Raw genomic sequence first — 121,896 nt, forward strand, 5'->3', positions numbered from 1 at the left:
AACACTCAGTGATTTATGGCAGATACCTACTTTCTATAGAAATTTAGGGTTGCCAGAAGTGATCCATTTACTGGAAAGACAGAGATCTGCAGGTGGGACTTTGCACGCTACTAGTTAATCATCCCCATGGAAATTTGGCCCTGGACTAGCAGATCCACTGAGGGACAAACCTACACAGGGGATACAGCTGGGTAAGCTGACCTGGCATTCAGAGCATTGCAGGAGGTATGGGTTGGGGATGCTTTGTGACCACAGATTTACCTGTTCCTGATACTCTAATCATCTGTAGACCATGTTAAAATGTATTGGATCTGGACAAAGTAGTACAGTGTTCTTTCAGCAAGACTCCAGAATAGAGATAGAGAGCTAACTATAGTAAGAAGACAGCTATACAGGGGAAGAATAAAATTCTTCATGAAAAAGAGAGCAGGCACCATTGGTTCCAAATTCTACTCTTAGATTTAGAATTTGTTTGCCTGTTTTAGCACTTTGTACAAATGTGAAGGTTACAAAAGTAGAATAATAATAATAATACAAATTTTAAATATGTTTGGGAACAAATAATAGGCTAAAGACTCAGATTGCTTTTGAGTGTTTTTTATTTTTCAAATGGAGTGCTTGCTTAGGGAATGATTACATTTTTAAAAGTTTGGCCAAAAGATCCATAGATAGACATATTTTGAATTTTCTATCCTACAGTTTAAATGGAAAATCTTGCCATATATTTTTGTGGCTCTCCAAAGCAGTCATTAGTTTTATACTTACTATGTTCAGTCTTGAATTTAAGCGCATACAGAGTATATTGCCAGGACAGTTTTTTACTTTATGCTGGATGTTTGTTTTTTTTTTTGAAAATGGAATATATTTATGACTTAATAGTCAAGAACCAAAATTACTGTAAAACCACATTGCCACCAACATTTAAAAAATGTCTCCAGAAATAACAAAAACTTTAACAGAAAAAAGAAAACACATTGAAAATTTTAAATTACTAAGTTATCTTTTACAATTTAAAATGAGTTTCCATTTCATATTTTTTTACCAGTCGAGCTAAGATTTAAAAAGAATGTGTTACTTGGAAAAAAAAAAGTAACTACATTTTTCTTTTTGTCATTGAATATAAAAGCATTGGAAGATTTCTGTCAAAATGTCTTAAAAGGTTCATGTATGAGTAATAAGACACATATACTGAGAAAATAAAAAAGACTTAGCCAGATTGAAAACAAGATAAATGCCCTCATGAATAATCCTCTTGAAACGGAAGATGCTTGAATGTGGTGAGCAGGGCTCAAGCCATGAGCCTTCTGAGCCAGTTCTGGGTTGGAACTGAAGCATTAGTCTCTGCAAGGGTCGTGGGGACAAGGAAGCATTGAAAGGTAGGACCAGGACTCAGAATCCTTTGAAAGCCCAAGTGGACTTTCATAGGTGTGGAGGAAGGTTGAACCCTCTGCCAGAAGCTATGATTTAAGGAAGCTGTTGAACTGGGGAAAACCCACCAATGTAGTTCTATGAACCAAGATGCCCTTTGGGTGAATGAATCTGTAGTCTCTCCAAAAACCATCACTGCGGAAACTCCCTGGCCTGTTAGGTTATTTGCAAGGACGGTGGCTTCTGATGGAGTCAACTACAAAACTACTAAATAGGGGTGGGAACATGGAAGCGGAAGGGAGAGAGCAAAAAAAAAAATCCCACAGAAACAAAATCCTCAGACTTTCCACTCAAAAATATGCCTGCACACCAGAATTCCAAAATACATGCTAAGAAAGACGGCCAATAAAATCAACAATTGAAACATGCATTTTCTAAAAAGGAAATTAATTTTGTAAAACCTGAGGACCTAAATATACATTTAGATGTTCACACAGAAGTGAAGACACACATGCAAATAGAACAGAAAGAAATGTGTTAAGAATAGATGGTTTAAAAATCAGTCACAAATCTTGGAAATATAAAATTTATTTTACCCCAAAGGGTAAAAATTAAAATAAATAAATCCATACTGAGGTACATCAGAGTGAAACTGCAGGATATTAGGAATAAAGACCAAAAAAAGCTGAAGCTTCCAGAGTGAAAAGAGAGATTACTTTAAAAAGAACAGCAATTAGTCTGGAACAGTCATTGGTCTGGCAGGAATTTCCTACTGGCAACAATAGATGCTGCTAGAAACTGGAATAATATGTTCAGTATTTTAGGAAAAATGACTATCAACAAGACTTTTTATATCCAGATATACTGTCACTCAAGGATAAGGCCAAAAGAGGGCCACCTGGGTGGCTCAGTTGGTCAAGTGTCCAACTTCCACCCAGGTCGTGATCTCACAGTTCATAAGTTCAAGCCCAGCATCGGTCAGCAGAGAACCCCCTCCAGATCTCTGTCCCTCTCTCTCTGCCCTTCCTCCCCTCGTTCTCTCTCTCTCTCTCTCTCTCTCTCAAAAATAAATAAACATTAAAAAAATTTTAAGGATAAGGGCAAAATAGCAGCGTTTTCTGACATACAAGACTGAAGGACTTTACCACCCATAGGTCTTTACTGGAAGAATTACTATTGTATCTACTTCAACAAAAGGAAAAGAATATGCATGGAATTAAAGACACAACTGTGAACACAGAAATAAATGTTTTTAAGTTGGTAAATTTGATTAAAAATTGACTTGCAGGGGAGCCTGGGTGGCTCAGTCGGTTGAGTGCCTGACCCTTGATTTCAGCTCAGGTCATGATCTTACCTTTCATGAAATTGAGTCCCATTGTGTCCATCGAGTCCCATCTGCACTGTCAGCACAGAGCCTGCTTGGGATTCTCTCTCTCCCTTTCTCTCTGCCCTTCCCCTGCTCATGCTCTCTTTTTCAAAATAAATAAATAAATTTTAAAAATTAAAAAAATTGAGGGGCACGTGGATGGCTCAGTCGGGTAAGCTTCCGACTTCAGCTCAGCTCAGGATCTCACAGTTTGTGAGTTAGAGTCCCAAGTCGGGCTCTTCGCTGTCAGCACAGAGCCCTCTTCTGACCCTCTGTCCCCCTCTCTCTGCCCCCTCTACTCTCTCTCTCAAAAAATAAATAAACATAAAAACAATTTAAGTCATTCAGATGGCAAATTTCAAAACAAAACAAGGAGAGCCTCAGGGGCTCAGTCGGTTAAGCATCTGACTTCAGCCCAGGTCACGATCTCACGGTTCTCAAGTTTGAGCCCCGCGTCCGGCTCTGTGCTCAGAGCCTGGAGCCTGTTCGGATTCTGTGTCTTTCTCTGCCCCTCTCCTGCTTGCACTCTCTCTCTTTCTCTCTCTCAAAATTAAATAAACATTAAAACATTAAAAATTAAAGAACTGACATGCAAATGATCATTGTGTGTGTGTGTGCACGTGTTTAAAATAGGTAAAACTAAATTTTGACATTATTACAATAGCAGATAATGTTATAAGAGTAGTTAAAGCATATTCAGATCTATCATTTGTTCAGAAGGATAGAATAAGTTCAGACAAGCAAGAAAAATTCAAGTCATTTAAAAAACAAACATACTTAAGAATAATCACAAAAACTAAAAATATAGCAAATAACTTCAAAACTCACTGAGGAAAAAAAGGGAAAGAATAAAGAAACTTTACAATATTCTTTTATTGCATCTGCATTCTGTTGAATATACAAGTTGAAGACATTTTAAGAGATAACGGAAGAAATAAATTCAAATACATAGAGTGGCTTCCCTCTCCCACCATTGAGAAAATAAAAGTTATTAGATTGGGTAACAAAAAGCTAAAATCTATTTGCTTTCAAAGGCCATACTCTATACAAAGAGTAAAAACTGATACAAAAAGATGAAAAATAAAGGGGTGGAAAAAATATGTCTTAGGTAAATCTGGAAAGTAATGCTTGCATATACATATACTTTAGGATTATTTTAAAACTTTAAAGTGAAAATGGAAAGCACTTCTGCAATCCCACCCCCATACCACCAATGATGGTTTTATGTATAAAAGAACGCATTCTCAAGTTCATCAAAAGGCCCTGCATACCATTCCATACATCATACCATGCAAGAATAAAGATGTAATTTATTCATATTGTCTTTGAATTATTCAGCTTTCCATAGACTGTTGCCGAATGACAGAGATTTTGGGGGTTACACTGGCAGAGCGCTGGGTTCTGAGAACTTGTCAGTGTGCCACCAGCATCCATTTGTTGAGGAGAACAGCATGCGTGTGGCATCTTAATATTAGGAAGACAAGGGGCGCCTGGGTGGCTCAGTTGGGTAAGTATCCCACTTGGGCTCAGGTCATGATCTCGCGGTCCGTGAGTTTGAGCCCTACATTGGGCTCTGTGCTGACAGCTCAGAGTCTGGAGCCTGCTTCGGATTCCGTGTCTCCCTCTCTCTCTCTCTGCCTCTTCCCCGCTCACGTTCTGTCTCTTTCTCTCTCTCAAAAATAAATAAACATTAATAAATAAACATTAAAAAAAATAATATTAGGAAGACAAAATTTTTATCCTGAAAACAAATAGGTATCGGGCAGTGTTTTGTCTTATAATAGATGTCTTGCCCCCAAAGCAGAGCCTGTGATAAAGTCTTGCAAGTATTTTTAAGTACTCACAGGGAGGGAGAGCCAAGCCAAGAGAAGAAAACAGGAAAGCAGGAAAAGGCCTTATTAGAATGTGTCATCCAGTTGATCAGTTTGGGGCAACTGGTCCTCCATCCTGGGGCCTCGTTAGAAACCTTATGAAATACATCTTAGAGCAGTACTCCTGTAAGGCGACCGGGTGAAGCATTTATTCCTTAGCTCCTATCTCCCATTAGTGAAGGGAGACCCCTAGGGGTAAACTCCCCTACCTTCCTGGGTTGTGCTTGTCCCCATTTACATCCACCTTCAAGGTGATGGAGAAGCCTGAAAGCACAGAGAGTTGCATCTCATGAAACTTATAAAAACCCCAGCAGTAAAGTAAACTTTGTGTTCTCAGACAAGATATCTTCAAACTGTCTATGCAGCAGATGCAAGCTAACCGAGTAAAAACAGAGGACCACTTGGATGGATTAGATCATTAGATTATCTACCCAACTTATACACCTAGACTTGGTTGCCCTCTATTCGAATAATGAGAGCCCACAGTAATGCACACCCTATCAGTAAACAGAAAAACACAACTTAGGAGGAGGGAGGAAGCTTCAGGTCAGGGGTAGGAAAGGAAAGCAATCAGTGTGGATAGATTTTGCCAAAATTACACCTGTTGGGATGAGCACTGAGTGTTGTATGGAAACCAATTTACCAATAAATTTTACACACACACGCACACACACACACACACACATATATATATATATATATATATATATATATATATAAAGATTTTTCCAAAATTAAAGTTACTTCGGAACATTCACTTTCTCTTGGCTGATTCTAGATTTGATTGGGATAATGTGCCACCATTCAACACTCAGGGCCCTCATTATGCAGATTTAGTGCACATCACCCCCAGGAGACTAGCTTTCTCCTGTCTGGTGTATCCATCCTCGCCTTTCATTTAGCTCAGTCACTAAGCTCTGGTCAAATCGGCTGCAGCAACATTACAGTAGATGTCTTGATTTCACTCAGTGACAGTGGTAAAAATTATGGTTACTTGGGCAGAAAAAATCCCATTTAGAGTCTCCTCCCCTAGAAGAGATGGGGTAACCGATAGGCACATAAAAGCATTATGACCTTTCCAGTATACTTTGGCTTTTCTCTCCGGTTCTTGACATGGCCAAAGCACACTGATCGTCTGCCCTGGCAGACTGCCCCCTAACAGCCCTGAGGGAAGTGTGACTAGAATGAAAGAGTGATAAGTAGTAAATAGGACTGACAGCGTAGAAAATATTACTATTGTAATATTTGACGCCAGAATTTCCCCTTGAATTTTCCAATATTCAATTGGTGCAAAAAGGGGGGAATCCCTCGAGTCTGGAAGTGCTGCGGTAGCTTTAGCGAAGAGTGAATTCCTCTGCAGAAAGAAAGAAAGGAATTTATTTGTTTCTCTAGGTGGGGAAAGAGAGGGTGGCATTTGATTTCAGCTTAGTGATACTGGGCTGCTTCTCCAATGGCCACTGAAGCCTGCTACTTTCCATTTTGGAAATGGAGATGCTAGTAAGTTGATCTAAGCAATTAAAATAATATTCCTTTTTTTTTTCAACTGGGTAGCACTGGAGAGACCAAAGAACAGAAGAGAGATGAACCAACAAGATGGAGAGAGGCTGAGACCAGATAAGATGAAGGTGCATGAAGTTCAAACTCCTGGTGGGTTAGCTGGGGACCTTCGAGGGACGGTGATGTCTCTAATTTAATTTGCAATCATGCGTGCTGCTTTGTTGTAAATGTGTTCTCCGTCACCTCCCAACAAACCCAAAATCTTCAGGCATGTCTACCACTCTGTCAAATTGTTTTCTCCTTCCTCTGTGCCTCCTTAGAAATTTGCTTGTTGCCCTCTTCTGTACATGTCACATTTTGCCTTGTATTATAGTTATTTACAGTTTGCCTTGTATATAGTTATAGCGTGCTTGTTTCATTATCCCTCCTAAAGTGTGAGCAGCTCAGGAGTGGAGACCATTTTGTTCAGCACTGCTTCCCTCGCAGTGCTGTCTGGATCTTGCACGTTCAGTAAATGTGTGTTAAATGGAATACACCATGCGCATTCAAGAGGGAAGAGGAGATCAGCTTATATTGACACATATCTTCCATGGGCCAAGCTCTGGGTTGGCATGTGACATGGGGTAATGTGTGCAATCTCTACACTGTCCCTTAACTTGGCTGTGTAATGACATTTAACATCACCCTGTCCATGTAAATCCCCAGACAGTGGGGAGGACCAGCAGGGGTGTGCTGGAAGCCTGGCCAGAGATTTGTTGCAAAAAACTGCCTTGGCTGGTATCATCCTGGGAAGAATTCGATTTCATGAACTTAAAAATCAATCATTCTCTCGTCAACAAGGAAATCCTTCTCCTTAAAATCAAATCAGAGATGACTAGATACAAAAGGGATAGAACAAAAGTTATTTTTCTTTCTGCTTGGAAAAGAATCTTATAGTGAAGTTTAAGTAGAAAAATAGAACCAACTGCGTATAAATTATAAATGCTCTATTTGGATAGATGCTTCCCCTCCATTCTTTCTCATCACACTGTGATTTTGTTTATTCTGTTATGCTTATGTTTATATTACTTCTTAGTGCATAGTTTTGAAAACAATACCCCGATTAAGTGACTTAAATAAGATTGTATAAATTAGATTACATTAGTTTCTTTTTTTTTTTAATTTGTTACACACTTTTTAAATGTTTACTTATTTTTGAGAGAGCGCAAGTTGGGGGAGGGATAGAGGGAGGGGGACAGAGGATCTGAAGCGGGCTCTGCACTGACAGCAGGGAGTCCAACGTGGGGCTCAAACTCACAAACCGTGAGATCATGACCTGAGCCAAAGTTGGAAGCTCAACCAACTGAGCCACCCAGGCTAATGAGCCACATTAGTTTCTAACGAGGAACTTCAGTGTACAATGTCCAGTGGCCCTGGCTGGCCAAGACTTGCGGGGTCTTGGACAAGCATTTTAATGTTGAGCATTGATTTTCCCATCTCTAAAATGAGGTGGAAAATGATGGAAAATACTGCATCCTAGAGTTGACAAGTGCAGTTTTTCTGGGCTTATCAATGATTTGGTTTTCCTTCCACGTGACTCCCAGGTGCTGTGGCCTTCAGAACCGCATGTAGGGCCAATAACGCAGAATAACTAGTGATGACAGCCCCTTGCATTAGCGGTATGTGCCACTGCTCACGTGCTGTCATCACATCTATCATCCCCTGGAGCCTTCACGGCCACCTTGTGGCGCAGCTCTCATTTTGTACGAGTGAGAAGTCCGGGCTCAGAAAGGAGAAGTCACTTGCCCAAAGTCATAAAGCTCCAGGTAAGTGGCAGATCCAGGACTCAAAATCCGAAGTAGAGGCTTTCCCCTAGTTTTTCTCTTGAGCGTATTTAAGAGATCAACAGGCTGGAGGTGAGTCTGGGGGAGGGGAGGTGGGTAATAAAATCTGAGAGACCCTAGAAGGAAAGGGGCCTACGTGAAGGGCAAATAGATCATAAAGGTAATATTTCAACAACTGATTTCTAGACTTACGGGCTTTGATGTCCACCTAAATGTGCACTTACACCTGATGCTTAAAGGAGGGGAAAAGAAAAATGAATAAGCATCAGGCAAATGGTCTGTTGGCCCCAGTAAGTACTATTGCCCCAGGACACAATATTCCTTCACAATCCTCCCCTCTTTTATATATATTCCTTATTCATTGAGGTTTACCAGATCTATATACCCTATTAACTTGCTTCCGAAATGAACCCGAACTGAAGAGGACAGAGAAATGTAGAGAGATGCTGGGCTTAAAAGGCCACTTAGACTGCGGGAAGTATTCAGGTGGAGAGTCTTCAAACCTAAGTTTGAAGTTTAGCTGCAATTTCCGTTGGTAAATGTTCATCTCAAAAGGTATTCACTTTCTAGTTGTGGGATTTTAATGCAAGTTGAGTCCCATCTTAGAATATTGCTGTCCAATGATAGAAACGTCCAGTAATGTCTGCTTTCCAATTAGATAGCCGCTAGCTGCATGTGGCTATTGAGTAGCTAAAATGAGGCTAGTGTGACAAAGAAACTGGAATTTTACTGTTATTTAATTTTAATTGCTTAAATTTAAATAGTCACATGTGGCCAGTGGCCATGGCATTGGACAGTACAGTTCCAGAATGTATTTGCTGGTATCAGTCTTCAGTGCATGTTTTATAAGCATATTGATATAATGAAAAGAAGATTTATAAAAACAGCTGTTTTCCTGAATGTTTTTGATGACAAGGATTCTTATTTCTCAAATACAGTAGACACTGAAAATCATGATAAATATGTATTAAAGAGAGGATAAGAAAATCTGTGTGCATGTCGTATCTTTCCAAGTTTTATAAAGTCTCAATTCAGTAGTGGAGGAATACGAATTTTCTACTTTAATTGGCACAAAGCCTTTGGCTCAGGAGAGTTCTAATCTGTATTGATTAGACTAACTACATGGTGATTTGGCAAGTAAAAAATCAAACTTTGGACTCCTGTAGTTTGGAGCTCAGAAAAATCAATTATTTCTCATTGATAGGTCTTTTCAATTGTTTTCTATTTTTGTATGGGCTCTTTCTAGACTGTGGAAATTCTCGTATGTGCTATAATACACATTCACTGACATAGCTATCAGAAGCATGTAGGAAACAGAGAGAACAAATGAATGATAACCAATTGTCTGTCCATACAATTCCACAGCGTTTGCGCCTTGCCAGAGTGCTCAGTCCCTGATGAAAACACGTTTGTGAGGTTCCCAGATGATATCCCACGACTGTGATAATTGTCACGTGCTTATTTATTTTTCCCTTGAGAAACTGAATGAGTAAAAAAAAAATCACAACTAAACAAAAGCATATCAATAACAGGAAACTGTTGGTGAGAAATACCCTGATGTTCCTGTAAATTCACGTCACCAGATTCCCCAGGGACAAAGGTGCATGAACTGCATGGGTAAATAATTATGATTTAATACAGGGACCTTGCAATGCTGTTTACATAAAACAACAAAAAAGAATTGTTTCTGGAGGGGCAAATAAGCAAATAATAGAAACACATATCAATATAATCAGGAAGCGGTGATGTTATGTCTAGGTCAGCTACTGAAAACAATTTGTAATCTATCAAAGTATCTCCTTTCAATTGCAAGCAGTGAGAGGTGGTCCCTGAAGAGGAAGAATCATCCCCAGGGTGATTAGAAATGGTGGACTAAAATGGGATGCCCATCCCGGAAAAGTTCTGGAAAGGTGACACCTGTCTGTCTGCAAGGTTTTCTTCCCGTAGATGATAAGAGAGAGAATGACCGCAGATTCTCCCTCCTTCTTTAAAAGGATTTCCAGCTGGAGAGCAATGTGAGCTTGTGAGAGTGTGCCAATGGGTGTGCGTGTGTCCCAGCTAAGAAAAGAAGTGAGTGGCTGTGCTTCGACGGCTCAACCGTGTTCACATATTTAGGGTCTTTCCTCTCTTTTTGTTATTAATGATGTCTTTCTTGACAAAAATGGGAAACCCATAATTTTCCACTTTTTCTCAAAATCTACTCACTATAAAAAGCACTGAGGCATTTGTCTAGTAGCCTGAAGAGAAACCTAAAGTTGTACTGGAGAGTTTGGTCAGAAGCATGAAGGGAAGGAGCCAGCAGTAGTGAGAGTCAGACCAGAAGCCATACCTGAAATCTCTCTGCTCAGGTGATGGGATAAAACTCATTCTCAGGGTCTAAGCAATTTTTAAATTTCTTTTCAATTTTTTTAAATGTATTTTGAGATAAAGAGGGAGAATTCAGGGAGAGCAGGGGAGGGCAGAGAGAGAGAGAGAGAGAGAGAGAGAGAAGAGAGAATCCCAAGCAGGCTCCATGCTGTTGACACAGAGCCTGGCAGAGTGATCAGACCCACAAACCATAAGTCATGACCTAAGCCCAAATGGAAAGTCATACACTTAACTGACCTAGCCACCCAGGCAGCCCTAAGCAATTTTTAAAATTTACCCAGCTATGCAGCCAAAGGCAATTGCACTTTGATGGACCCCTGCTACCATTTCTCCATTCTGAAAAGATTCTGTGGTCGGCAGAATAATTGACCTCCCAAGATATCCACATGCTCACCTTGGGAATTTTATAGTTTTAATGTTAGACCATTAGGCTGCACATTGGAATTATTTTGGACGCTGAAAAAACACAGAAGCCACAGGGTTCCATCCCCAGTAATTTAGATTTAGTAAATCTGGAATGGAAGTGATACACTGGTATTTTACAGAGCTGGCAGATGATTCTTATGGTCAGCCAAGGACGGGAACACCATTGTTAAAGGATTACCTCCTTTGTATGATCTCTTGGCTGTGTAAGCTCAGGGAATTTGCCTTTCGTCAGTACAAATGAAAGGATCACTTAGTAAAGTGACCAGGGCAACAAAAAGTGTTGTCTAACTTTTTGGTCTTTAATGTTGCATTTGATTTTTGTCACCAGCTGAACATAGTCACCTCCCAGGAGTAGACGCCTGGGAGGCAAACTCCATTTCTTCCATTTCCTCTGGGGCTCAGTTTCTATTGAGAAGAAGTCGAGGATGACTTCCCCAGCCAGGACCCCTCACAGCGGTAGTCTGACAGTTATGTATAAAAGGTGTTGAGTGGCATGGAGTATATGGCAAAGATCGTGTCATGGGATCAAGGAAATGATACTCAGAAAAGAGCCCACTCTCCCCTGAGAGCTTGTGTATTCCATGAGAGAAAGATGGAACTATGGGTTGGATATCCTTACTGGCCCTGTGTCCAATAAACATCATAGTGGAAAAAGACTTGAAAGGGACTTAAATGCGTGCCAGACAACTGTACTCTGATCCTTCCTCTGCCACTTAGGTTGATGATACCAGCTCCTCCTCATTGGCTATGCGCAATGTGCTGAGTGTTTTGCACAATGACGATCTCATTTAATCATCATACATTTGTATCTTCATTTGGTTGGTTCAGTCTTCAAAGAATGGTGAGACTAGTGGTCTTTGAGGATTCCTGGATGTGTCAGTTACAGAAAGGAGCCACAATTTCAGATAATTGAAAACGTACAGGGGCGCCTGGGTGGCTCAGTTGGTTAAGCGTCCGACTTCAGCTCAGGTCATGATCTCACAGTCTGTGAGTTCGAGCCCCATGTTGGGCTCTGTGCTGACAGCTCAGAGCCTGGAGCCTGCTTCAGATTCTGTGTCTCCCTCTCTCTCTGCCCCTCCCCTGCTCATGCTCTGTCTCTGTCTCAAAAATAAATAAAAACATTAAAAAATTTAAAAAAAAGAAAATGTACATGGTGTGCTCTCCCAGACAGTACATTTTTTTCTATGCTTTACCATCCTCTGAATTCTATACCAGTCACCATCTGACACCTTATAACAACTGATTTCTATTGGGTCTTGTAGTTGTTTGGGTGTATGTCCTACCTCCCTGGAGGAAGGAGTTGAAGCAGCTGGCCCATGATCCATTTTCTCTCCCCATTACTCGGTGGGGTGGGGTGCTCCTAGGGCAAGAAAAGAAGGCAGGTGACCTGGTTGAATGTCCTTGTCAACATGATAAATGGACTTCCAGGAAATAGACTCATGGTATTTCTTTTTTTTTTTTTAATTTTTTTAATGTTTATTTATTTTTGACAGAGAGAGAGAGAGAGAGACAGAGCATGAGTGGGGAAGGGGAAGAGAGAGAGGGAGACACAGAATCCAAAGCAGGCTCCAGGTTCTGAGCTGTCAGCACAGGGCCCGACGCGAGGCTTAAACTCACAGAGTGTGAGATCATGACCTGAGCCAAAGTCAGACGCTCAACCAACTGAGTCACCCAGGCTCCCCAGACTCATGGCATTTCTAAGGAGGAGAGTCTTCTTCTGTGAATTGCTTTTAACAGGATGTCTTTGGTTTGCTTAGGGAGCATATCTGGTATTTATGGATTATGAAGCATTGGTCCCTGGAGAGTGTCTTATAAGCGATACAATTTTCTTGGTTTTGAAATGGAGATACGTCATAACGTCCATACTCCCTGCTATTTAAGGTGATCCATGGCTGTCACTTAGAGACTTTATCTACACTGGCCAGAAAGCACATGTCTAATGTGGGAGAAAGGACCTGGGGGGGGGCCACATGGGATATTCCAGACCTCCTTGTCTTTTGTCTGGGCTTCCTGAATGCTTGTATCCTTGCATTGTTAATAAAGCTTGACATTGGGTAAGATGTCTGATTCACGTGAGTTTGATTTGAAAATCCTTTGTGTTAGCTCACTCTCCTGTTGGACTGGAAGCTCATGGAAGGCCAGATCTCGGTGGGCATGACAGTGTGTCTTTACAAAGTAGCTGTTCAATAAATACACACAAATCAACATATTGAAGGATTGATGGGTTATAAGAAATCCAAAAGGGGAAGAGCCAATGGAAAATGTAGGAATATAAATTTATACAAAGAAGTGATGCGTTTGCCAGTACTGGGACTATTACTGTACCGTTCTCTCTACTCTGGGCATAATGTCTCTTAAATGTAAATGTAGCTTATTTCCACATTAAACTCAACATTTTTTGTATGAGTGCAGTGAAAACCGTAAAACGGTGTGGGCTTTTAGAGGTTTTTCCACTTAAATTGAATTATAGGGCTTGCAGACATATTTTGAATGCTGCTTGACCATTTTGGTTCATAGCAGTTCATCAATCAATGGTTGTATGCAGTAGTGCCAAGTTTGACTTCCCTCGGCTTTTACCACAGTCATCATTTGCAGTTCAAATTGATCCCCATAGAGAAAAAGTAGTTTATGTCTTTCCCTAATGAACAAAGCAGCTTGTTCAGGAATGGGACCTCTGTTTGTTACATTGTGGTTTTAAATGTAAATATGGAGGGCATGTTCTCATGTTCACATGGGGCAAAAGCCTCTACATATGGGTTTACATGGGTGTTTAGGGACATGTATAGGAACCATGTGCCTTTAAGTGTCTCTGCTGTGGACTATAACAGTGCCCCCCAGTCACCAACTCGACTGTCACCTCCTTATATCAAGGGAATCTTTTTTATTTCTCCAGAGAGGGCGTCTGTAATCACTCAAGTGTAATTTAAAAATGGCAGCTTAATAATACAATGACTTGCTGACAGATAGAATAAGTAGCATCTCTTTAGGGTTTCCCACAAAAGGCAGACCTTTACATAAAGACTCCTGTGCAGGCAATTTTCCCGGAAAGTGATTCCAGGTAGGTGGGAGGAAGGAGTGGAAGAAGTCAGACAGTGAAGAGAAAAAAAATCATTAAAAGTTGTACTAAAGAGAGAATGACTGCTGTTGGCAATGAGGCCTCACTCCTGCTGAAGATCCTTTAAATGTAAAGAAGATGTACTAAATGCATATTAGAACTATTCCCTTGAGATCAGGTACTAGTCCCCTGACATCCATCCCTCTATGGATGAGGGTTTCCCTTGGGGTGTTTAATTCCTGGACCACCCAGGATGCCTATGCATGGGTGAGGCAAGTTCCCAAGGCACGGGAGAAAGCCCCAAGCAGAGGACAGCAGGATGGGAGTACCTGATGTGGGCATAATGCACAAGAGTGCCCACAGCAACTGCAGGTAGACTCGGGTGGGGTAAGACAGTCTGGGGTGGGCATCAGTAGTGTCTATCTCAGGTGGGTTATCCTGAGATCTAGAACAAAAGTGTGAAAGAACAAAGCAGAGATCAGGTCTGAGTTGTTTTGGGGAGAGGAGATAGAATGAGGAAGAGAAAAGTGAACAAAGTTGGGATAGCAGTCCCTGAAGACAGTTGAAGTGACAGCTTCAGCTTAAGAACGCTGGGAGATGGAAGGAAACTAGAAGATACGCTTCGTAGCTGGTGTAGAAACTGCTCTGACCTTTTTGGTCCTTCTGTACTTTGGGCATTCCATCAACATAATGACAGAGTAGGGCTGTGCTCCCTTGCCTCATCTCTCATCATTAGCATGCTTGGTTCCTTAGTGCTCTCTTCCTCGGGCTATTGGGTACATCCCTGTGGGTCTGGGGCCAAGTGCATGAGACCCACCTTTCCTCACTGTGGCTGGGCACAGGACACAGCTGCAAAACTAGTTAGCATTCACAACCCACTTGTTCTTTCTAATCCAGCTCTTAAACTTTTAGAGTGATCTGGCCCCATGGATTCTTCTAGCACGACTGTAGAGTTTTATTTGTACTGATTCATCTGCATTTCATTATTCCTTGCAACTTCTTTCTGTTGAATGCCTGTTTTAGACATCTACCCAAATCCTACCCAGGTCTTCACAATCTCCTGCCTAAAATATAGCAGTAGCCTCATAAATTATCTATGTGCCTTCCACTTTCCCTCCCCCAACTTTCTTCCCTACTTTCTACTCCATCAACAGATTAACTTTTTTCTAGCAGAACTCACATCACTCCACTTTACTGCCCGAAAATATTCACTGTCTTTTTTTAGAGCAAACAAATTTAAGCACAATTTCCAAACCTAGACATCAAGTTTTTTTTTATAATATGACCCCAGCCCAACCATATTAAATGTTTCCCATTATGTCCCACTGTTAACATCACATTAGAGGTTGCATAGAGCCTGCAGCCTGCTTATTCACAATCTGTAGACTTTGTTCAGTTTGTCTTAAATTACTAATTTCAATTGCTGATTAAGGTTGTTAACTATTACTAATTCAAATTACCTGTTAAATCACTGCTTATCTTAAATTACTAATTCGTTGTTCACATTTAGACATTGAGGCATTTCATACACACACACACACACACACACACACACACATACACGCAAATATAGATTTCTGGCTTCTCCTGAAACAGTGAAAGATTTGTCAAATTCCCTGGGATTCCCTACAGCTATCTCACAGTTGATCTTAGATGATGGCTAACAATTGGGGCAAACAAACAAAAGCTTAAAAGGAAGTGCTGGAGAATAATGTATCTGTAGGTGCATTGAAACACCCCAACATATTCCTGAAAACCTAGATGACCATGTGCATACATAGGGCTGTGTGCATGCTCATTAATGACACTTGGAGGCCCCAGTCTTTCACCTCTGGTTGACTTTGAGGCTCTGTGATTATAGGAAGTGAAGGTTAAGGCAGAGTTGTAAACTGAATGTCAAAGGCATGGCCCAATGCCACAGAGCCCCACAGCAAAGACTGGAAGATTTATTAGGTTCAAGCATTTAAGAATTCTGATTACGAAGCTGAGTAGAGACTTCAGTGATAACACGTGACAAAAAATATATATTTTATGGTATTAGTTCAGAAGAGTCTCTGAATAAAGAACTATAATGGCAGCAACAAATGGGGGAAGGGAGATCTGATTTCCAGAGTTGCCAAATTACATTATTTTAAATGTCCAGATTTCAACCAAATTTGTGAGATATGTAGGGAAACAAGAAAGTCTGACCCATACACAGGAAAAAAAAAAAAGGCCATCAATTGAAACTCTGCTTTTGAAAGAGGGAGAAACGGCCATTTCTCCCCTTGTCATTTTCAACCTTTTGAATGTAAACCATTGATTTCAGGAAGAGAAAGGGGAAAGTCCCTTCCCAGGAATGCAAGCAAGTGTTTGGCTTTTGGGGAGATAGGTTTTACTCCTCTGTGAGTGGAAGCCTACCACTTCAGATCTAAAAGCAGTTCATTTCTAAGGTTTGTCCTCTCGCTCAGGTTTTAGTTTCCTCTGCCTGAAAAGCCCTCACTGTGCAGGAAAAGGGGAAATATTTTCTCTGTCATTTCACAGTCAGGCCATGATGAGGACCACCAAAAGAATGCCTTAGGAGACATAGTAATTGCATGCTCTCACTTCTCAGCTTGCCTCAACAGTCCCAGTTTATGCCTGCTGTAGTTCAATCAATGCTTGTTAATGATTTGTTAGTACCCAATTTCACTGGCAAAATTGTCCCAGTGTGATGATCAGTTATACCATCACCTGACCTAAAACACCACTGGAGCCCTTTACACGGAGAAAGGTGGAAGAAAGCCAGAGGGAAGAGGATGGGGCCTGCGGGTCCTTACTAATTCGTCAGCAGAATGAGTCACACGTTCACAGTTCACAGAGCCTGATGTTTCATTTTATACAGCCAGTATTTCAAACTTGACCCCATACTTAATTAATAAAATGAGCTGCTTATGAGATAACTGTGCCATTTTGAATTGAATAAGTCACAGGGTAGGGGAAGTCTAAACTTCAGGAAGTTTTAGAAGGTAGATAAGCTTCAGCCACAGACAATAACAAAGGAAATAGCACAAAATAGCATAGAAATGAACAAGCCCTGAATCACAGGTAAAAAAAAAAAAAAAGCTCCTGGTCCATTCCAAAGATATGAGACAAAGAAAAAGGAAGAAAGAAAGAAAGAAAGAAAGAAAGAAAGAAAGAAAAGGGAGGGAAGGAAGGAGGGAGGGAGGGAGGGAGGGAGGGAGGAAGGGATGGTCCCAGGTCCCAGAAGAGTTTGACTTTCAGGGAAGCCCAAGAGTTGGTGAGTATTGACTCCGATCTGTATTTTCCCTCAGGAAACACTTTGATATGAATGATGCAGCTGCGGGATATTAGGTTCTTTACATTACCTGAGCTAAGCTCTGATGTTGTTGAATCCCAGGGGGCAATCCTTCTGCTCTTCAGAGTGGAATGGTAAGATGTTGAGGAGATTATCCCAAAGCTTTCTTGTCCATGGATCCTTCATAGATCCATAAAGTCTTACCAGAAGCAACATTTCTGTGAGGCTCTCATTGATCTCCTTTGCCTCCTGGTTTCTCAAGCATTTTACCCTGACATCGACTGTAGATTGATCACATTTCGTTGTTTATATATGGCATCTGTCTTATACACTTACAGGGGCTAGGTCTTATTCACCATAGTAATGAGTACCTCAGCATTTGGCTACAAAGTATATGCAACATGGTTTATTAAAATGAAACAAAAGTAGTAAAATTCATTTTGTGCCTCTGTTTCCAGACATTTGTGTGCCTTTGTGCCAGAATCGTGCATCTAAGCCTTTAACGTAGCAATGCCTGTCCCATGCCTGTTTCCATCAGCAACCCACTGTTTGGGGATGTTGGCTTGAATTTGTGAGCCAGGAGAGCCTGGAGAAGAGATGTAAAAAAAGGGAAGGCTGTTAACTTCTCTCTCTCTGACCTTAGACATTTCTTTAGACATCTATTTTGGAATAATAAGATAGTGGAGAACTAAGTCCAGCTTTTGGATTCTCTACCCACACATACTCTTCTGTCCTTTATTCAACCACACACGTGAACTAAGTCCAGAAGTACCAGACGGCATGCTCCAACAGAAAGCCACCCAGTTTCTTCAATACCAAAAAGATGGAAAATGGGTCACAAAGTTGCTACTTGGAGGTGAGCCGCTCCATCAAGATGACTGGTGTTGGACTGTTGGAAGAAACCAAAATAACTCACTCGGATTGTTTGTTACAATGAAGAGCCTTCCTGACCGATAGACCCTGTATGAGATCTCCATTCTGTAGATAACTTTTTCTGTGTGTCAGTGAAAATAGTTGTCACTACCTCCAGGCTGACCTGGTTCCAATGGAAAGAGAGCTCCCTTCTCTCTCTCTCCCCACATCAATGCCAAAACAGCTTTGATTATCACTGACCAATGGCTCTATTCTTGGACCAGTTATGGTTTCTGAGGTAATGAAATGGTGTGACTTAGTATTTGTGAGTATGAGTTCTCAAGCCTCACTGTCTGGGTTCAAATCTAGGCTCTAACATTTTCTACCTGGAATATATTGGACAGGCTACTTGACCTCCCCATGCCTCTGTTTATCCATATGTAAAATGGGAATAATACACAGTACACGCTGCCTTACTGTGAGGAGCAAATGAGTTAACATGTAAAGTTAGAAGAGTGACGAGGAAAACAAGTACTTACATAGCATTAGTCCAGCTGGGTCATCTGTCTATTACAGCGACTGAGAATATGTGCATGCTAGGAGATGTAATTGAAAGAAATACCAGAAGTAGGAATGTTTTCGCAATTCGCAAAGTACTTTTTATATCTCTTTTCTCATTTGATTCTTGTCTCAGTCCTGCAAGCAGGTCACAGAATACGCAGAGGCTCGGCTAGCCCTAGACCACATGATTAGTAAACAATAGGGATGAATCTTGAACCCAGAACTTAGAAACTTTCCAAGATACCCTGAGGGCTATGGAGATCACCAGAGAGGGTGGCGATTATAGGCACAGACTGGCCTGAGCTGGATAATACAAGTCTTTGCAATCTATGATTTGAAGCCATCCTCAGGAAACGATCTACTGGAGGCTGCAATGCAAGTAGCATCTTCTGTACCTCCGGGAGCTGACATCTAGAGGCACAAGCATTATGTCTTGCTTCCATCTGTTTCCGGGTCTCATTGGTTTGATGTTTGGGGTGACCATGGCGTTTGATCTTTGCGGATATTATTCAGTGTTCTTAAGTCTATATAAAGAGTCTTATTAACTCAGTGGCACAAGCAGGTTGCAAATCCAAAATGATCCGGGCACAGAACACAATCCCTAATTCAAATGAGGCTTTGCCACCATTCTCTTTTTTACAAATCTGAATGCAGCGTATCAACGTCGTTTCATTTACGCATAGCATCAGTAGTCTTTAGGCAAGCCGGCATTCACTGCAGGTTAGAGTCAAGAACTTGGGCACCTGACCCAGATTTTGTTTTTTGTTTTTGTTTTGAGTATCAGATTAATTTTCCTTTGGGATACATGAAGGCAAATAGACATAAAACACAAAGGAAGGTTAATATGCTCATCTGGGGCCTTAAATTTGGGGATGCGGAAAAGGGAAAGTTGCGACTTCCTCCCTTCCCTGTTACATGTGCTGCTTCATCCACCAAGAGATGGGGTCCATTTCCTTTCCATTTGAATATGAGCCAGACTTGTTATTTACTTTGGCCAACAGAATGGGTTAAATAACACTTAGCCAGTTCTAGGCCTACCTTTTAAAAAACTAGGCAGTGTTTACTTTCCCCCAGGAAGCCAGATGCCATGCTATAAGATGACCATAGGAGGAGCGATGAAGGGGCACAGAGGTCTTATGACATCGTCCGTGGTCATATGACTTGTACATGTGGGTGAAGCCTTCTTGGGCCTGGTAGCCCAGCCCGGCTGCCACCTGGAGGCAGCTGAGTTAGTGACACTAGCCAATGCCTTGCGGAGCGAAGCGACCCAACCAAGTTCTAACTCAATATCTGATTCACAGGATTGTGAGAAAAGATAAATAATTGCTGTTTTAGCCAGTGAGTGTTGAGGTGGCTTGTTACAAGGCAATAGATCTTCCTGAAGCATGGAGTATCCCTCAGTAGTCCCCGAAGGGAACTCAACCTGGTTTATATTCTTGACATGAATTCCAGAATGATGATGACAGTGGGAAGTTAACCAACACAAGAAAAAGTTGCAACGCAAGAAGGACGGTAGTACTTTCAAAGATGAAGCCCTAAGGCTTATAGCCTCTGTCCATGTTCCTCTTCTGAGATAGCAACTTCTGATCATTGAATAATGGCATTTTGCTGAGTTCATCGAAGTGAATCCAAATTCTTCATTCAATTCCACGTAAAAAGTACGTACTGAGCCCCTTCCTTGTACCAGATGCTCCCCTAGGAGCTGGAGGCAGAGAACTGGACAAGAGAGACAGGGCCTCCGCTCTAATGGAGCACACATTCCAGTAGCGGAGCCTGAGAAGAAATGACAAATATGCTGTCATAGAAGGCCCAGGGAACAAAAAGTGGGAAGGGTTCGGTGAGGAAACCCTTTAGGTTGATACAGGATGGGGACTAGGACCTGACCACGTGCAAGGGCAAAGGGAGGTGAAAGGGACAGAGGAGGGCCAGACAGGGGCAGTAAGAGCAACAGAGACTGTCACTCAGGTGAGAAAGAGTAGGGCCCAGCTCTCCAGAGTTGAGGAGTCTATTGTCACACAGACTAGCACAGGTTTGCTGCACTGTGCAAGCATTTCCAGGCACTCCTTGTTTTCAGTCTCCTTCTAGAATCAAAGCCCATTCACAAGCTCGAAATGATTGTGTGGCTGTTTCCTTTCTTTCTAGTCCAAGCCTCTTCCCTTCCAGATGTCGATTCCATTCTGCTTCTCTCGGCCCCTCAGGTCACTTCGTTTGCTCATTCAGGCAGGGTCCCATGGGCTCTGTTCCCAGCCATCCTATGAGCGGCTTTTTCTTTGGTCCTGGTGCTTAAACTTCCATTGTTTCCCTGGGTTCAGTTTCTTTCTTGAATCAGCACAAGTGGATTCATTGTTATTCTCCCTCTGTCTTTCTTCCTGCCTCTTTTATTCCCTTTACACACACACACACACACACACACACACACACAAACACTGGTGTCAGCAATATCCTTTTCTTCGTAAACCACTAGGGTTCTCCTTTGCAAAGGTTATATAGCTCTCTGGAGTTTTTCTCCCAGAGTCATCAAACATGGATTCTACCACTTATCCAAGATGATGAAACACTAAGTCACCTGTCTTATCTGAGATTCAGTTTCATCATTTATAAACTGGTAAAAATAATATCTGCCCCTCAGAGTTACTGAGCGGAATAGATTTCGACTCATGAAAATACTATTCAGACAGTTATCTCTTTACTCTTCCTGGGCAGGGAATCCAAAGTAGCCTGTATCTGACGCCAGCATGAATCATGATATCAGAAAGGTTAAAACAACAACTACAAGAAAACACATCAGTCAAGTAGAAGCTGGTCGCTGTGAAAGGTAGCTTCAGCCTTAGGCAACTCTTCTAGATTATTTCGTGAACATCTAAGTGCTGGGGCCACTTGCTGGGTGGTCAGAATAGCACGATGGAGACAGTGGGAACTTAACGAGTGCGTTCCGCTTCCGCGGATGTGGATGACGTCGGCGCGGATGTGGATGACGTCGGTGCTGATGGATCTCACGTCTGGGGTCCTTGCGCGTATGAACATTGGGGCGCTCAAGTGCCGCTGACAATTGCAAAGATTTAGCCATTTTTGTAATGGTGCTCTCTGAGGACTTCTCATACCTAGATTCACTGATGAGTGGGCGATTCTTTCCCACTGATCTGGTTTTACTCTTTGGCTTTCCAATTTACTGCCTGGCTGCGGAGCTAATCAGCAGCTATTTGCAGTGGAGTCTTGCTGCTTGGCTGAACACTGAGCCTGACAGCTGTGTCTGGAGGGCCACAGGCGATTAACCACACGGCTTTCTTTCAATGAACCAATCTTCCAGGGGCTCGTGATGGGCTGATGTCTTCTGAAATCATCTTGTGGGTTTGGATAGAGGACAATGGGCCACATTTCATGATTCAAGACACACGACCACCTTGACTGAACAGTCAAATTTCCAGACAAATAAGCAGCAGAGTTTTAGGGGGAAAGCCAGGCGAAACAAGATAGTCCCTGCATCATCAAGTAATACAAACCCGTGGTCTTTGAGGCGTCTCCCGTGGCAGTTCAGGCTCCTGAGGAAAGTATACTGAGCCTTCCACGCTGCCGGGGTACAATTTAGTAAGCTACTGCCATGTTTCAATAAATTAACTAATGTTCTGGTGATAATTCATACCTGGAGATTAGTTTGATTCCCGCCTTACTTTAAAGTAACCCTCGTTTCTCCAGGCGGTACAACCGGGCTCCAGTGGTAATGAAATAATAACCCCTGGTTCTGCTTCCAGAACCAGCAAAATCACTAGATCCTTAGTGGCGTCCATTGCCACAGACTGAAAAATAATTCTCTATGTTCTTATGGACACCTGGGATCTGAAACATGATTACTAATGGTTACGTACCGCTCCCTCCTACCTCTTTGCCCTTGTTGGGCTTTCCAGTTTCTGGAAGATAAAGCTGCTTGGTGTCTTGATCAATGGGTGGTCTCAGAGTCAGAGCATAGGTTTGTGTCCCAGCTTAGCGATGGGGCCCTGGGTGACCACCCACCCAGCCCCTCTGTGCCCAGGCTTGGTTCAAAGCTCCCCTTCTCTTACACTGTATGGGAACTAACTGGAATTTAAATAAAAACTTGAAAAAGGATAAAACAACAACAACAACAAAGTCCCCTTCTCCTCTCTTTACGTTCTTGCCCTTGGCAATCTCACAGCTAAAGCTATTAGTCTGCATCAATAATTCAACATGCATTCAACTAATATTTAGTGACTGCTCACCATGTGCCAGGCACCGTTCTTAACGCTTGCTGAAACACACACACAGGCACACACCCGCGCACACACACGCGGCTTCTAGTGTCAGAAGATGGACAATAAACAGTCACTTGGGGTGGGGTTACTGTCACTTGAAAGTGAGGGGTTGCAGGAGGCCTCGCTGAGAAAATGGCGGTCAAGCAAAGTCCTACATTGGGGAAGGGAGTGAAGCATAGGGCTGAGTGGAAGGAGAGGCTGTAAGCAGAGGAAGAGCCCAGGGCGGAGGCCGGGGTGCGGGTGGGCCTGGCCGACACGCACTTCAGGCAGGAGGCTGGTGTTGCCGGAGCTGGGTCAGCAGGGAAGAGGCAGCGGAGCATGACGGCTGAGGATGATGACGGGGCCACTGTCCTTCAGGTGGGGCCAAGCAGGCAGGCCTCTGTGACGACTTGGGTATTTACTCCGAGTGTGGAGGAAGGCCATGGCAGGGTCTGAGCTGAGGAGGGAATTGAATGACACTCTAGAAGGATAACATGGCCCGCCCTATTGAGAACAGGTGGCAGGTGGGGGGAGGGGGGTGGGGGAGGTACGGTGCCAACGCAGAAAAAGCCAAGCCGGTTAAGAGGCATCCACAATAATTGGGACAAAAAGCGATGGTGGCTCCGACCAGGTAGTGTGGTATCAGAAGGAATGAAAAACAGTGAAACCTTGGATGATTTTTAAGTCATGGCCAACAGGATGGGTTTCTCTCCCAGCCGCCAGCCCTACGGTTTGAAGCTGTGTCTGGGCAAGTCCATCTGCATGTCTTTTTAATGCTACAAGTGTATCGTGCCCCTAACCCCTCTCACTCTAAACACCTCCCTTCTGAGTTTTTTTTTTTTTTTTTCCTGGACATAGACTCTTAGAAGCATATGAAAGTCTTCCTCACTCTCACATGTGCTAACTAGTTGGTAATTCTAGATTTTTCTTTTCGGCCCCACGTTTCCTTTCCGGCCCTACTACCGTAACCGTAGTTAGACTTGCCTATCTCCCTCTGGAAGATTCAATGCCACAGATAGTGAGTGCCAGTGATGGGGAAGGCCCTGCTGGAAATGCAAGAGGGCGTTGGAGGCAATCCCAGCTCTCCAGGTGGCCACCTAATAATGAGAGGAGACCACAGTGAGATGGGACGGCTCCAACTGGTCACGTGGCAACGCCCGCAGGGCTCAGAGCCCAGTCCCCTTAGAACCAGGGAGGGGCTGGTGCTCCCAGCACCCACAAAGGCTGAGCTGGCAGCGGAGGGCTGCTCCGCTATCCTACCCCAGCTCTGGCCGAGTGCTTGCTCGGCCTGCGGCTTAAAACCCCACAGCCATTATCCCAGAAAGGCCTCCGTGTAGTGAAAGGGTCCTAATCTTTGCATCACATGCTCAGAGTTTGAGTCTCAGCTCTACCAGCCAGTCACCCCAGGCCTTTGATGCGTTGCTTAGTTCTCTCCAAGCAAGATTCCTGGAGCTTAAAGAGAATAACTAGAAAGTGGCTTGCACAGAGTCAGCCTCTGATAAACAATAATGAATTTGGACACTGGTTTTTCCCCCTTCTGATAAACCTTTGCAATCCTACTAGATTCTTTTTCCCCAAAACACAGCTCTTGGATTGTTTTTTAATTGACCTTAAAAAAAAAAAAGCCTCAGTGGCAGGTAGAGAACGTGCATGCGTTTGTGTTGTAATATTTATTATTGAAGTCTAGTTGACATGCAATGTTATATTAGTCTCAGGTGTACCACATAGAGATTTTCTAGTTCCATACAGTACCCAGTGCTCCCGCATTTGTCACAGTATAACATTTCTGCAATATTATGGACTATATTTCCTGTGCTATATTTTTAATCTTCGTGACTTGTTTATACACACACACACACACACACACACACACACACAGTGGAATTTTACTCAGCCATAAAAAAAGGATGCAATTTTGCCATTTGCAACAATATAGAAGGATCTAGAGGGTATAATGCTAAATGAAATAACTCAGACAGAGAAAGACAAATACCATAGGATTTCACTTATATGTGGAATCTAAGAAACAAAACAAAAAACAAAAACAGACTCATAAACACAGAGTCTGGGGGACTGGGCAAACTAGGAGAAAGATATTAAGAACGACAAACATCTAGTATGTATGTGTTTTTAAACTTGGATCCGTATTTCTTTTCAAGTCCTTGACATCCTCAAGCTTTTTCACTAATAGAAATCACCTTCTTTTCCTTTAGAGACAAGCAAATGGAAGGAAACTCTTTGCATCTTCTTATTTCTCTTTGGATAGATAACTCAGTAAATTTGGAAACATTAATTATGTGCCCGACATGTTCTTGGGCTGGGCAATAGGAATGACAAAGATACAATATTTGTTCCTTATTTTCAGGGATCTTATAGTCTAGTGGGGAAGCCTAGATTCACATGTGAAACAATTATATATATATATATATATATATATATATACACACACATACATACATATATGTACATATATGCATAAATTAAATATAATGCATACATTAAAAAATTAAGAAATGAAATGATCATTTGGAAAAATAAAATAAAGGTCTATGGAAATCATGGACCTTGCACTCAGTACCAAATATTGAATAGATTGGGTTAGGTGGAAGGCGGGGAGAAGAAATACCAATTTGGATCAATACCACTCTGTTCTGTTCTCCGTAACTCTGTTACAATCTACTTTCCTTTTGGATACCTCATTCTGAAAATTCTTCATAAACACTGATATGTTTCACTGAATTTGAAAATTCACTCTCAAGCTTCACCCACTCTCCCACAGGAGCCCTCTATAGCACCTAGTTTGGGAATCTAACCCCACCACCCCTCCCCCACCATCATTTTCTACTATTCCCCAATGAAATAGGACCTGTGTCGGGAAGACAAAGACTGATAAGGAAGCTGAGGTCACATATCAGCTTTTCTTTTCTGTGGGAGTTTTCAAATCCCCAAGTAAAGCAAAGTTTTCCCCGTGGAACCCAGACAGTTTCAGTTTCCAGTTTAAAGTCAAGAAGGCTCCTATTATGCAATTTGTTCCCACTATTTTTCTCACTTCACATTGGAATGTTGATCTTAAGCAACTGTCTCTTCTACAAAAATACACAGAGCATCTTTTAACACAATATCCCTTTTTATTTCATTTGGCTGGGTAAAGGCTGCTTTGTAAAAGGGAATTTAGAACTTGTCAACTGAATCTTGGTTCATCCCACTTGAGCTTAAAGAGACTAGATTACTGTTTCCCTTTCATTTCCTAGAAGTGAGACCCAAATTAAGTCTTATTTCATAGAACTTGTTGGATATATATATTGCTCCCAAAGAGAGCACTTGAAAGTAACATAAAGTTCTTTTCTTAAAACCTGATGGCGCCCTCAAGTGGCACATCCCATTTCAGGATCCTAAATCTCACCATCATCCTTTCAGAAGCTTTCTTTCTTAGAAATTGGAGCTTTCTAAGGTTGATCTAATGATCAAAGCTATCAGGTAGGTTTATTATCTTTTAAGATGACTATCCAAATTCTCCCTTCTTAGCCATTGATCCCTGGCGCATGGGAGATATTTCTTGCTACCTGCTGCCATGAGAACAAAACTTAGATGCATACACTGATGTTACAGCGCATGGTTGATGGTTTCTCCGAACATTCTCATGAGAAGGGTGAGTTTGCTCTTATAACCAGAGATTCATGCTGACTTGGTGTTTGAGTAACATCTTTTACCTTGAAAAGAATAAGTAAGTACTTTCAAACTAAGCGTAGTGTGGACCTCTCCCTCCTACATATACAGTCTCAAGAACCACAGTGATTTTATACTTTACAAGGTAGTAAATACTGCTTCGTTCTCTGGTTTCCTCTGAAGTGTCAGTGGTCAAGTTACTGGTCGGATGAAAGAACCACTTAGGGCATTATTCTTCAAGACTGACTTTGAACATAAAATCTTTGAAACATTCTCAGTAGATGGATTCAGAGTTTCCCGCAGGTTGGCCAACCATTCACCAGACCTCTTCACACCCCTGGCAGAGTAGAAATGAGGCGGCTGATATGAGAGACAGGAAGCTAAGGGCTGTGGCTGGACAATTCAATCTCTGTTGTGTGGGTGTCCTATTAGTCACGTGAACCAAAGAATCAGCCCTCTAGAGGCTGAAAAGCACTGCACCTCCCCTCATTCTACCAGGCTGAATAATTTGATCAAAAGTCAACAGAAACCTAGCTTGGCACATGTGGACATGGTCTGGGGCCGGAGACAGCGGATAGCTTCACCCAACATGAGTCAGAAAAGACGGTAGAGGGGTGCCTGGGTGGCTAAGTCGGTTGAGCGTCTGACTTTGGCTCAGGTCATGATCTCACGGTCTGTGGGTTCGAGCCTCGCGTCGGGGTCTGTGCTGATGGCTCGGAGCCTGGAGCGTGCTTGTGATTCTGTGTCTCCCTCTCTCTCTGCCCCTTCCCTGCTCCTGCTCTGTCTTTCTTTGTCTCAAAAATAAATACAAAACATTAAGAAAAAAATTATAAAATAAAAAAAAAGAAAGAAAAGAACGTAGAATGAGTCTCAGGCTTACACTTTACCAATAATTTGGGTATTTTATATAGACTTCACATAAGCATCAAAGCGATTGTCTAAGAGCTTAAACACTACAGAAGTAAGAAAGAAAAGCTCCAATAATGTGTTTTCATTGTTGTGCAAATGAAAGATCAATTTAATAGGGTGTCAGAGATCTAGGCACAAGTAAGGAGGCTTGTTGGTTTCACAGACATCAGAAGGAAGTGGTTGTAGTTGCTAAGCTCATTAATATGCCCAGGAGAGCAATGAAGACACTACTGTGCTGGTTGTGGGAGTACAAGTCCCCACACTGCCTTGGTGTGTTTCGTTGGCACAAAAGAGAACGAGTTCCCTGGTTTGCATGCTTCCTATTCAGAAAAGGGCACTCTGTACCTTTCTCTTGCCACTCAAAGCTGTATTCATAAAGTTAACAGACTGGCGAATTGGAGGAGTTTCATCATGAAGAGAGAAGCCTCATGCTCCATGCTTTCACATAAATTCATGTGCGTGGGGGAGGAGACAGTGCCTGCCAAGGATAGGACACCCTTTCCAGTTCTTCCACCGGAAGTTGAGCCGACAGTGGGGGAAAGGATTGAGACCTGCAGCCACTCACGGATTTCGGCTCCTGAGATTCGCAATGGCCACTGGAGGGCACCCCTGGGACTTAGGCTCAGATTAATCCCTACCCACAAGCCCAGACAGGACTCCGAGCCGTACAGGTACAGCTCTAGATGTATTAACGCAGTTTCTCAACATCAGCACCACTTCTGTTTTAGGCCAGATAATGTGTGGCAGCATATCTGGCCTCTAACCACTAAGTGCCAGTAGACCTTGACCAGCACTCACCCCTACCCAGCAAATGTGTCTGGGGGCAAAATCACCCTTACCTGCTGACCAGCTGTGGATTGAATGTTGGGTCTGGGCATCATTCGTCCATTGTTCTTAGGCTCAAATTCACTTTCTCCAAATTCTTGCTTGGTCTGGGGTCAAGGGACAACCCTGTATTAAAAAGACACAAGAGTTGTCATGGCCAACATCTGCCGTCATTGTGCAGTGAAACCCCAGAGACAGGGCTCCCAGACTGATATGATGTCGGTGTCTCCCCACTTTCTGTCTCTGCACCTGCCTATGCCCTCTCTTCGGAGCCTCCTCCTCCAGCTCTGCCAAAAAGTGCAGACCTCTAGGAGGTGAGGCATCTTGTAAATTAATTCACACTAAGCTTTGTTTTTCCTCTGGAATACTTCATCACGTTGTCATACTGAGGAATATGTGCATTTAAATGGGGAGAATTGCCTGAAAGAGGATGTGGTTTAAATGAATCTCTAACAGCAGGCACCGTGGAATCTATAAAACAGAGATATTAACAGCATTTATCTTATAAAGTTATAATACGGACTAAATGAGTAAAGCACTCATAACATGTCTGGCAAAAAGTAAACACTCTCAAAATACTAATTTTTGTTGTTATTATTACTAATTTTTTTCATCGATCCAAGAGGTATGTGGGAAGAGGTAGGCTAGCTTACAGCCTGAACCAACTTCTCATTAAACCCTTCTTGTCTCCAAAATCTGACCTGCACGTCTTTTCTAGATACCTGGAATAGACCCACCCAGGGAGCAGAGCTCAATGCTAAAAATGAAATCATCTTGAAATTGCCCCCTTGGAGTCTTTTTTGAATAGTCCACCCTGAGTCCAAAAATCATTGAATAAGTCAATACACTACAGAGAAAATGGAAACACATATTTGTGAAGCACCTATCCTGTGCAAGGTGCCATGAGGCTATTGAAAATATTAGATTGAATCTAACTGTGTGGCTTATAAGAAAGATGTGAGTACGCAAATCACCAGGGCACAACAAGCCACTGTCAGTGGAGGAGACTAGAAGGTGTAGGGTGTGGCATGAGGAGGAGGAAGAGGTGACCCCCACACAGCGGTTTGGTGGGGAGGGCATGTGACTGGGTGGGGGAGGAGACTTTCTGTGGGAGTCCTGGGGTGTGACCGTGTTACCAGGAAGCCACTGCCCCTCAGTCGCAGAGTCCCATATTTGGTGCAGCGGGAGTTCTGCAGTTTTCACAGCAGTATTTGTAAGATCTGAAACCCCAGACTCACACAAAGACCAAATAAGCCTTTTCGGAACCTTCCAGTCATGCTCCCAGAATGCATGTTCCCTATGGTTTCTGAGAAATGCTCCATGGAGAGTAAATGAACTAAATCATCAGTTTTGCTGAGCTAGAGAAATAGGAGCCTTGTGAAAGTGCACGCTGCTGCCTAATTTTCTCTGTTCCTTCCCATTCAAGCAGAGAAGTGTGTTGAGTGTGTGTGTGTGTGTGTGTGTGTGTGTGTAAGAGAAAGACAGAGACAGAGAGGGGAGAGGGTGGAAAGGAGTAAATGAGTGAGAGAGAAATAGAGACAGAGAAATTGATTACTAGTTGCTTTAGGTGGGAAGGAAGATGAGGGCTACCCGTGAGTAGGCGGTATTAGCGTTTATTCCTGGCAAGTAGCAGCAGAGTCAATGTTACATTGTCTTTAGATTAATTGACTTTAAAATAATTTGTATCAACTGTAATTTTTGTGTACACAAGTTCACTCCAATCTGCACCCTAGAGGTGATTAATAATTTTTGAAACTCACAGTGTTATTAGTTATGCAGAACACTAAACAGAAATCCAAACCCCAGGAGTAGATTTCGGGGCACTTAAAGTATTCTTATTGCAATAAAACGTAAAACAGTGTGTTAATTAGCATAAAGGATGTCAGATAATTGTAAGTGGTAAGTTTCATGGTGTGAGATAGAGTTTAATTTGGATACTGTAGGAGACTCACTGTCCTTGAATGAATGGTGTTTAAAATTCTACAAAGTGCGGAACTTTAATAATTGATTCTCAGACCTAAAATCCCTTTGGACCTGCTTCTGCTGGCTATCAGGAGAACTTTGTCACTGGACTTAACTACAAAAATGCACCCACTCACTTTGGAACAGGCCTTTCATGTAAGGGCGATTGTGTGGTCAGGGCAGATAAGAGGCCTCTTCTCCCATGCATAGGCTGTGTGGGACCGCATTGTGACTTTGGGTGCAATTTGTCCCTCTATTGTCCCCCCACCTGGTAGTGGGTTGTGGAGGGGGCAATGTCTACCCACCCAGCCCCCCACTTAGAACCAAAAAGGATCAGTCTCTGATATTTACCGAGAACGGTCAAATCAACTTAGACCAGTTTGCACCAGTGTAAGCAGCCCTTTGATGGCGGTTCTGGGGACAGGGACCTGCTCAAGACTTCTCGTTCAAGCCTCTTTTAGGAGAACAAACTTCATGAGGACAGGGGACACAGGGCTCCCCCACATTCTGCGAAGTGAGTCATGGAATGAGTCACGAGCAGGGGGAATCTCTCCAATCCTAAAAGCCTCAATGAAAAGGCACAGAGCAGCTGTCCCCCCGGACACACTCTGTGGGTAGGTCACAGCAGCTTTTTGGAAACTGTTTCATCAGGTGACATTTTCCAAGCATCTGCCGATGCCTGCGAATGCTCTAGCGAAGTGCCTGGCACTCTGCTGTGGCTATGGGAGGCAGTATGGCATAGCGCCTTAAGGGCCTTGGTTCTAGAGAGACTTGGCTTTTGGTCCCAACTCTCCTATTAGTAGATGAGGAAGAGAAACAGGGAGGAGATCCACCACTCATCCAAGAGGCTCCTGAGTCACATTTCCCTCTAGATGCCTGTCTTTCTCTCTCATGATGCAAAGACAGAAGCTGTCACCCGATTCCTGAATAGGCAGGAGAGACAGTGGGATTCCGGGTAGAGGGAATGCAAGGGTATATTGTGATGGTGTCGTGTGGAATGCCACCTCTCAGTTTCAGCAACTGTTCCTGCAACCGTGGGGTCTACGAAGGACTTCTATGGGGCTTGCGCTGACAGACTCGCTGCAAATATGAATGTGGCTAAAGGAAGTGCCTCACACTGCCTTGAGTCTCCAGAGCCGACTCTTGGAGGAAAGAGAAGAAAACCCTCCCGGCCCCTATCTGCTTTAACTTTCTTCCACCATTTCAGGGTCTTGCTCCCAAATGCTGTGGGAGAACCATCCTGGAAGCGGCCATCACTGATTTATATTTCCGTACAGGAACCCTCAGCTCCTATCTTCAGCGTAGGTTTTCATTATGACAAGTCACGAAGACAGCAGAAGCACGGAAAGGTCCCTTGGGAGCAAGGGCAGGGCTGGCGTTTTGGGGCAAAAGGAGGTACGCTTCACTGATGTCTAAATTTTTCCTGGGGTCTCTGAGTTCTGCTGCAGAAGGAATTCTTGGCCCTCACGTATTCTCCCACGACATCAATAAACTGACAACTCCACGTTGAAAAAAATCATTGCAATTCATTCCTTCATCAAATATTTGTTGTGTACGTGCTACGTGCCAGCCACTGTTCCAGACCCCGGGGTATCTCACAGAGATGACGGTGATGTGCGTTAGGGTAGCCTTCGAGATGGAGCGAAGCAGGCTGAGGCGGGCCATGTAGAGCAGGAGAGATGCAGAACTTGGGATGTGAGGAAAAGAGACTGACAGAGGTTGATTCCTAAGAATGGACTTGAGCCACTGGATACATGTGGTTTCATTTACAGAGATGAGGGAGGACCAGGCTTGGGGGCAGCAGTGAGGGGCTCTATTTTCATCACATTAACTTTGAGATGTCTATTTGACCTCTGAGAGAGGAGGCAAGTAAGCTTTCCTTATGCCGCCCAGGCTGCTCTCACAAGATACCATAGACTGGGCGGCTTCAATGATATGCATGTATTTTTCATGGTTCTGGAAGGTGGGAAGTCCAAGATCAAGGCACCAGCAGATCTGGAGCTCGCTTTCTGGTGTGCAGACCGCCCTCTTCTCCGTCCTCGCATGGCAGAGAGCGGAGACGGAAGGACAAGCGCTCATGTCTCTTTCATAAGGGCATGAATCCCACCAGGAGTGCTCCACCCTCGTGACCTGGTCACCTCCCAAAGGCCCCCCTCCTCATACCATCACACTGGGGAGTAGAATTTTGATACATAATTGCAGGGGAAGGGGCCACGAACATTCAGTCCATAACAAGGCTTTTGGCAACACAAGTAAGGCTGAAACCCAGGGGGGACGTGGGAACTAGAGATATGAATTTGGGAATCATTTCCATGTAATACTTAAAAGCAGGGAGTGGGAAAGAGTTTGCTGATGGGGAAGAAAAGAGGAGGCAGGGCTGAGCGCCGAGGCTTTGCATCAGGCAGAGATGCTTGGAGCTAAGCCAAGGAGGCCGTGCAGGTGCAGTCGTTGAAGCGGCAGCCCAACCAAGAGCCTGTGCTTTATGGAAGCCAAAACCGGTAAATGTTTCAAGGAGGGAATAATTAACTTGAATGCTAACCGAAGGTAGGATATTCTGAGAACAGAGACGCGCCATTGGTTGTGGTGACTGGGGACCGTGATGCGGACAGATGCCGGAGAGCAGGGATGAGGAAGCCAAGTGAGAGCTGGCCAAGAAGAGTTTCTGGTGGAGGAAGGGAGAGGAAGGGAGGCGTGCTGTGCTACGGAAACAGCATGAAATACGGAGTCAGAAGACGAATCCTAGGATAAAGACCCATCCGCTGGATGGTTTTGAGCAAACACTGTTCCACGTCTCCGTGTCAATCCGCAACGTGGGTTTGACAATAATGCCTGCTCCACGGGGCTTTTGTTTCTAGTTTTAAATATTAATAATGTTTTATACCCTTGATCTCGGAAACTGAACATTGCTTTCCTGCCCAGGAGGGGGAAAGAAGCAACTGGCCTACTCACATTTTAAGAATCCAGACTCCGTTCCTGTCTTAGAATCTATCTCCCCAATTTGATCATGACGACTTCTCAAAATTCCATGAAAACAGACACTGCGTTAATACGCCGAGCAGCCTACTTATTCATTTCTTTATTTATTCATTCATTCAACACATACTAATTAAAAATCCATTATGGCCCAAGCATGGTTACAGACACTGGGGTTACTGCAATGATCAAACCAAACCCCTGCCCACATGGAGTTCACATTACAGCACGGGAAGGCAGACGATAAATAAGGACGTATATATTTACGCGATCATAAATGATATGGAGGAAAACTAAAGCAGCTTAAGTGGGATGGAGGAGTTATTTTCCAAAGGTGACCAATGAAAGGACATTTCAGCAGAGACCTGTAGGCAGGGAGGGACGAGCCATGAGGCTACAGGAGCGTTGCGGGCAGAGGGAATCAGGTGTGTCAGGACCCTGAGGAGGGAATATACTTAGGGTGGCTGTCTACTGTGGGGTCGACTTTTCCCTGTCACTCCAGACATATCTGGCATCTCGTTGTTCCTCAGAGCTCCAGGTTTCACAAACTGCTACTCAGAGAAAGGAAATAAAGTTTAGTAAAATGATAGGTTGTTGCTGTTCGACTAGGAAGCGTTGTAATCTCTTTGAAAAGCACACAATTGCTGCTCCTTCCATCCGGCCCTTTGATGTTTGCTGATTTAGGGGTACAGTATTTCCCATTTTCCAGCGATCCCTAGAGGTCCCCTCCCCTGCCTATCACAAGTTCCCTCCAACTTTGTGTTTCACAGACGTCCCACACCCCTCCTTTTGCACAAAGACACTCCCAGGTGGTGGTGGTTGGGGTCTGTTTTAGGTTGTAAAACCAAGCCTATAACTTTGATGTATTAAGGATCTGGGCTGTGGTGTTTGCCGAACTTCTTGGCATTTCCTTTCCTCCTTCCCACCGTGCAGTCCTCATGTAAATTCTGAGGCCAGCTACATTTCCACAGAGGAGTAAACAAAAGAAAGGTGGTGGAGGCTTGGAGGTGAGCACAGGTCATATGGGCCTTGTAGGCCTTTGTAAGGATGTTGGCTTTTTCCCTGAGAGATCCCTAAAATCGTGAGCTTTTCTGGTCTCCCTACCTCTAGGTCACAGAAGCAGCACTGATAGATGTCATTGTCCCCATGCTACCCAATCGTCAGAACTTTTAAATCTCATGAATATCTAGCCTTCTACTTCCCTTACCTAGAAAAATGCCGACACTGGGTCAATAGTATACTTGACCTTCTCTGTATCTGATGCAGAAGCTGGTACTACAGGAGAAAAGAACACAGTTGTGCAGGCTGATGAAAGACCAATCTCTCTCTCTCTCTCTCTCTCTCTCTCTCTCTCTCTCTCTTTCTCTCTCTCTAATATATAGTCACCATATAATTTATTGATCCAACTGGGACATGGTAGGGATTGAATGGTTACCATACATAATTATACCATGAAAATAGACATAAACCAGGACTGGCTTGGACACACCAGGAGTAATGTCAATGTCCTTATAAACAAGTTTACATAACCAAAGTGAGATAGGGAAGCTAACAGGATTTCATTTTAGAAAGGTTCCACTTCTCCTGTTTTCCTGCTAGGCCCTATTTACTCATGTTCTGTATCTTACTTTGCATCTGGGTAAAAACCACTCTGTTCCTAGTCAAAGGATGAAGCAAGAAAGTGACTCATTCTCTTGAGTTTCTCCTGGGCCCCCAAACACCTGATACGTCTAAGAAGAGCACGATCCCAAACATATTCCAGGGCATTAGCTTTAAACAAACCCTGGCTGGTACTGGCGTCAATGCCTCTACCTTCGATGATTTATAAAATAACACCTATTGTTCACCTGTCATTCACCTTTGATCAGATCTCACCTTGGATTCCTGGAGAAACATGGACCCTGGATCCCTTTCCAATACAAACCTCTAGCCCCAAGCCATGAAGAGACTCATTCCCCTTTCCTTTCTGAGTCTTCCAGACGCCCCATCTGTTATTCTCTGTCACTCAAGCCATTCAGTATACTCTGTTTTCACTTTTTCTGGCTCAAGTTTGATCTCTCTCCTGCACAAATCCAGGGAGCCCCTTGGCTGGTCCTGCTAGAGTCCCCTCTGGGTCCTCAGACCCTGCCTGCCTGCATCGAAAGGAAAGGGAAGAAGGATCATGCCAATAATGAGCCTTCCACGCACATATTGAACCCACCGATACTTCGCAGATACCTTTCATCCCATTTCATTGAGAAGAGTGAGGCTACCCAGCTCAATTCTCTGTACTCTGACCCATAAACTTGCCATATGCCTTAAGTTCATCCTCCCCTCCTCTTCTCTTGCTCAGGACTGATCTGCACTTGTGTCTGGACCCCATTTCCTCCTGCCTCTTCCAGGAACCACCTCTAGTATCCCTTCTCCTGAATATTCCAACTCTCCTTCTCTATTTTCACCCCCTAAAATCCAGCTCTAATTCTAAAAATCCCTTTCCTGATATTGTGTTCCCCCTCATTCCTAGTTGAACTCCATTCCTACTCTCACTCCATTCCTACTCTTCGACCCAAACACTTGAAGCAAGAGCCACACAGGATGCCTCTTTTCTGTGTCCCACCCACGCAGGGCAGTATCATTCCTATCTCTCGCTGAGTTATTACCGCTACACTCATCAAAATCAGCTTTCTCCAAGGGGCCCAAACCATTGGATAGTTTTCATCTTTATCTTCCTTGACTTTTTTTAGGTTTTGATGCCTTTAGCACTGTTGAACATTTGTGATAAACATTCTTGACTTCCTCGACCCCCATGCAGCCGGAAACCCCTGGTCTCTTGGCACCTCTCTCAGGCTGCTCTCATGTCGTGTCCTCCAGAGTCATTGTCACCAGGACATTACGATGAACTAATACCAGAAGGTACGAAACGCTTGGAAGTTGCAACTTCCTGCAGGTGGCACCAGAGCCACAGGATCACTGGCAGGTAGGCTGAGCAGGGGCTGTGGAAAAGTTGGTGCTGCTCTTTATTTTTCATGAAAATACTCAGCGCTCTGGATCTGGGGGAGCCACGTGGCCCAGGGGTCTCCTCAGCGCATGTTAATCCTTCAAGGCTCACCCAGTCGTGGGTGGAGGCAGGACTGAGTCACATGAATAACTTGCACGCGGGGGGAAGCCAAATAGTTCTTTGGAAAGCAGAGTTCAACAACTTAAAAATCAATTTTTTGTTCTAAGATAGCCAAAAATGGTTGCTCGTGGTTTCTTCTGTTTCTTTAACTAGGGTTACCAGAACACAGCTTTGTGTTAGAAATGCAAGGTCAGCAGTCTTGCCTAATGAGGTCTGGAGCCTGCTGGTATTGTGTCTGAGCCCCTGGGACTGTTCAGTGGGGGGTGGTGGCACTTTTTGATTTTCCAGTTGCTGAGAAGTCCACAGCCCCCTGTGGACATATTAAATGGCCACAAACTACCCTGGAGCTTTGGGCTTCCACATGGGGCCTGACTCTACACAAGCCTTGCGGTGGGCTTGTGGGGAGCACTTACCTCTTAGAGCTGGCCACGTAGACCCCTGTCACTCGGTGGGTGACTTTCCATCAAAGCCTGTGACCTGACAGAGCCTTGATTCCGAATGAAGCCAAGCAGGAAACGGTGTAGTTGGAAACAGTGGATTCGCCACTTGTGGGAAGGTTACAACGATTCCCACTGTGGCTACAGACAAGAGCCAGCTTTGTGTGTCCTGTGTTGCTGAAAGGTCCCCGTAAAAGTTCACTTGTTGAAGGCAACACGGAATGTCAGAGCTGACAGGGACCACAGAGACCAGCCAACCCAACCTTCTTGTTCTTTTTTATTTTTTTTTTAATTTTTTTAAATGTTTTTATTTGTTTTTGAAGGAGAGAGAGATCCAGAGCATGAGTGGGGGAGGAACAGAGAGAGAGGGAGACACAGAATCCGAAGCAGGCTCCAGGCTCCGAGCTGTCAGCACAGAGCCCGATGCGGGGCTCGAATCCACAAATGGTGAGATCATGACCTGAGCCGAAGCCGGACGCTCAACCGACCGAGCCACCCAGGCGACCCATCCTTCGAGTCCTTCGTAACATAGATTTCAAAATGCGGATTGTGGTTTGAGCCTCATCGTTGCCTCCGGCCACATGATTTCAAAATTTTTTACATCCCTTCAATGTTAAGCTATTTGTTACTGACCGCAGTGCAAGAAACGACATCCAGGTAAAACATGGAGATTTTTGAAGCTAAATCCTTCATACCAACTGCTTCCAGAACATCCCTCATCTCTTTATTAACCCGTGGCCAACTGACTTCTGTTCTCACTCTGTACAGAAACAGCTCTCAAGGCCTTTGTGTTCCCCATCCTCTTGTGTTCGTATGCTGTCTCCATAGACTCATTCTTCAAAGTGTGGTTTGAACACCGTAAAGGTCTCCCGTTCCACTCACGTTCATCATCAATGGCCTTTTGTTCTAGTTAAAACCCCTTTCGTGGGGTTTTGTTCCTTGCAAGCAAACTAGTGTGGGGGAGTAATATTTTTTTAAATGAAACAAATCCCTGCATCCCTCCCACACCCATCGCTTCCTTTTTTCCCTTGGTCTTTGCATGCCTTTGAACAGAATCTTTCAAGGAAAGGATAACTTACTTTGCTTAAGGCAACAGGAATAGTTAGCAGTCCAAGCTGCTGCCTCCCATCCTGTGCCAAGCACATCATGTAGATGATCTCATTTAACCTGGAAACATCCACATGGAGGTAGGTCCTACACCATGTCCATTTTTCAGATGATAAAATAGAAGTACAAGGTCGAATAACTTGCCTTACTGAGCAGTGGAGCTGGGATTTGAACCTCTCACCGTTTACCCAGTTAGAGATTATAGAGCCTCCATGAAAAGCCACCTCCACAAATGCTGGCGCTGTTACCAAACTGCAGCTCAGTTGTGTCATTTCCCCCTCCCTTCCTTTCAGTTACTGTTTAAACTTGGGCCTGGGGTTCTTTGACCTCCCGGGGAAAAAAGGAGCTGAACCTAGGTTCCTGCAGAGTCAGACTGACCCAATTCCAGTCTTCTGGTTTCCAAGCCACCCCCTGCCAGCCACCAGCAGAGATGCCTCGGCCTCTACATTATTAGCTGTGGGTTCTCTTTTCACGTAGACTCTCCCATAAAGTGTTTATCTTCCTATATTCAAGGAAGGGCAAAAAAATATTTGCACTTTCCCACATGGAGGAATTTCCCCTTTTCTACTCAGCACAGCTATCTTGAAATAGCCCATGCCTTGGGCTAAGCAGAACTCTCCTGTGGCCTGGGTAGAAGACTGTGTTGTGCTCCAGGCCACTGTGTTATATCAGTGTGGCACCAACTGTGTGGGTTTTGCAAGGTAAGAAGGGACCTCTTGTTTGCTCGAGGTAGTTGGTTTGGAATCACTCTGCTCCTTCCAGGCAGTGGTTCTGTTCTTGAGAAATTCAGAATCCTTGACAGAAGCCCTCGCTTTCCTCAGGCAGCTTTCTAGGACTCAGAGAAGTTAATCTCTGCAGCAAACTCTGACAAAATCGCATTTGCCCTTTCTTTCTTCCTTCTGTTGACTTCCCAGGAGATTTAAAGCATCCTGAGATGTTCTTTTAAAGACTGGTGTTTCAGAGCACCTGGGTGGCTCAATGAGTTGAGCGTTTGACTCTTGATTTTGGCTCAGGTCATGATCCTATTTTTAGTATATGTGCTGCCGAAGCGAGCACTCAGGTCATGATCCTAGAGTCACGGGACTGAGCCCTGCATCTGGGCGCTGAGCGTGGAAGCTGCTTAAGATTCTCTCTTTTTCCCTCTGCCCCTCTCTCCCACTCTCTCTCTAAAATAAGAAAAATAAAAAACAAACAAAGACTGGTGTTTCTGAAGTTAGCAGTGACTTCTCAGAGTCTGCCTCATTTCAACCCCACTGAGGTCACAGCCATTGCCACAAAAAAAATTGGCTCAATTGTCTTTAAACTAGACCGAGAGTAGGCTCTATGGGAGTTCTTAGTGCTCTTGGGTAGGCTCTTTAATATGGCAAATACAAATCCCAGTCTACATCTCAGATTTGCAAGCATGATGACTTTATTTTTTAATAGTCAAATTTCATGATTCCATATCCTTTTCTGCTGAGTGGCTAAACTCCATCTTGTTCTATGCAATGTTCCTTCTCAACACCCAGAAGGCTGAGAGGAATAAGATTTCCTGCTCTGGGATACAGGATAATCAGGGGGAAGCGGTCAGAATGGTGACATGGGCAGGTCCTAAAGAAAGGCAGGGCCCCAAGGAAGCAGTATAATCCCTACATGTAGATTTATGGGCTTCAGGAAGACAGGAAGACACCAGGAGAGAAAAATGGCTGTGATGTGTCTTGGCAGCCAAGGCCTTATCCAGCCTCACAAAGAATATCTACACCAGGTTGGCTGAGAACGTTCAGAGTGGCTTGGGAGAAACAGACAAGTTTCTGACAGAGCCATTCATGTGGCAATGAGGTGTCTCTATGGAGTCTATAGGAACTGATATCCAAAGACCCCAGGGGGTGAGGAGTGTCTCAGGAGCCACCCCCACAAGGGCATCGAGGAGCAGATAACTGCCAGCCCTCTTCTCTCAGTCATCCCTGATGCCTTGGAGCTACATAAATCTCATGGAACTCAACAGCTTGGGGGAGCGAGATGCAGGAGTGAAAACTTCAAGGGACTGAGATACAATTTTGCATCCACAGCAAATTGGGAGGTCAAAACTGAAAGCAAGTTGAGTTTGGGAAAAATATAGAAAATTATCATTCATGCACACCTGAATCTGTGAAGCTAGACTTGTATACCAGTCCTAGTAAAGTATGGATTCATCAAAAGAACTCAGAAGAATCTCATGGAAAGAAAATCTGGAGGTACACCTGAGCTTTGCAGGGATGAGAAAACCAGGAGCAGTTGCTGCCTGTGTCTTTGACTGTCCCTTCTAATCCGCTTTTTCTCTGGACCATGGGGCCAATCTCCTGTCTGTAAAGACGAGACAGAGGCACACGGCTTTCTCTTCTGACTCATAGTCCCTGTTCCTCCATAACTTTGGTGAACATGGGTCTTTGGTTGGTGCTCACTAAGGAGCCATGTCCTTGTGAACCACTGGCCCTGTGGCTGCCACAAAATCATTGCATTCACAGTGCCTCTTGGTCGAAACGTTCTTGTTTGCCAGGGTAATGCCCTTTTGATCAGGAACCCACCTGGTTCAATTCTGCAGGGTCAGAAGGTGAGGAGTCAGGTAAATCAGACATGACTGCTCAAAGCAGTCACATCGTCCAAGGTATATAGGTTGGAAAGTTTCAGAGAAGAGGGTCTTGGTCCCAGAGGCTTTGCCCAGTCTCGAACTCACCCGTGTTAAAATTACTGCTGTACATGTTTTGTACACCTCTTTACCTTGTAACATTCTTGAAAGTAGAAGCTCTAATTCATTCGTTTGCGCCATGATATCTTTGTGTGCCTTCTGCATCTGGGAGGGTTCAGCGAGCACCTGCTGAATGAGTGCACATCTCTCTAGTCTTACACCTTCGTATTTCTGCATTCATTTTCTGTTCTCTATACCTTTATTTCTGAGTGAACAGCATTCTGGTTAAAAACCAAATAGAATAATTCTGGTTGCTGAGGTGTCACAGGTGAGGGCCAGCCAAAATGATTAGACTTGAGTATGACCCTGCTGCATGTGCATTTCCTGATGAAACACTCTTAGGAAACATCCTGAGAGTCACCATGGTTACAGTTGGGCTTTCCCTAACAACCGAGCATCTTAGTTCCTCATCATTTTAGAGCTGTCTTAACCGCTATGGAAATTAGCTAGAGACCACATTCAATCTTTGAAGCATTTAAGTGATAGATTACAACTAATTTAAAGAAGAGGAGCGAGTGGCACTCTACAGGGAGATAATTCCTAGTCCCTTTTTGACACTTGGAACGATCTTTCTAAATTAAAAGCTTCAAGTTTATTAGTAATCATCCCCTCGGTTTGAGTCAAGAAATGAAACTATTTCAAGTTTCTCTGTGTGCTAATTAAAAGAGCTCTGTTTCAATGGCAGAGCTGTCCCGATGCCAATGATGATAAAAGAGAATCATAAAGTTTTGAGCCTAGAGGGAGTTTACAGATCATTTAATCCAATCCTTTCATTTTATAGGGGAGGAAACTGAAGCCGCTATAAGGTATGTGACTTGTCACACAGGTAGAGCCCAAGCTATAACTCCCAACCACCTGGTCCAGGGTTCTTCATCCTCAAGAAGATCAGAACTACTATGGGCAGTGGGGTGAAGCCAGAAATTACTATCATGGGGTGATTTGTGATTTATAATAAGCAATATATATTTTGTCTTAATTTTTTGTTTGTCTTAAAACCCTTGGAAGTTCCTGGGTGATGAGAAGGATAAAAAGTGTCTCTTTTGTTATGTTACTGAAGCTTTTTGGAAAGCCCCAGGTAACCTTAAAGATGGAGTCTCCTTGCCCAGGGAACCAATCCTGTGATTAGAAGGTAGGAACTTTCAGTCCCATTCCCAGACCCCCAAGGAGGGGAGAGGGGCTAGAGATTGAGCTCAATAACTAATGGCCAATGATTTAATCAGTCGTGCTTATGTAATGATGCCTCCATGGAAACCCAAAAGGAAGGGGTTTGGAGAGATTCCAGGTTGGTGAACTGGAATGTTTCCATGTGCCACTGGGCCAGGCCCCAAACTGCATGAGAACAGAAGTTCCTTTGTTTTTGACCTTGCCCTATATATCTCTTCACCTGGCTGTTGGTTCTGATAACAAGTTTCAAGTTCAAGTTGACTCCTACAAGTTGATTCTTTCAAGTTTTTTCTGCGTAGCTGGGGTGCAGGGGCCCAAGAGCAGCCGGCTCCAGGGGTCCCAAACAGACGGGGTTCAACCACTCACCACTGATAAAATCCGAAGGCAGAGAGGCCAGCAGCAGTGGCGAAACAAGAAAGGAATTTATTTCCGTCAGGCTAACACTGGGAAGGAGGACTAGTGACCCAAAGACTATCTCCAAAGTGCTGAAAAAACTTCCAGGTTTATGTAAGGAAAATGTGGGACAAAGGTCAGTGGGTCCGTGCAGGTGGGCTGTATGTCTCTCAGGGATGCTCAGAAACTGGCTAGAGAAATCCATGGGCCTGACTGAGCTCCCTGGTAAAATGAGAGTGCCCAGTGATTTCTTACCATGGACCAGGCACCGTGCTCAACAAGAAATCCTCATGAGCTAGCTAAACCACACAACCCACGATAGGATCAGCATTTTCTTCATTTTACAGACCAGGGGACCCAAGCTAAGACAAATGAAAGATTTGCCCAAGGTCACATACCAAAGTCACTAACTAGTACCCAAGCTGGCATTTGCACTCAGATCTCTTAAGGTACCCTACCTGTGTTCTTAACCAGAGGTGATATTTGAGTAGAGCCTTTTGGGGCACACCGATGAATAGTCTGGGGCCTCTCAGGGGAATCTTGTTCTGCACTGCCCATGTGTTAAACTTATGTGAGTACCTGAGGCTGTCAGGAGAAATTCTGCATGTCTATATCAGCCTGAGCTGAACCGGCCCTTCAGCCCTGGGCTGATTTATATGGGAAGCTGCCCCTCCAACTTGGGTAGAACGGATCCTGCCAGGGGTGGGGGCCACGGAGAGGCAGGAAGTAGAGAGCAGTTCCCTTAGAGAAGTAGGGTGAGGCTGCCAGGAGAATGGAGGGCTGCTGAGCAGGAGAAACATGTCTGTTCAAGAGCAAAACAAATTACAGATTGTCTGCTGACGAAAAGGTCAAAATTGGATTCCACCCTGTAAAAAGGAAAAAAAAAAAAAACCCTTCATTACAGAACTAAAAAAGGAAAGGAAGGGGATATGAAGTCATCCTTAATTTGATTAGGAACAAAATATCACCAGCATCGATGGCCTCTGTGGCACATTCGTTAGCATTTTGTCAGACTTCTTAGTTGCAGAGAACACAGCCAGGGAAGTGCAGCACCCAGAGAAGTTGATTTAGAAGGCCCCTGCTTTTATTGGTCAAGCCCTGTTCTTGGCAGATTCTGCTCAAGTCCGTTTTACCAGAAACCTCACACCTGGGCGGAGGCTTTTCCTCTCTATGAGCATGTGCCCCAAATCAGAAGGGGAGAGTTTCTGCCCAGGACTCTTGGGCCTTGATTAATCCCTCTGATAGTGGCTCCAAAATTTTCAATGAAATAACTTGACGGGCCGTCCTTTAACATTCATACAAATGAGGCTCACATTTGATAAGCAATGATTATGTCCTCTTATCGCCTCCCACTCTCAGTCGTTCGGCCCACACGTTTGCTTGAGCCAGCGCAGCAGGTATACATTGAAGACACAGCAGTAAGCGGAACGCGCCCCTTGTCCTTCTGGAACTCAGGCGGGTCAGGGGAAACGTCTGCCTCACGGCTGGTGTGACAGTCCCACCTCCTTAACTACCAATTCCCCTAGCCTCCCTTTGTCACCACCTCCTGCTTGCACATTTCACCCCGCCGTAGAGGTCGCCCGGCTGGGGGGTGGGGGTGGGGGTGGGGGGAGCACGCGCCCTCTGCCCGCGACGACTGCATGGGCGCAGGGCCCCCGCACCAGCCCCGTTCGGTTTCGCCAGCGGCCTGGGAGAAGGTCGGGCCGGGCCTGTCGCTGATGGGGCGCAACAGCTGCAGGTCGCAAATGGCGCTCCCAGCCCCGGCCCAGCCCCCGCGCTGGCTGGGGGCGGCGCCCCCCGGCCGGGCTGCGGGCCCCGGCCGCGGGCGGAGAGGGGGCGGCGCAGGTAGCTGGGCGGCCGCCCCGGAGTAAGCGCGGGCGCGGGGCCGCCGCGGCGGGATGGGGCGGCTCGGGGCCCGCCGCCTCTTCCTGCTCGCCGCCTGCCTGGGGCTCTGCGGGGCGCGCGGGGCGCTCGGAGGTACGCGCCTAACTCCCCCTCCCGGTTCCTTCCCCGGCCGGCCGCGCCGAGCCCGTGAGCAGAGGGTGGGCGAACAGAGGCCAGGGCGCGCGGGGGGCTCTCCCCGGACTCCGGGGGCCCCGGAAACCCCCGCGGCGACCCTGACTCTGCCTCTTGGGTTGGGCTTTCCCGAGCCGGGCGGCGGGGAGGAGACGGCTCGGCCCTGCGCGGTGGTGGCCGTGCGGCCGCGGGAAACTTCCAGCTCCCGCCCCGCGCGGCCCGGCCCCGCTGGTTCCGGGGAGCCCCGGGGTGGGGGCTGTTCCCGAGCTCCGCGCGGCCCTCGCCGCCGCTGGGGGGTTTCAGAGTTGGACTCCTGGCGGCACTCGGACGAGCGGGACGAACGAATCCTGTCGTCCTCCCTTCTGCTCCTTTGCGGCTCTTCGCCTTCCCCAGGCCGGGTGAGGGGTCCTGGGCTGCACAGGACAGGCCCGGGTTTGGGGCCTTAAACTCGTGAAATTCTTTGGTCGCTGGCCTGGCCTGTTGTTCTGTAAGTCCCTCCACCAGTCCGCCTACATTTTCTGGACCTCATTCACTGGAAATGCTTTGCACTTCCATTGCGCTTTCCAGAAGTCAAGGATTACTAATAAAAGCATGATTATTTAGACTTTTTACATAACCGAGCCCTGCACTTGGGCCTTCCCGCCCACCATGGCTCCCTGAAATTTAATTTAGTTCCATGAAAGACTTCCTTTGTGACTTTTTAAAGATAACACATTCTAAATCTACGGCCTTGGACCTCTTTGTAGGATTCGGATTAAAATCTGAACGCTTATTTACTGCACGTTAGGCATAGAATAGGAAAACAGTGCCATTGCCGCCTACACCGCCTGGTGATTTCACTGGGCGCTTCAGAGTAATGTTGCGGCCGTAATGGCATCTGGAGTATGGACACTTCACTCTCCTCTTACCCTTGTGGCTCTGTTCCAAGCTCCTCCTCTCCACCGTCCTCCCTCCTTCCTGAATCCTGCCAGGACTGAAGGGTGGATTGGCCTGGGCTTGGAGGTCTAGGGCTGCGTAACTGAGGCTTTGATGTGGCTTTGAGAGGGAGGGTTCCAGTTGTACAGCGGGGAGATCTGGGAGGGCAGTGCATGGTTCTGATTGGGTGGTGATCAGGGATAAGCCAGTAATCCAGTGGTTGGGGTAGGGGGATGGTAAGTCCAACCTTTGGAGTCAGATGGGCTTCAACTTGGGTGCTATCATATGTTCCCAGAATGTCTTTGCGAAAGTAACTTTCCTTTCTCTAGGTCTTAATTTTGCATCTGTAGAATTGAGATAATCGCTTCTTCAGGGAGGCTTGAAGAAAATACTCTATAAGACTTATTCACAGCCGAAGAACTACTCAGTAATTCTCATTTCCCTCATTTTCTATGGATTAGCATCTTTCTTTGTCATCCATGCAATTGATTTGGGAATGAGGCTAAGAACCTATGGATTAGATACCTGTTTAGGGGTACGGAATGTGGATAGGGAATGTTTCTTGAAGAATTCCATGGGGTGCCTGGGTAGCTCAGTCCATTGAGTATCTGACTCTTGCTTTGGCTCAGGTCATGGTCTCACTGTTCTGTTCCTGGGATCAAGCCCCGCTTGGGGTGTGGTGCTGACAGCACAGGAGCCTGCTTAGGATGCTCTCCCTCTGTCTGCCACTCCCCCACTCATGCACTCTTTCTCTCAAAATAAATAAACTTTACGTTTATTATTATTTCTTTTTCATTTAAATCCAAGTTAGTTAATATACAGTGTACTAATGATTTCATGAGTAAAATTTAGTGATTCCTCACTTACATATAACCCCCAGTGCTCATCCCAACAAATGTCCTCCTTAATTCCCCTTCCCCACTTAGCCTTTCCCCCCACCCAACATCCCACCATCAACCCTCAGTTTGTTTTCTGTATTTAAGAGTCTCTTATGGTTTGTCTCCCTCCCTGTTTTAATATTATTTTTGCTTCCCTTCCTTTATGTTCATCCGTTTGTATCTTAAATTACACATGTGAGTGAAATCATATGGTGTTTGTCTTTCTCTGTGTGACTTGTTTTGCTTAGCATAATATACTCTTGTTCCGTCCACGTTGTTGCAAATGGCGAAATTTCATTCTTTTTGATCGCTGAGTAATATTCCATTATATATATATAGACATATATGTCTATCTATCTATCTATCTATCTATCTATCTATCTATCTATCTACCACATCTTCTTTATCCATTTGTCAGTTGGTGAACATTTGGGCTCATTCCATACTTTGGCTATTGTCACTAGCACTGCTATAAACATTGGGGTGCATGTGTCCCTTCGAATCAGCACTCCTGTATCCTCTGGATATATACCTAGTAGTGCAAATGCTGGGTTGGAGGGTAGTTCCATTTTTAAGTTTTTGAGGAACCTCCATCTGTTCTCCAAAGTGGCTGCACCACTTTGCATTCCCACCAGCAATGCAAAAGAGATCCTCTTTCTCCGCATCCTCACCAACATCTGTTGTTGCCTGAGTTGTTAATTTTAGCCATTCTGACAGGTGTGAGGTGGTATCTCATTGTGGTTTTGGTTTGTATTTCCCTGATGATGAGTGATGTTGAGCATTTTTTCATGTGTCTGTTAGCCATCTGGATGTCTTCTTTGGAAAATTGTCTATTCATGTCTTTTGCCCATTTCTTCACTAGATTCTTTGTTTTCTGGGGGTTGAGTTTGATAAGCTCTTTGTAGGGATACTAACCCTTTCTCTGATATGTCATTTGCAAACATCTTCTCCCATTCCATCAGTTGCATTTTAGTTTTCTGATTGTTTCCTTCCCCACACAGAAGCTTTTTGTCTTGATGAGGTTCCAATAGCTCACTTTTGTTTTTGCTCCCCTTGCCTCCAGAGACATGTCGAGTAAGAAGTTGCTGTGGCCGAGGTCAAAGAGGTTGTTGCCTGTTTTCTCCTCTAGGATTTTGATGGCTCCCTGTCTTATATTTAGGTCTATCATCCATTTTGAGTTTATTTTTGTGTGTGGTGGAAGAAAGTGGCCCAGGTTCGTTCTGTGTGCCACTGTCCAGTTTTCCAACACCATTTGCTGAAGAGACTATTTTTCATTGGCTATTCCTTCCTGCTTTGTCAAAGATTAGTTGACCATATGTTTGTGGGTCCATTTTTGGGTTCTCTATTCTGCTCCATTGATCTATGTGTCTATTTTTGTGCCACTACCATACTGTCTTGATGATTAAAGCTTTGTCACACAGCTTGAAGTCCAGAATTATGATGTCTCCAGCTTTGCTTTTCATTTTCAGGATTGCTTTGGCTATTCAGGGTCTTTTCTGGTTCCATACAAATTTAAGATTGTTTGTTCAAGCTCTATGAAGAATGCTGGTGTTATTTTCATAGTGATTGCATTGAATATGTAGATTGCTTTGGGTAGTATCGACATTTTAACAATATTTGTTCTTCCAGTCTATGAGCATGAAATGTTTTTCCTTTGTGTGTGTGTGTGTGTGTGTGTGTGTGTGTGTGTGTGTGTGTGTCTTCTTCAATTTCTTTCATAAACTTTCTATAGTTTTCAGTGTATAGATTTTTCACCTCTTTAGTTAGGTTTATTCCTAGGTATTTTATGGGTTTTGTGCAATTGTAAATGGGATCAATTCCTTGATTTCTCTTTCTGATGCTTCATTATTGGTGTTTGGAAATACAACTGATTTTTGTACATTGATTTTATATTCTGTGACTTTGCTGAATTCATGTATCAGTTCTAGCATTTTTTTTTTTTGGTGTAATCCTTTGGGTTTCCACATAGAGTATCATGTCATCTGCATCTGCGAAGAGTGAAAGTTTGGCTTCCTCCTTGCTAATTTGGATGCATTTTATTTCTTTGTGTTGTCTAATTGCTGAGGCTAGGATTTGCAACACTATGTTGAATAACAGTGGTGAGAGTGGACATCCCTGTCATGTTCTTGAACTTAGGGGAAAGCTCTCAGTTCTTTCCCATTAAGGATAATATAAGTGGGGGGTCTTTTCTATATGGCCTTTGTGACTTTGAAGTATGATCCTTCTATCCCTACTTTCTTGGGGGTTTTTATCAAGAAAGGGTGCTGTATTTTGTCAAATGTTTTTTTTTTCTGCATCTGTTGAGGGGATCATGTGGTTCTTACCCTTTCTTTTATTATTGTGATGTACCACATTGATTTGTGGATATTGAACCAGCCCTGAATCCCAGTAATAAATCCCACTTGACCGTGGTGAATAATTCTTATAATTATCTTTGGATTCGGTTGGCTAGTATCTTGTTGAGATGCTTGTTTGCATCCATGTTTCTCAGGGAAATTGGTCTGGAGTTCTCCTTTTTAGTGGGGTCTTTGTCTGGTTTTGGAATCAAGGTAATGCTGGCCTCATAAATGATTTTGGGAGTTTTCCTTACATTTCTATTTTTGGAAACAGTTCCAAAAGGATAGGTGTTAACTCTTCCTTAAATGTGTGGTAGAATTCCCCTGGAAAGCCATCCGGCCCTGGACTCCTGTTTGTTGGGAGATTTTCGATTACTGATTCGATTTCTTTACTGGTTATGGGTCTGTTCAAATTTTCTGTTTCTTCCTGTTTCACTTAAGGTAGTTTATATGTTTCTAGGAATCTGTCCATTTCTTCCAGATTGCCCAATTTGTTGGCATATAATTTCTCCTGATATTCTCTTAATATTGTTTGCATTTCAGCAGTATTGGTTGTGATCTCTCCTCTTTCATTCATGATTTTATTTATTTGGGTCCTTCCTTTTTTCTTTTTGATCAATCTGGCTAGAGGTTTATCAATTTTGTTAATTCTTTTGAAGAACCAGCTCCTGGTTTCATTGATGTGTTCTACTGTTTTTGTGATTTTGATATCATTGATTTCTGCTCTAATCTTTATTATTCCCCTTTTGCTGATGGTTTTGGGCTTTATTTGCTGTTCTTTTTCCAGCTCTTTTATGTGTAAAATTAGATTGTCTATTTGAGACCTTTCTTCCTTCTTTAGGAAGGTCTGGATTGCTATATATTTCCCTGTTATGAGCACCTTTGCTGTATCCCAGAGATTTGGGGCTGTTATGTTTTTATTTTCATTGGCTTCCATGTACTTTTTAAATTTCTCTCTCTCCGGGGGCGCCTGGGTGGCGCAGTCGGTTAATAGTCCGACTTCAGCCAGGTCACGATCTCGCGGTCCGTGAGTTCGAGCCCCGCGTCAGGCTCTGGGCTGATGGCTCGGAGCCTGGAGCCTGTTTCCGATTCTGTGTCTCCCTCTCTCTCTGCCCCTACCCTGTTCATGCTTTGTCTCTCTCTCTGTCCCAAAAATAAATAAAAACGTTGAAAAAAAAGAAAAAAAAAATTTTTTTTAAAAATTTCTCTTTAATTTCTTGGTTAACTCATTCATTCTTTAGTAGGATGTTCTTTAATCTCCAAGTATTCATGGTCGTACCATGGTTTTTCTTGTGGTTGATTTCTAGCTTCATAGCGTTTTGGTCTGAAAATTCGCAAGGTATGATCTCCAACTTTTTGTACTTGTTGAGGGCTGATTTGTGACCCAGTATGTGGTCGCTTCTGGAGAATGTCCCATATGCACTTGAGAAGAATGTATATTCTGCTGCTTTAGGATGAAGTGTTCTGAATACATCTGTTAAGTCTCTGTGGTCCAGTGTGTCATTTGAAGCCATTGTTTCCTGGTTGATTTTCTGCTCAGATGATCTGTCCGTTGCTGTAAGTGGGGTGTTGAAGTCCCCTGCTATTATGGTATTATCATGAATGAATTTCATTGTTTCTGATTAATTGATTTATGTATTTGGGTTCCTCCACATTGGGGGCATAAATATTTATAATTTTTAGTTCTTTTTGGAGCACAGACCCTTTAATTATGATATAATGCCCTTCATCTCTTGTTACAGTCTTCATTTTAAAATCTAATTTGTCTGATATAATTATGTCCACCTGACAAGTGGCACCTCCCTCCAGAATTTTATCTCAGATGGGGCTGTGTTTCAAAAACCCCACACTTCAGGGGCACCTGGGTGGCTCAGTCAGTTAAGCATCTGAATTTGGCTCAGGTCATGATCTCACAGTTCATGAGTTCAAGCCTCACGTTGGGCTCTGTGCTGACAGCTCGAAGCCTGGAGCCTGCTTCAGATTCTGTGTCTCCTTCTTTCTCTGCCCCTCCCCTGCTTGTGCTCTCTCTCTCTCTCTCAAAACTAAACATTAAAGAAAAAAAGTTTTAAAAAGAAAAAAAACCCCACACTTCAGAGACCCCCACTGTTTGGACCCTGGCTAACTCTCTGAAGAAGGTCTCACTGAGCAATGGCTGGGTGCCGGCTTGCCCCAGAAAATGTTCGTGCAATTGTGAAGTGGCAGAGATTCAGAGATTATGGCAAATCACAACACACAGCCATTGCCAGGTTTCACCGCACTCTGTCATCTTTGTCCCAATACCAGCAAACGTGGCTGCTCTCCGAGGTCCGCTCAGATCTTTGCCTGTGTGGAGGCCGTATAGCCTCTACCAAATGCACTCCAATCGGGGGAACCACTTCTCCCCGGGTGGCACATGGACCCCTCAGACCCCGCTGCGTGCACTGAGCTTCAGAACTTCAGACTCTGCACTCCACTGTTTATAGAATCCTGGCGGTATTGAAACCCTCTCCTTTCTTCCCGTCAGTGGATTGGGAGAACAGATTTCTTGTTCAGCCCCCTGTGAGTGTTTTCACTCTTTCTCTTTCTCTCCAGCTACTTTCTAAAGAGTGCTTCTCTTGCACAATCCCGATGCACCGCACTCTCCTTCCTTTCTCTTTGTCTCTGTCCCCTGTCCGCAAAAGCAGCTGCTTACCATCCATGGCTTTTCTCTCCCCCGCTCCTGTTCACCTCTCCACACCGCGTACTTGTAGAGTTCTGTGGCTCAAGTTATGCAAATTGTTGTGTTAATCCTCAGATCAATTTCCTAGGTGTTCAAAAATGGTTTGGTGCTGATCTAGCTGCATTTCAGGGACGTGACAAGCTCAGGGTCTCCATGCCGCTCTGCATCTTAACTCCTCCTCCTCGTAAATACACTTTTAAAAAAAGAGAATTCCATAGCGTAGACAGTAGCTCCCCTTATCCGTGGGAGACACATTCTAAGACCCTCAGTGAATGCCTGAAATCACAGATAGTACCAAACCCTATATGTACTATGTCTTTTCCTATAATACATACCTATGGTAAAGTCTAATTTATAAATTAGGCAGAGTAGGAGATCACCAAAAACAAGAAAATAGAACAGTTGTGAAAATATACCATATTAAACGTTGTATGAATGTGATCTCACTCTCTTAAGATATCTTACTGTACTGCTCTCACCCTTCTTGTGACGCTGTGATATAATGAAATGCCTATGTGAGGAGATGAAGCCGGGTGAATGATGTCAGCCTTGTGACATAGCTTTAGGCTTCTATTGCTCTTCCAAGGATATGTCAGAAGGAGGATCGTCAGCTTCTGGACCATGGTTGACCACGGATAACTGAAATCGTAGATGGGGGGGGGGGGAACAACTGTACTGTCAGCATATATACTGTTCTTCATCCATAGCTCTGATTGCAAGACAAATATTGGAGACTGGGGTCTCATCCAAAGCTACTTTGGGGCACTTGGAAGAATATTTTTTGAGTAGCTAGATATGTGATCTGATTTCAGGTTTCTTCCTTACCTCCTTGGATAAATCAGGCTGTTGCTTTGAAGACTCTACCTGTCAAAGGCTTAGGTGAACTTTTCTTAGTCCCTGGGGGACACTGGGATATGTCCTCAGCTTGGAGAGTGTCCCCACCGCAGGGAGCCACTTTGTCTTATAAACATACTGTCGTGGTAAGGATATCTTTTAGCATACAGGATATCTCTATTTGCAAATCAAATATCAGTCCTACTGTCACGACCTACTTTCTCAAGGTACAATATACACTTAACACTAGACCCAAGTAGGAAATAGTTCAATAATTTCTCATTTTTTTTAATGTTTAGTTCATTTTTGGGAGAAAGAGAGAGACAGAATGTGAGTGGGGGAAGAGCAGAGAGAGAGGGAGACACAGGATCCAAAGCAGGCCCCATACTGTCAGCACGGAGCCTGACACGGGGCTTGAACTCACAGACAGCGAGATCATGACCTGAGCCAAAATCGGCACTTCAACCGACTGAGCCACCCAGGTGCCCCAATAATTTCTCATTTTTGACTACCTTCTTATCAGATCTCGTTAGAATATTATTGCTTTGACCTCATACCAGCGCTGATGAAGAGCTTGAACAGGAAGAGGAGAAAGCGCCAGCACTTCCAGTTCCTTTGCGTTACTGCCCCTTGCGTTATTTCCACATATTTTTCATCTACGGCTTATTTGCAGGAATTGTCAAAAGCGACTGATCCTTTTAGTGAGGGTTTGAGGATCTGCGTGTGGTGTGTCACTGAATGGGAAAGAGGATGAGGCCGTTCGGTGTCAACGCATTGTAGGATTCCCGCTGCCCGCCCAGGGAGACTCGAGTACCCAGCAAGTGAGGCATGTGGCTGGTCTCACACAGATGACTGAGACAAGATGCCCATCAATCTGTAAACTAGACACGCATAAAGTCTCAATTCTTACTTTTATAGAACAAGACAACCTGCGAAGTCTTCTGGCTCCACAGTGGATATCTTGGCACCACGCTTTACCATTTCTTTTTTTCTTTCTTTGTCCACGTTGCCATTTCTACCTGAAGCTGGGGTGCCCGAACCCAAATGCTGCCCCCGGCCAGTGTGTCCTGGTGAGCCAAGCAACAGCTGGTGCGGCAGGAGGTGACCCGGAGAGGTGAACGGTGGGGCTAGAACACCCAACCGCGCTCATGGTTGCTGTGCTGAATAGGTCCCGGGGTTGCCTGATCAGCTGATTTGCAGGGAGACCAAAGAGTTCAGGTGTTTGATTACAGTCTCTTTCATTTAAAATATCTTAATTAATATTTAAAAAAATGGGTGCGCCTGGGTGGCTCAGTTGGTTAAGCGACTGACTTCAGCTCAGGTCATGATCTCACGGTTTGTGAATTGGAGCCCCACACTGGGCTCACTGCTGCCGTCACAGAGCCCACTTCCAATCCTCTGTCCCCCTCTTCCTCTCGCCCCTCCCCTGCTCGTGCTTTCTCTCTCAAAAATAAATAAACATTATATATGATATATATTATATACTATATAATATATGATATATATGATATACTATATAATATATGATATATAAATTATATACTATATAATATATTATATTATAGTATATAATATAGTATATAGTATAATACATTATAATATAGTATATTATATATTATATTATATCAATTGTATTATATGTATTATATTATATATATTATATTATAATATATATTATATAATATATGTGGGCGCCTGAGTGGCTCAGTTGGTTAAGCATCCAACTCTTGATTTCAGCTGAAGTCACGATCTCATGATTTATGAGTTTGAGCCCCGCATTGGGCTCTGAGCTGGCATTGCAGAGCCTGCTTGGGATTCTTTCTTTCCCTCTCTCTCTCTCTGTGCCTCCTGCATGCACATGGTCTCTCTTTCTCAAAAATAAATAAACTTATATATATATATATATATGTATATAGTATATATATATAACTTTTATATATATATAGTATATGCTATATACATATAACTTTTATGTATATATAGTATATATATAACTTTTATATATATAGTATATATATATAGCATATATATATGTATACATGTATGTATATATATACGTATATATACACATATATGTATGTATATATACATACATATATATGCATATATGTATGTATATATACGTATATATATGTATATACGTATATATATATATAATATTTTAAAAATAGAGCTGCATAGGCCATACAAAGCACAAACGTCATAACCTCTGCTTCTGGGGCCCTTCCCAATGCTACTGCTTTATTCACCTCTGCATTCCCAGCACTTAGTCTAGTACCTACAAATGACAGGTGCTCAATAAATACGAGCAACTGAATGACAGAATGTACCCAGGGACTGTGGAAGGCAGAATAATGGCTCTCCAAAGAAGTTCACATCTTAATTCCCAGAACGTAGAATATGTTGCTTTACATGGCAAAAGGGACTTTGCAGATGTGATCATATCATAAGAGGGAGAAGCTGATATGTTGGAAGCAGCGGTGATTGATGGCTGGCTGGGGCCACAAGCCAAGAAACGTGGCAGTGTCTGGAAGCTAAAAAAGGCAAGGAAACAGATTCTCTTCCAGAGCCTCCAGAAGAAATGCAGCCCTGCAGACACCTTGATTTTAGCTCAGTGAGACCTTTCTTGGACTACTAGCCTCCAGAATTGTCAGACAATAAATCTGTGTCATATTAAGCTACTACATTTGTGGTAGGTAGTCTGCTGCAGCAGCAATAGGAAATGGAGATGAAAGAGCAAACACAGACATGCATAAGGGCCACGTGTGGTGCATCCAGGATAGGACATGGGAGCTATGTCACTAAGGAGGGGGTTGTCAGCTCAATCAGCGCCCAGCTAGGGACCAGGGACTGCCTCACTACTTCATTTCAGGGGTGCTGTGGAAGCGACGGAGTCTATAGGAATAGCTCCCCCTGGCGTCGTGCAGGACACAGTCTGCGCGACCCTACGCAGCAGGCGTGGAGAATGCCGCCCTGAGAGTAGCGGAGGGCAGGCTACGTGCCGGTTTTCTCTTTGCAACCTGAGCAGTTGGCATAGTGACTAATGTTTGGGGAATGAATGAAAAGTGAGAACCTGGTGGATCCTGTTCTACAACAGCAAGAATTCCACGACTGTGGATTGCTCTGACCCCACCCGGAAACCCAAGATTGGCATCTACACAGTGGCCCTGGGCCTACTCTCCACTCTTTCCCCGCCTCTTACAGTGCCAGCAACACATTTAGCATAGAGATGTGGTGCCAGGGGCCCCCTCTCACCCCCCAGCCCACTAAACAACCGCCCATCCTGCAGCCATGGAGAAAAGATCTCTTCGTGGTATACCTTGACTTCCTGTCCCAGCTTATGTGTTAGCGGACCTGAGCTTTGTGGAAGAGAGGTAGAACCCCCCCCCCCCCCCCCCCGCCCCTTGCTGGGGTTTGCATTCAATGAACAAAGGAGGTTGCGCCTCTCAGGCATGTTAGATGTTGGAGCTAAGTTATTTCATACTTGGAAGTTGTCTTCTTTCTTAGCGTGCTCCGGATGGTTAGGACGGTTAGTTGTCTCTTGAATAAGTATTCAACTTAAGTTTCATAAAGCGTGCAACGTCAATGCCACAGTAAGGCAGTGCAGAGATTCCCCAGAGCAGATCTGGGGGTTAAAGTGTGGCTTTCCTGTTCAAGTGCAGTGACCCCCTTCACATGGTCAGTGTGAGGAAGAGCTGCTTTGTAATGTCAGCCTCCTACCACCTCATCTTAGGACTCTGTGAAACGCAAATGCTCTAGCAGAGAAGTTTGTTTTTGTGGTTTTGTATTTTAATTTTTCAGACAAGCTTCTACACCTATTATCATCTATGGAATACATTTGGAAGAAAGGCAATGCATGAAAAGGTATAATATAAAATTGCCAACAATGTTACACTATGAAAAGGCAGCCCTAATTCCCAGTGAAAGGAAACAGTTCTGAAATCTCTCTCTCTCTCCCTTTTAAATACTTTTGTAATTAGTTTTTATCCCACTTTTGTTTTGCCCTCACAGTCACCAGGCCGATCTTTCTAAAATACGGAACTGATATGTCTCCTCCCAACCAAGAACCACGTCTTGGGGGCCTGGGTGGCTCAGTGGTTAGGCATCCGACTTCAGCTCAGTTCATGATCTCACAGTTGGTGGGTTCCAGCCCCGCGTCGGGCTCTGTGCTGACAGCTCAGATCCTGGAGCCTGCTTTGGATTCTGTGTCTCCCTCTCTCTCTGCCCCTCCTCCACTCATGCTCTGTCTCTCTCTCTCTTGCTCTCTCGAAAATAAACATTAAAAAAAATATTAAAATAAATAAATAAATATATACCACATCTTCCCCTGCAGTCTTCTTAATATGGTTTCTAAGGCTCCCCTCCCCCCATCAGTGGGTCCCTGCCCATGGGATCCAGTTAGTTGTTCAGTCAGCCATTTGCCCCCCAAATGTTCTGGAGAACTTCTTGTCACATACGTACCAACAAACGAAGTGAAATGAAACAGAAACTTCTCTCTCAGGGTCCCCCTCTCAGTAAGGGGATATCCAGGCAGAAATCTCAAAATTAATCTGGATTAACCGCCTGTCCTCTCCCTTTCCCTGGACAATCTAGCTTTTTAAATATTTCTTGAACCCACCCACTTCTCCCCTGTCTGCTCCCCACTATCCCTTTGAGCCCATTTTCTGTGCTTCAGCCAAAATCATCTAAATTGCAATCATTTCCCTGTTTGGTCCCTTTAGGGTTTTTTTTGGATAGAGTCTGAACTCTTGCCTTGGCTTACAAAGCCATCATTTATTGAGTGGTTACTATGTGCTGGGCACTCTTGTAGGTACAGAGGATTGAGCACTGACCAAAACTAGCAAGGGTCCTGCCCTCAAAACTTCACATTCTGTTTGGGGTGGTGTGGTTGGAGCTGGATAATAACCTAGGAAACAAATAAAGAAGGTAACTAGACATGATGTAGGGGCCTCAGAAGGATTAGCCACTTTATTTTTGTTGTTGTCGTTAAGTTTATTTATTTATTTGAAGAGAGAGAGCATGAGCAGGGGAAGGGCAGAGACAGCGGATAAGAGAGAATCCCAAGAAGGGTCTGCTCAGCACAGAGCCCAAAGCAGGGCTCGATATCACGAACCATGAGAGAACCATGAGCCTAAATCAAGAGTCTGACTCTTAACCAACTGAGCCAGTCAGGCGCCTCAAGGAGTAGCCATTTCAAATTGAAAGTTCAGGGATAGCCTTTCAGTTGGACACAGCAGCAGGTGCCCTCTGACCTTTACCCCCTCATATGTCTGTAGTTTTTGCCTGGCTGCTCCCCTCTCACTCCGTGCTCAGCCAGGTTGGACCTTTGGTTCCTTGCAGTCACTGGTCTCTTTGTCTTCTATTCCTCCCCCTTGTCTCTCTCCTCTTTCTCTCGCCTGTCCCTCATTAGGTCTTTCTGGAAGCCATCTTCCTGCCTGCTGGAAACACCTTTCGTCCATCCCCCTTGACTAGGCTGAGTGTCTCTGTTGCGGTCTACATTTCCCAAGTAATAATCAAGCTGATGTAATTGCTTGACTGGCAGTTACGTCATTCACCTTCAAACACCCAGGACCAATCGAGCATTTGGTATATTTGTGGGCAGCGTAAGTTCATGCAGGGTGGGCACTTAAATCTGCCAGGGAGAGACACTTTATGGGCAGATTGCTCCTTTCTTCATAAAAACAAGTTGCTGATGTACCAACTTTCTACTCTCACCTGGGTTCGATATATTCTTCTTTTTGAGCAGCTTTCTCTTCTGATAGTCTGCAAGCCCTTTGGTCTTAGTAATTTCCTACCTCCGACTCCTGATAGTACTGGCACATAGGAGGGACCCAATAAATAATAAGTCAGAAATCCCTAAGCAACACCAAAGCCAAACAAGAAAAACAGAAAGCTGTAGTTTGGAAAAAGATATGGGAACCATTTCTAGGGTAGAGAAAAATGAATCAAATAATCATCTTCTTGGGAGAAGTTATAGAGAAATATCAATGTTTATTTTTCCTGAAAAGTCTTTTACCCACCTGACTGCCAATCTTTGGCTTCCATTCAACCATTTTACCTTTTATATAAGCACATAAAACCAGGAAGTTGCTTGGATTTTTGTTCACTTTGATTTGCTCTACACATGTAATGCTGAAGTCACACCTTTTCCTTCACTGCAGGTGGAGATCACCTTTTTCTTTCTAGAATTTCTTGTGCTTTGATTTGCTTTTTACTGTTATTTTGAGGCACTTACTAAGAGCCACAAAAGTGGGGGCCCATTTGGAGATATGTGAGGACACAACTGGTTCCAGGCTGTCAAACCAGAAGTCTTAAACCCGATTCCTCGTTTTTTCCCTTGAGGTCATGGAAATTTCTAGCCACCAGCTGAGCCTGGAATTGATTTAGTGCCAGGGAGGTGAGCCGTGGGAAAATAGAACATTACTTAGTCATTCTCAGCAGTAGATTTTATGATTTAGAAAACATTTCCTGGCTTTGAAAACTTAACAATACAGCCTCTAAGTCAGTCAAAAATCAGAGTAAGGGGATTCATAATGAGAAATTCCAGGACTATACACACCAAGTGGGATAGCTAGTGGGTTTGTAATAAATCGTTTCATCTCTACAACCTTATTGCTACAATCTGGTTTTACGGAATTATTATTTCATTATTAATGGCTGTTTTTAACTAGAGAGAAGAGTGCTTATACGTATCTGAAAAAGTGTGTGGAGATCAGATTCATCTCTGTAAGAGCTTTGCATCTTAGTGAAAACACTGGATTGGTGGTGGGGAATGCTTGGTTTTTGTCTTCGCTCTGTTTTGAAGTAACTGTTGACTCTATGTAAGTCCCTAAGCTTCTCTAGGCCTGAGTTTACTCAACTATAAAATGAGGGTCTCCTGGGTTAGTGTCTTTTGGGTCAATAAATGCTTGTTTGCTACTTACTTTAGATTGGGTTCCCTAAAAAGAGCAGCATGGGCAGAGATTCTTGTGCAAGTAAATTACTGCGTGAGGTGACCAGGAAAGAACTGTAAGAGAGGAGGGAAGCAGGATAGGGCAGGAGAAGAAACTAAGCAAAGATCTGGTTTTAATTGATCTAATATCGGCCTGATCCCAGAGAGGGCTCTGGGATATGAATAGCAACCCAGAGCTCTATGTATTTGATACGTCTGTTTCAATCAGTCAACGACCATAGGTTGCCCTCTAGGGCAGGGGGTATAATTTCACTGAAACTCCAGTTAAGCAGCTGGAAGATGGGTATATGAACCTTTTAAAGGGGATCTCAATGAACTTCCAACAAAACCTAAGATACCACCTGTGTGTCAGTCACCGTGTGAGATATTGGAGAGGGAGAGATAAAAAAGAGATGACTCCTGGTCATAGGAAACTCAGGGAATAGTTCAGGAGATAGATGAATAAACAAGTAATTTCAATACAACATGGTGAATCCTAGAATAAGGGAATATACAGAGTGTTGTAGGAACAGAGAAGCAGACATTGCAGATCGTGTGCCTCAGGACGCAGAATCTAAGGTGGAGAGAAACAGGAGCCTTCCTTATTGAGGACTGTTCTTAAGATCAACATTTGAGGAATGGAAGGGAACTGGAACGGAGGAGAGAAAATTCCACTTGCGATGCAGTGCCAATGGAACTGACCTTGAGGAGAGTTTTGAAGATGCTGGGGGCTCTCTACCAGCAAGGTTCATAGCAGCCAGGGTAGAAAGGCCTTTATGCCTGAAGGGTAGTGCATCACAGAAAACATTCACCTGTGGAAGCCAGGTGCTTTGAAACCATAGATTTCTGGCTTATGGGGATGGGAACACAAATCTCTCAAGTGGGACACTGAGAGTGATGGTGAACAAGGCCACTCCTATCTACTTCTTGTTCCCAGACCCATGCATTATACTTCCCGGAGACACAGCAGGAGGTGTTTAAAGAGCTTTAATTTAAAGAACAACATCAGGTTGTTCCTACACTGTCAAGCCCTCACTTTCAGCGACATAGTATATGATGTGCCGGTGGATCCTATTGTCTTAGAGCCCATTACCACACCTTCCTTGGAGTATAGGGCATGTCTTTGATTGATGTGATGTTATTTGGCATCCCTTATTCGTGGATTAAACACTCCATGAGCTTTTCAGATGATAGCGCTATCTGAGTCAAGAAAGATAAATATATACCCAGAACATGTGTCTATTTTTGTGGAAATGAATCACTGCCAATTCTAAAGAGAAAGGGTTTCATTGAAGTCGGCTCACCACCAAATGGACAGTTGGTCTCTCTTCAAGGGATAGTAACATATTAGGGATTGGTGTCGGACTTTGTTGGAGGCATGTTGGGCATTCAGCAGTAGCAGTAACTAGGAAAGCCTTGGTAAGAGGGAACCCGGACTGTTGGGTACATGCATAGACTCCACCCCGCCACCATGGCTACCTCATCATGAGCCTGTTGTGCCAACATCATGAGCCTGTTGTGGCAGATGACAGAAGCTGGCTAATGTCAACTGGCCAAGTCACTGTCTGTCTGGTTGTTTAATGCATAGTCTGTGGTGGATGTTTTTTTGGCGGACATTAACATGCAATATAAAGATTTTCCCGCTTCCTGCATCAATCCCAGACTTCCTCGTCCCTACACTTTCAATCTTTTGCATTCTAGGCTCTTGACCATCTGGCCAGGCCATTTGCCACTCTTTATCGGTCTTTATTTATTTGACTCTCAGGCCACTTCTCTCTGTGTAAAGTAGATGACTAGGTGTTTCACCCAAAGTCCTATCCATTTGGAGGACTTGCCCTTGCTAGTGGTTTTCATGGCCACCACTAAGAGGAGCTATGGTGCGGTTGGAGTCTGTTTTCATCACGCATCCGTAGGATGAAGCTGGCTCATCTGTGAACCACGCTCAGGTGTTTTGTTCCTCCATCAGCTGGCAACACGGGATTGCCCCATGCAGCCATAGGTGTGAGCTGATGAAAGGTGCTGGCACAAGAATGGTGATGACTGGAGCTCTGGGCTGCCCTCTTGTGCACTTGCTTGTACCTTCTTCTGGTCCTGTTTATGCTCAATCCTGGATGTACCACTTCCATATCTTTCATCCAGCTGTCATGGTCATTCTGTCACCTCTGTCTCACTGAAAGTGGATCGTTGCAATTTCTATGCATCTGGGAGCCACTTTAGCGGTGAGTTCGCACCAATTTCCAGTAGTCTTTTCCAAGGTATTATAGCCTATATCCCTGGAGAGTGCCCCAACTTTATGCTTTGTCCCCTTGTTCAGGTACCCTCAGTTGCATGTGTGTTCTTGCAGCTACAGGCAGTAGAATATACCTGGAGCGGTCCTACAGCTACATTAGGATCTAGTCCTTTTCTACCTATATCAAGCCCAACAGGTCTCCACACAGGTTGTGCTGTGACTTAACCTTTGTTTTTGGCCTAGCGGCGAGGAAGAGAGATGGTTGTGTATCTTCAGCGGTCAGATGTTACTTGTGAGGAGAGGCCTCTGCATTCTCTTTAAGCAAGGCACGTGCCAGCCTTAATAGGGGAATAGGCCACTTCTGCAGGCTAAGAGGGTTCAGAGAGATCTGGGGACCCCAGGTATTTGAATGCATCAACCCAGATGCCCCCAAGTCCATATGTCGAGGTCCTATTTCTTTTCCAACCAGGGCCTTAGCTTTGTCAGAGCAAGCCTATCATAGAGGAGACTTTAACTCTATTTGCAGCTGACTACTCTGACGATTAATTCCTGAGTGGGAGTCTTACCTTCTACTGCTCTCCTGCTGTAGGAAAGGAGAAAGACTTTATATGCTGCCAGGGAAGCCCTCTAGCTTGTAATTGTCAACTAATCTCTCCTAGTTTTCCCTTATCTTTGTCCAAAGCTTCATTCAAACTTAGCAATAAACATCCGATTCATAGTCCTCCTAGCTATTACTTGCCCCATATTTTTCATAGCCTGATCGTTCATAGCTGGCTCAGGTGTTCCCTTCTGCTCTTACACCAGTTCGCCACCAGTGGTTGAGATTATCCCTGTGGGAGGGAAGGAAGAGGAATTGGGTACATGGAGAAATAGACTTGGATTCAGTTTCAACGGAAGCCTTGGCCACCCTTCTTGAGAGTTCTGAAGAGGGACTCACCCATCAGAGCTGTTTTGAGTTGGGGCAAGAAAATATTGAGCCTTTTTACTCCCACATCAGATCTGTGGGCTACCCCAGCTTTCTTCAGCAGGGTCAGTCCCTGAAGGGAGATGACAATACAAAGTGGAATGGTCATTGTGTAATAAATTTACTAACTTATACTTCTCTTAAAAATGTTTCCCTAGCATCTTTTTATGGTGAAAGTTATGTGGAGCTCAACATCATAGAAGTTTCCTCTGAGTTATCTCTTCAATTAAAATTTCAAACCAGCAAACCACGGGGATTACTTTTTCTTGCAGCGGGGAAAAATGACTACTGTATTATAGAACTTCTATCAGGAAACTTACGGGTAAGATTTTCTTAAATCTTTAAACACATGTAAACATCCAATTCCCGGAGGAAAAGCCATGAGAGAGAAAGAGAACAAAATAGCTGTCCATTTGATTACTATTACTAGAATAAAGTCACGTGCCATTTGAAAAGTTTGGATCTCCTCTGAGTTTACGAGCATGCCTGAAATATTCCAACTCTGACATTTTTTAACCTCACTGTATAGCCCATAAATGTGGAAAGCAGTTTCAAGTCCAAGTTTCTCCCCTGCCCCCCACCTCCCCGCCTTATGAATGGCCCTGTTTTCTCAATAAAATACAGTAAGATGAGATTGATTAATTATGATTCTTTCTGTTTCAGGTGAGGGTGAATTTGGGTGCAGGTAAACAAGTGCTCCTTTCCGAGGAAAGACTTCGTACAGATGACCTGGTTTGGCATTTAGTGGAACTGTACTATGTTAAAAACAATGTCTCTCTGGTTATTGACAAACATTATGAGACAACGGGCCATATCACCGGTGAGGTGCACAATTTGCACTTTCAACACGGAATCTACATAGCAGGCCACGGTGGGCTTGATGTCCCTTACCTGAATGGAGAGCTCCCCAATTTCCGCGGATGTATGGAGGATGTGCTATTTAACCAGGAGGAGATCCTGGCATCCCTTAGATCTTACCCTGGCTTTAAGAAGGTTTATGAAGTGTCACTAGGATGCAGTGACGAATTTTTTGCAGGAGAGGATGAAGCCATCAATTTCTTCAGCTCCAGATCCTACGTCGCCTTCCCAGAATGGAAGGTGCCAGGGGAAGGGCTATTGGAATTTGCTTTACAGACTGGAACTCAACAAGCCTTACTTTTATTTCAGTCAGGTAGAGAAGGAAATTTCGTTGCTTTGGAAATAGTTAACGGTCTATTGAGGGCTCATGTAGGATGGAGCAAAAGCAACACCCAGCTCTCTTCGTTTAGCTTAGTTAGTGACAACAAGTGGCACGTTATTCAACTGAAGTTCACTGGAAGTTATCTGGCCCTGATGGTGGATGAGCAAGGGGTAAGGACATTGCTGCCTTTGCAAAGCAAGCCATTGGTATCTGAAGGCCCCCTCTTTGTGGGAGGTCTTAATGCCCGTAAGGGAGAAGAAGTTAAGAAGTTAGGATTTGCCTCTGTGCCTAAGAAATCCGCTCGAGGAGTTTCTTTCAAAGGATGCTTAAGAGGCTTGGAAGCCAACTCAGAAAAGAGAGCATTGAAGGATGCCCTTGTTTCCAAAGACATAGCTGCTGGGTGTAAAACGAGGAGTAGTGATAATGAAAATCCTTTCATAACGACAATGGAAAACCTGCTTCAGTCAGAAGTTCCCCTTTCCACCACCGTCGTCGAGGCAGGCAAGCCTTTTTTTCAAGATGCGCGTAGCTATTCCCTGAGTCTGAGTAACTTGGAGATCCAAGAAGGTGGGCGAGCCTTACTGGAACAAAGGCATATGAAAGTGGATGTGGAATCTGAAGATTTGGCTGTCCATCATTCTCAAATTCTATTTAAAATAGAGGAAATGCCCCTTCACGGGTTCTTTCAATTAGATGTTTCCCCTGTTCAGGAAATGGAGAAAGCTTTCACGATGTTAGATTTGAGGCAAGGGAAAGTTTGGTATGTCCACGATGGTTCAGAAGAACCTAGGGATTTTTTCACATTTTCAGTCTCTTCCAACAGCAAGCAGAAGATGCCATTTTATCTGCAAGGCCATGTTCCATATGTGTTCAACATCACTGTCATTCCAGTAAATGACCCCCCGCACCTTAAGCTCCCCGAAGGAAACTTGCTTCTCTTGTTTGAGAATTCTAAGAAACGACTGACTCCAAATATAATACACGTGTCAGACCCTGACACAGATTCCTTGAGTCTTAGTTTCTCCATTCTTGGCAACTTCAATTCAGATGCTGGGTTTTTAGAAAACACCAATGATCCTGGGAAAGCGATTAATGGTTTTACACACGGGGATTTAAGAGATGGCAACATTTTCTACGTGCACAGAGGTCCTCGGAACTCCCGGATCCTTCTGAGAGCAAGTGATGGAGAGCTGGTTAGCAATACAGTAGTGTTACGGGTCATGGCTGTTCCTTGGGGCTTTGAAGTGGCCATTAGAACCGGTGTCGTTGTCCAGCAGGGTGGCACAGTTCTGATTACACAGAGTAACTTGTCGGTGGAGGTTAATGGTGAACCCCACGAGATGGAAACCCGCTATGCTATCACTCAGCCACCCCAATTTGGCCAGATTCAGCGGCAGGGGTCAAGTGGCGAATGGAAACAAGTTAGTACCTTTTCTCAGCATTCCATTGATCGGGGTCAGGTCCGGTACCATAGTGCATTTCGAGAATTACAGCTAGGAAATGTTACAGATCACTTTAAATTTAAAGTTAACATAGAAGGAAAAGTCAGCGAGGAGCTAATGTTTCCGATTACCATACGGTGGCTAAGGTTTACACTTCTCAAAAATGTTCCTCTTAAGGTCAGTAAAATAAACAGACAAGTATTGAATTCTGATCATTTGCAGGCTGTGACAGAGGGTGTGGACATAGCTCAGAAGGAACTGCATTTTAAGTTGCTGACCCCACCTAAGAAAGGAAAATTGCTACTTGGCAATAAAGTGCTAAAAACAAACTCAGTCTTCAGCCAACAAAACATTACAGACTCTAAGATAAGTTACGAGCCAAAGGAGAGGCCCAGGGAAGACACACAAGATACCTTTAGGTTCTTGATTGTTGCGAAGCACATAGCATCAAAAGATTATACTTTCAGAATAAACTTCGAAGCAGATAAGACACGCGTTACTGTGACTAACAGAGGATTATTTGTCAAAGAAGGAGAAGGGAAATTAATTACAAAATCAGAATTATTTGCTCAAACACTGGACAATCAGACCTTCCAATATAAAATCACCCAGAGTCCTCAACACGGGAAGCTGAAACTGATTAACTTGTCAGATCCTTTGAGAAGTCATGACAATATCACCGCATTCACTGATCAAGACCTAGTGGGCGAGCGACTGATGTATGTCCACGATGATTCTGAGACCCAGTGTGATGAATTCCTCCTTGTGGCCTCTGCCATAGCACCAGGCCAAGACGGAGTGGTCAGGGATCTTGACACAGAGCATTTATCTACAGAAATCAAAGTTACCATTTCTGTAGGGTTAAAGAATGATGAGAAGCCAGTGCGCGTGGTAGATAGGGTCTTTCATGTTGTGAGAAATGGCCAGCGCCTGCTGACCCTGGCAGATCTCTGTTACCATGACCCCGACTCAGATTTTGATGATGGGCAGTTGCTCTATACCCGGCGGGGCATCCCAAATGGGGACTTGGTGACAGCCAGTGACCTCTCTCAGAAACTATACCAGTTCAGGCAACGTGACCTTCAGGAAGGGCGAGTGCTCTTTAGGCATCGGGGTGCAGACTCTGCTCGCTTTGTGCTGTTCGTGACGGATGGTGTCCATTACACGTCCTTCCTTCTAGAAGTCAGTGCCTCAGACCCTTATGTCCAGATAGCCAACAACACGGGGTTGCTTGTACAGAGAGGAGAGGGCAGCAGCCTCACAGCAGCTAACCTCAGTGTCACCACGAACCAAGATATCAGAACGGACCACGAGATCGAATTCCACATGGTACAGCCCCCGAAGCATGGCCGAGTGCTGGTCAACCACTCAGTGTCCCGCTCATTTTCCCTGCACGACGTGAAACAAGGCCATGTGTTTTATAGGCATGACGGCAGAGGCAATTCTGATATGTTCAACCTGACAGTGAGAGTTAAAGAGGTGTATGTAGACGTAGGCATCTATGTGCACGTGTACTCTGAAAGCCACCAACATGGCACCCGAATTCTGCTCCAGACCCTTGTTGTTGAAGAAGGAAAACCAGTAAAACTGAGTAGAGGAAGACTGCAGGTAGGTAGTCACCCTGGCGAGCATTCTGTCTCTCCATGAGTAATCTGTTTGCCTCTAAGAGCTATTTTTGTGTTAATTTCCCTCCTGGTATTCAGAATGACTTTTTTTTTTCTAAATGTAAATGCCATTGAAAAGAAAGGCTGGAAGGTTTCAGGATTTTGACACTACTGAGCTTCCTATAGTTGGAAATGGAATATAAGGAATCCTAAGTCTTATGTTAAAGCTTAGTGCACACCAGCACACACACTATCTGTGTATGTTTAGTGTAGGATGCACTACATTAAATGAGGAGGTGATGTGTGTATTGGAGTAAATTAAGGAATGAGGAGGTGATGTGCGTATTGGAGTAAATTAAGAGATCTTTACGTTTTTCATTTCTTATAGAAACACTGCCAACATTTCATTTCATCTGAATTACATTCATAATGGGATGAAGCAGGGTATAAAAACTTAGGGCAACTTAAACATAAAAAGGATTCCTCGAACAGCAGAGGATGCTATATTACACAGTTAATTTCCTTAATGTGGTCTCATTTGGTTTCCTGAAATTGATGGATAAAATTGGCCTAGACTTGTGGAATGTCTGGGGTGAGACCTCACACCAGAAGGTTTCCTGGGGCTCCTCCTTAGAAGCTTCCAGCAGGCAAAGCCCCACTGATCACACTTAGGAGATCGTGTTCTTTTTAGGGTAATCCTGTATAGGGTGTGTAAACTGTGATTTGTGACAACTGGCCACAAATACAGGCTATTCTGAATCTACCCTCAGGACTGCAGAGGAGTTTACTTGTTTGCGAAATGCAGCCAGTAACATCAAGAAGAAATGAACACAAATCAGAAGCAATTTACTAAATGAGTTTGACTATCGGAATATGGGGGTCACCAGCTTTCCTCATTTCTTTTTTAGGATCTTGGAGAGTATGTGTTTCACCACCAGGGGGCATGTGTAGTTTAGTGACTATAAATCAGTTACAATAACTGAGATGGATTTTGCTGAATCAATAAATTCAACATATATTGAAAACGCTGAGCCAGTTAAAGTGGGAAAGAAAAGTAAACTTTCCTCTAAAGTCTTGAAATTTTAGTGATTCAGCTTCTGCTTCTTCAACCATTTTTATTCCTTCTCCTTATACCATTTTTTTTTACCTCAACATTCTGAGTCCAGGGTATCTTCCTGCTGAGAATGATGCCTTGTTAATGCATTAGTAGCTTTTCAAGTGTTGTTGACCATTACATTTCTTTGCAACCACGGCTAAATGCAAATATTGACACGGTCACCAGAACCAGACCCAGGCTTACACTGTGTATTAACCCTGATTGTAACTTAAGCCATTTGTAGACATTAATAGAAAACAATTTGGCTCATCAAAGGGTCTTGACTCTTATGAGTATTGTGTTTTTCTTTTTGTGTCTGTGTGTTATGTATAAAAACTCAAGGCTGTGCATGAAGATAATATTCCTGCAGAGGCAACGTTCATCGTCAGAATTCCGCCGATGCACGGATACCTCCGAAAATCTTTACCTGAAGAAGGCAGCTTGGGTGCAGATGAAAAGTCCCCTCTGATTTTTACACAACAGGATATTGATGATGGCAATATCCATTATGTACAGATAGCTCCTGAGCAACAACAGGACCATTTTTTACTGGATGTGGTGAGTGGTATCCAAGCTGTGAATGGAATTGAAATTTTGGTGGATATCGTCCCTAAGCGGATTCCTCTGGAGGTACAAAATTTCACAGTCCAGGAAGGTGGTTCCAAAGCACTTCTGGAAGACTATCTCAAAATTCCAAGCAAATATTTTGAGAGAGTTGACTGTGAATTTGTTCTGCTCAAACCACCACAACACGGTTATGTTGAAAATTCTAATTTTCCAAGAATAAAGCTAATGAAGTTTACCAGGAAACAGGTAATAAATCTCAGTTAATACATTTGGGTATATGGGATAAGAGGAAAAAATTGCTATTTGTTATTTAGATTAATGGACTCTCAGGAGTGATGAAACTTGAAAGAGGGTCCAGCTTAACCTCCTAACAGATGCTAGAAGTCTCTTCCATGGTAACCCTATAAAGAGGTCATCCAGCCATTATTTAAATATATTCAGCAATGGAGAACTCACTTCTTCTTGCAGTGGACACTTCCAGTTTAAAAACACGTCAAATGTTAGAAAGTTCTTTATGCTGATCTGAAGTCTGCCACTTAGACACTTCTCCAAGGTCCTGGTTCTGATAGCTCACAGAACAAATCAAGACCTCCTTTTGTAAAAGCTCTTTAAATATTTGAAAGGAAAAGTTATCAAGTTCCCTTGGGTTTTATCTTCTTTGGCTTAAACACCTCTAGGTTCTCCCACTTTGCTCCTGTGTCATGGGCTTCTAGCCCCTGCATCATCCTGGCTGCCTAACGGTAGAGGACCTCCACACTCACTGCCCCACTCAACGTGTCACCCTAGATATTTAACCTAGACATGCTTTAGTCCCTAGTGGATTTACTCCTTTATTCGTTCCATTATTCAATCAACAGGTGCTGATAGAGTTCTTACTTGGTACCGTGCCCTATGTGAGCATAGTGCTATCAATGGCTCCATGGTCCAGTCCCCACAATACAATACAACCTGGGTACAACTTCCAATCTAGTGTTCAGTGTAAAATAACCAATTAACTCTGGGCTGCTATCAGGTTTCTTTGCTTTGGGCTAGGTTGGTATTATTGTGAGATTTGGCTTTCTTATCATGAATAAAAGAATGATTTCCATTACTTTCTAAGTATTGAAAAGTATCTTACCACCATTTCCTGTATAAGATCCTAGGGATACGCACTCTTCAGGTTAGAGACCTTGAACAACCACCTGGCATCTCTGGGTATCTTTGTCTAGTTAGCTGTAAACCCATGTGGGCTGCTTTATTTTGCTTCTCAGGATTTCATCTTATCAACGGACTTGAATCGATTTATTAAACTCTTATTCTGTTTAAGTTGCTATGCAAGGTTGCCATGATAAGGAGCCATATTGCTTGCTCTCAGGAGATGCTGTGTGTGTGTGGTGGGGGGAGGGGATGAGGCATACAAGCTTTAATATGAGGTACCCCCTTTTGATGCCTCACAGAGCATTCTTCAGTGGTGCTAAGGAAGTTCAGAGTTGTTCCATCTGACTCTAATTGAAGAGAATAGGGAAGACTTCACAGAGGGAATAACGTTTAAGCAAGACTTGAGGAAAGAGAAAGATCAGGGAGATAGCAGAGGAGAAAACATTTTTAAAAAGCAGCATAAACAAAGGCAACAGCCTAGCCAAGGACATGGAGGTATTAAAGTGAATTGGTTCTGGGGGCTGCGGAACACCCCGCAAGACTTGTGGATGGGCTTAGGAGCGGCAGAGAGAACTGGGGCCAGACTGGGGGAGAGTCTTGAATTACATGTTGAGAGGGTTAGACTGAACCAGGAGGCATTAGAGAGCCATGGGGAGAAACAGAGAATCCTGAGGACTGAAAACAACCTTGGAAATCAGTGCTTCTCTACTGGGGACCCAGGGAAACTGATCCTTTAATGCCTCCCTGCAGACATCTCTTCCTCATGGCTTCCGTCTCAATGGCTGAACAAACCCTCCAAGATGACCACTTGCTGTGGTGCAAGTTGAATCTACTGTTGTTCATCTTGTGTGCTCTAGGTGAGGGAGAGAGCACTGAATTGTGGTCCTGTCTTGGCCAATTCATTATTAATTACACTTTGTAAGAAGCGTGTCTTTAGAATGGTTGGTTGAAATCTGTAGGTCAAGTCTGTGTGTTCCCTGGAGTATCTATGTGATTGTGTAGCCTTGTTCACAGTCAAGGTCATGTTTGTCTGCTCTTCCAGATGACCCCTTCACACTTTCTCTTCCTATGTGACTCTAAGGTCTCCAGGTTTTACGACATCACTGTTTTCACGTAAAGTGGAACTAATCCCTAACAACTAGTGGCTATAGTGTTAGTGGCTGGGAGAAGGAGCCCCTGGCCATGTTTGCCCTTCATTCATTCAGCAAATTGTTTTTGAATACCTATTATGTGTCAGGCATGCCAGTTGTAGGTCCTGGGGATACGGTGGTGAACATATCCAGCAATAATCCATGCTTTAATAATCTTTTTCCTGGTGGAGGAAAGAAGGAGGCAGAGTGAGACAACAGACAAAACAAATAAGTGAAATAAATGGCATATTGAGTGAAGATTAGTGCTGTGGGGAAAAATAAACGAGGAAAGGGAGCTGGGAAATGCTGGAGCCTTCAGTGGCGTGTGTGTGTGTGTGTGTGTGTGTGTGTGTGTGTTCAGTGTCAAATCAAGTGGTCAGGGGAGGCGCCATTGAGAAGGCAGCATCAGAGGAGACGCCTGGAGGAGGTGACGGATGGGTGAGTGGGTAGATATGGAAGAAGAGCATTCAGGCAGAGGGAAAGGCAAGTGAACAGCTGTGTGGAGAGCAGGAAAGGGACTCCATGCTGTGCCAGGAGAGCTGTAGATGAGGTTAAGGAGGTCCAGCACAAGAGGGCCTTCTCCTTCTCCTTTAACATGAAGTGAAATGGGGAGCAAGGAGGGAGGGAACAGTCTGGTGACAGGAGACCGAATACTTTTCAACCTTTTAAGATTTTCTGTAAGTTTGTTATGTCTTTTAAGCTCAGGTGAGCTGATATTTTTCTAGTGCTAGAAGTCTAGAAATAGGCAAAATCCCCACAAAAATCTTCTCTTTGCTTTTGGATTAATGCATATTAAATGGCATGTAATTTGGGGGAGTACCACTCCAGTGAAGAAGCGATGTATTTATCCAGGAAAAATACTGAGGAAGCAACTTGTACTTAAATACTATGTTCCTAAAGCATTTTTGGTATAAATTCTCTCACATTCTGATCAATGCCATCTTCCATGTTTATTTGCAAATAGCTTAAACCAGCATCTTTCAGAACTTGTGCTCAGACCTATGTTCTGGAATTCTTCTGCCCACAGAACTCCAAAGAAATTCCCATAGCACCTTTGTACAGTGGCCAAAACTTTCCCTTGAGACTCTTCATGAACTTTTCAACTCATCAGAAACACCTCTAAGAGATCAAAAGTATTTGCTCAAAGGAAGTGCACCATAGGAACGGGCAAAGTTGAACAGTTGAATTCTTTGGCAGTATTTTATCAAAACAAACACAACCTCAGAGACTTTTTCAGAAGTTCAGCTACTCCTGTTGGGCTTTGGAAGTTGTCTGCCATTGTCTGTTTGGGTCACAGGCTCACTGAAGCTAAGTTCCCTTCCAGCTTTAAAACTCTCTTGGTCTCTAATTATGATCTTGTGCTCCTCAGTATTTTCCATCAGAGCCTTAAAGACATGAAAGGCATTCTGATCAAATTTGTGGTTATTACAAATCCAAGAGGAATAATTAATTCACTTACTGACCGTTTCAGAATGAAAATTAGAAAGATGAACCCTAACAGGGACCTAAGTAAAGGTTTTCATTTGTGTTATCAGGGTGAGGGAAGTCTGCCTTGATAGACAATTTGGTTTATGATGTATTTCATTATATTCTGTCCACAGGAGATATGTGGCAGCTAGTTACGGGTAGTGTCTGTTAAGAGATGTATCAAAAAATGATTGTGTTCTGGAGGAGGAACAGGATTAGGAGGTAGCATGTATAGTCTCTCATACAAAGAACAGTTAAAGAAATAATGCATGCTTAGTTCAGAAAAGAGAAGTTTGGGGAAACTTAATAGTTGCCCTGGTCCAGATGTCGCCAAACAACCGAAGTCCAACAAGTAAGTAGAAGCTTCAGCGCCTGAACCTAACATTCGGAATTGTCTAACAAAACATTCCACAACTTAAAACATTAGTCACTGTAAATAAGCAAGTAGAGTCTGAATTTTAGTGGGTGTCATTCCACTGGAAGAGCAGCCAAATGATATCACTTACCTACAACACATTTTGTTTGGAGAAATAGCCTTTGAACTCAGGTTTCCCGATTACCAGTCTAGAGTTCTCTTTACTACCCCATGTTGCAGCATCATTCCATTCCTCCTCAAACTTATTTCCAGGATGTGGCATCGCTTCATAAAAACTATGCCATCCATCAAAATCTCCACTCTGATTGTTGGAATCCAACCTCATAGGATGAACACATGCTTCTGTGTTTCAGAGAGGCATAAAAATTAGGATGATAGCAATGTGTTCCTGTTTTTAAATCACATTTCAGTAAATTGGTGATTTTTGTTATTGGTGGTTATAGGTGGAAAATGAAGCGATTTACTATGTGCATGATGATAGTGAGGAGCTTCTTGACAATTTCACCATCTTTGCAAATAGCTCAGAGCTTGGAAAACAGAGTTTGCCCCAAACTCTTTTTGTAACTGTGGAATCAGTAAATGATGAGGCTCCAATAATAACAGCCAACAACATCCTTCAGGTAAGTGCTCCGTGCTTTTTATCATAGTAATCTCAACACTACCAATTTGATTTTCTTTTGTATTATTTCTAATGTTAAATAATAGGACATAGGACTATGTATGTATAATTAACATATTCCTACTGGTTTTAAATAAATGTTAGTTGTTACCAGGATATTCTGTTTGGTAACTGTTGGGAGATGATGAATCCCAATGAGTTACCGTCAGATTGTACTTCTTGAGTGGGTGTCATTCTCACTGTATTCCCCAAGGCATAGCCTCTTCTAGTTAGGGTGGGCAGGTGAGCATCAACTCCCTAGTGTGAAGTGTGTGACGTTGGGCAAGTTATTTAGCCCTTCAGTTTGCTTTTATTGAGGTGGTGGGAAATGGAGGCAGACTTGTGAGGAGTAAGCGATAAAATGATGTAAAACTCTCCCACAGTGCCTGACACGTGGATGGGACCCAATAAATGGTAGCTATCATTACTGAAGAACTCCAAGGCTGTACCAGTATTAGAATTAAAACAAAACAAAACAAAAACACTATACAGTCATGTGACAGTCTTTTGCTGTTTCTGGGAGCTTCCATCACTCTTCACTCTTTCTGAGAATCCCCTGGGGTGCTTCTTAGGCACTCACAGATAAACAAACGTGTTTTGGCTGTCGCATGGTGTCCACCACTTGGCTCCTCCCCTGATCTGAAGCCTGTTTACGCTCAAGTATCCCAAAGCTTTCATTCAGCAGATTTTCTTGGTCTTAAATCACTCGTTCTCACTGATCCTTCTTCTAAAGACTTGGGCGTGAATTTGCTGTTCTGGCTTGGAGAATAATTACAGCTATTGTAGTAGTAAGTGCTCAAAAAAGAATTGTTAGCTATTTACGGTATGTGCCGGGTAACACTCTTAAGAGCTTCTAGCTCACTGAGATGTGCTACCATTTCCCTCACTGGACCATTCCTCATTGGACAGACGAGGAAATCGCATGACAGCTGAATGACAGGCTGAGGACAGAGTGACAGCACGGGAGCCCGATGGCTTGTTCATGTCTTTTGTCATGCTCTCCACCCATGACTGACACCTAGTAGACAAAAAATATTTGGTGAAGGGAAGAGTAAATGAAAATATAAACTGTCAATTCCCCCAGCCCTGGCCCACGTTTCAGAGACTGGGCTTTTGTCTCCACTCTTTCTTCCTTTAGTGTAGCTGCATTTCTGGAAGAATCCTTGGCCCTTCGCACATTAAAGCTCCTGGGGGACTCATGCTTCAGATATGCCCAGGTATGGGAATCTGAAGTATTCACTTTGAAATTTGGATGAGACAAATCTTCCAACATATGTATGTGTCAATTTCAGCCTTGTTTATACCTCTTGTGAGAGTAAATAGTTAATAATAGATACTTTAGGGGTGCCTGGGTGGCTCAGTCTGTTAAGCGTCTGACTTCGGCTCAGGTCATGATCTCACAGTTCATGGGTTCAAGCCCCGCATCAGGCTCTGTGTTGACAGCTCGGAGCCTGGAGCCTGCTTCAGATTCTGTGTCTCCCTCTCTCTCTCTCTGCCATCCCCCCCCCACCTCAAAAATAAATAAACATTAAAAATTTTTTTTAAAAAATAGATACTTTAGAAGTCCAGAGGAAGCTGGATAGTCATAAGGGATGCAGGAGAGGTAGACATGAGTAGAGCTCACCAGGGGCTAATCTAATGAGAACATTTTATGTTGTTAAACATGTAAACATTCTGGGGTTTAAAAATCTGTTTTTACTTGCTCAAAATAGTTGGATCTAGGAATAGACTTGTCAGTGCTCTTATTTTACAGCTTGGCTCATTATTCAGCCTCTACATTTTAAGTGAGAAACTAATGGTGTTTATGCCTTTGTAACTTGTCACTTAATTTTGAGTTTACTGCACAGTCATTGTCCAAACAGCCTGGGAATGGTTCTAGCTGGTCACATTGGTAGGCCTACCTCTGCTTTCACAGATTCTTGTTGTACTAGTATCTACTGAATTCATTCTCAGCAAAGCGATCTGAGAAGTAGGTTGTCGCCAGAGTGAGGGATTGTAGGTGTCAGCGATGATTAAGCACAGTTATAAAAGCTTACGTTTATTGTGTGCTTACGGAGTATAGTACTGGACATCTTCCAGAAGTGGTATCGTTTTCACAACCCTACAAAGCATCTTGTTATGAATGTCCTCATTATAATGGGCACCCTGAGACCCAGAGCGGCACCAAGGGAAGGTGTGGGAAGTCTGACTGTCTCACCATCATGCTCTGCCGCTTTGCCCGCTACCCATGACTGACTCAAGCTCTGCCGGTGCATCCATGTGATCAAGGGCTGTGTTTATTAGTAACAAAAAAGCCCCAAAGCTGTTGTGCCTCTTGCTCCTACCAAAGTGGACTTTACGGAATAGGTCTGCGGCAGTTGGATTGACACACAAGCGTTTGCCCAGGAACCTCGGCAGAGGAGTTGGGCATTTTGCTGTGTGGTGCAAAACTGGAGGATGAGGAAGATCCAGGGGAGGGGCCTAAGTCTAGACAGACATGGGGGAAGAGCTGGAGTGGGCTGAGGGACAGGAAGACCGAGGAATAAAGTAGTGAACTCTCAGGCTTCCTCGTGGAAAGGAACTGAAGCCCTCTCCTGGGTTTGGCTTGCAGCTTTGAGGTGCCGTCCGTTACAAGATGCACCATCAACTTAACGATACTTTATTGTACTGAAAGATTCCCGTCCATTTAAGGCGTTCAGAACATTAAAATGTGGGAGGAAAAATGTGTACATTAGACTGTGTACATTCTGTCTTCCCTTTAAATTAGCGAGATACAGTCTCTGCCATGAACCTTGAGCTTGCTCAGGCCGTTTGCCCAGACCCTTCCCGCCCGCCGTCCTCAATATCGGAGAGTTTCTCTCAAGAAAAAAGGAAGAGTAGCTGTGGGCAAGGGCCATTTCCTTTCTTCTTCCCTTCTTCCCTGGATAGCCTGGATCCAGGCCAGGAAGGGGGTGACTTCCCAGTGTTAATGGATGTGGTCATTTGATACTGGCTCTTTCTGAATTTATTCAGTAAGAATCTCATTCCCTGCCTTGAACGTTCTGGATTAAAGCTAGAACAGAGTTCAAGTGTTGTAACTTGCCCAGTTTAGGCAAAATTTCTCTGAGACTCCTCTTCCTTGACAGAAAAACCATGACTGAGTTGTGGGTTGGTATATGTGTATGTGTAAAGATACATAGATTACATATATGTACATTTATTATAAAGAATTATATATATATACATGTATAATAGATACATATATTATATATATGATAAGGAATTATATTATTACATATTTATTATAAGGAATTGGCTTATGTGATTATGGAGGTGGGCAAGTTCCAAGATCTGTAGGGTGAGTCGTCCAGCTGGAAACCCAGGAGAGCCAATGGTATAGTTCACCTATGAAGGTCACAAGAAGACCTGATGTCCCAATTCAAAAGCAGTCAGACAGAAAAGAATTCTCTTTACTCCCAGGAGAATCAGACTTTTTATTCTCCTCGGGCCTTCAACTGATTGTATGAGGCTCACCTATGTGTGGGAGACTTCTCTGCTTTATTCAGTCGATTGACTTCAATGTCAATCTCATCCAAAAACATTCTCATGGAAACACCCAGACTAATGTTTAACCAAATATCTGGGCACCCCATGGCCTAGTCAATTTGACACATAATATTAGCCATCATAGTCCCAAGATTCTATGCTGTCTTTGACTCTCTAAACAGAATCTTCTCAAGACCTTCAGCTTACCACATGACCACTTACTCTCCTTACTTGTCATCAGAGCTTGGAGAAGTGGCAAGAAGGGTTATCTGCAGTCTATTTGGGAGAAGGAGGTGGGGGCATAGATAGCATCACTGATAGCATCTCAGACTCTGGATAGTAGGACTTCACAAGCAGAAATCTGAATGTTAACCATTCTGTCATAGCATTTCAAATACACCCCTTTCTCCTGAAGTATTTTAAACAGCATGCCATTAAACCATGGAACTTGTGACTGGTTGGACTCCAAAGTCATTCAGTGGTGCAGGAAATCATTTCCATTGTGACACCCTGGAGTTAGGACGTGGAGTTAGACCAACTCAGGTGAACCCTTTGCATTTTATCATGAAATATATTCTCCTGAGTACTTTTGTATTCAAGTATGACCAGGAATTTTTGGGCATAGCTGACCAAACGTATCTGTGTCCACAAGGGGGCTTCATTTTCCTGTTTTTCAACTTTGGCTTTCAGTACTGTACATTTTGTTTTGTTGTTGTCTTTTATACCCAGAATAGAACCATTTGTTTGTTTCTGATAAGTACTTGTCATCACTAAAAAAAGCTTTGAGAGCTTGGGACAGTGGAAGAATTAGGGCAGCAAAGCCTGAGATTTTGACTGAAGGCCTAGAAGGGTCGGATAGTGGGATGGTAACTTTAGAAACACTTCACATCCCTCACATGAAGCTCAAAACAGAGGTCTGGGTTTTTAAACATTAGGATCATAATTAGGATTATCCTGGATTGTAATTAGGTCTCTAAATTCCACTGGCCTTCTGTTTAATTTAAAGGTGAATTTAAAAAAATGTATTCCAATAAATGCGTTAAAATTTTTTTTAGATATGACTATTTTACCAATGACCGGGCACTAAATCGAGCCTCACCCAAAGCAGTGGGGCTGTGAACTGAGCTAAATTTGGTTTGAGTGGAAATGAAGACCTGAAGTTACCAGGTCTTGTTTTGAGTGGCAGGTTTTCCACTTGTTTTGAAAGATGGTATATTACAGAGGCAAGAGGGGGCAAAAGGAGAGTAGCACGGGAGAGTAGCCACAGTGGAAAACATGCTTCATCCAGCTTCTGTATGCACAGTCCTGGAAAAAATGAGTATCTACGAGTCACAGGAAGAGAATGGCAGTGCATTTCCAAACCAGCTTATGTTCCTAAAGAAAGGAGAATAAGACACGTGGGTGGATTTTAAAGTGTAAAAAGTGAAAAAGTAGAGTCAGCGGCCTTGGAATTTTGTTAAATAGTCCAATTGTATATTTTAGAGACACTGGCGGCTTTCCGTGATGAACCGAAGACCAAAGCCTTATCATTTGAACATTAGGCTGATCAGCAATCCTGGGAGCGATTAAAAAAACTGATGTCCTTAGAGTTTAGGGCTGAAAAGTCCTCAGTGGGCATATTCCCAAAGCCAAGATGTAAGAGCATCCATTGACAGTACAATCATGAAACAAATGAACTATGCACCCCAAATTATGGAGAGATGCTGTGGAATTAAAGAAAAGCTGAAGTTCATGTTATAGAAGGGCTCCAGTAATGGTAATCATGACACTCCAAATGACTTTTAAGTAATGTTAAAAAAAAAAAAAAACGTATTCTATCTTTAGAACCAACTCTGATGAAGGATATGGATAATGTAAAGCTAATATTTATTGAATTCTTACTATGCGCCAGGTGAAGCTTATTGTAAGTACTTTATATAACTCAAATCACTCATTATCTGTAATAATTCTATCATTCCCAGCTTACTAATGAGGCAATTAAGGCAGAGGGAAATTAAGAAACGTGCCCAAGGTTACATAGCTGAAATGGTGTATCATGCCTCATATGAAAATGTAGGATCATGTATTTCCTGACATCCCTTTCTCAAATTCTATTTAAATCGTTATTAGATAATGAGTGGGAATGAATTAAGATATTTCACCAGCTCCCTACACTACTAAGGAAAGCAGCCCCTTAGACCAGAGAGATATCTTTTAAATCACTTAGGATTGAATTTTTAAACAAGTTGGTAACAAGCATAGATGATAAGGCTCTAGAGAGGGAGCAAAGAATGACGTAAGCTTGAAAGTATGCATAGTGTTTCTATAGGGAAGACATTTATAAATACAGATAGAAATATGAAATTTTAGTTAGCGATAATGCCACCCATTTTTAGTGTTAGTGGAATACCATGTGACTGCGTGGTTATAGAAACTCAAGACAGCCTCGTTCCATCAAATGTGATTCAATGTCTAAATATATATTTTCAACTCAACATGTTCACGACTGAATTCCTGATCTTACTTCCCAAATCCACCCTATCTGCAGATCTCCTCATTTCAGTTGATGATCATTCTGTCCTTCTGGGTTTTGAGGCCCAAACCAGGGAGTCGTTCTTTCATTCTTCCACCTTTCCTTCTTCCACGCCTCACCGCATCTGATTCATCGGAAACCCTGTTGGCTCCTTCTTCAACATGCACCTAGAATTTGACCACTTCTTACCACCTCAACCACTTCTGGCCACTCTGTTCTCTCATCCCTCTCTGGGATTATTACAGTCACCTGCTAAGTGGTCTCCCTGCTTCTACCCCTGCCTTCCCATGGTCTATTCTTGACACAGAAGCCCAGTTACTCCTCACCTAAAGCCCTACGATGATTCCCCATTGCACTCAAGTAAAAGCCAAAGTTCTTACAGTGGCCATCAAGACGCTGCAGGATTTGACCTTCCACTATGTTCTTGACTCCTCTTCTTGTCTTCTTCATCTCACTTGTTCTTCTCCTGCCATACTGACCTCCTTGCTGCTCCTCATACAGCTGAAGCTTGCTCCTACCTTTGGGCTGTTCCCTCTGCCTGGATGTTCTTTCCCCAGATATCCACATGGCTCCTCCTTCACTTCCTTCCAGTTTTCCTCAAATGAGCCTCCTATTTAACATTCTCCCACTTCTGAGCCCCTCATTTTGCTCTATTTCACTTTTTTTTTCACAGTGCCAGGGAACTCCTAACAGTCCACATTGTTCATTTCTTTATTAGGACTGTTGTTTCTTCCCCGTATCCCTTCATCCCCTCCTGCTGGAATGTAGGCTTCATGAGGATGGGACTCTGTCTCTTTTACTGATGAATTGTAAGCACCCAGAACATTGCCTGGAACATGGTAGATGCTCAATTAATGGTGAATTGTGGAACGAAGGTATTTAGGCAAGGTAAATATATCTTAAATGTAATTGGAAAATAGAGACTATTACTCAAAAATAATTGTAGATGAGCTACCCGCACAGCAAACATTGCAAGGCCATAGGCACCAGGTATGTGTTTTCCTGCAAGACAGGTAAGATAAAGGAAAATGTTTTCAGTGTGCAATGTGTGTTTTCCCTCAAATATTTAAGATCTGGTGAAATCATTCGCCTCTTAAAATAATAAATAGAAATCCTTAAATCAACCTCATGAAGTAGGTTCTAGGATTTTCTAAAATTCCGTGTGGAATCTTTGCATATGCTTCCGTCCTTAGCATATGCCAAGCGTACAGAAGGAGCTTAGCAGCCATCAACTTTTATTGTTATTATACTTTATGTAAGTAAATGTGCACTTTAAACAATTAATTTTGAATAAATAATTACAAATGCTATTTTTTAATTGGGACTTCATAAACCTCATAAATTCAACAAACACTACAGCACGTCCTGTATTTCATCAGGTATTTAATTATATGTCTGTTTTGAATTAAGAATCCTCATAGTTTAAAAGCTGTAGTGAATTGCTTTCGTTTTTTTTTTTTTAATCGTTATTTATTTTTGAGAGAGACAGACCTTGAGTGGGGGAGGGTCAGAGAGAGAGGGAGACACAGAATCCAAAGCAGGCTCCAGGCTCCGAGCTGTCAGCACAGAGCCCGACACGGGGCTCGAACTCAGGAACGGCGAGATCATGACCTGAGCCGATACTGGACGCTTTAACTGACTGAGCCACCCAGGGGCCCCTGAATTGCTTTAGTTTTTCAATCTTTGTGCAAGAAGCCAGAGTAGCATAGCTATCTAGTTTACTTGTGGGACGTGACTGGAACTGGTCTTTGCAAGATCTGTGCTTCTCTTCTTTTTAAGGTATGGGCGAATTCTGTCACCGAGATTACCAGTGAGGACCTCTGTGCGGAAGATGAGGACTCCTCCCCACAGGACCTCATCTACTGGGTCAGTCCACCCAGCAACGGGCATTTGGCTCTCAAGTCCTTTCCTGGCCAAAGCATCCAGAACTTCACCCAGGCTCAAATTAACAAGGGCCTGGTAGTGTTTGTACACACTGGTATGTCATAGAAACGATGTGAAATTAAAATATGTTTCCATCAGAGGCTAACATGAGAGTCAAACTTAGCAGTTGCTGACTGAAAACCACAAGCCATCCAAAAACCCTGTAATTTTTTTTTTAAGTGGCACATTTTTGTAAGGCTAATGATAGCAAACATCAGAGAGCACCTATAACTCACACATGGCTTACTCACATGGTCATGTAAGGTCGATGCTCAAATATAACGTTCTCAGAGAGCCTTTTCCTGACCGCCCATTAAAAGAGCATCTAGTCTTTGTCCCTCCCCCTCCCTTACTGACTTCCTGACATGATAGTAGAGAGTGCTTTGTTTATTTGTTTGTTGTCTGTCTTCCGCACGAGAGTGCAAACATTTGTTGAAAGAATGAAATATTGAATACCTATTATGTGCCGAGTAATGATCCTTATGTTAGAGATACATTAGTGAACAAAACAAACATTAAATAGGTGAACACGTGAATAAACTAATGAGTGACTATAACTGTAATTCTAAAAGACTCTGACATTAAAAGCCTTTTTTTTTTCCTTCCTTCTGTTAATCAATAAGCCAGACAGTCACTGTAAATCTGCAGAAGGGGTGATCCAGCCTGGTTTTGTTTCCAGGCTGCCCTTGTCACTGGACAGAGGGGGGAATGAGCCCATTCCCAGCCTGTAGGAATGAATGGGAAGGTGTATGATCCAGGGGGCATGATGGGAAAGCTGGCAGTCAAACCTGGTCAGCCATTTTTATTAACTTCTTTGAAAATATAGTAGATAAAATAAAGTTAAAAAAATCTTCTAAATTCAAATATAGTAATTTCCTAATCTTTGCAGTTAACGGAAAGAATCCCCAAATAATCTGAAAATAATTTATTATGTGAGCGCTCTCAACTAGCAGTTCCAAACCCGTAGCCTGAGGACCTCTAGGGTTAATTTTATTGCAACAAGATACTAAATCTACCACATACGGACGAAAGCATTGTTCCTAGACTGGATGATCTTTTCCATGTATGCATGTTCTCATTTTTTAAATGTGTGCAGATGTGCTGATTAATAAGATACAATTCATTTAAATAGGCACTGAATTAATAGGAAGTTTCCGCCAACGATGTGTGGTTTTGATTAGATACTGACAATCTGAGTATTATTAGACGAGGGCCTAGAAATGTTTTTATTTTTCGAAAAGATTATCATATTTTCAAAATCCGGAGAACTGTTCTAGCGACTCCCCCAAGGGAAGTTTCCGATTCCTACAACTATGTAGTTTGCAATGAAAAGGAATCATTGACTCTCTGGCCCTTGCTGGCACCGCAGGAAGTGTGGTCACATGACCCATTTCATTTACTCTGCAGAAGTTCTCTGAGCCATGCGAGGTAGTGACCCCATTTTAGAGATGAAGAAACTGAAGCTCAGAAAGATGTAAGATGATCTGACCATAAAGCTGGGCTTTCTCCACTCTCTGCCACCCCACTGGAGGCCAGAGTCAGTTGAAGAACTACAGTGATTATTTGCAGTGAAGGACTAAAATGAAAATTAGCGCTCTGGACTCATTTTAATTGTCAACTACCAGGTCCGTGTTCGCTTTTGGCTGGTAAGGGAAATAATTTCTCCTAAAAAAGCAGGAAGGACAGTTAAGGCAAGCTCTTTGAAAGTCAATCCATTCCATCTTCTAAACGGCTGCAGAGGCAGTGATGACCCTCAAAGTGGCTGGAGCCCAGCTGCAGGGGGGGCTGTTGCTGAGACCAGCTGGTCCCCTCAGCTACATCTGTCCATCATCGACCCCACACACAGGCTTAGGTTTAATTAGTCCCTCTTAGCATTTATATTTGCAAAGTGCTCTGCCATTAACCTAATTCATTTTTCACATAACAACCTAAGTAGGTTGATAAAGGCATGACGTGGGAGGCTAAGTGATTTCAGACTGCCCTTCGCAAAGTACTGTCAGAAAGATCTGAGGTTGTACAACAGAAAATCTATAGGTCACCCCTACGCTCACGTTTCTGTCCTTAACTCTTTTTGGCCATAGTGTGATGGTTAGGGCATTCCCAATGTATCAATCTAGCATTCATTTTGATAGAATTCCTTTTGATTCCATTCCCACTTTGTTTCTGGATTCGTGAAATGTTGAAAGTGCCTAGTGGCAGAAAGCATTCTCTCCCTAATTTCATGTTCCATTAAATACAACTCTCGAAGTGCTATTTCTAGTGAAAACAAGCAAGCCAGCAAACAAACAAATAAAATTTGATTGTGGGTCCCTGTTTTAAATTAGGCAGACTCAGAATTTTCTCTCTCTCTCTCTTTTTTAAACTATGACTCTTGAGTGTATTGGGAACTTTTATAAAGTCTGTAACCTTTTTTTGTGAGGAATCAGAATTCTGGGTTTGCATAGATAACAGAAACTCGAGAGGCTGGCAGGCCATCGACCAGCTCTTTATTAAATTGTGTTATTAAGGGAGTACTTGTACGTAACTGCAGAGTCTGACCCTGCCTCCTTTTTCCTTGCCACATGTCCCTGAGGGCAACAAAGGGGACATTTCTACCCATTACATGATGCAAAGACCCGTGGGCCTCCAGATTTACTGCTGGCTGAACATTTTCAAAGGGTGATGGGAATGCGAACATCAGGCTGTCTACATTGTGAGCTTGCCTGGTGCTTTGTGAGTCAGACTGGTAAAGCGCTCCTGGGGACGGGATCGATAGGGGGCCTGTCTCAATTTCTGTAACACACACAAGTTAATTTATAACTTTATTGATAGCACTAATCCTTAGAAGTGTGGGAGTACCTTTCTCCTCTTGGAGGAATATAACAAAAGCCGGGCCTGGATCACCTTCCCCACTCTTTGCCACCTTAGCAGTTTGAGTTCAGTGAATAATTAGAAATTATTTGGAGGGAGGGACTAAGTGTTATTTACTACCCCCTAGTTTTGACTTTAGTATTATTAAGTAAGCATTATCAGTATTTCAGAAACTGCTTGTGTGTGTGTGTGTGTGTGTGTGTGTGTGTGCATGTACATGTGTGCAGCATGCAGACATTACTTTTGGTGGCGTAAACTGATGCCAAGATAATAAAATGCAGGTGATGAATATGTTTAAAAGATTTTTTTTTAATTTCTTGGAGGTAACATCTTTGCTTTCTCTTATTAGGTCATGGCGGGGAGGAGAAATATGCATTTTAGACCTTTATTACTGTTCTTTTAACTTCACATTTTGGCAACATTTGGTTTGCTGAGCTCAGTGACTCTATGCACACATTCTTCCGTTGATAGGGGGTGCTTGGCAGTGGGATCAGGTGGGAGACAGGGTGAAAGGGGGTGGCTTTTGCAGAACAACCAAAGTGACCAAGGCGTAATTCTTCTTTTGAAGGAGCCATGTCAGGAGGCTTTAACTTTCAGGTTACTGATGGTTTGAACTTTGCACCGCGACAAATATTTAGCATCACCGCTCGAGCCCTGACCATCAGCTTAGAAGTAAACCGAGGATTGAGCATCTTTCCAGGTAAGATTTTAACTTGAGTGCATTTGGGGGTAAGTGGTTTTCAATTTATTTAGAAAGGTCTACCTGCAAGGAAGAAGTGCCATCATTTACCATCGAGTGATACCAACAACAGTTATAAAGTCACGGAAAGAATTCTGTCTTTGCAGGAACTCAGCAGAAACTAGGCTGGCTCTGTCCACCCCTTCTCTCTTTCCCTTCTCCTGCTCCTCAGAGAAGATGTGCCAGTGAAGGGCAGTGGGAGACCAGAGTCCCTGAAAGAGTCATGACGCACGTGCACTTTTTCCCTACTCCCTCCGTAGGGTCCTTGACAAAGCAAGGGGGGCCAGGCTCTGCAATGGCCGTCTGAATCTTGGATTTCCTTTTTCTAAATATAAAAACCCTATGCATCAGAGGGCTGTGAGGGATTCCACTGAGTGCTGGCTTCAGGGCCCTGAAGCCTCTGGACTGCTATTTGCCAAGAATCTCGGCTTGGCGGAGATGGAAAAATCAAAGTGCACATCTCTGGCTCAATACCCTTATTGCGGAGATAGGGAAAGATTTGCCCAATGGCAGAGGTGATAAAAAAGAAGAACAAATATTTAAACTTGCTATTTAAAAAGAATGCACTGAGGGAGACCAAACAGAAAACAGTTAAATTTATATTACAGTTTAAAAAAACAAAAACAAAAACGTGCACAGTGACTTGTTTACGTGGTGTGTGTTACCAGTAAAACATAGATGGAGAAAGATATTAATCATTTCATTAATTATGGTTATTCTATAGTCACTTTAGCCGGTTGTTCTCAACCAGGAAGCTTTTAAAAATAGCAGTGCCTCAGGGTGCCTGGGTGGCTCGGGCAGTTAAGCATCAGATTTCGGCTCAGGTCATGATGTCGCAGCCGGTGAGTTCGAGCCCTGCGTCAGACTCTGTGTTGATGGCACAGAGCCTGGAGCTGCTTTGGATTCTGTGTCTCCCTCTCTCTCTCTGCCCCTCCCTTGCTCACACTCTGTCTCTCTCTCTGTCTCTCTCTCTCAAAAATAAATAATAAAACATTAAGAAAAAAATTTTAAAAACATAGCAGTGCCTGGGCCTTACTTTATACCCCTTATACTGGAGTGTCTGCGATAGGAACGGCCATCGTTATGTTTTCTAGGTTCCAGGTGGTTCTGAAGCACAGCCAGGATTGAGATCCGTGGGGCTAGGCACTGTTCTAATCTTTGAGTCCTTACATCCATGTGAGATAGATGATATATTTACAGGGGACCTGGCAGGATTTGTGGCTTACAGAGACAATGTGATTTAGCTGTGCCACCAATAAATGGTGGATAAAACTCGCATACTTCTAAGGGAAACCTAGGGAAAAGTCACAGTAACTTCAACAAAAACACAGTTTTTTAAGAGAAATAATTGAAAGTTTTAGTCGCCTTAGCATTTGAGCTCCTGAAAAGAAACCTTATTAAAGTCCAGTTAAAGATACCTTGACCCAAATTCTTTTATTCCCCAAACGGTTTTATGTCCCATAATTTTTCTCTGGGAATAACTGTGATGTTTTCATCGATTTTTTTCAAGGCAATTCGGGTGGCATTTAGTGTTTAAAAATAAGCAAACTAGGAATCTGAAAATGTAGTAATTTACCAAAAAAAAAAAAAAAAGTTCTGAAATCAGAGTAAATCTGGTTGCCGCAAAAGACTAAATACTCTTCATCTATTCTGGCTAAACTCTGGTTTAGTAATTGATGACAGTTGTGTTAGCCTACAGGGGAGTTAAAGCCACCACAGCTTAGAAAGTTTTGGGTTTCTGACGCCTGTTTTACTGAATATTAGTTTAGCAAGAAAAATACGTGAAAGTGGACCAAATTGTCACTTTTGTGGAATTATGCAAAACATGTAGTTTTCATAGCCCTCTGTGTAATATCTGGGCTCAGCCGGGAGTAACTGACTCTTTTCCCTTTCCAATGTGCCCTGCCCCCATCCTGACACGGCCTCCCTGTGTCTGAGAACCCCACACCGGACCTTGTGCATTCTTCCTACATCCCAACAGAAGCGGCTCCATTTTCCAAGCTTCCCCCTAGCTAGCACCCAAAGTCTGCTATTGGTTTCCGAGTCGCCCCCCATCCCCAGATTGTGATTCGTTTCCAACTCCCAGCTCCTGGCCAGTAGGAAGGAAGTTGAAGTTTCATGTACATTTCCATTAGGTGGCTATGTCTGATAAAATCTCCACTTGGGTGGGTGTGGAAATGACAAGTGCAGAGTCCCAGATTTACGAGTTGGGATGGACCTGACGGGTCAATTGGTCCAGTTGTTCTTGGTGTTGTTCCTATCCTAACGTCCCGAGTGGTGCGGGCCCCTCTCGGATCTAGTGTGGGCGTGGTTCAGATGACCACACCTCCTCCTTTCTCTAGGGACGCAAGTGAGCCTTGCTCAGTCGGCTTCTCCACTAGCCACTGAAGGATGTTGGTCTCTGCTGCTGTGTGAAGGTATGGGGGAATGATGATAGATACCCCACTCTTCCTTTTCCCTCAGGACACCCTTATCATGACAGGTGCTGCTGCGAACAGGCTCTGAGTGACCTCTGCCTCCCTCATCTATTAGCCAGTACTTTGGCTGAAAGGGAAGGGAGGCACTCCATGCCCCCCTTCCAATGTGACTCCAGGTGTCAGCTGTCAGCTACTGCTGCTCTTGTCAGACTCCAGTTGACCTATAGGTTCTAAAATATCAGGGAAATTCTAATGCTTTTTATAGAACTATAGATTTTATAAAACCATAATAGCAGGAAATCTATTCTTGTTATAGAATGGACATTCAGATACTATCACTACCTGTGTTTTTACTGTGCTTTTCATCTTTATCTACTACAGTGGATTGTTTTAAGGATTTAAATGAAAGAATGTCTATAAAAGGAAGTTGCATCACCCCTATTTGGCATGATGCAATGTTGATAAAAAAAACATTGGTGCTCAGGCAGTTTCAGAGTCACAGAACTAATAGGAATCATAAGCCCAAGACCGAGTGCCAACTCTCAACCCCAAATCTTGTGCTGGAATCATGGCAGCTTTTCTCCTTTCTGTGCGTGACTGTGTTCCAGGGCTGTGTCCATTTTAGAACAGCAGTTCTCCGAGAACGAGGTCATCATGGAGGCTCTTTATTTTGTCTCCGCGATATATCATTGGTGGATTGACATACACAATCAGGAGAATATGCACAGCAATTTAGTAGTGGCGATGATGATGTAGAAATTTTGTGTGTTTTGCTCCCTTCGAGTAAGGAAATACGGCAACCCAGCATCAGTTAACTATTTTTTTTTTTTTTTACTTACACTAGTCCCCATACCAGTTGGACTTTGACCACCAGCCTGGCAGACTTTGGCCATGCTATTTTGCCTTCCTTGTGGACTCAGTCTTAAAAAGTGGCCCTGACTTGAGACCTGTAAGAATTTGTAGGATGAGCCAAAATACTTGTAGGAGTACTTAATGGGTGACTATTTTAAGGTTAACCATAGCTTCTGTGCCCTGCCTAGTTTGAAAGGCATTTTTTAACTCAGTTATTTTAAAGTAGGAAGGACTGCAGTTCTAAATGACCTCTTTTTGTGTATGAATGAAGAAAAAACATCTACTCAATGGATATTTTAATTTTGTTATTTTGTGTATGTATATGTATAGATAAATACTCATACACACATGTTCTATTTCTTCCTGCAAAATTTATTCCCCAGAAAATTTTATAATTTTATAACCAGTTTCTCACCTTGAATGCTACTATCGAATGTGTTTGTTTTTCTTCAGTTGTGACATGTTAGAACATATTGTGACCTCAGGACCTAGTTTTTCTGCATATGCAAATGGCACTTGGCTCTTTTACAAAGAGTGTTGGGGAGGGGTTGACTTGGAGAGTTTTTTCAAACGAGTCTAGAATATAAGCTTACACAGTAGCTGATCAGTGAAGGGTATTCATAGCAGACTGTGTTACTTCAATCCCCTTGGGGTTCAGTCATGCTACAGAGGGAATCACATCTCACCAACGGGCCATCTGTCCTTTGAGGTGGGAATTGAGGGAGAGAAGAAAGCAGAAGGAAATCACACTGTGTTGCTAGAGTTTGGAGCAGAGATTCCTAAAAACCTTTTAGTCAGCTAGTCTTGCAACACTGATTTGAATATTGTAAGACTTAGTGGGAGATAATCCAGAAGTGTAAGAAGATTGTCAATTCTCAAGGAAAAAAATTAAAGGCTTACTAATTGGTGAACTAAGAGACTTAGACTTAAGAGTACACTAACCATGCATAGCATATGCTAAGGGTCCAGTGAGTAAGCGACCACTGGGTAAGCGACATGAGTTCAGGGGAGGGAAATCTCCCACAGACTGCAATAGTCAGGGGGAGCTCTTTGACCAGACAGGTCCTGAGCTGTCCCTTCAGAATAAGTGCATTTCAGTGAATGGCAACAAAGAGGGGTGAGCATACCAGAGAGCCCAGCATGGCTGTGGAGGAGAAGACCAGGGAAGAGGTTTGGCACGATGTGTTCGGAAAGTGGAGAGGAGAATCTGTTGGATTTGTTGAGTGATTCGTCACATTTCCTAACTCAGTTATCAGTCCAGCACTGAGCTTAAAGTAGTATGGTATAGACAATATAGTGTCAATTTTAAAAATATTCATTTCGGAGTAAGTGAGACCTACATTTGGCTATTAGGCAAATTGCTTAACCTCTCTGACACTTTTTATCCCTTCTTAGTGAGGAAAAAAAATCTGTATTTCTTGGGATTGTCATGATATCCACAAGGAATGGCAGGACTGTGTCTGTGCTGTTTCCTAGTACATCTCTACCCCTTATGTAGAGGTTGTCATGTGCGAGGCACTTGCTAATGTCTGTTGAAGAAATGAGCAAAGCCTTCTAGCCTCATGACCAGGAAACTCTGGCTGTTATGGAGGTGGTTGTTTTTCGTGAAACAAACACAATAGGATATAAGTATGTTTGAGAAATGCTGTATTTAAGAGAAGGATAAAGTAGATTTCTTTACTGGGAGACTCAGAGTCTTTCACATGCAGATTTGCTTTTCAAATTTCTAAGAGGTGCATATGGAATGAGGGCTAGCCAAACAGATATGGTCATGAGCCTTTTATTGCCACACTTCTTTTTTTTTAATTTTTTTTTTCAACGTTTATTTATTTTTGGGACAGAGAGAGACAGAGCATGAACGGGGGAGGGGCAGAGAGAGAGGGAGACACAGAATCGAAAACAGGCTCCAGGCTCTGAGCCATCAGCCCAGAGCCCGACGCGGGGCTCGAACTCACGGACCGCGAGATCGTGACCTGGCTGAAGTCGGACGCTTAACCGACTGCGCCACCCAGGCGCCCCTATTGCCACACTTCTTATAGGATGGTCACTCTATGGAATATACAGGTAGGTAGGACCTTAGAGAAATCCTTCCCAAATTAAGTGCCTGGAGTTCACTGATGATATCAGTCCTTGCAATAAAACAAGGTGGGGTGAGGGGAAAATGGTGTTTGGCTTTCTGTGAATTGGGCTGGACGAGAAAAGATGCTCATCAGTCAGTTACAACATGGAGCCAGCTAGTCTTGCTGACTGAGCATGCCCAGGATGGCTGCTGAATAGGAATTAAACCCTAGAAACCCTTCAGGGTTAGGCAGCTGGACAAGGGAATGAGGACTGATGTACCGTGGCTGAGAGAAAAGCGCTCTCGGTCTGGAGCATCTCTGGTGGGTCTTCTCCCCAAAAAGGTTAAGACATAAAAGGTTATGATACTGTTTTAAAGAAAGAATCCCTCCTATCCACCACTACCTGCCAAAGGTAGCCCTGGAGGTGAAGGAATAAGTGAAAAGTTAGAGTCCTTTATAAGAAGGAGATAATTAAGAAGGCACAGTGGGATGGATGCCTGAGTGGCTCAGTTGGTTAAGTGTCCAACTCTTGATTTCGGCTCGGGTCATGATCTCACAATTCGTGAGGTTGAGCCCCGCGTAGGGCTCTGCTCTGACAGTGCGGAGCCTGCTGGGGGCTCTCTCTCTCTCTCCCTCTCTCTCTCTCCTATCTTGATCACATGCTTTCTCTCTTTCAAAATGAATAAATAAGCATTGGAAAAAAAAAGAAGGCTCAGTGGGGAAAAGGTCCAAAGAAAAGCTGAAGATAGAGAACTTTGGGTACCCAGAGACTGCACACATAAAAACACAATCCACCTGACAGAATGAGGGAACCCTATGTTGGCAGGTAACAAAGAATGGGCCATAGTTGACTTCGTGTAACACTGACTATTGGCCTCCCCTGGCAACCTCAGATCCTGGGCCCCCAGCTCCAGAAGCTGGAAGAGGGCAGTGTCTGCAAAAATTTCAGCAGCAAAGAAGTAAGAGAAATGTGGGAGGCAGTTACAAGCATCACATGAGTATTTTGGGGTAACTGCCAAAATTGTGCCAAGGGAGTCCTGAACCCAGGCCTGAACTGTGTCCCTGAGGCTGACATTGGCAGACACTCCTGCCTCACCCCTAGAATCCCAGGACCCAGTACCCAGCCCAGGGGCTCAGACATTTTGTTTTGTTTTATTTTGTTCTGTTTTTCAGATCTACAGAGAGGTATACTTAACAAATTTTTAAGCTAGCCAAAGTATGCAAAATGATGATTTGATATACCCATACATTGTGAAAGGATTATTCCCCCCATCAAGTTAATTAACAAATCTATCACCTCATATATTTATCTTTCTTCTTCTTCTTCTTCTTCTTCTTCTTCTGGTGAGAACATTTAAGTTCTACTGTCTTAGCAAGCTTCAATTATACAGTATATTGCTATCAACTGTAGTCACTGTGTCATACATTAGATCCTCAGACCCTATTCATTTCATAACTGAACGTTTGTATTGATTATCAACCTCTTCTTATATTTTCCATCCCCTGGCAACCACATTTCCACTCTCTGTTTCAATAAGCTCAACTGGTTTTTTTTCCCAATATATATATATATATATATATATATATATATATATTTTTTTTTTTTTTTTTTTTTGTAGGTAAGTGATAACATACAGTATTTGTCTTTCTCTCTCTGGCTTATTTCCCTTAGCATAATGCTCTCAGCTACATCCATGTTGCTGCAAATGACAGAATTTCATTCTCTTTAATTTTTTTAAATTTTTATTTATTTTTGAGAGAGAGAGAGAGAGAGACAGAGAGACAGAGCATGAATGGGGGAAGGGCAGAGAGAGAGGGGGACACAGAATCTGAAGCAGGCTCCAGGCTCTGAGCTGTCAGCCCAGAGCCAGATGCGGGGCTTGAACTCAGCTGTGAGATCATGACCTGAGCTGAAGTCGGATGCTTAACCAACTGAGCCAACCAGGCACCCCCAGAATTTCATTGTATTTAAAGCCTGAATAATAATATATATTATATATATATGCATATATACATATAATATATATATTTGTATATATGATTTATTTCTGCAAGATTATGGTTTTGCTTCCTTTGGATATATACCAAGTGGGATTGCTGGATCATATAGTATCGCCATTTTTAATATTTTGAGGAGCTTCCATACTGTTTTCCACAGTGGCTGCACCAATCTACATTACCTCCAACAGTCCATGAGGGTTTTCTCGTCTCCACATCCTCACCAGCATTTGTTGTTTCTTGTCTTTTTGATAATGGACATCCTAACAGGGGTGAGGAGATATCTCATGCAGGTTTTGATTTGCATTTCCCTGATAATTAGTGACGTTGAGCACTTTTTCATGTACCTATGGGCCAATTGTATGTCTTCTTTAGAAAATATCTATTCTGCTCCCTTGCTTATTTTTAAATTGGGCTATTTGTGGGGCGCCTGGGTGGCGCAGTCGGTTAAGCGTCCAACTTCAGCCAGGTCATGATCTCGCGGTCCGTGAGTTCGAGCCCCGCGTCAGGCTCTGGGCTGATGGCTCAGAGCCTGGAGCCTGTTTTCGATTCTGTGTCTCCCTCTCTCTCTGCCCCTCCCCCGTTCACGCTCTGTCTCTCTCTGTCCCAAAAATAAATAAACGTTGAAAAAAAATAAATAAATTGGGCTATTTGGCTTTCTTGCTATTGAGTTGTATGAGGTCCTTGTATATTTTGAATGTTAACCTCTTACCAGATACGTGGTTTCCAAATATTTTCTCCCATTCCATATGTTGCCTTTTCATTTTGCTGATGGTTTCCTTTGCTGACCACTTTTCAGCTTGATGTAGTTCCAACTTGTTTACTTTTGTTTTTGTTGCTAGGCATTTTTTTAAATGTTTATTTATTTTTGAGAGACAGAGAGAGAGAGAGAGAGAAAGCACAAGCGGGAGAGGACCAGGGAGAGAAGGGGACAGAGGATCCGAAGAGGGCTCTGTGATGACAGCGGAGAGCCCTGTCACAGGACTCGAACTCAAGACCCACAAGATCATGAAGTGAGCCGAAGTCGGATGCTCAACTGACTGAGCCACCGCAGGGCCTTTGTTGTTCAGCGTTTTAAAAGGAGCCTCCAAATCGAAGGCTCAGAACAAAGCTCACATGTCTAAAAATCTTACCCAAAGCCAGCTTCCCCCTTTGTTAGTTAGGTCCCACTTTTAAGAGCTTGATATGGTTTAAACACTGTAATTAGAGGCCCTTGCTTTCTAAGGCTACAATACTTGATAAGTAAAGCAAAACAGATGTCCTTCAGGAGGTTTAGTTCTTATTAGGTGGTTGACTGATGAACTTGTTTCATAAACAATTTATAAAGTGCCTACTTCAAGAGCTACCCTGCGCAAAGCATAATGCTAAGCCTTTAGCAGGGCCAAGACAGAATAGATAAGGTGAGATTCTGGGTCAGGAGGACTATGAGACTCGCCTTCAGACCTGCCACCCTGTAAGGCTGGGGACATTCCCTCCCAGTCAGTGTGAAGTAAAGGGGTATGTAGTCCGACTCTGTGCTCCCAAACTGTGGTCCACGCACCTTCTGGTCTGTGAACTGATAAGAAGAGAAAATATTTAGAATTTTGTATGCCACTCTGACCTTGCTGTGACATTTTATTGTATTTTATAAAACTATCAGTGAACAGAGGATTGGGGGAGGGGGAAGCCCTGATCCTTCACCACAGACCATTTGAGAACCACTGCCCTACCCTGCATGTCCCAAGCCTCTCTGGGCTTTAGTTGCTACATGCGGTCACATTTGCACACAAACTCGTGTGTTCCTGGTTCTTCGTCCCTTGGTATTTGCAAAGGTCCCTCCCTCCCCACAACGTCCGTGAAGCCTGCAGGTCTGGGGTCCTCTGGAAATGTTGCACGTTTGCTCAAGAACCAGCCTCTTCCCCAGATGCCCACGGATGAACACTCCATTGAACACACACAGCCACAGGCAGGCCAGGGTGTGCCTGTCACCCCCAGGGGAGGGCACTGTCTCTTGTTCTCTCGGTGCACATAGCCAGCTCCCCCATCCTGCACTCCGAGCCACACACACTGCTATTGCCTTTTACCCTTGGGGATCAGTAAGCTGTGCAGGACCAGGCGGGGACTGGGGAGGTATGTTTCCCTCCTTCATCTCCAGCCCTAGTGGCCAATCACATCCTTAAATAGATGCCTTCGGGATCATGAGCCCCTCACAGCACAATTTCCAGTTAGAGCTGGCCAGTCCCCTGTGTCTTCCAGAATTTTCAGGGCTCTTTAAGGATCATTTTGTTATCTGGCAGCCTTCATAGGCTTCATACTTAAATGCCTGCTTTCATCTTCACTTAGGTTCCACGAAACCCCTTTCATCCGGTGACCTGAGAGCTGTGACCAATGATGCGGACAGCACAGGAAACAGAACTGTAACTTTTACGGTTATAAGTTCCCCTAGACTTGGGAGGTTGGTGCGAGTAAATTCCGACAACAGCACAGAGGATGTTTCCGTGTTTACGCAGACTCTGGTGAGTCCTGACATCCATGCAGCTGGGCAGGGCTGGGTGGCTGTGCAGGGTGGCCCCTGGCTCGCCTTCACCCTGTCAGGCCAAGCTCACGTGCCCCTTTGCCCAGGCAGTTACGCATTTCAGCCGTGCTGGTTTTCGAAACCAGACATTTAGTAGTAGCACAGGATGACACAATTGTCCGAAAACACTAAGCAAATTCAAACTCTGTGTCTAACACATAAAAAGGAATCCTTTTATCACGAAGACAGATTTTAAAGGAAGCCCAAAGCAGAGGAGCGGGAATAAATCCTGCAGGACACGTCTGGGTAACATTTATATTTAATGCGTAAAATTATCAACATTATTTAGTACTGTATTGTTAGATGTGTATATATAAATCTGTATTTAATCTGTGGCCAGAACCATCTGTTTCAAACTTCACTAGCACTTTACCACCATCACCATCCACGTACCTTTTTATTTAAATGGATAAGCTTTCTTGAATATGATTCTTGCATGCTGTTCACCCTTCTTTTTCCATTCTTAAACAGTGGGTACACGGATTCGATAGCTGATTTGGCTGGAGCGTTACGTGACTAGGAAATTTAAAAAAATCTGAAGTCATGTTTAGGAGAAATAGCAAGAGTGTCCACCTTTAACCTTAGAGCCATTTCTCTCCAATGTGATATAGCCGAATTGAATCTGGCTTTTGCCTTGTAATTGCCTTTGTCCGGGATGCATGGAAGGGAGCAGATCATGAGGCAGTACAATCTCTGAATGTAGCCCTGAAAAGAGGAAGTATAAATTCTCTAGTTTACAAATGCACTCTGGAGGAAGAAAAAAAGGGTTAGGATGAACACTGCAGTGTGTGGGGAACTTAACGCATCAACACTTGCCCAGGGTCAGTTTGCATTTTAAACAATGACAGGAATGATATCAGTCCTATAAAGATGCCTTTGCTCTTGCCCTCGTTCTTTAAAAAACAAAACAAAACAAAATTTAAAAACCCTTTTTTACGGTGATCATGCCAAGCATTAATTTCCACTGGTTTTCACTGCAAATATACAATCTTTTAGCTGAATGTGGTCTAACTAGGCTTTCGTGAATATGTAGCCAGGATCCACTAGGTTATGCTGCGGTAACAACTCTCAAATGTTTTGACTGACAGTAACAAAAGTTGATTTCACGCTTATGCTGTATATGGGCTGAGAGGTGCCTACAGGTCTGCTGTGCACCTCTCCTTTATTCCAGGACCCAAGGGGAGGGGGCAGCCCCTCTCTTGGACACTGCTGTATTTGCGGCAGAGGAAAAAGAAGTGACGCTAGAAACACACAATGACTCTTAAAGTTTGTGCTCAGGTATGCCAGGTATCACTTCTGCTCACATCTCGTTGACGAAAGAGTCACATGAACAAGCCTGATGTCCGTGGGGCGGGGAAGGACAGTCCTCTCACAGAGAGCAGACCCTGGATAATTGGAAAACGACAGAACACTCTACCATAGGGGGCTAGCCTGGTAATCTGAAAGCTGTTTATGATACATTTTCCGATGAAAACAAACCACTTTCATAATCCAACACCATTATAAACAGGAATTAAAACCCCAGCCTAGTTAAAAGGCTTGAGGGCAGACAATAAAAGTCTTGATTGATTAAAATCCAATTATTATAAGGTTTTAGTTTTCCTCTCATTATTCCTTCCTCTTTAAGAACCAAGAGGCAAGTGTCAAAACATATTAGCAGTGGCAGGTGTTGGCTGGAGCAAGTGAGGTGTTAGATTGGGGCTCAGGGCTATAAGGGCCCTGCCAAGGGGTGTCCGGGACCAGAGACCTTGGGCCCAACTGTTGGTCTTTCCTGTGGACACAGGGCAGGCTCATCTGGAAGCACAGCCTGGGCCGTGCCACAAGTCAGGCATGCTGAGAGAGGAGTTTCATTGTTCTTGAATGGACCAGATGTGTGGCTCTTCTCAACATACAAGGTCTTTTCCTCTCCAAGCCAAGCACCCACCGTGCCAGCAGCCCGTCCTAGTGCTTTTGACTCAGAGGGCAAAGGCGAGCTCCCTTTATTGTATACAAGGCCCCAGATTGTGCATCAAGTCTTGATGCGAGTATATTCCTGGACACGACAATTCCTGGGTCCTTGAGCAGAGCATAGGCTCGAAGACAGCATGTGAGATATACTTAGAGATGTAGAAATTCAGCCCAGTGGCCCACACTCTGTCTCTGTGGTGTGTGAGTATGAAACAAACACCTCATTTATGAATCGGGTGCCCTGTGGCTGCCGCTTGATCTCCTGCTGACTGCTCATGGCTGACGACAAGTCTCTTGGCTTCTGAAATCAGACCTGGATTAGCTCTGTGAGTTAGGGCAAATTACGTGTCTTTTGAACCCCAGTTTCCTTATCGGTAAAATGAAGAAAACAGTAGTAATGATAATTGAAACCATTTTGAACATTCATCATGTCCCAGGCGTCGTCCTAAGCTGTCTTCTCTACTACTGATGATCTCACTTTATAGGCTGGGATCCTAAAGCACAGGGAAGTTAAGCAACCTTCCCACAGTTACCCAACTCAGGGGCAGCCGAGCCTTAACTTGAACCCAGGACTTCTGACACTAAGTCATGCTCCTATCCACCAGGCTGTCCTTTCCTCTAGGAGCGTGTATGGATTAACACAGTTGATGGGTGCAAAATGTCTAGGACACCATTCCACACGCAGCAGACACGAACTAAATGCTAGCTAAGGCTGCTGTTACCCTTTTTGTTCTTGGAAATGTGTGAGGTTCCTTTCCTCTCCCAGTAGCTAAAAGACTGGTTTCACAAGAGGAGGCAATTTTCTGGGACACCAGAATTGGCTGCCATGTTTATCCTAATGTGCTACTGTGATCTAATGAATGGAAATGAGGTCATTAGAAGAGGGTGACATTTGCCTGTCACCTGTGACCCAATGACTGTGTCCCTTTGGGGGAGATCCCCTGGTGTTCTGGAACACATTTCCCTGATGAGAGCAAGGGGCCTGAGGAAATGTTGGGTCCTCACTCCTGGATGGAGCTCTTCAATCTTGAGCAGAACATCAGCTGAAAGGCAGAATGAGGCCAGGGCTGGGAGGCCTCCAAAGATCCTACCCCAGTGGACAGAGCAAGGAGGACCCAGGGGAAGGACTCCTCCCCAGAGCAGCTGCTGGAGAAAAGTCGAGGTGGTTTGCAGGATATGTTGGTCTAAATGCCTATGAATAAACATCATCGAAATACCCTGACTACTCTTTCACTACAGTAGTCATAAAAAAAAAAATCAATAACGTGGGGAGAGGAGAGGGTATCCTGAGCAAACTCTGTAAGATAGACACCAAAGTGTGTCTCAGTGTGTGTCTGACTCAGTGTGTGTGTGTGTGTGTGTGTGTGTGTGTGCATGTGGTGTTTCTGAGTATGCAAATAACACATGCTTATTATAAAAATAAAATTAGAAAACATTAAAGTGGTACATCTGTATTGTAAAAAAAAAACAGGGCACCATCAATAAATTCAATACAACTGGCGTTAATCTGAAGACATTCAATTCTGTTTAGCTTGTGTGTTCAATAATGTACAGCTTTATTTGTGACTTGGGAAGAGGAAGACACTTAGTATTTATCTTCCTAGCTTTCCCATTTCTAGATCCTCTCTCCTTTTTCACATGCAAATGGAATGTAAATCGTTTCCTAAAATCTGCAATTTTATGGCCTCTGTTGAATAGGATACTGCTCGAGACTCTGGGCCATTTAATCATGGCTCAGATTTACTACCCAGCAGCTCCAGAACAATTTGAGACATAAAAGAAGGGGCAGAGGCAGGCTTTGGAGGTGATGCAGATAATCAAAACCTTTTCTCTGGAATTACTTAATGAAGACATTTATCAAGCACGTATTACGTGCTTTGATTAGCCCTCTTCAGTTTAGTTGGTGAAAAGAGACATGACTCAGGCAGGAATCAAGTTCAATTGTAAAGGGAGTTTGGAACTATGCAGCCATGTTCATGTAAGCAAATGGCTTTGATTGCTTTCTGGCATTCTGTACCAGTTTTTTTAACTTCAAATTTTCAAATTTCAGTTAGCCAATAACCTGCTAAGTGTCCAATTGGGAGAATGTTTTAGGCAGTTGATGTTTGAGTTCTCTTTCACACCTTTACCTTAAAGGACTAAATTGTTTCCAGCCCCCTACCACTCTCGGCTGGGGAGGCAAAGCCACCGTATCAGTGTGCACATAAAACCCACATCCTTTCTTGTTTTTTTGATGGATAAACAAAAATGACCATTTTAATCAGTGACTCTGGATGGCTTTAGCTCGTGAAAGAAACCGAGACACTCCACGATGCTTGATATCATACTTGATCGAAATAATTGTAGGCGTACATTTGTTACGTTATAGCTCAAAATATTTTCTTATCCCAGAATAAGCTCACCATTTTTTTCAAACCATACCATGTCAACCTACCAAGATAATCAAGTAACACTCTTGTTTTTTGCGGTACTATCACATCTGCCTAAATGTGAAAAATTAAATCACAGAACTTGTGCTGAAAATCTTATATCCTGAAGAATTAAACATACACCGAGAACGTGAATAGTCAAATTTTTGTGAAATGGAAACTTTTTACATTTGTAGACATTTAGTGTTCATTTCGAAGAATGTGTGAACAAAGTATGAATCGAATTCTTTAAAGCACTCGTCCTTTCCAAGGAGAGCACAGGGCTAATTGAGTGATTTTCATTCTGGTGCTTGCTTAGATAATTTGGAATCATTAAAAAGCAAAGTGTTCTGGTTTTGAGGTTTTTAATGTCTGGCCTTTTTTCTTTTCCATAAAGCCAGTAATTGCCTTTTAGCCATTGTGCTCTTGTGGCAGGATGGTCGTCCATCTTTGTCTCTGCAGCGGCAACACAAACACAGCCTTCCAGGGCCACACTTAGCAAACAATGCAATGGATTCTGTGCTGTGAATTTTGTCCAATTACCTCTTCTTCCAGAGTCTCAGTCTGTTGCTCAAGATAACGCTCACATTTTAAGAAATTGCAAGCACATTTCCCGTGGGATAGCAATTAATTTATCACAACTTAATGGCGAACACAGCGGGATCGCTGAACTTTGGCCCTGGAGTTTTCTGAGCAGAGAAGGATCAGTGTCTTTGTGTTAATGATCACTCTGGCCTCCCTGTCCCTACTTTCCTGAGGTCTCTTCAGTAGCAAGCTCCATGGTAACTAGACCCAGTAGTCATTTTGGGCACTTCCCACCAGTGTTTTGTTTTAGTAATTTGGATTTTGCCATTACAAGTCACTGGATTATGTGTCACCATATTTTCTACATGTAGAAATACTGCATTGTCACTTACCTACTCATTGTTCATACTGGAAATTGGCTCGTGGGTCCTGGCCCAGTAGCTTTGAATAACCAAAAATGTTTCTTGTTCTTAGAACTGTTGGCTCTTTCTTCGAAAAAGCAGATAGAACTAATATCCATTTAAATGAGAGCGGTTTATCTTTTCTCCTTGTATTCATTTCCTACGGCTGCTATAATAAATTGCCGCAAACTTGGTGGCTTGAAATGGCAGAAATGTGTTATCTCATGGTTTTGGAGGCCAGAAGTCGGGACTCCATTTCACTGGGCTGAAGTCAAGGTGTCAGCATGTTGTTTCTCCCTCTGGAGGCTCTGCGGGGGAATTCCTTCCTTGCCTTTGAAAGCTGGTAGCTGCCAGTATTTCTTGGTTTGTAGCTTCATCATTCCAGTCTCTGCTTCCACCGTCGCTTTCCTTTCTCCTCTTTTGTCTGTGGCAAATACCCCTCAGCCTCCCTCTTGTACAGATGTATGTGATTGCAGTTACCTGGATAGTCCAGGGTAATTTCCAATCTCGGGATCCTTAATGACATCTGCAAAGTGTTTGTCAAAGAAGGTAATAGTCACAAGTTCAAGGGATTTGGCTCTGATATTGGCCTACTACATTCTTTAGCGTACTACATACACTTCTCTACAAAAAAGCAAGATGTCCCATACTACCTTCTATTTCTTCCGAATGAATTGATCACCTTTCCTACAATCTTGTTTGGTAGTTTAATTAAAGGTTTCCATGCTTTTAATGGCATAAAGCCCATGAAAGTCAATGTTTACTTCCATATAATGTGGATTTGGACCTTTCTGGCAGGGAGGGCTATAGATGGCTATATTGTTAGGCTCCTTGAAAACCTTGTTGATGTGGCATTTTTATGGAAATTGGCTCAGTCATGGAGGGGGCATGGGTAATTATTTGGACTTGGTTTTCAGTTGCCCGTTTCTAGCTGGAGAGTTCCAGATATCACCATTTAGGAACTTAGGTCTCCTAAAAATGCCTCTTCTATCCATTCTCATTGAGGATAATCCCTTCTGGGACTTAACCCAGTTCCACTTTTTTTTAGCAGGATGCCTGGGGTGCACCCTCTAAGCTGTGACTCCCTGGGCTGCCCCAGACTTGTGGCCCCTTCTGGGAACCTTGAGCCTTCCATACCCAGCTGGTCTCTACACACGTGATGGTGCCAGCCTTGGTAAAATTAATAAAGGGCACAGAAAGAAGAGTCATTTATCTGAGCTCATCCTTCAGGAGCACAGGACCTTGTTGTCGTCCAAACCTTAGCGTATAGGACTTTTTGGTTAGCCCAAATGAAATCTTAGAGGCTTTACCATTCTGAATTGTTTGGCTTTCTACAGTCTCCTTTCTCCGTGAACATCTGCCCAAGATAGAGACTTTTTGGACACTTCTGTTTCCCTTGCTTCTTCTGGACAACAATTGTCCTATCTAGAGACTTGGACCTTTAACAAAGCCATCGTGTCGTGGAGAATCAAGTGAGTGGACTGTATGTGACCCTTTCTCCTTCCCCCTTTTCCCAGCTGACTCTAAGACAGTATGGTTACTCTCTTCTCCAGTGGGAATTTCAAAGCTGTGATTGACTTTTAGGCCCCACTGTGGGAAAGATTAGTGTAAAAGGCTTATGCTGTGATTTTCTTATCAGGACCATAGGGAGCCACATTTACAAAGACCCTCGGAATGAAGAGATGCTCCAGAGTGCTCTAGCCTGCCTTTGGCTGAGTTTGACAGTGTTATTCTCTTAACACTCAGTCCTGTCCGCATGTACTTTTGTGGACCTACAGAATGTGCACACTATTTTAGGGGAAGAATGATCAGATTCTGTATATCAGAGTGCTCCCACTTCACCCCTGGGTTCATCCAAGGCACTCTTAATGACCCTTAGCTCTCTGCCTTCAGGTTTCAAAAGTACCTTTAAGAAAATAGATGTCTGCCAGTCACCTTGGGGCCAGAAAGGGATTGCCTTCAACCTTGAACCAGGTGGAAACTCATTCCCACCTTCTTCCCTCTAAGGTCCTGTGAGAAAGTTTGTCCGTGATATACAATGGCAGTGGCATAAAAGAAGTCGAATACAGTTTTTCTTTAACTTGCCTTTTGTAACAAATACAGTATATAGAATGAGCTATTTGTTTGAATTCTTACAAGCTCTAGCCCGTAGTGGTTTTCTCGTCTTACACATACCTACCAACTGACTTTTTACATTACTAAACTCCTTGAAGTTGGAGCGCACATCTTACGAATTTCTTGGTTGCCTAGAATCTTCACTGAGCTCCCCATGGTGAAGGAGCAGGACAGTGGAAAAAGCATGAATTCCAGAGTCACGTGGGACTGGATTAAAAACTGGCCTCTCCCACTTATTGGCTATGGGTGAATTATTTAAATGTTCTGAACCTCGGGGTGTTTTAAAATCTGTCAAATGGGTATAATGAGGCCCCTAACACAAAACGAAATAAAATGAGTTATACAATATACCTTGCAGAGTGCCTGGCACGTACGTAGGGCTCAGTAAAAGTTAGGTACTCTTTGTGTTTTTGTTGAATAAATGGTTAAGAAATGTCTTGGATCGCCTTATTTCTACTGCTTCCTGATATAAACATATACTTTATAATTAAATTTTGTAAAGCACTTGTTAAGTAGCTTGTCCATTTAACAAATGTTTATTGAAATGTCAAGCATACGATGGTGAACTGATACTTATTTACAAAGCAACTGGAAGTAAACTTCTGGAGCCTGTGCCAAAATCCAGCCTAAAACTTTCTTTGTTTGATGAGAGAAAATTTATTTCATTAGGTATGTTTTAGAAATTTCTAATTATTGAATATTTTCATAACATGATTCTTTTTAAAAAAATAATAAGTCTAATCTTTCATCTTAACCAGAATCCTCTGATGTCCTAGTGAGGAGGTGATTATTGAGGACTTAGATGCTTTATTGAAAGACCCAGAAATGCCCAGGGCATGTGGCAAAAGACTAATTAAGTTAAATGTATATTTACAAGTGAGATATTAGTCCGTATTTTAATGCAGCAATGGAGGCCTGACCAACCCAGAGTTCAAATTCTATTACACTCCTCTGCTTCCATTTTTATATCAGTGTGTGTCCTTTTCCTCCTGGGGGGAAGAAGAGTCATAATTCAGGCAGTTGGAGCCAAAGAGGCCCCAGTAAAGTGATCTAGGAGAAAGGGCTCTTATCTGTAAACACGGAGATATGGCTTCTGGTCTCAGCTCTCTTCCCAGTTAGGCTGGTGATTACGGGGGGAGATGGAGAGAAGTTCCCTAAATTTCCAACCTCTCTGAGGTTCTCAGCAGCCTCTCAGCTGTAAAATTTAACCCATCATAGAAAAGTCAGGAGGGCCCCTGGCCAAATCTGTCTCTTTGGCCTCTGACAAATGTTTTTCTTTGTGGTTCTGTAGTCATCAAGGATATGAAATCCAAAAGGTTTAGATCTCGGAGATCCAATCGTTGCCATCACATTATCACTTCAAATAAAAGCACTACTCGGGTCTAGGATTTTGACCTATGTATTCACCCACTTACAGGTTAGGTAGGAGCACAGCCTTCTTAAAGTATTAGAGAAATGGACATAGTTGGAGGTGGGGGGTCAGTATATTGGGATAGGAAACCACCATTTCTTGATGTCGGAGTGCCCAAGGCATTTGAAGGTTGTCCTCACTCCCCCGTTCTGCATACACTTAGTCATCAGAGAACAGAAACTATTGGTCTTTAACTGAAGTTGATATAGTAGAATACTATGGGATTTACTTTTTTAGATTTTTTTTCATTGTTATTTTGAAATAATTTCAAACTTACAGAATAATTGGAAAAGAGTACAAAAATTCCAGTAGACTCTTCACTCATATTCCCTGAATGTTAACTTTTAACTGTCTGCTTTATCATTCCCTCTACACACACACACACACACACACACACACTTCTGAAATTTTAAGAGCCAGTTGCAGACATGACATACCTTTACCTCTTTTTTTAAGTTTATTTTTAGAGAGACAGAGAGAGGGAGCACGTGTAGGAGAGGCCGAGAGAGAAGGAGAGAGAGAGAGAGAAAATCCCAAGCAGGTTCCACACTGTCAGTGCAGAGCCCCCATGCTGGGCTTGAACCCACGAACCATGAGATCATGACCTGAGCCCAAACCAAGAGTTGGTCCCTTCACTGACTGAGCCCCCCAGGTGCCCCTGAGGTACATTTACCTCAAAATACCTCAGTGTATATTTCCTAAAAACAAGGCCTCTCTCATGTAACCACAGTATAATTTTCAAAATCATGAAATTATCATTGATACAGTATTAATACATAATCTATAGACCTTATTCAAATTTTACAAGTTGTTTCAGCGAATGTCCTCTAGAAAAAAGAGTATCATAGGGGCGCCTGGGTGGCGCAGTCGGTTAAGCGTCCGACTTCAGCCAGGTCACGATCTCGCGGTCCGTGAGTTCGAGCCCCGCGTCAGGCTCTGGGCTGATGGCTCAGAGCCTGGAGCCTGTTTCCGATCCTGTGTCTCCCTCTCTCTCTGCCCCTCCCCCGTTCATGCTCTGCCTCTCTCTGTCCCAAAAATAAATTAAAAATGTTGAAAAAAAAAAAAAAAAAAAAAAAAAAAAAGAGTATCATAGACTATCCTAGAAAAAAAATCCACAGCGTAAAACATAGCATTTAGTCGTCAGGTATCCTTGGTCTGCTTTACTCAGAGACCATTCTGCAGTCATGCTGACTTTTGTGACATTGCCAGTTTTTGAGGAAAACAGACCAGTTATTTGTAGAATGTTCCTTGGTTTGGTTTTATTGAATGTTTCCTCATAGTCAAATTCAGGTTGTATGCTTTGGCGGGAATTGGCACGAGAGATGCTGAGTTCTGTTCCTGCTTCATGTCAGGAGACACTGATGCTCATTTGGTCCTGTCACTGATGGTCTTTTTCAGTCTTTTAGCAGTTTTTCTGGTTTCTCCACTGAGAAGTTACTATTTTCATTTTTATAATTAAGTATCTCGTGAGGGAATACTTTGGAACTGTTTAAATCCCCTGTTTCTCATCGCAACTTAGCTTAATAGTTTAAGCAACCATTTAAGATTCTTACCTGTAAAACATTTATTACTGTGGTGATTGCCAAATGGTGATTTTTCTCATTCGAATTTTCCTTCTGCATTTACTAGTTGGAATTCTATAAAATGGAATTTCTTTTTTAATGCTTATTGTTTTGAGAGAGAGAAGAGAGAGTGGGGCGGGGGCAGGGAGAGAATCACAAGCAGGCCCCTCACTGTCAGTGCAGAGCCCGACACAGGGCTCAATCTCACAAACCATGAGATCATGACCTGAGCTAAAAATCAAGAGTCAGACACTTAACCAACGGAGCCACTCAGGTGCCCCTACAAAATTGAATTTCTAATGGCATTCCAGAAGGACTCCACCTGTAAAAGAGAAAGTATCTGGGCTAATCTAAATCCATGGGAAATGAAAACCTCCCTGCTCCTCTCTCCTTAATCTTAGAGCCCACGTATTCAGCTAAGTGGCTTATCTCTCTATATTTAATACAGCAGAAATTTGCAGAGCTGTTGGAAGCTATTCCTAAGGCCACTTTGGGGTAACAAAATTCCTAATCCTGTCTGAGATCCTTCTCTCCTCAAGTTTACCTTACACCTTTTTTCCCCATAAAGTCTTGTTCTTCTCCCTTTTCCAGCTCTCTCCCATCACACACACACACACACACACACACACACACACACCTTAGAATCTGATTCTTAAAGCTCATTGTCTTCTAAATATTAAAGACTCTACTCTAAGTTCCTTCAAGGCATGGCTGCCAAGTTGACATTCCACACACACACTCACTCCCTTTTACTTCTAGCTCAGACTTTCAGTTATCTGCTGTCCTGTTTTGAAGCTCAGACACTCAAGCTGATCTAATTTAATTCTCTCACTCTCCAGCATAGAATAAGTCAATAAGTTATTCAGAATTTCTCACTTTTTGAATGACTTTTCAAAAACAGAATTACAGCCAACCTCTCCTCCAGTAGTCTTCCAAAGTATACAGCCTCCTCTCCAATTACTTCCCTCAAATTTCTGACCTTCATCTCAACTGTTCCCATCTATAAGAACCATTCTTTCCCTAGGACAATCATTCCTCATCCTGTAGACATCAGAAGACCCTTAGATTATTCCAATAACTTATTATATATTTTTCAGAGACGTTAACTTTTACTTAAACCAGAGAAGTGAAAGATAAGATCAACTAGCCTCTAAGAATTTTTTTCTTCCTGGTCAATAGACTGTGTTACTTTTAATATTAAGGAGCTGGATGTCTCTTTCCTTATAATATTACACATCTCTCAATCAGAATGGGAAACTTTAGGAACCATTCTCCAGTCCAAAATCCATGGCATAGTCACCTGTGAATGAATACATTTATGATGAATATTTTATTATAAATCTTAAGCTGATAATAGAAATAGTAGAACTGCTAAATAAAACTGACTTGTTTCCCAGAAACTTCTAAGGAAAAACTCCAATTTTTCATGAGTAACCTTGCTTCTTTATGAGAAACAATACTTTCTTCTCCTTGTTTAAAATCCCTAAATGACTGCACTTCCTTGTCTTATCCATGAATAGGAAAGGAATGAGAAACTCGCCAACAGGTTTTGGCCACTGTGGAAACAGGAAGCTTATATTCCATGGAAACTCATAGACCCAAAGCCTTTCTAGAACTCTGGTTCTAGGTACGTCCATTGTGTCAGCGTTGAGCCACAGCAATACACAGCCAGACTCCTGTTAATTAATACAGTATTTCCAAATACTGACTGATGAAATTCTCTGTAAATTATGGGATAATGTATGCTAGGCACTGCTGACATGGACATAAATACCTTGGAAAAACCTACCTCTAAGTTCAGATATTATAGAAGGCAGGTCAGAAAAAAAAAGATGTGATCTATCGGAATGAAAGGGTTAACCATTTTATCTCTAGTCTTCCTTTCTGTGATTAGAGTTTTAGAACTTTCAGTCACTGTTGTTGGAGGAAGGACTACCCACATGCTATCTGAACAACCAAACCCTGGGTGGAGCCTATCTCCATCAGCTGGGTCACAAAGGACATTGATAGGCAACAGGCATTAGAGACTTAGATGAAAATATTGAAAAATACCCTAAGCAAGGTGGGGAAATTTGAACATCAATAAGAATAACAATTGCAATAGAATGAAATACATCATACCTTAAAATTCATAGTTTATAATGATCTCAAAACAAAACAAACGTTTATGTTTGGATATTGGAATCAGGGAGCTCATTTTTCTAAAAATCAGTATAAAGGGAAAGAATCAAGTATTTATCCTGTCTTTCCTACATATACTGCAGCATAGCATCAGTGTAGCCGAATAGCTGATGAGGGAAAATTCTTTTTAGAAGACTTTCAGGTAAGAATGAAGAAGGAATGTTTAAAATATCATTGCCTTGCCACTGCAAAAATCAGGTGTTTAAACAATCATATCACTGACTCTGTAAAATTATCACATGACCAGGCTGGTGGAGAACTTTAAAAGAGATGGATCAACATGGAAGCATTTGAATTTACCGATTAATCTTAACATATCCAAAAGAGAAGCAACCCAAAATTATTTTGTCTTGCAATGAGATGCACAGAAAATATACAATACAACCTGTAAAACATTCTTAACAAAAACTTGAATCTGATTCTTATTACACTTCTAGATTTAATTACTAGTATATTGGAAATGTAGGGGACAGAGGAACATGTTAAACAACACCATTGGGATGCAAGCAACAAGATCCAGAAGGTAGGAAACTCTATAAGACAGATGACCCAATTACTTTAACAAATAAATTACAAGCAAAAAAATTAGAGAAGGGGAGCCTATAGACTAAGAGATGCCTCTGAGAAGCATCAAACAAATGTGATGTGTGGACTTCTAAGGATCCTGACTCAAAGCAACTATGTAAAAAAAAAGTCATGTAGTAGATCATCAGAGATATTTGAACACTAATTGGATAGTTGATGATATTAAGTAATTATTGATAATATTTAGATGTGATATGGGGCACCTGGGTGGCTCAGTCGGTTGAGCATCCGACTTTGGCTCATGTCACGATCTCACAGTTTGTGGGTTTGAGCCCTGCATCAGGCTCTGTGCTGACAGCTTGCTCAGAGCCTGCGGGTTGCTTCAGATTCTATGTCTTCTTCTCTCTCTCTCTCTCTGCCCCTCCCCTGCTCATGCTCTGTCTCTCTCTGTCTCCAAAAATAAATAAATGTTCAAAAAAATTTTTTAAAAAGATGTGATAATGGTATTGTGATTATGTTTTTTAAAAGAGTCATTTTGTCAATATTTACTACAACATTTACAGATAAAATGGTGATTGAGATTGGCTTCAAAATAAACTATTGGGCAGAATATGAGTAATATTATATAAAACAAGATTGGTTATGAGTTGATAGTTTTTTAAACTATCATATAGGCAAGTGAAGGTTTATTATATACTTTCTATAATATAAATACCATAGCCTAAGTCATCTCGAAATCAATGTGCTTTTTTTTCTTTGATAAATAAACTATTTTTGTAATAGAAGAGCTATGTTTGACAAATAGGTTACCATATTGTTAAGTGCAAACACATATGTTTGCAGATATGTGCCGTAATTTAAGCATGAGAATGAACCCTGAAAAGACATGTATGTATCTCCTTCAGTTAGGATACATGTTAGTCCTTGTATTATCCCTGAAGCCAGGGGCTGATTTTTTCTCCCTGTCTTGACAGGTCAGTGAACGACTGATATTATATCAGCATGTGGATCGTGAGAACACTGGCTGGACTGCAGAAGACTCTTTCACATTCACGACATCCTCCCCACCAGCAGCTCTAGGCCCTGAGGAGTTTCGTATTACTATATCGTATGAAATTACTGAACCTGGTCGGCATAGTCGTCTGCTTGCAAATACAGGTAAAGGCACCAAAAGATATGGTCAGTGTCTTATTTGTAATTATTAAAGTTGGGACAATTTGGAAATAAGTAATTCTCTTGTTAATTAGAAATGCCATGATATCATAGCAATGCCATGACATCAACCTTTGAAAGAAAACATATATAGTTATAAAAATTTATTTCTTTATGCGTGCTCTTTCTCTGGTCCTCTTCTCTTTCCTCTCATAAGCTTTAATAGTTGTAGTTGGGGGGAAGATGGAAAATTAGCTCTAAAGAATTTTATTTGTACCTGCAAATGGGGACTTTACCATGCCTATGACTAAAAACTGTCCATAGAAAATGAAAATAACAAATAGGGCAAGTTCCTGAAAGGAAAGGGGTATTGAAACCTGCACCTGTTTCCATGGCAAGAGAAAGTCCAGTAGTAGGTAAGTGAGGAAATTAACATTATATAAGTGAATCTCAAGATTTCAGAACTCTCTTGCTTGTAATGTTGACTTAATAGTTTGGGTGTGTGTACTTAAAATTTAATTTGTATGCCTTGGGTAACAAGGTCCCTGTGCAACCAAGGCATTTTGAATAATCCACTGGAATAAGGAAATCTGAGAGTGAAAGTGCTTTGCAGCTGTCATCTTAAAGTTCTATACTATTTTTTTTTAAGTTTTAGTTATTTATTTGAGAGAGACAGAGTGAGCAGGGAAGGGGAAGACAGAGAGGGAGAGAGAATCCCAAGCTGGCTCTGTGCTGCCAGCACAGAGCCCAGTGTGGAGCTCGGACCCACAAAACCATGAGATCATGACCTGAGCTGAAACCAAGAGTCCGATGCTTAACCGATTGAACCATCCAGGTGCCCCTGTCATCTGAAAGTTCTAATGAAATGCCACTTTGTTCTTTATATTTTCACAGGAGCTGCCGTCAAGGAGGGAGACAAAGTTCTCATTGGCCAATCTAATTTAGATGCTTCCAACCTCTTACTGAAATTACCCAAATCACAGCGATCTTCCTATGAGATCTGGTTCCAGGTTATATCTCTTCCTCACCATGGAACCCTTATGGTTGGAGAGAGGAATATTACCAAAGTAAAACCCAATTTCTCCCAGTATATAGTTAATAAATTTGGAATCATATACCTTCACGATGACTCTGAATCACTGGCTGATAATTTTACCTTTGCCGTTTGGCCAAATCAAAAGAGCAAGTCTGCCACCAAGCCAAAGGCTGACTTCCTTGAAGAGATGTTTAACATCACCATCTCTCCTGTTAATGACCAGGCACCAGCATTAAAGACAAAGGGGCTTCGGTTGAAAGTTCTACAGGGCAACAGGTTAGTTGTGGGACCTGAAAATCTGAGAGTGGAAGATCTAGACAGTCCTCCAGAGGAGATCAGATATATGATCATCCGTAATCCTAATAATGGCTTTTTGGCACTGGCTCACCATCCAGACATACCTGTTCACCATTTCACACAGGCCGACATTGACAACTCTAGGGTTTTATTCATTCAAGATGGAAGCCCATCCTCAGGCGTGTTTTACTTTAGTGTGACCGATGGTCAACACCACCCACTCTATAAGCTCTTCCACCTGGATGTCATCCCCATCTCCATCACCCTTGTGAACCTCACTGACCTACTTCTCCCACAAGGCCAGACAATAGTTCCTATCACCAATACTCATCTGTCAGCAATGACCAATGGGAGAAGCCCCCAAATCACTTACAAGATGACATGGCCGCTCCAACATGGGCATCTGCTCATTGAAAACCAGGTGGTCATCAGCTTTGGGCAGGAGGATCTACATTCAGGAAGACTCTCTTACCATATGACAAATCTCACTGCCTCTGGGGACCAGCTACATTTCTCACTGTTTACACCAGAAAGCAACCTTACAGGACAAACACTGAGCATCAGAGTGCAGCCTCTACTGCGGGTTATGTCAAACTTGACCATTGCCAACAGAGTGGTTTATCAGCTGAGAAGAAAGGACCTTGATGCTACTGAGCTTGCTAATAGGACTAAGAGTGATCCCCAATTTGAAGTGACAGAACCCCCTGTCCATGGAAGACTTGTACGAAGAGTGGGCCGAGGCGCTGAAATGGAAAACGCTACTCTATTCACTCAGAGGGACATTGACCAAGGATTGTTAATGCTGAATCCACATGCCAACTTAACAGGCATCAATATGGTGAATGACTCCTTCACTTTCCTGCTCAGGGCAGACCATGTACAGCCAGCAATAGGTTATCTCCCCTTCACCATAGTGCCACCTGACCCCTTACTCTTGCAAACATTTATCCCTGATGTTTCTTTACTAGTCACTTCCAATAACCTTGTGACTTCAGATTTCTCTCAGGAAAAGCTTGTGGTTTCCTCAGGACCCACAGTACAGGCAGAAACTTTAGGGAAGCTGACTCAGGCCAGGCAGCAGCAAGCAGATCCCTGGGGACGACACCATGGTCAAGAGCCTACAATGGACAGCAGAGCCTCTCTAACTGGGATCATTTGGCCACCAAACACCACTGACGCCAGTCCTCAGGCACCCACCCAACCCAGGGAGAGCAGTTATCCTGTGATAGTCATTGTACCCTCGGCTGTGGTGGTCTTCCTGCTGATAGTAACTGCCGTGACCTTGTGTATCCAGATGCTGGGCCGGAGGGCAGAAAAGGCAAAACCTGTCATCAAGCCCCTGACCAATCTGGAAACTACAACCCCAAGTCCTAGGCCAGAAAGGAGCATAGCTGTTCCCACTGTCACAGTGACACCCCTTCTAAAAAGCTCCAGCAGTCCTCCAGTCAGTCTTTGCAGGGACCTGCTAAGTGGGCAAATGGCTTCTCCAGCTACTGAGCCAGTGGAGAAATGTGCTCCTTGGGAGACATGGATGAATCTGGATCCTGACATGGTCAAGCTCTGCCGACAAACCAACCCAACACTGAAGCACAACCAGTATTGGGTGTAGACTGAGGGCTCTTGTTCCTGAGTGACCGCCTGCTGTACTGGGATAGGTACTGGGATCCAAAGGCAAAGGAATGCTGGGTGAATCAACTGAGAAAAGCTTGGCCGTGACAGTCACTCAGTGCTCAGTTATCGTCCCGTGGTTAGATGTTGGCAAGTGTTTATTGTAACGCGTACAACACTCTTCTGATGGGCTCTCCACAATGAGCTTTGTATGCTCTCTTCTGGACCTGACTCTGAGTATAAGGTTGTGTCAGTATTTAAGCCCTTTACCAAAGTGCTACCAAACATGCTGGCCTAACTGGGAACAGCAGTATTAACTTGGGTGCTAGAGTTAATGGAGGAAGCCTTTGCATATTTTTCACTGAGGATTCACTCTCTCTGAGTGAGTCAGCAAGGAAATGCAGGAACTGTTTCAGCAAGTAGAAAAGGTAATTTAGCAAATCAGCAAGTTTGTTTCTAGTGTATTTCTATAATGTATTTTCTTCCTTGGAGCCTGTAGGTTTGACTTCTTGTGCAGGAAATGCCTTGGTGCTCTGGATAGTAGGACAGCTTGACTCCCTTTGAAGTATTCACTGAGCATATTGTGTTTCATCGAGAAGATTTATCTATTCTGACTTGTAAAACCAAGTCTGTAGTACAAATATGATTTGAAGCCCTAAAGAATAGAAAAGGCTGTTAAACGCATTTGTGATGACTCGATTTGGCTTAACATCACGATGAATTGAAATAATGGCAAATTTGTACCTGACTTGTCTGGTTGAGCCTACCATTGGCTCAACTGATTCAAACCTGTTTTGATAACTCTAAAATGAAGATATCAGTACTTGTATTAGTTATGAATGCTTTAGGTTGCAAATCACAGGACATTAGCTATGAGTCGTTTAGATTGGAGATGGCAAACTTTATTCGTGCAGTACCACATGGTAAAGAGCTTAGACTTTGCGGGCCATGTATGGCTGTTTATTTTTAACAACCTTCATTTTCTTAACAAAGTTTTAAAAAGGTAGAAACAATTCTTAGTTCTTGCCTTTGACCCACAAATCAGTTTTCCAACTATTGATTTGGCTAAGCAATAAAAGTCTTGCAACTACCAAGTAGCCTGAGGTGGACATTCCGAGGCCGGTTCAACAGTCCAAAGATGTCATCAAGTACTGAAACTCTTTTGTTCTTTCTTCTCTACCTTCCTCAAGCTGTTGGAATTCTGTTTTTCATTTTTGTTTTTGTTTTTGTTTTTTGGCTTAGTTCCTTGTGATTGTGAGGTACCTGCTAATGCTCTAAGCAGTACAGTCACGTTCAAAGGCAGACATTCTAGTGGGAAAAAAACAGATATGGCAAAAAGACTTTTTCTTAGGATCTTATTTATTATTATTATTATTATTATTATTTTAATCCTGTAAGGGTAGGCCTTCCCAAACATCTTCCCCCTTTTATGTCTCAGTCTAGAACTGAGCAATGGGATTCCCATCTCTGGAACAACCATTTGGCCAAGAAATGGAATTCTTCTGACTGACGATCTTTCCTGGGGCTGGGAGAGGATTCTGCCATGTCAGAGATCAGTGGATGACCCCACCCTGTAATTAGGGGAGGCTGGAGGATGGCAATTAGTTAAACAGTGAATAAGATCTATTAAAGTACTCTTCAAATATGAAATACTTGGGAAATAAGCATTTTGATCTTTCAAATGGATATCTACTTTAGTATCTCCTTTTCATATTTTAATGATTTTCTTAAAGCCAGCAACTAGTGAGTTTAGAGTGGAAGGAACAACTTCTCCTGGCGGGGGCATTTGGCAGTGTCTGAAGACATTTTTGGTTTTCACAACAATGAAAACTGCTGCCAGATATCCAACACCGCATAGGACAGCCCCCCAAAAGAATTACCTGATCCAAAATTTCAACAATGCCAACGTTGAGAAACCCTGGTTAAAACCACAATGAAGAGTTTTCTGGTCTACCCGATGAAGGATTAATAAACCCATTACCAAATGTAAGCAGCAACTATATTCTAAAAACAGAATAAAAGGGTGAAAATTCTATTGTACGATTGAAACTCCGCTTGGCAAATTTTTTTTAAAGAGGATGTATTTAAAAACAAAGCTTGAGGGCAGATTCATTCCTTCATATTCCTTGATAAAAGAAAAAGATTTTACCTTGTGTTAACAGGTGGAACACATCGGGAGGGAAAAAAATCGATATTTCCAAAGGTAAAGATGAGGTCAAAGTGTTCCCCAAAGTCTAATGGCCTCAGATGTGTTCCATGTGGACAAGAATTTTTTCTCATCCTTTCCCTTTTCTGCTTCTCTGGGTTGCTTTTCTGTCCCAACCCAATTTTAACGGCTCTCTGTGGAAACTGACTTCTAATCTACAGACCAAATGGAAGGACAGCATATTTGGACCTAGAGATAACTAATCATGTCTTAGATTTCTGGTTCCAATGCTGGTGCTAAAGAAATCTTACCTACTCTTCTTCCTAAAGTGATTCCCTCCTGTCTTTCTGTATTATTGAATTATATGTAGCCCCTTTCAAGTGTTTTTGGACTTGATCCCCTTAGAAAGGAGGACTGAGAGTCTTAACCCAAGGTTGGTTTGATCACTATGCAACTCAGAATTATTTTTTTTTCTTTTTCCTTTTTTTTCAATTTAAATCCAAGTTAGCTAACATATAATATAATAATGTTTTCAGTAATAGAATTTAGTGACTCATCACTTACATATAACACCCAGTGCTCATCCCAACAAGTGTCCTCCTTAATGTCCCTTGCCCATTTAGCTTGTTCTAAGGAACCAGGTGCTCAGAAGGAACAGAATGGCAGTATGTGCTTGAGCTTGTACACAGAAAGGGAAGGCTGAGGAACATCTTTGCATCCAGTTAAGTGGGTTTTCTTTTCTCTCGGCTGGGCAAGGAGACTGCCCATTCTTTGTGGAAGAGCCAGATGTAGTTGGCTCCATGACCATGTTGGCCTCTTCCTTGCTTCAGCCATGAGATCTGTGAAGCTTATCAGCCCAACCAAACAAAAAAATATGATTTCCCCTCCCCTTTCCTGTTAACTCTGTAACTTCATAAAAATAAAATTAGTGTCCGTATTGGAATTAAATAGACACAGATGCTTTGAAATGAGAATTCACGGCGTCTGTGAGTGTGCCTGCCAAAGCAAGACCATCAGTGTGAGGTACAGATGTCAAGACTCAGTAATTAATAGAGTAATTAATATAGAGCTTGGAAAGTTTTCCAGAGCATCTAGAATAGTCTTCTGATTTGCAGATGGATTCAATTTTTTAAAATGCCTACCATTTGGTGCTGGCTCAAATAAAAAATGAAATAAAAAGTTTTGGCAAATTCTTGTTTAGTGTTGAAAATTAGTTTTGGAAATTGAAAATCAGTTTGAAATGGTTTCTCCCATACAAAGAGCTACAACTGCACGTCATAATGAATTCGCCACCTCTTAACAAATGACTGGGGAATGAATAAGGGGACACCAAAAGTTAATGTCAGAAGAATTGCTGATTCTTGCTTAACAGGAGGTATTTTTTTGGGTGGGCTGGGAGTGGAGGGTCTAACATTGTTCCATATCTGGAGGCTTTGGCAAATTCTAATCTTTCAGGGATCCTGCTCAAACACCTGGGTGCACTTCCTTAGATTCCTGCTTTAGGTAGATTGAGACAGGTGCTGTTCTTACCATCTGTTTTTTCGGATTTCTGGGGCTGTTAGACACGGAGGGTGAATAATAGGTATGTATCAGATGACACTCCCTGAATTTGACAATGGGACTGTGCTACACACCTACATCTTTCAGAAGCATTGTAATTAATGAGTTTGAGGTTGGCCATGTGTAGGGAGACATATAGGGTTGAAAGTGGGCATGGAACCCACTGTTGGGCATGCCCAGTGATGGAGCCCTTGGCTAAGGTGCTCAAGAACACCACTGTCTTTTTGGCAAACACTTAGAAAGGGCTGCCTTTTCATAATGATTGGCAAACATTTATAAGGCACCTTACTGTCTGTGAGACACCAAATACTAGACAGTTCCCCTAGATGCAGATGCGAGATGTTGTCCTGAAAGGATCTTTCTGGTTTGTTTCCTCTGATAGGTTCTTCCAGAATCACACAAGGAGTGACAGGAGAGAAGGTATGGAAAAAAGGACAAAGAGAAATAGAGGTTCAGAAAGGGCTTCGTCTTTTCACTTGAAAACTCAGTGGTGTGGTGAGAATGAGGGACCTCACTGGCCCACCCACCTTCACTTCCGCCCACCTGTCCCTCAAGTTGCCCCTCATGTTCCCATCGAGGCCTACAGAGTGAGACACTACAGAGTGCTTAGATCTAGACTCTGCCTGTTTTGGATCCTGGCTCTCTGCTTCCAAGCAGTGTGGCTTTGAGTAATGTATTCAATCTCACTGAATTTCAATTTTTTAAACAACAATTTCTTCCTCCAAACCTACTTCTTTGGGTTTTGTTAAGATTTAGTGATGTTAATATCATCATCATCATCATCATCACCACCTCCATACAGAATTTTCAGTGCATCAGGCACTATACTAACTGCTACAAAAACTTTTTCTTACCTGCATTTTTAATGCATTTTAAAAGAACTAATACATTAGGCCACTTCAGTAAATGAGAGGCTCATATTCTACCCAAAGCAGTACATGGAATTGAAGCAGTATGTGGTAATGGAATTTCAGGTGGGCGGTTTAAGGATAGGTGATGTGTTTTTCAGAAGGGGAGCTTCCCACATGCTCATGCCCCACTGGGCAGGCACTGCTTTCCCCTTTGTCCTTGGATGGAGCCTTGGCAAGAAAATGGATGAAAGAAAGAACACATCAGGAACATTTGTAAAATCAGGGATTTTAATGGTTCTCTATCTTGTAGGGGCTGCTGAACTGTTGATGAAATATTCTGCTTTGTTCCCTTCCTTTCCAAACCGGATCAAATCCCTACATCAGCCAGGGCTTTGATTCGAAACCTTTACCCCTTCTCCCACTTCCCATCCCATTATTCCCAAGCGTTCACAGGCTACTACTTTTCTTGTCTCTTTTCAAAGCTTAATTATCTATTTTGAGGGGGAAGGCAGAGAGAGAGGGAGAGGGAGAAGCCCAAACAGCCTCTGCACTGCCAGCACAGAGCCCAACATGGGGCTTGATCTCACACACTGTGAGATCATGAGCTAAGCCAAAATCAAGATTCCCACACTCAACCTACTGAGCCAATGAAGCACCCTAGTAATTTTCTTTTTAAGTCTAGGATTAGCAAAAGACTGCCACTTAAAAAAAATTAATACCATAACTTTACCAAAATAAAAAGTGCTGTTTACCATCACCATAATTTCCTTTCTTAAGGACAAACTCTTATAATAAAGAACTTTGGGGGGGAAAATATGCAACTTTATGCAAAATTCTCTCCTTTGTCCAGATCTGACCACGGCCTGGAAAAACCTCAGCATACGCCAGCAGGGCCAAGAACTGTATGGAGGCCATGCTTATGGCTGCATGGCCAGACCTCAGGGAGAAGCAGGGAAGAGAAAAGTCAGCTCCTCAATGATGGTGTTCCTTAGGAAGATGTGGTCAGTCATCCCGTGTGTGTGTGTGTGTGTGTGTGTGTGTGCATTAGCAAGGTTTGGGGATGAGGACTAACTCGCTATTTAAGAGTCCAGACAAGACCAGCTCCACAGGCATATGCAACCAGTGCAGCCACACAGGCCTCAGAAGGACCTGGGCTGGGATTAATGCTCTGTGTAACCATCTTGAAATTCCAATAATTTTTGAACAAAGCTCCCACATTTTCATGCTTCACTGCGCCCTGCTAATTGTATAGTTGATTCTGAGACTGCATAGAATTTAGTTGATGACTGTTGCATCAGACACCTCTTAAGCATTGTTTAAAATTCTCTCAGCTTGGCTTTTTCCTCCAACTATGGCTCTGGCTACCAGTTCCAGGCATATTTATAGCCATAAATGAGGGTGCAGTGTGCCCTGGGTCCCGGTATCTCTGCAGCATGCCTGTGCAAACCTGTACTTGCACAACCCAGAAGTGAGAGAGTTAACTCCCCACAGAACAACCCTTACCCAGCAGCAAAGAGGAGCTAAGGAATAAATACCTGTTTATACCTGGTATAAACAGTTCTAAGATGCATTCTGTGAGGCTTCTCAGACTGTCATGAAGATTGAAGACAGATATATGGGTGTGTGGAACCTCTTCCTGCCCTGCTTGTTATCCCTGTCCCTCACTCCTGCTCCCACTCACAGATGAGCCTTTGCTGTTAAGGGAGCCCAGGCAAAGACAGTGGTCCCTATTTTCCTTGTATCATCAGCTGGGAGTATGAACCCTATGGCTAGGCATCCATTGCCTTATGGTTTTCATGGGACCCTTAGGAACAGTTACTCTGGGTTACTTGCCTTGAGGGCCTGTGCCCTGCCGGACCCCTTATCACACACAGCCCAGGTCTGCTGGGACACTGCTGTCTGCCCACAGCTGGGAGCTAGGAGGCCTTGAACTAGCGGCAGACCCTAAGCCAAGGCTCTGTCTTGGAATCAGCCAAGAAGTCACGGCTTTACCAAATCACCATCTAGTTAAAAATCTCACTCTTCATTGCAGTTTCTCCACTGGTTGTGTTGGGTTTAAGAAACGGTAGCTCATTAACCACAACTTTTAGCAAGACCAAGATTTACTGTATTTTGTAATAGTTTAGAAACGCTCTTCTGCATTTCATTTCAGCACTGCTCATGGTTTCTCAAAGTAAAGATTACCTCGCACTTGTTTTTTAAATTTTTTTTTCAACGTTTATTTATTTTTGGGACAGAGAGAGACAAAGCATGAACGGGGGAGGGACAGAGAGAGAGGGAGACACAGAATCGGAAACAGGCTCCAGGCTCTGAGCCATCAGCCCAGAGCCTGACGTGGGGCTCGAACTCACGGACCACGAGATCGTGACCTGGCTGAAGTCGGACGCTAACCGACTGAGCCACCCAGGCGCCCCACACTTGTTTTTAATAACAGCTTTATTTATTTATTTATTTATTTATTTTGAGAGACAGAGAGAGGGAGGGCACAGGTGAGTGAGGAGCAGAAAGAGTGAGGGAGAGAAAGAGAGAATCCCACAAGGGGAAGAGGGAGGGAGAGAGAGAGAGAGAGAGAGAGAGAGAGAGAGAGAGAAGTGGAGCTCAACCGAAGCAGGGCTTGTGTTCAACCAATGAGGAACTGGAACTCATGAACCGTGAGATCATGACCTGAGCTGAAGTTAGATGCTTAACTGACTCAACCACCCAGACACCCAATAACAGCTTTATTGAGATGTTATTTACACACCAAACAATCCACTCAAGGTATACAATTCCATAGTTTTTAGTGTTTTCACAAAGGTATGCAATCATATACTTGGCCATTTGCATATCTTCGTTAGAGAAATTTCTCTTTAGATCTTTTGTCCATTTTAAAAATTGGGTTATTTGTTTTTATTCTTCCACTGTGTTATTTACATATCATGGATAATAATCCTTATCAGATATGTGATACTCAAAAAGTGTCTCTCATTTTGTAGGTTGTCGTTTCAGTTTTTGGATGACGTGCTAGAAAATATAGGAGGTTTTATTTTTTTATTTTTTATTTTTTTTAATATATGAAATTTATTGGCAAACTGGTTTCCATACGACATCCAGTGCTCATCCCAAAAGATGCCCTCTTCAATACCCGTCACCTACCCTCCCCTCCCTCGAGGAGGTTTTAATTGTGATGTCTAATTTATCTATTTTTTCCTCTTGTTGTTTGTATTTTTGGTCTTGTATCTAAGAAACCGTCTCCTAATTTGAAGTCATAAAGATGGAGGCCTTTGCTTTCTTTTAAGACTTTTATAGTTTTAGGTCTCAAAATTATATCTTTGACTCATTTTGAGTTAATTTTAAGATACGGTGTGGGGGCGCCTGGGTGGCTCAGTCGGTTAAGCGTCCGACTTCAGCTCAGGTCACGATCTCGCGGTCCGTGAGTTCGAGCCCCGCTTCGGGCTCTGGGCTGATGGCTCAGAGCCTGGAGCCTGCTTCTGATTCTGTGTCTCCCTCTCTCTCTGCCCCTCCCCCATTCATGCTCTGTCTCTCTCTGTCTCAAAAATAAATAAAACGTTAAAGAAAATTAAAAAAAAAAAGATACGGTGTCTATGCTATAAAGTAGGGGTCCAACTTCATCCTATTGCATGTGATAACGAGTTATCCCAACACTGTTGAAAGGGCAGTTCTTTCCCCCATTTAATTGTCTTAACTCCCATGTCAAAAATGAGTTGACCATGAATGTGAGAGATTTCTGTATTCTCAATTCTATTCCATTGAGTATATATATAAATATATATACACCTATATTCGTGCCACTTTGTTTTGATTACAGTAGCTTTGCAGTAAGTTTTGAAACTGGGAAGTGAGTTCTCCAACTTTGTCCTTCTTTTTCAAGATAGTTTTAGCTGTTTTGGGCTCCTTTAATTTCCATATGAACTATAGAATCAGCTTGTCAATTTCTGCACAGAAGGCAGTGAAGACTTTGATAGAAATTGCATTGAATCCATAAATTTGGAGACTACTGTATCTTTTTTATTATTTATTTATTTTAATTCCAGCATAGTTAACATAGAGTTTTTTATTTGTTTCATGTGTACGATATAATGATTCAACAATTCTATATTACCCGTGGCTCATCATAAGTGGGCTCTTAATGCCCTTCACCTATTTGACCTATCCCCTCACCCACCTCCCCTCTGGCAGCCACCAATTTGTTCTCTGTATTTAAGAATCTATTTTTTGTTTCTCTCTCTCTCGCTCTTTCTCTCTCTTTTGTTCATTTTTTTCATTTCCTAAATTCCAAGATGACTGAAATCATTATAGTATTTGTCTCTGACTGACTTATTTCACTTAGCATTATACCCTCTAGATCCATCCATATTGTTGCAAATAGCGAGATTTCGTTCTTTTTTATGGCTGAGTAATAGTGAGTTCTTCTGGTCCATGAATATGGAATGTCTTTCCATTTATTTAGGTCTTTCTAGATTTCTTTTTCCCTAACAGTGTCTTGTTGTTTTCAATGTACAAGTACTTTTTGTACAAAGTACAAGTACTTTTTCCATTAAATTTATTTCTAAATGTTTTATTTTTTGTGGTGCTACTGTAAATTGAATTCTTTTCTTAATTTAATTTTGTTTTGTTATTGTTCGGGTACAGAAATACAACTGATCTTCGTTATTGATTTTGTAATCTACAAGTTTGTTAAAGTATTTTTATTTTAATTGTTCCTTAGTGGGTTCCTTAGGATTTTCTATATGCAAGATTATTTCACTTGCAAATACAAATAGTTTTAGTTCCTCCTTTCAAAATTAGGTGTTTTTTATTCAATTTTCTTTCCTAACTACCGTTCCTAGAATCTCCAGTAAAATGTTGAATAGGAGTGGTGAGAGTGGACCTCCTTGTTTTGTTGTTGATCTTAGGGAGAAAATTTCAGTCTCTTCTCATTAGGTATATTGCTAATTGTAGATTTTTTTTTTGTAGATGCCTTTTATCAGGTTGAGGAAGTCCCCTTCCATTCTTAGTGTGTTGAGTATTTTTATCAGGAAGGGATGTTGAGTTTTGTCACACTTTTTCCCTGAACTATGGAGATGATCATGTGGTTTTTGTTCTTTATTCTATTGGCATGATATATTCCATTAATTGATTTTTAAGATATTTAACCAACCAATCCCACTTGATCATGGTGTATAATCTTTTATATATATTGCTGGATTTGGTTTGCTAGTGTTTTTTGAAGATATTTGCATTCTGTTAGCACTCTTGCTATAAGCTTCTCATTTCAGGAACATGAGCTCCAACAGAAGAATGTGTTTTGAATGGAAATCAAACAAGTTTTATCTGGGAAAGTTGGTTTTATTGTGGAATAGAAATAGAATGAATGTGGTCACTTGGAATGTTTGAATCTGTGAGGAAGAAGGAGAAATATTTCATCTTGGTTTAGTGTACAGATCACATTTGGAAAGGTAATTGGCATTTTAGTAGGCCTCTGGGACAGGAGAATCCACCAGAACTATACTGTTGAAGTTGACCGTATATTGTTCCACGTTGGGTGGCTGTATCTGCGGCTGTCTCTATCCCAGTTCATCCCACCAGAGGTGCCCATGATAGGAGGTCAGCCCTTCCAGAGTCTGTCAGTCAGGTCAATGGGTGACTACATGAGTGTTTCTTGTAGGCCAGATGTGCGTCCAGAGAACAAGCTGGCATGGGGTCATTTCAGGTCATATCCAGGAGGGTGATCTAGAGACCTAAGACTTAAATGGGGAGAAGATGGGGAACTCCTGGATTTCCAGGGAATGAGAAGGAAAGGAAGTGACCAGCCAGAGAATATTGGCATTTGCCTTGCCAAGGAATTACAGATAAGAGATCTCCAAAAAATTCTGAAGAACCATGTTAAATCTCATAAGAAAAGTCCTTTAAACTTGTACAAAAATAGATTACAAATTCTAACTATATAGCAGTACCAGGTAAGTAGAAACTTTTCTGTTCCCTTGACCTAGTACCCTTACTGTGCTTCAACCCTGGAGAAGTTGAAACATGATTAGTTAGAGGAAGAACAGATGTGAGGGAAGGGTGGCCTTTTCCTTCCCTGACTTCAGGCTCAAACCGTAGAAGGGGAAGAAGGCTCAACTGAGAAGCAAATTTGAAATTTTGACCATTACATAAGGCTGATATTTTAATGCTAATCTGAAGTCATAATGTGTAACTTGAAGCGACTCTAGAAGTGTGTGTATTATTCAAGAAGGACCAGAAAATTCTTGAGAATCTCCCCTACCCCCACCTGAAAACTTAGCAGATATGATCTCACAGAGGTGATTGAAAGGGCCAGTGGAAGACAAAAATAAAGTTTTCTCATTACACTTTACCTACTGCTTGTTCAACATAAC

At 42.9% G+C, this 121,896-nt stretch overlaps 1 protein-coding gene across 2 annotated transcripts; it reads left to right on the plus strand.

The window, feature by feature from the left end:
* Window positions 1–43,792: 43,792 nt before the first annotated feature.
* On the plus strand, window positions 43,793–111,887 carry LOC125174846 (chondroitin sulfate proteoglycan 4-like). Of its 2 annotated transcripts, XM_047874744.1 has the most exons (11): window positions 43,793–43,921; window positions 61,905–62,068; window positions 62,410–65,976; window positions 67,411–67,881; window positions 72,189–72,365; window positions 80,199–80,397; window positions 83,761–83,892; window positions 86,274–86,348; window positions 93,581–93,753; window positions 107,862–108,045; window positions 108,934–111,887. In XM_047874744.1, the coding sequence occupies exons 1-11, from the start codon at window positions 43,843–43,845 to the stop codon at window positions 110,979–110,981; spliced, it is 7,269 nt and encodes a 2,422-aa protein (XP_047730700.1). In that variant the 5' UTR covers window positions 43,793–43,842; the 3' UTR covers window positions 110,982–111,887. The 2 variants fall into 2 exon arrangements, with proteins under 2 accessions (XP_047730700.1, XP_047730711.1); XM_047874755.1 differs by lacking the exon at window positions 86,274–86,348.
* The last annotated feature ends 10,009 nt before the right edge of the window (window positions 111,888–121,896 follow it).

The sequence above is a fragment of the Prionailurus viverrinus genome, chromosome A1, assembly GCF_022837055.1.
Source record: "Prionailurus viverrinus isolate Anna chromosome A1, UM_Priviv_1.0, whole genome shotgun sequence".
NCBI lineage: Eukaryota > Metazoa > Chordata > Mammalia > Carnivora > Felidae > Prionailurus > Prionailurus viverrinus.

What these genes read in the sequence shown, in the direction of transcription:
- LOC125174846 (XM_047874744.1), top strand. Translation starts at nt 43,843, where the DNA reads ATGGGGCGGCTCGGGGCCCGCCGCCTCTTCCTGCTCGCCGCCTGCCTG. An exon ending in GGCGCGCGGGGCGCTCGGAG is followed by an intron (nt 43,922 to 61,904) that starts GTACGCGCCTAA and finishes ATGTTTCCCTAG; the next exon opens with CATCTTTTTATGGTGAAAGT. An exon ending in GGTAGTGTTTGTACACACTG is followed by an intron (nt 80,398 to 83,760) that starts GTATGTCATAGA and finishes CTTCTTTTGAAG; the next exon opens with GAGCCATGTCAGGAGGCTTT.